The following is a 126,228-nucleotide window of genomic DNA, read 5'->3' as shown; positions in this document are numbered from 1 at the left end:
AACATCAGCATTGATCTTCTTTATCCACTCTGTCTTTGGGATCACCTTTCTGATGTTACTGTCGTAGTACTCAAACAGTTCCCCATCCACCAGACCCACGGCGATGAATTCTGGGAAATGTATTCCTGGTGTGACTCCAGTACTGAGGTACTTCAGAGAGTGGGAGGCTGAAAAAGATCAAAATAATAATAATAATAATAATTATTATTATTATTATTACTCATTAGTTAATTAAGTAATTAATTTTATTTACTACTACTACTACTAATTATTATTAGGGGTAGAATTCTTTTTTAATCTAAAATATGTTTAAGCTCAGTAGCCATTGTGGAGGTTAGCAGGTTGCCAGATTGATTCCCTTACTGAGGAATGAATGATATCTTTGAGAGTAAGGAAATGTATGCAAAAATACAAAATGTAGATCATAATCTAAAATTTGCATTTTTTGTGACTCAATAAGAGGCTTTTTAAGGCCTTTTTCAGTGTAGATCTTTTCAATATTCTACCTTTCAACAAGAGCAAAAAGTGCAAATGAAAAAAAGAAACAGTTTCCTGAACTGTGAACAGAATCAAATACAAACTTTACATTTTACTCAATGTCTCTATTTGAGTTTGAGTCATAGGTCGATCCTCAGTGTAGTGTTGCCTCCACTGATTTCACAAAGTTCGAAACTCAGCCTTTTCACCAATATGGCAACCCTACAAGACTCCCGCTCATGGCTTTATAACCACCAGCCGCCCTCCAATCACATTTAAGGAAGCTGTTCAGCATCATCTGTCACCAGGAGCAAGAGAACCCTCCAGGTTGTAAAACTGAAACGGCTGATATTCATGAACTTTCTCCAAGCATAAGAACTTCTAAATCCATAATGTAAACAGAAGTTCACAAATCACGAGGGCAGAGCTGTAATATGATTCATATACAGGCTGTTTAAACTGATCTGCATGCTGGTTTATGGAATACAGGTTTTGTTGTATCATGGCATTTGACTAACCACAGGAAAAGCTTCTTATGTAAAATTCAAACTCCTCCATTCGGTTTCACAGATCCACGGATCTACATATGAAATAATGTTGATTTATGATGTAGCTGAGCAACGTCTAGCTTACGACTTAATGGTGAATGTAAATTCAGTCAGAAGGTCAGAGTGAACATGTGAGCCTCTCACCCAGATCACAATCACTCACCTGCTGAAGTTAGAGGAATCTGAACCATGAGAAGAAGCAAGTTCTGCACTACGGTACAGAAATTCATGATCAGCACAGCAGAACCTGGAGGCTTTTGTTCATGGAGCTGTGCTTTTCCATGAATTCAGTGCTTCCTGGAGAACTCAGCAGCTGAAGGAGTGGTCAGGTTGCCAGATGCGTAAACGCCCTCCTCACTGGAATGTTGATGTACCATGTAAAAAGGCGTTATAGACCCTACTAGCACTAAGGAGTTTCTTATATACTCACATGCATATGTGCACACAAGGTTCTTTAGTAAAGACAATGGTTTTACTTAGAACCATGAGCTCTACATGGAAGAATTTCATGATTTAATTGGTTCTTAGCATGGTGAAATGGTTCTGGTGACGGAGAATGTGTTGTGTGGTTCTATAAAGCAGCAAAAAGGGTTCTTCTGTTGTTGCAAGCTTGACATCATAACACCAACAGAACGTTGTTGGTGCTATAAATAAACTTTTTCAAACAGGTTCTATATAGAACCATGTACAGCACATCAATCTGAAGAACCATATATGAAGACTCATATGAAGGCAGTACATTTCAGTAAAAAATAATGTATAAAAACACAGTTTGATGTTTGCTTTAAGGTTACATTGGTCATTATTGCTCCTGTGTACAAAACATTATTATACAGTGATCTGGCGTCTCGGTGTTTGAACGATGCTGAGGAAAGTAAGTTAATATGTGAGGGGAATAGGGAAAATACTGTACTTAAGCAAAATAATCATTCATAATGCATATCATGTAATGAAATAATATATATAAATATTAAAATGTATGGGTGATTGTTGGTGATATACCATGATTCTCCACTAGTGGGCAGTGATGTATTAGGCTGCTCAGTTACATTGGGCCAAAGCAGTTGTTTTGACGGTGTTACACTGAATCAGTTTAAGGTCAGTGAACAGGTTTTACAGTAAATATTTTTTTAAATGCACGTCTGAATTAGTGACTCCAGCAGCTCAGTTGTGCATTTATATTTAGTCAAAATCTCTGAGAAAATCGCACTCTGAGAAAATCTAGCTTAGAGGAGCGGATTTGGAGTAGAATTGGAGAAACATCAATTGCTCAGCGAGCAATCTTGAGGTGGGACTCCACGTTTAAGGCCTTGTGACTTGTCTTGAATAAAAAAGGCAAACAAACAGAAGAAAAGAAGAAAATCAGGCAGGATGACTTTCCCTCATGATGGGAGAACTCTTATTCAGCTCAGGAACCCTCAATCAGTGGTATACAGCATAATGGCTCCAGCCTTCATCACAAAACAGCCAACCAGTCTAGAGCCGAGTATCGGGCCCACAGCACCAAACGCCTGAGAAATAAAACCTCAATGCTCCACATTAATGCAGTGCCATCAAATTAGCTAGTTTACAGCATCTCTAAACAGCCTAAATCCCTTATCCTTACAGCAAGTCCATGGGGATGATCAATTATAAAAGGCACTACTAAAACTTCCCAAACCACCTACTTCCAGTAGCATATTATTAGAGCTTACTACCCAATGACTGGAAAAGACGCCTAATTTCATTAGATCTGACCATCCTCTGAACTGAAATCACAACTAAGGTATTCTACTGCCTTAGGCTGTCCACAGCACCAACAAGCGGTCAAGCTGAAGAACCCTGCGCTGGCTGCACAGTGAATGGACCCTTTTGGAATTGAAAACCACAAGTCAAAAAGGACAGGCCATCACCTCACTCTGTCAGCTGGATCTCAGTGGTGGACACAACACTATAATAATAATAATAATAATAAAAATACAAATATCCACAACTCTAAGCCAACCGATCTAATCTAAGAGCACATAATAATAGAATATTTCATATTTATATTCTTTATAGACCATCTTTTATTCAGAAATTGATGCAAACCAAAACGTACATGAGTGGGTAAATAAATAACTGGATGAAGAACAGAATCCATAAGCTGTGCTACACGAGTCAACATCAAAACCACGCAGCAGCAGAGGAATGGAGCAAAGATCACAGAGGGAGCAGATAACATCTGCAAAATGTGGGTGCCCCTGGTCGAATTTAATGTTGTTGTTGTTGTTTTTAGCTTTCAACAGATAAGTAACTCAACTTAGTGTTGAGTGTAAAGAAACATGAACAGGTACAGCCAAGATGAGTCTTCACCAGTACAAATATAAACACGGTCACACCAGATAAGAAAATATATAGAGTTTTGCAGGAATTCATCTAATGTATTAGTACTAAATCCTCGAGAGCTGATTTAATCGCATCTCCCGCCAGTATTGTAGCTGGTCTAGCTTTGTTTACCATGGCAGTAATGTGCTCAAGGGAGACAATATCATAGACTAGTAGCCACTGTTGTGATAGTCGCTTGTACGGATGAATCCAGTTCTGTATGAAAGTCTTTTTAGCAGCAGTTAGACCGGCAAAGATGAATCGGCTTTGAGTTAATGTGAAGGTGAAAAGCATCATTCAATCATTTAATAAACAGAGACATGGAGTTTAACAGGAATTTAGAGCATATCAGACAATGTTGACCATGTATAGTCTGAGAATTGGTTCATCTCACTGTAATCGCATGGTTGATTGTTTTAAAAAGTCTTTGATAGGGAACACACTCCTGCACACTGATCTGCTGAATTTAATACATTGGGGAAAAACGTAAAACATGAAATGTGGCCTGGGGCCAAACTTACTGCACATTTATATGTTACAACTTTCCCCAATGTGTTCAACTCAGCAAATAAATAGAAACTGTGCACTGAAATGTGCAGAGGTGTGTTGTCTGTAGAGGACTGGTTAATTTACTGTCTGCAATATGCAAGGCAGGCGTTATTTTACAGGCAATTCTACACATACTCATAGTTTATTATTAGTTTTATTTCATTACTAGTTTGGGACTTTTACTTACCAGCTCTTTTTCGGTCCTGTCCTAGCATAAAGTGACATGAATACATGTGAACTAAACACACTGCAGAGAAAAACCTTCATGAAACACATCACAGACCAGGTCTCAAGTCGTGGTATATAGTTTATATTTATACACTATATTTTACTGATTAATGGTATAATATTAGATTATATATGACATAGCGACTTGGAAACAGATCAGATTTGAGTTTAGCAAAGATTTGATGCTGATACAATTAGTTTTTAGTAAGATTTGACATGGAATTTCAGTGGCTGTCATAAAATGTATCAGAACCTACTGAATATTTAGTACAAGAACAACCTCACTTGTCCACAACTTTACACATCAAGATAATACAGAAATAGCTCATCAGTGTGGTAAATGTGATGGCACGTAAAAGTTCGATTTTTGAACTGAAAGACGGTAAAAACCACCTCTGCAGCAAACTATTGTAAAAACGATTCTGAAAGCAAATGAAAAAGCTACCGTATTGAACAGGTCTATGTTTGCTTTTATAGCTGGAAACAAGACGTGCATTAAAACCCTGCAACAGTGAGCATGTATTGTGCACGTAGGATCAATGAACAATGTTTTTCCCCCGAAGCAGAACCCCAACACCCCTCTGCCCTCCTCACGCCTCCCCAACCAGTCTGGCCTGCGGAAATCACTCGAAAAAAATGTCCTCAGCCCTGGTCTTTGTGCATTCACATCTTGGTCTGAATATTTTCCAACCGCAAAAAAACTGACCTGCAGGTGTTTTTACCAGCTCGCTGCATCAAAACCACACGGCTGCAGCTTAGCATGTCTCATTTTCCACTACCACAGATAAAGAAAAAACCTGTTTACTGTTAACAACGGACCACTCTCCTAAAATAACACCAGGGGTCAAATTCATGAAAGCTTTCTTAAGAAACCATGAACAAAGCATCCTAAGATGAACATTAAGTTCTACATAAACTAAAGAACTAAGGTCTCTTTTTCTCTTAAGATTGTTTTCATATATAGGCTACAGAACATTTGCTAAGTATCATATAGTTTACATTGTTCTGCTTCATACAAATGATATAAGATGCTTTTGAATTGTATGAAATGGACCTCTAGTTCAATGACTTGCAATATACAACGATCAGCCATAACATACATCCCTCTATCTACACTCTGTGGACCTCATTCGCCAATAGTTCACCAACTTTGTAGTTCTACAGTTACAGACTCTAGTCCATCTGTTTCTCTGATACTGTGTTAGCCCCCTTTTACCCTGTTATTCAGTGGTCAGGACACACACAGGACCACCACAGACATATATGTTGGAATAAAACCTCGTATCTCCATTTTTTCCATAATTTGCTCTTTAAATTGTGCGTACTTTTCATGATGAATGGAATAAAAGAAATGCTCCAAAATTACTTGGAACAATTTCTGGTTCCATTGGCTTATATAATAAAGTGTTTTTAAAAAAAAAAATAAAGTGTTTTTTCTCCTTCTATAAAGTTACCATTTTCCATTTTGGAGATACAAGGTTTTGTTCTGACAACAACAATATACTACATAAAATTTCATTAAAGACGACTAAACATTCACAGCATATAGAGTTCAAACTCTAGACTCATCCAGGGTCATCTTATAATAGTTCAGTATTTCGGTATTGAGGTTTGAAGTTATAGTCAGTTCATATACAAACTAATAATAGAGACCCAGCTTCTGTAAGATGTGGACGAAGGATGTCAGTTGGTCTAATATTATGAGTTTGACAGAATATTTCATCTTCTAGCAATCGTGATCGTCAGCTTATTGATTACACTGTAGTTTTCTCTTCTGAATAGAAATGATCCACAATCATAGTTTAGTCTTAGGCTCCTTCCACTGAAGCCTGTTTTCAGATGAGTCTAGGTGGATTTACTCTGCTCATTAGCGTTTGGCTTTTACACAAACTCTTGGAGCTCACACTGAGAAAATGCCCAGAAAATATGAAATTCAAGACCAAGACCACCTTACCCCGAAACCGAGTCCAAATGATGTTGAGACCTAGACAAGACGGAGACCACCTCGCCTTGAGACCGAGTCACAATGATGTTGAGACCTAGACAAGACCAAGACCACCTTACCCTGAGATCAAGTTATAGCAGTATGCAACTGTATGAAAGAAATAAGTGGTAATACGATTTTTTTGAAGATGTTTTGTAGTCAACAAGCCTTTACAGTCAACGTTCTGTACAGAACTGGTTCTGAGAGAACCGCTAGACGTTTTAGTAATGATCCCAACTAAAGATGAAACAATGCACGTATGAACATGAGCAGAGCTGGACTGGGCAAACACACTCAATTCAGTCTGTAGCTGTTCATTTCCATACAAACCCATTACAGATAGACCTGATATAATGTACGTCTGTCCTGTCTTGTGTGTTTCAGGTGTGCTGTCAGTGAGTTTGAGCTCTCAGGCTGGTTTAACTGTAGAAGCAGAACCTGGTGGTGATGTCACTCTCTGGTGTAAACACAGTCTGACTCAACTAGATTATTTATTCTGGTGTAAACACACAAATAATTCAGCACCAGTTTATATTATATACAAACTAATAATAGAGACCCAGCTTCTGTAAGATGTGGACGAAGGATGTCAGTTGGTCTAATATTATGAGTTTGACAGAATATTTCATCTTCTAGCAATCGTGATCGTCAGCTTATTGATTACACTGTAGTTTTCTCTTCTGAATAGAAATGATCCACAATCATAGTTTAGTCTTAGGCTCCTTCCACTGAAGCCTGTTTTCAGATGAGTCTAGGTGGATTTACTCTGCTCATTAGCGTTTGGCTTTTACACAGACTCTTGGAGCTCAAGTACCCACTGTCATTAAGGCAAAACAACACTGAAAAAATGCCCAGAAAATATGAAATTCATTCTCAAATTTCAAAGATTCTACTGTAATTTGTAATAAAAAAAAACTTTACATTATATTATTACTGCTGCCTAGAGAAGAGACCCATTATGTGCTTTAATAGCAGAGACAGGGATAGATTTTATTTTATTGATGTAGTAACTTCAGAGATTTCTGTCTAAATATTCCAGTGTGAAGGAGGAACTCCTTACCCCTTTAAAATCTTAGGCTTATTACTTACTAAGGCTTATAATTCAGTAACTACAAGGACTTGTAATTATGTAACTAATGCAAACTGGCTGAGCTATTATTAAGTCACAGAAGTGTGGAATAAAAACGTATAGTGCTTTTGTTTGTTTGTTTTTTATGTGTTATTATTTTTTCGGCACTCTTCAACAGAAAATTCGCAGTTAGGTGGACCACATGTAGCCTGTGGTTCCAATCTGAATGTGACCGCTCTACTGCTATTGGAAAATACAGCAATTCTGAAGTACCAGACGATGTTGAGGACCCACCCCTCTGTTTAAACAGAGCAGAACTTGAAAAGACAGTTCATTTGTCGTGCTGATGGGAGATGGAACTGTGATGGGTCACTTTCTACATATGGCTCTGCTGCTGTGTGGGATCGGTAAGTGTTTCTGAAATTGCATTTATTCTAAAAGACTAAATTCTTCAGTCTCTTCAAAAGCTGACAGAATCTGTTAATGCATGATTCATTTCATGCAGGACTTGTAGGGACCACAAATGCTGTGCACCAGAATGCAGGAATTCCTTGCTCTGTGGTAGTGTTGTAGTCAAAATCACACAGAATAGTCCAAGCTGAAATCAAGACTATGTAGTAGTTGAGTTTAAACCAAGACTGAAACCAGTTAGAGATTTTTTTTAAAATTATGAAAATAAAAAGAAGAAAGGAGGAAAAAAATTTTTCTTTGCACGTTCATTACTGTTCATTATACATGATTGTCTCAAGACGGAGACCACCTTACCCCGAAACCAAGTCCAAATGATGTTGAGACCTAGACAAGACTGAGACCACCTCGCCTTGAGACCGAGTCAGAATGATACTGAGACCTAGACAAGACCAAGACCACCTTACCCCGAAACCGAGTCCAAATGATGTTGAGACCTAGACAAGACGGAGACCACCTCGCCTTGAGACCGAGTCACAATGATGTTGAGACCTAGACAAGACCAAGACCACCTTACCCTGAGATCAAGTTATAGCAGTATGCAACTGTATGAAAGAAATAGGTGGTAATACGATTTTTTTGAAGATGTTTTGTAGTCAACAAGCCTTTACAGTCAACGTTCTGTACAGAACTGGTTCTGAGAGAACCGCTAGACGTTTTAGTAATGATCCCAACTAAAGATGAAACAATGCACGTATGAACATGAGCAGAGCTGGACTGGGCAAACACACTCAATTCAGTCTGTAGCTGTTCATTTCCATACAAACCCATTACAGATAGACCTGATATAATGTACGTCTGTCCTGTCTTGTGTGTTTCAGGTGTGCTGTCAGTGAGTTTGAGCTCTCAGGCTGGTTTAACTGTAGAAGCAGAACCTGGTGATGATGTCACTCTCTGGTGTAAACACAGTCTGACTCAACTAGATTATTTATTCTGGTGTAAACACACAAATAATTCAGCACCAGTTTATATTGCATGCAGATATTATACATCATCATCATCCAAACCCTGTAGATTCATCTCTGATAGTGAGAGGTCAGTGATGGGAGTGAACTCCACGTTCTCCTCTCTCACTATAACTGCAGTTAATCTCTCTGACTCAGGACTCTATTACTGCAGCAGTCTGGAGGGAAAATTCATGACCTTCAGCACCACAACACGTCTACAAATCAGAGGTAATGTACAATATTTCACAAAATGAGTCTTAAACATTTCAGGTAACTTGATTAAAAGTATTAATCTATTTAATGATCAGTGATTAAAAGACTTACATTTCAGAGGGAAACAGAACCTCCTCCAGGAATCCAGACAGACCTACAGAAGGTTAGTTATTCACTGTATTTACCTGAAGGTTTTTGTTTCTGCTCCCGTGCATTACTTACTTTATTATTTACACTTTATTATTTTCATAAATATTTTATATATAGCAGTTTTGATCTGGGTTCTTAGTTAAATCTGTGTATTTTAAAGGTGATCATGTGTTTTTATGGTGTTTTCAGAATCCTGCTCTCCTCCTAAAGTGTTCTACCTGCTGACTCTGGTGTTTGGAGCTGTGATTGCGGTTCTGCTCAGTGCTCTTCTCATCCTGATCTTCATCAAACAGAGTGAGAGGAAAGACCAGAGAGAGCAGCAGAGAGACGGTAAAATACCACACTTCCAATAGAAGTGAGTTAATGAACATTAGATTGATATCTGGCTTCAGATTATTGCCGCATTACTGCTGACGGCTCTCTTAACTTCTCTACTCCAGGTACCAACTACAATGTGGTGGATCCATATGTTCACTGTATTTACAAAGTGGCAGAACAAAAATAAAAGTTGTGTCTCTGTGATGCCCAAAATGTATCATTTTTATTAAAATATATTTGTTTTTTTCAATAAAACTTTGATGGAAACCGTCATTACTGAACATTTCATGTGTGATTTTTATAGTCCAACCGTCTTCAAACTCAAATCATTTTGCTGAGTTTAGAAAAAGTCTTACACCCAGCAGTAAAACAGAACTTCTACAGCAAGGCTGTTCATCTGGCAGTAAAACTAGACATCGTCTCTTAGCGCTAATAAAGATGTGGTTATAGTTTAGCCCTTCCGTTTGAAGCTGTATGAATACAATAAGCTGTAGTACTCAGATGTTTTTGGAGAAGTGATGGAGTCAACAAGCCTCTTACAGTAACAAATCACAGTGAAATCATAATAAAGCACAAATAGCACTGAAATTGGCGTCTGAAATTGGCGATATATTTACAGAAACTATCATTATAATGCAAAATATTACCATGTTGGTGAAAATCCCAAAAACAGCGGGGACAGATGATGAGTAATTCTAGAGTGATGCATACAATTTGATCATTTTACACAAGTAGGCAAAAGTAGTGTTAGGAGTCTTGCCCAAGGACTCTTATTGGTATAGTGTAAGGTGCTTACCCAGGCGGGGGATTGAACCCCAGTATGAATGTATGAAATCTGACACATCATACAAACGCTGTGTGTGTTACTTTCACATCCTAGCTTGAAGATTTTCCAGCTACAAAACTGACCCTCAGCTGTTCTCACCAGCTCGCTGCATCAAAACCACACGACTGCACTTTAACACGCCTCTGTCCGTCACCACATCACCACAGATAATCACCAGCCTGGTTATAAGAACATTAAACATTAACAGTAACAGTAACATTGTTACTCTCTCGTACATCAAACAAACATCTTCTACATCATTAGCATTTCTACATTCTTTTATACAACAGTCTCCAAACTCTCTTCACACTTTAAAGGGAAACTCCACTGATTTTACAGACTTTCTGCATAATTAGTGGTTGAGATGTAAACAGAGGCGTTCAGGGCGGTTTGGTGTGAAACGCTCTGTTTCTAGAGAAACTCACAGAGTCAGAACCGTTTACAGTGGTGGTGATAGGAACCAGACGTCCCCCTCTAAAAGCTCCTTCACAGAAAGTTCCTACATGAAATAGTTATGAATTCACTGCCTGATGACCGAGACGCTGTTTTATGATAGTTCTGTGAAGTTTAGGCTTAACATGTTTTATTTTTAAATACATTCATTTTAAATCCCTCCATGGTGGAGAGACACATGCTGAGTGTTTCAAGTCAAAAGAGGAAATATTTTTTCAGATTTATGATGATTTTATCATCATCAACATTCCATATAAACCCAGAAGACTCGTGTAGGTTCACTGGTGGCGCTGGATAGTAAATAAAATATTTCGATTTAAAATGTCTATATTTGCGTTGTAGTCATGGCAACCCCTGGTTCCTATCACCACCGCTGTAAAGATATCAGTCTGTATGTTTTTCTACAACTAACCATTTCACATCAAACCACTCTGACTGACTTTGTTCACAACTGAAACACTTAATTATGTGTAAATTTTGAAAAAGTGGTGGAGTTCCCCTTTCACTGATAGAAGCTGTGTTCTGCTGTGGTTCTTCTGCAGTGGTAGAGTCCAAAAGTCCACATTGAACATCTGGATTTATTTGACTGTCTGCCCTGCGATGGACTGGCGACCTGTCCAGGGTGTATCCTGCCTTCCGCCCGATGGCTGTTGGGATAGACTCCAGCACCCCCAAACACCCCACCACCACCCCCCAACCTTCAAGGAGAAGCGGTTCAGAACACAGTATGTTTATATTTTCACTGGTGGTCTCAGAATTTGTGACCCCACTCTGTGTCTGTCCCCAGGGGCAGATTTAATGATTCTGAGGTCATAGACAAAAGACAGGAATGGCGCCCCCTGGTGGCAAATTATTCAATGAATCTTTTCTCAGTATTATGTACAGCGGGTGGTGAAGGACTGAAATTCTAATGTTCTTGTTGAGCTGTTCTTACAGGTTTTTCATAAACTTTGGCGTAAAGTCGTAAATTAAGACTCTTTAAGACTTAAGAATCTTTACTTAGATGCTCCTTATATACCCAATCATGGTACCGTCACCTGTTACAGAGACGTTCACCAAGCTTCATTTAGACCGACCTTTTGACCTCTGTATAATAAGCTGTAATCTGTGAATTAATAACTCAAAATACAACAAAAGGAGTCTCAGAGAACTGAAACCACGTGCCACTAATCATTTCAAGGATTTTTGAGTGCTAAAGCGCCCCCTATAGGCCAATCTGGACCAAATTTGCAGACCTCATAAGAGTCATTAAATATAAAGGCATATAATTTTGAGATTAACCACCCACTGACTAATAAGTTAAAGCAATTTACCCTTGCAGTGCACTGGCCACAATGATACCAGATTTGTGCAGATTAGGCAAAACCCAGGAACTAGTTCGTGCTCAAAATTCTTGTTATATGTCCACACCTGTTTATGGTTACTGTATAGTGTTGTGTGTCTGCTACTGGCTACTAAATTTCCTTTGGGATCAATAAATCTATCTATCTATCTATCTATCTATCTATCTATCTATCTATCTATCTATCTATCTATCTATCTATCTATCTATCTATCTATCTATCTATCTAAAAATATGTGCAATTTTGCATAAAATGCAAATTATTTCACAAGTGGGCTAAAACAATAATAATAAGAAAAATCCTCACAATTACAAAACGGTTCCAGCACTTTGTGCTTGGACCCCTAATAATAGTAAGAAAAAAACAACAGGGTCCTAAGCACTACGATCTGAATCCTAAATTTGACAATTTAGTAGTTTGAAAGTTTGTCCACAAGGTGGTGCTATTTGGCCCCAAACAGGCTCACTTGACCTGTGTGAAGGGATCAGATCTCTTCATATATTAGGAGGGTGGGCACCACCTCCAATCAAGGACATTGGATTTATGACCATTAACAACAAAGCAGCATATTAAATAAGATAATTTATGCTGATTTCATCAGTGTAGAGCAACGGAGAAAACTGTATTTGTTATGTATTTATTATGTATTATGTAATAGCTTCTCTATCATTTTAAACTCCTGCTATTTCTTTGCATTGTGTGACCTTTTGAGGAAGAATCCTCATATATCAACTGACCAATCAACCTTTCTGATGTTACATCATCTTTTTCATCTACAACACATTTTAATTGATGATTCAGGTTAGAAGGCTTTTTCCATCAACCCAGAAGCATCAATATGTATATTAGGGATTGTGCTGTATTATTAAAATTATGATTATTATTATTAAAATTATTTAAAAATATATTTAAAATGAATCACATTAAAAAGTTGTCTGCTTCCGTATGCTGACTCAATACATACTGTAGACGAAAACTCGTCAATAACCTACAAATAGTGGACCATCAGACTCTTGTGGACACATTTATTTACGTTTTTAATAAAAGAGCTTGTATTTCATTGTTTGGAAGCTTAACATATACTGTTAAAGAAACTGGGGTGATTTTGAGGGAAAATTGTGTTACAGTATAAATATCTGTGAGTATAATTTTTTTTTTTTGGCCCTTCACCACCCCTCCTCTTTGGAGGTCGACTTTATTCTTTATTTTTATTATATAATTAGAAACACGGAAAGAAAAAAGAGAAATGAACAAAAGAAACATTTTACAATGTTTGGCATTTTTTAACTAGTATAACCAAGAGAATAATCAAAAATAATAAACAACAGAGGATTGGGGTTAGGTGGTTGGTGCAAGTGTCTGTGTGTGTGTGTGTGTGTTAGTCAGTGTGACAGAGATGAAAGAGTAGATAGACGGACTAACAAACAGACATACGTACATATGTATATAGAATATTTTCAATATACTGGTGTAAGTTGGGGCGGCACAGTGGCGTGGTGGGTAGCGCTGTCGCCTCACAGCAAGGAGGGCCTGGGTTCGATTCCCCGGCCAGGCAGTCCTCTCTGTGTGGAGTTTGCATGTTCTCCCCGTATCTGCGTGGGTTTCCTCCGGGTTCTCCGGTTTCCTCCCACAGTCCAAAGACATGCAGTCAGGCCAATTGGATGTGCTAAATTGCCCCTAGGTGTGAGTGTGTGAGTGACTGTCTGTCTGTCTGCCCTGTGATGGACTGGCGACCTGTCCAGGGTGTATCCTGCCTTCCACCCGAAGACTGCTGTGATAGGCTCCAGCGCCCCCCCCCGCGACCCTGACGGAGAAGCGGCTTTGATAATGGATGGTGTGAGTTGATATGAGGACTTCATGTATATGTGAACTTACTATTGCTAATATTTAAGTATTGACTGAAATGAGGGGACTGATGAACAGGCTGAGACAGAAGTGGGGGGATTACAGTGTTAAGGGGTCGATATTTTTAATAAATGGTTCCCATGAAGTGTTGGATATGGCCAATTGAATAATTTCTATAGTATTTAATCTCTCCAGTGATCTATGCATTAAAAGTAGCTTTTTCCACTGTGTAATGTTTATGGAGTTCCTGGTCTTCCAGTGTTTAAGGATCATTTTCTTGGCTATAGTGAGGGCAATGAGTATGGAGGTGGTGTGATGGATGTGGGGGTTCAGAATGGTGTAGTCACCCAGTAAACAAAGCAGAGGGGATAATGGAATACTAGACCCCAGAGTGAGGGATATAAAGTCAGTGAAGGTGCCAGAATTGTTGTATAGGTGGACATGTCCATAGAGCGTGAAAATAGGTATCAGGAGTGTCTATAAGTGGCAGCACGGCTCGTCTTCAATCTGCCCAAGTTCAGCCACGTCACCCCACTGCTGCGCTCCCTTCACTGGCTTCCTGTAGCTGCATCAGATTTAAAACCCTAATGCTGCCTACAAAGCCAAAAGTGGACCAGCCCCTACCGACTTGATGGCAATGGTGAAATCTCGAACTGTACAATGAGCCCTTCGAGCTTCGAGTCCAGCTCGGCTTGACCCACCATCCTTCAAGGTGCACGGAAGACCAGCGTCGAGACTGTTCTCTGTACTGGAGCCCAGGTGGTGGAATGAACTCCCACTGGCTGTCCGAACAGCAGAATCTCTTGCTGTCTTCAAACATAGACTGAAGACTCATCTCTTTACATAGCACTGAAATGAGCATTGAATTATAAGCTGCACTTATTTTTATTGTACTGCACTCTGTATTGTAGTTTATTGTATTGTATCTTATTGTTATTGTATTGCATTGAATGGCACAGAGTTCTGCATTCAACTCTGGTTCTTTTTCTCTTGGTGTCTGCAGTGAGTGTGTTTCTAGCAGTATCTGAGCTCAGGACTGTCTCTCTCTCTAACCTACTGGTAACTAGCAAAGATACTTTCTCTAGATTGACAAAGCGTTTCTTGTAAGTTGCTCTGGATAAGTAGTAAATGTAAAATGCAAATATAAGAACATATGTCTAGGCCCATTTTATACAATTTATGCTGTGTAATATGTGATCTGTGAATTACTTTATATTGAATCAGCTGGAGATTATTATTAGATGACATTGTAAAAGTGGTTTTACAGATTTGAGTCCAAAAGTCAATGCCAGGAGAGATTCTGAGATCTTTTTCCCATTTTAAAGTTGGAAGTACAATAGTATCCAGATTAGTGAGAAGTTTATACACTGCTCAAATACTTTGTTCTGTACAAAGTTGAATGTGCCAACAACACAATCACACAAAAATCATCAATGGAAATCAAATTTATTAACCAATGGAGGCCTGGATTTGGAGTCACACACAAAATTAAAGTGGAAAAACACTTTAATTTTGTGAAACACTGTGAAGTTTTCTGTCTCACTGAAACATGAAATATTTCCTACCACGGGCCATCACGACCACTCAGATCACAGAGTGCTGGCTTATTAATAGTCCCCAGAATTCCTAAGGCTGCAGCTGGGGGAAGAGCCTTTTCTTATAAAGCCCCCAAACTCTGGAATGATCTTCCAGAAACTGTTCGGGACTCAGACACAGTCTCAATCTTTAAGACTAGGCTGAAAACTCTCCTGTTCAGTTTAGCTTTTGGTAGCTAATGTTCCCCCCTTAGATAAAGGCAGCAGATCCAGGGGTCCATGGACACAGGGAATTATAGTAAACTGAGACGCTGGTGCTGTCATCTCAGGTTTGTGGACGGTGGAGCGGAGGGATGCCGAACTGTTTCAGAGTGCTGCCGTGTCTGTGTGTCCTTCTGGTTCTCTCCTGTTAGTTAAGCTGTCATAGTCAGATCTGCCGGAGTCGTTAGCCACACTCTGGGAATGTTCACATTCCCTGTTTATGTACAGACGGATAGAATAAAACTAATTCCATCTCCCTGCCTTTTTTCCGAGTAAGTGACCGCCCACATGTCCAGCCAGACACTGAAGGACGACTGACTGTCGAGCTTTCCTACTACCCAATTCAGACCAGCTGCCCACGCCCCAGCTACCCCCACTTGCCTTGGACTAGCTGCCCACCCTACACTGTTGGATAAATGTTTTCATAGACTCCCAGCTATTCTTACTACTAATACTACTGCTATTAATATTAGTAGAATAATAACTCTGTAGGTAGTCTGACCAGAGGAGAATGGGTCCCCCCTTGTGTGCTTTGTTTCCTCCCAAGGTTGGTTCCTCCCAAGGTTCCTTCCCAAAGTTTTTCCTTGCCACTGTCACCCCTGGCTTGCTCCCCTGGGGTTTTTTACATTCATGTTAAAACTTTGATTTTCCTAGAATTCTGTGAAGCTGCTTTGTGACGACATCAGTAGTAAAAAGCGCTACAAATAAATTTGATTTGATTTGAGTTATACATTTATATATATATATATATATATATATATATATATATATATATATATATATATATATATATAAATATTACTCGGAGCTCAATTTGAACTAATTGAGTAGAACGTTCTGTGTACAGTGAGGAGGATTTAACTCATCTGGCAACCTGGCCACTCCTCAAGTTGCTGCTGAGCTCTCAGTGAATAAGGAAGGAGTAAAGTAACGGATCTTTAGACCAAGGTTAGGTTAGGGTTAGGGTTAGTCTTCTCTTCTGATAATGGATCACGCTGCACTGCTACTGAGATACCTGCTTCTCCTCTCAGTTATTATTCCTCCACCAGCATGTGAGTCTGATCTTAAATATTAATATTTGATAGGACATATAATCTGTGCGTCAAGCTGTTTGTCAGAGTCCTTTCCACTTTCCCTCTGACCAACCTCTGACTGGATTTCCTCCAACAGATAAAGTGCTAGGCAGTGATTGGTGATTTGCTGCATACATTAACAATATTATTTTGTATTGATATCTGTAATCTTGTCATGTAGATCTTGGTTTATCCATTTCAATTTAAATTCCTGAACGAACTGAAGATCAGCAGTTTGTCATGTGATGAAACAGAAAGTAACTTTTATCTCATAGAAATTTTTGAATGCATTGTTGTTTTGTCCAGCAGATGGTGCTGTAGATCTGACTCAGACTCATACATTATATGTCTATATACAAGAGTGCAGGTTATGGTGCAGTACGGAAGTCTGGAGAGGCCATGTAGTGGCTGTTTTCTGGATTGTTGTCTTGAGATCATGAGTTAATTGGGATTGTGATCTCAAAAGTAAACATTAAAACTTATTTTAAATCTGTAATACACAGTGAAAATTTTCACCTACAACACGGATTGGTGACAAAGTTTAGTTGGGCACCTGTTTTTACTTGGCTGCTTGTTAACTCTCACTAGTTCACTTTAGTTAACTTTGGGTTGAAGTGAGGTAAAGAACAGGAGGTTAGGTTAACACAACATTAGCTGACAAGCCAACTAGTTTAACCCATAGTGTGAAGCGAGAGTGTGAACAAAGAAAAGGGACAGAAATAACATTGTTAACAGCTCTTTATATTTTTTAAGATTTCGCTTCAGTATTTGGAAACAATGACAGTGACCGTGCACTGTAAATGATGAAATATGTTAAAAGTTGTGCAATATGCTTGGGTGTATATACGAGTGGCAGTGCAATGTGCTGTATGTATGGACGTATAAACAAAGTGGCAGTGCAATATGCCGCATGTATGGACTTATAAACAAAGTGGCAGTGCATAGCACCATGAGTAGAGAGATACAATGTCCACCTGGTGCTCAGTGAGCCTGTCCTTTCAGTGGATCTGTATACAATAATGTCCCAGCACTGTGTCGACGAGTTGTACAGGATCGCGGCTGGTACAAACGATCTCCTGTACCGTTCCTTACTCCTTACAGAGGAGCTGAATAAGTTTGTTGCTGAAAGTGCTCCACTCTCTGACCAGTAGGTCATGGAGGGTGTGTTATGTATTGTCCAGGATAGCACTGAGTTTATCAACACATTCACTCATGAGATTTCTTCCACCACCACCTCAAAACCATCCAGATGGTGAGCTTAGTGAGCAAAAACAAAGGGGGTGGGGCTGAATGTTTACAGTGTATACCGATTGTGAAAGTGCTTTCTATTTCCACTTTTGCTAAGAGTGATGAGAATCCGTGAAATCCCATGACCAAAAGAGCAGGTTGTAGTCAGGCCCAAGCTGTAGACAGGCCTACTATGTTCACTGATATCAACAGTAACTTTGACTTTTTTCAGCCTCCCACTCTCTGCAGTTTGTCTACACTGCCACTGTTACACAAGGAAGCAGATTCCCGGAGTTCATTGTTGTCGGTCGGCTGGATGGACAGCAGATTGTGTACTACGACAGCAAAACCAGGAAGATGATCCCTAAAACAGAGTGGATGAACAAGTTTGGTGGTCCAGAGGCCATGGTAAAAGTGAGTGTAGATACTCTAATGCAGCGCTTCAATAAGACCAAAGGTGAGAATGAACACACTCAGCAAATCATCACAACACTTACTTAAAATGACGACATTTGAAATCACACACATCAGTTTAATATTACCTTTACTACACATTTACTACTGGTAACTGAAGAAACAAAAACTACTCCAAAGCTGTGTGTGTGTGTGTGTGTGTGTGTGTGTGTGTAGAGGTAAGTGTTCAGACACTGCAGAGGATGTTTGGCTGTGAACTGCATGACGATGGAACCAACAAAGTATATGACCAGTTTGGTTGTGATGGGGAAGACTTCTTCAGTCTGGATCTGAACACTGAAACCTGGACTGCAGCCAGTGATAAAGCTGTTATTACCAAACAGAAGTGGGAGAGAACATGTGATGCCTCGTTCCGAAAGGCACATCTGGAGACTGAATGTATTGAGTGGTTGGAGAAGTATGTGGAGTACGGCAGATCCAGTCTGGAGACGAAAGGTACAGTGATCTGATCTGTTACTGTAACTGCAGCTTATCACTGGAACTTAAAAAAATAACAGCAAGTTCATTTTAATATTAGTTCATTTCAGAGTAACTACTTAAGTTACTTAAAGCCATATTGAATTTGACAGCACTGTGAGCTGCGGGAAGAATGGCATTACAGTCATTATTGCTGTTTATCTTCCCTGATTGATGCCTTGAGACTGTAGTCCCAACATAGCCAGTTTAATCTTCCTGCCACACTGGGATTTACATAACACAATAACATAAATACCCCACAATACTCATAATGCACAGCTCGTAAAGGAGAAGCAATTGAATGAGTTACTTGTGAGGTGATTTTACTTTATAAAAATGTATCATTATGCACAGGTATACTATTATCAAATTTTTGCAAATTCAATTTTAATTATACAAAGGCTTAAGTTTGATTTGAGCCATGAATCAGTCAAGAGTGATCCTGAATGGAGTCGCAACATGCAATTTGAGTCCGTGTCACTGAGGAATAGATGGAGTCCTCATCTCTGGTATATGGTAACTCAATAATTATGTGATAATTCAATAACTTTAGGCACTTTGGTCAGTTCTATAGTTAGAGTTATATACCAGAATCCTCATTTCTGGCACATGATATATCAATAACTGTAGAACTTCCTAAAGTGTCTAGACTGTCATTGGTCATATGACCTCTCAATTTAGCCACTAACTCAGAGAAGTTTTTCATCATCATCATCATCATCATCATCATCATCATCATCATCATCATCGTTAACTGCTAGTCCAGTTAGGGTCACGATAGCAGTTGGGAGACCAGAAAATCCCAGATGACCCTGATATTTGGCACACACCCTCCGGTCAACTTTCTTAAAAATAGGGACCATCACCCCTGTCTGCCAGCCCAAGGGCACTGTTCCTGAAGTGCATGTAACATTTCAGAGGCACGTCAGCCACGACAACCCCACAATATCCAGAGCCTTAAGCATCTCTGGACGAATCTCGTCCTCCCCCGGTGCCTTGCTGCTGAAGAGCTTGCCAACTACCTCAGTGACCCTTTCCAGAACCCCACTCACTTGCTCCAAGAAGGCCGAATACTCTGACCTGTTGCTTGGTGCGTACCACAGACAACAGTCAGAGTTTTCCTCTCTGCAATTTTAATTCACATTGAGGCAGCCCTCTCGTCTGCCGGGACAAACTCCAACCGCATGGCCACCAGCTGGGGACTCATTAGTGTCCGTTTTTCATGGTGCGGTTTTGGATCGCGTGAGTGTGGGTCTTCACTCCAGACCTGTTCACCCTGGGAGACCCTACCAGGAGCATATTAGCAGTGACCAAACTGAGCAGGTGTACATTTACTAAAAACCCCATTTCAATTTATAAGAAGCACCCCATTTACTACTTATTTACGCCTGAGCTTAAGCTCCTGATTTTGAGCTAAAATGGGATAGAATCAATCAGACACTCAGACAAAGTGTTGCTCAGCCAGGTGGGAAAAGTTCCTATAATGTTCCTGATAAGCCATCTATATCAGCAATGACATCTATCTCTGTTATCAAATATCAGGAGCTCACAACTGTTTTACACAAACTACGTTCATCCATATGTCATCTTGGCCCTGTTCCTACTTCAGACCTTAAGATGGTTTTTGATTGTGTTCACAATTATGTTTTAACTATTTTAAACTGCCTTGCTAAAGCCGCTGCTAAAAAAGAGTAGCATGGATCCTTCAGTACTAAATATTTTTAGGCCAATTTCAAATTTACCTTTTTTGAGTAAAGTCTTAGAAATTTTTTTTTCAAACAATTAAACCTGTTTCTAATATCAAACAAGTTACATGGGAAGTTTCTGTCAGGTTTTCATTCTTACCATGGTACTGAGACAGCATTGGTTCACTTTATGAATGACCTCAGGCTCAGTGCTGATGTACAAAATCCTTCTGGTTTTATTAGATCAGTTTTTGATAGCTTGACCACAAAATTTTAATCCAGTGTAAATTATGGGTCAGCCTCTCTGGCACAGTTTTAGAATGGTTTAAATTATATTTAGTTAATGGGCAGTTTATGGTTCCAATCATCAAAAAGATCTGGTATTTCTTCTGGAGTCCCTCAAGGTTCAGCTTTAGGGTCTTTGCTTTAGACTCTGAGCTCTGTTTTATCTGCATGTAAACAGTCATTAAAGTAAAGTAGCTTTTTATCATTTGAGAAAATCACTAAAGTTCTGCCTTTTCTTTCTCAGAGCAACGCAGAGAAACCTGTTCATGCATTTATCACTGCAGAGTTGATCACTGTAATAATCTTTTTTACTGAACTTCATAAGAAAACAATACATCCCTTACAACTCGGACAAGAGGACGTGGAGCTCAGAGAGACGCTACCCAACCAGGATGGAACCTTCCAGAAGAGGAGCGTTCTGACCGTCTCACCTGAGGAGCTGAAGAGGAAGCACTACAGCTGTGTTGTTCAGCACAGTGGATTGAAGAAGGACATGGTGCTGCAGGTGTCTGACCGCAGAGTCCTGTCAGGTGGGAGAAAGCTGATTCTACAGGGAATAAAAGCTACTTTTATGTTGAAATTCACTGTATTTCTATAGATGATAAAGCTCTGAAATGACTCTCAGATGTTTCAGATGGAGGGTCAGTTGGTGTCACTGTCGATGCACTTGTGGCTGTTCTCCTCTTTGTCCTCGTCCTCATTGGCTGTGTTGGAGTTTTTATCTGGAAGAAGAAGCAGTCTGGTAAGGGAGGAAGGACACAAATGTCTTATTTCTAAAAAGAAGTGCAAACACTTAGAATTGTTGATTATAATTTTTATGCCCTAGTGCTTAGGTTTTATAATATATTGCACACACACTGTTAGAACAAAGTTACTGTGAAGGTACATTTTACATTCATCAAGATAAAAATAATGTAAATGTGCACTCAAAGGTACAACAGTGGTTGTAAAATTCTAATTAGTTTCTGTCATTGGAAAAGTAGATATTTGTACCTTCTTATAGCCTAATGATTTAAAGCAGAATAATACAATAAAAAAGCAGTATTTGCATTGTTTATATTTTGATGTCATTGTTTGTATTGACTTTATGAGGACCAGAGGTGTAAAATGTTTGTGTTTTATAGTCTTTGATGAAGACTCATCATCCAACAACTCCTCCAGATCCACTGTTTTTACGCTGATTTGTCTCTTTACACTGTAATGTGAAACTGAACAGAAGCTGTTTATATTCTGTGTTTTCGCTAAACTTTGTCTGTGTAAACTTAATCTAACATTTAACCTCAGTTCAGATAAAAACACTCACGCTATGTTTATATTTCTACTTTCAGGACAGAGGCAGAGAGAAACACTGAAAGAATTCAGGACATGAGACACATGAAGAGACAAGTAAAACAGCACTTCATCGCACAGATATTTTCCCCTTTGTCTGACATCATTCTTCATCAAACCTCCAACATTTCACTGGTTTTAGTGATAACACTGCTGTGCTTGACTGGGGCTTTTGATTTTGAAACTGTTTGTATGTCAGGAAAACAGGGAAACAGCTTTCTTCTGCTTTTGGGTTACAAAGTTAGTAATGTTGTCATAGTAAACCACTTAATTCTTACTCCGTGAGCTCAATTCCATGAAGCTTATAGCTTAAATGTAAGAGATCCATTTAATGGAATATTATTATTATTATTATTATTATTATTATTATTATTATTATTTATTTATTTATTTTAAATAAAAGAGTTTAATGTAGAAATACATGGACATTCAGCTGCAAAAGCAGCTCGTTTTCATATCCATTTCAGCTCGTTTGCGTATATCCATCTTCTGAGCTGACAGCAGTTTTGCCCCATCCATTAACGAGGCTATGTTGACAAGGAGAGTTCCAGCCTAGACTGATTTTTGAATGAAGCACATCACAGGGCAGCCAATCAGAACAGAGCTCACAGTAACAAATACAGCCTGTTTAATTCAAAGGGATAAACAGAGGCTGGAAAATGTTTATGAATAAATGACACATAAACTCATTAAGCCTTAACATAAGCAAACCACAAGAAAAATATAGCCTGAAATACGTAGGATATGTTCCCTTTAAACATTTTCCGTCTGTCTGAATTATGACTGCAGGCTTATTTCATGACTCTTGAATCTGGAACTGACTACTGTTTAGATCACAGTGTCCACACTCAGATCTGAAGCTTCTCATTGTACGGCACTATGTATTTTAAAAGAGCTTTACTGTAAAACTTGGCACGTCCTGTAGTTCCCCACAGTGGAATCCCCAGGGCCATCGTAAAGGCCTGTTCCGTTACTTTAGAAGCTCAAGTGAAGTTTATTAGAGGAGCCCTCTGAAGGCTGAGGGATCGAGTGAACACAAGCATGGATGCGTTTCCCTTGTCAAACCCCAAGATAATGGCTTGTAACCCATAGCAGTGAAATACTTTAATCTGTCTGACATTTCAAAAGCATAGCATCTGATTTGCTGACTTTTTAGACTTTAAGCTACTTTGTCTGTTGTACATGATTGTGGATTCTGTTGTTGGTTAGTGTAGTGGGTAACACCTCTGCCTTCTACACTGTAGACTGGGGTTCAATCCCCCACCTGGGCAAGTGCCCTACACTATACCAATAAGAGTCCTTGGGCAAGACTCCCAACACTACCTTCGCCTACCTGTGTAAAATGATCAAACTGTAAGTCGCTCTGGATAAGATGCTGTAAATGTAAATGATTCAACTATTTCACTTCTGCTACCTTGCTCATTAGCATGCTAGTGACACAGCTAACAATAACAGAAATATTCTACAGCCAGACAAAGCAGCCAGTGACTTGCTGTGTTTGTTAAAAACCACTATTTGCAAAGTTTGCACGGCTAGCTGATCAGCTCACTGTGGCTAACCTTATGATGGCCAGTGTGTTCCATTTGAATAACCTGCTCCTCAGTATTTTGTCCCCTACTTCTGCTGCTATCATACGCATATGTAATGTAGGTGCACATCAGAGCGGAGAGTCATAGTGGGCAAGGCAAGTTCAAACAAAGTTTAAACAGGGTCTTGAATGGAAAATGGAAAGCAAGTGTCAAACCATCAGTCTAACAACCATGTTCATGTTAACTAGGACTGTTTGCCAGCAGCTGTACAGGTTAAACTCCTGCTAACGTTGAAGTGAAAGTGAGACTGTACAATGTTACGATGAGCAAACCAAACGACTGTCTATGTTTCTTTGAAAAGCTTTATTTCATGTGTGCAATAAATAAATGAATACCATCAAATATTACAGTGAGACTGAGTGTGATTTATATTACCACTGCATGAATTACAGTTATACAGTAATATAGAGTAAGACTCAAGTCTAGGTAATAAAGCATTTTAACATTTTTCACACAAAGCATTCCTCCATTCCAAGGCCACAGTTGCTCTATACATGCATACATCTATACATCATCACTGCACATACTGTATCAACATGACACTTATTGAGGTGACACGCTGGTAGACAGGTAAACAGTGGTGTGAATGGATGAACAGGTGGTGTATGGTGAGTGTGTGATGGTGGTGTCAGTAGGACAGAGACCTCTATTTAGAGTTGAATTCTTTGATGGCAGCAGAGTAGAATTTGTGAGTGCCTTGATGGACCTGTAGTGCTTTCCTGAGGGCAGCAGGGTAAAGTAATGGTGACCTGGCTGGGCTGTGTCTTTTATAATGATTATGGACTGATGCCGCATGTTGTAGATGTCCTCCAGCACAGGTAGCTGAGCAGTGATGGTTTTCTGGGCTGACTTGATGACTCTCTGAAGAACCCTTTTATCAGCTGTAGCGCAGCCTGCACGCCACACCAGGATCCTGTAGGTGAGGATACTTACTATAGAGCAGCGATAGATGGACACCACAAGCTTCTTGGACAAGTTGGCCTTTGTTAATGTCCTAAGGAAGCAGAGCTGCTTCTGTCCATGTCAGGTCCTGGGGGATTTGAAACCGGGCACTTTTAAAACAGACTGTAAAGAGTAATGAGTTACAGGACTACTTTTCCATGAAGTAATAAATAACCTGATCCCTAATGATAACTAGTAACTTGTGCTGGATTACTTTTTGAGTGATTACTCAACAGTGAAGCTATCTATACTAACATTAACACTAACGTTAACGCTTTAGCACACTTTCTTGGTTCATGGGGTTCCTAGACGGCTGACTACCCTCACCTGTGCAAAGATCACCCCTGTTCTCAATATTCACGATTGTATCAGATTTTATTGCCAGAAAGATCTTGGTAATAATAATCAAACTTCAGAGAGTTCTGAGCAAAGACTGATTTTTGAATAATGCATTGCAGAGCCATGGTTTTCCTGTTATTGATGGAGTAAATGGCTTTATCAGTTTGGTTTGAGATTAAACCCAACTACATTAACTTAATTTTCATTACTGTAACAGGGTCATAATATCAAAAGCATAATCATGTAGATGTTAAAACACAATTTATATGGGTTTAAATGATACAAATGGTTTATCAAAATTGGAATAACCCATCAAAATAGTGTAGAGTCAAAGGAAGTGGTTACATGTTTTGTTATAATGGTTAAAAATACATAAAAATAAATAAATAAATCTTGGGAGTAATGCCAGTGCTTTCACTTCAACACTGCTTCAGTTACACTTCTTTGACATCACACATGACAAGGTTGACGGTGCGTGGTCATATGCAGGCTCTACATTAAAATCCATCCATCCATTTTCTAAGCCGCTTCTCCGTCAGGGTCGCGGGGGGGTGCTGGAGCCTATCCCAGCAGTCTTCGGGCGGAAGGCAGGATACACCCTGGACAGGTCGCCAGTCCATCGCAGGGCAGACAGACAGACACAGACAGTCACTCACACCTAGGGGCAATTTAGCATGTCCAATTGGCCTTACTGCATGACTTTGGACTGTGGGAGGAAACCGGAGAACCCGGAGGAAACCCACACAGACACGGGGAGAACATGCAAACGCCACACAGAGAGGACCCCAGTCACCCGGCCAGGGAATCGAACCCAGGCCCTCCTTGCTGTGAGGCGACAGCGCTACCCACCACGCCACCGTGCCGCCCTCTACATTAAAATATTGTGTAAAAATAGAAAATGCAACTTTTTATTAGAACTCCAATTCCAATGACGTTGGGACGTTGTGCAAAACAAATAAAAACAGAATACGATGATTTGCAAATCCTTTTCAACCGATATGCAATTGAATACACTACAAAGACGAGATATTTAATGTTCAAACGGATAAACTTTATTTTTTGCAAATATTCACTCATTTTGAATTTCATTGGAATTGGGGTTGTACGTACTCTAAGCATCTTGGATATTAGAGCCATATTTTACATATTTTTACACAACTTTTCACTCTTATCCTTTAACACATTGACATTAGCTACCTTTTTTCTACATGATCATTAGTGCGTTCAGACATTGATATTGGGCTGTAAAGCCTGGCTCATAGTAGCTGTGCATGCAATTTATCATAACAGCAGTGAGTCTTAAAGAGCTGAACACAGACTTTCAGAGCTAAAGAGCATCTCCTGCCTTTCATGTGAGGAGAGATACTCTAGATCAATATCTAGACCCCAGTCTAGTTTGAGTTAAATAGGAGGGCAGTAATGAGCAAAATCAGACCCTGATTTAAAGACTCTTGAGACGACTTCCCTCTTAATTCAGAAATGAACACTGTGATCACTTCATACACGACCTGTTCAGAAATGTTCTTGAAGAAGATCCGCTGAAGCTTTATTAGATACACAGCCTTTTATAGCCGTTATAGCTTTACAGGCAGCCTCTGTAACAGTGATCTCTTCAGATCGTTTACTGTGAAACAGTTTCACTTCAATTTCTGCTGATGTCACATGATTTGCAGTCAGTGAGGAACTGACAGGCATTCACTCTCCTACATTATCACAGTGTGTATTATGTAAAGTTATTACATTATGAGCTGCTTCACGTGTTTATCACCATCTCTGAACAGATTCTGATGAAACATCTCAACCAGCAAATCTCACATTTACCGATCAGACCTTCCTACCATCCCACAGTTTCTCAGACTTCGTCAGTAAACAATTGATGTTTAATGCCGTACATTTCACTCGCTGTGACATAAATGAAGTCACAAGTAGTTTAGATTTTAACGCCTGTCGAATATATTAAGTTAAAAGTGAGATAAACATGTGAAGCTGTTTGTTCTTCTGTGCTGCCCTTTTGTCTGAAAGTAAACTCACCGCTCTTCTTTCTTTCTGTTTCTATCAGATCACGAGTGTCAGCGTGTTCAATACACATGACTGCTCATGGTAAAAATCCCAGAGCTGACATGAACTCATTCTCAGCAAGAACTATAGAGAGCTTTGTGTTATATCTTATACGTCATTCATGTCTTATTTCAGTTAATATCAGGAATGAAACTGACCAGAAGATAAACTGACCAATGAACTGGAGCTGCTCGGAACAGGTTTGAAACCTGAAACAGAGATGAGTGAATGATTATCATTTTCCTGAGATAATGTTCATTATCACAGGAGGGACTTAATCAACCAGGAGGGATCCTGGTTGGGTAGCATCTCTCTGAGCTCCATGTCCCCATTGTTCTGCCAGGAGATCATCACTTTTTTGGGGGGAAGAAACCTGTAGCATGACACACCACTGGAGAAGAAGAGTCCTTCTAGAACAGAGACACCTCAGGATGGACTGGAGAGAGAGAGAGAGAGAGAGAGAGAGAGAGAGAGAGAGAGAGAAAAGCAATGAGATATACAGAGTGGAAGAAAAAAAGAGAGACATGAAAAATAAATCATTTCAGTTCACTAAGTAGGGACTAAATCATCACTTATGACTAGTTTATTAACATGATATTTAAATAAATAAACACACACACCCACACACACACAACCCAGTCCTCCATGTCCTGATGTGTAAATGCAGTGTGTCTGGACAGCACAGGGACACAAAACAAATGTGATGCATTTCTGAATATGCATATTTCATAGTGAAGGACCATGATGCTGTGTTGCTGCAAAGGGGACATAGGGAGCAGCCAACCAACCAACCAGGGGCTGAATAAAAACTCTAATCTCTTGGGTATCCTTGAGCTGTCTGACCCACAGCGTAAGAACAAAAATGCAGGGTGTCTTTTAAGTTTCTTTGTGGAGTCAGCTTTCCACTTTGCAGTCAGGGCCTAAAAAGGCTGAGGGGTCTGGAGTTCCAACCTGGTGTGCAGTGGCCACCCCATCACAGTCTCAGAGAAGTGATAATACAGTTGTTTTTTGGGGTTTTTTTGCCAAGTATTGTGTTAATTTTGTACAGTATATACATTCGACTGCTGGGCCTCTGATGGAAAGCCCTACAGCAGAATACGTAGCTGCTCTAACATGAACTAATATGTAATGCAGCCTAGTAGTACTTTTCTGGAAGTAACTCCACTGCAGTTACAGTAACAGATCAGATCACTGTACCTTTCCTCTCCAGACTGGATCTGCCATAACCCACGTACTTCTTTAACCACGCAACTCAGATGTTCTCCAGATAGGACTTTCACCAAACGGCTGAACCCGTCCTCTCCCACTTCTGTTTGGTAATAAGAGCTTTAGGATTCACTGCAGTCCAGGTGAGAGTCTAGAGACGTCTAGACTGTTTAAGTCTTCTCCATCATAACTGTACTGGTTGTGTCCTCTATTAGTTCCATTATCATACAGGTCAACCTCCTTTATCCACTCGTTCTTTGGGATCATCTCCTTAACGTTACTGTCATCATACACAATCTGCTCTCCATCCACCAGACCAACAACACTGAACTCTGGCAAACTGACGTGTGATGCCAGCGTAGAAGCAGCGCAGAGAGATGCTAAAAAGATAGAAAAGGAAGTCTGTAGACTGATTCAGTGAGACAGGCATGAGAGTCACTGCTGACTAGAAAGCAGTGCTTTTTCTTGTGGTCCGTTTCGGAAACACTTTCAGCTAGCAAAATGGGGTCACCAGCAACATTGCATATAGTGATTATACAGTGATTTATGTACTGATCATATAGCGGTTAGGAAGTGATTCTACTGTTATTATATAGAGATTGTTTCTATTGTGATCATACCATGAAATGTTTAGATCATACAGTGAAGACTGAACAGGATAAGATGGAATGAGACTGAGATTAGACTGATAGTTAAGTCTGCTTTTGTGGATTCATTTGGGATGCTGCAGTAGATACAGCAGGTCGGAATTAAGAATGAATGGAATCATCAAACTCACTGAGAACTCAGAATTAACAGCTGTACGTTGTAAATATTTCACTCCTGTTCAGAAGGAATGGCAGTGCTCTCACAATAAGAGTCTCATGATTCTGCTCTTAAATGTTTCAGTTTATCTGAGGTCATTGAACTACAGTATGTATGACACTATATATTTATATTAGTATATAATTTATACTATATAGTAAACTTTTTCTTTTTCTTAACCCCCTGTTTTAAGAAGACCCCCACATTAGTTACCCCAGGTAATCTGAAATTGAGACCCTTATTCTAGAATGAGATCATTTGATTTACTGATCACTTAAAACAAGTAAAATATATCTACAGATAATCTTTTCATATTGGATATATCAAGCAGATTTAAGTTTGAGCCCCACCGAAGTTCCCAAGACGTGAGCAACTGCAATGATGAAGGCTTTGTCTGACATCAGGGCCAAACATGGGTTCCTTTGGCTGTTTGTTCTGATGTTTCAAACAGGTTGTGCAGACTGAGAACGTCTTGGATGATCTTGTTCCAAGGTGCCCTTCATGTCCTCTATTTAGCACGTCTTGTTTCAGGGACTGTGGAGTGACATTTATTTGGCCTGAGCAGAAGCTACAGAAGCTGCTACACTCAGCTCAGCTGTGACATTGAGAAACTGCTGATATAAACCCTTGGGCCAACAATTGTTGATAAATTTGATAACCTGAGGTTGGACTATTTCCTTTGCAGTTTCAGTTTTGACTTCATATCTGACACTGGAAGCGTCACCAACCAGGTTCACGTGTAGGTTCACATCTGTCTCTGTGGAATTCTCATTGTGTTGTTCATCTTGTGTTGATGGTCTAGATGGAGCATCTGCCAGATCCCTGTATTTCCCTGGGGGGTAAACCAATCCAAAATCATAGCACTGAAGTTTCATCATTAACTGTTGGACTCCTGAAGATGTTTCACTCCAGTTTGTATTAATGATTGCTATTTACGGCTTGTGGACCATTTCTAGCACAGATGGTGGTAGGCCATACGCATAGCTGTGGAACTTCTGCTGACTGTACACTTGATCCAAACATTATATTTAAGAGACTGAGAATCGTCCACCAACCAAAAATATCCAGCCAGCAGTGTCCTGTGAGCAGCGTCCTGTGAGCACTGACGAAGGACTAGAGGATGACCAACAAAAACTGTGCAGCAGCAGATGAGCTGTCGTCTCTGACTTTACATCTACAAGGTGGACCGACGAGGTAGGTGTGTCTAATAGAGTGGACAGTAAGTGGACACAGTGAATAAAAACTCCAGCAGCGCTGCTATGTCTGATCCACTCGTACCAGCACAACACACACCACCACATCAGAGTTACTGCAGTGCTGAGAATGATCCACCACTCAAATAGAACCTGCTCTGTGAGGGTCCATGGGAGTCCTGACCACTGAAGAACAGGGTAAAAGGGGGTAATAAAGTATTTGTTTAATGTTTTTAAGGATATTTCTGTGATTTCAAGTGCATTTAAGTGGACTTTGGCTGCAGTTTAACTCAATAAGTAGGACTGAAGTGTTTCAGTAAATCAAGCAGAATATTTAAAACATATTTCTCATGTAATAAAAGCTCATAAGTTGTTAAAAAAGCACTAGGAAACAAAACTAAACGTGTTTAATAAATTTAATTACAGCTAAATTCCAACTTAAACACCCACGTCATCACAAGATGGACAAAAGCGACACGTTCAGTCTGAAGGAAAGAAATTTTAAAGGGTGAACATTAAAAGTTTGGACTTTTCATATTAAACCCACTTTGGAAAAGTTCACTTCAATGTGTTTCTCTTCCTCAAGGGTCCCTACAGTGTGTCCACTTGACTGGAGCTCCTCCCTCACTGGTCAGCAGGGAGATCTGGTGCTGCCTAGGCCGTGAGGACGACTCGGACACCGACAGCAAGGAAAAAGAGGAACAGCAGAGTGAGAAGAGGAGGAAAGCCTCACAGAAGAGGAAGATGCAGCAATCCAGCATCTGCTGAAGACGCTGCTGGAAGAGGTCGGCACGCGCATGGAGCAGCTGCTGAGTGAGTTCATGAGATAATATTCATAGTAGATGCTGAATAATAGTAGTGATAACCAAATATTCATAGTAGATATTTAAAAATCATTAGAGATGCTGAATAAATCACAGGGGATGTTAAACAACTCATGGTAGGTACAGAATAATTCAGAGTAGTCACTAAATATTCATATTGAAAAATTCAAATTGGATACTGAATAACTTACAGCACGTACCGAGAAATTCATAGTAGTGTCCAAATATTGATATTAGACACTGTAAAATTCATAGTAGTGTCCAAATATTGATATTAGACACTGTAAAGTTCATAGTAGGTACTGAATAATTCATAGATGTCACTAAATATTCAAAGTAGATTCTGAATATTTAATTGCAGATACTAAATAATATATTATGAAGACTGAATAGTTCATAGTGGTTACTAAATATTAATAGTAGACACTAAATCATTCACCATGTATAATGAATATTCACAGTGGATGCTGAATAATTCATAGTGAATATGGAATAATTTGTAGCAATTCCATAATAATTTGCAATACTGTATTATTCAAAATAGATACGGTATCATTCATAACACATACTGAAGTCATAGGAGTCACCACTTGTTAATAGACACTGTAAAAATCTGAGTAGATACTGAATAATTCACTGCAGATACAAAATAATTCAGAAGCACAGTAGATACTGATTCATTCAGAGTAGTCACTATATATTCAGTACTGATACTCAAAATTCATAGTGGACAAGTAAATAATATGGACAGTATATAATCCATATACAATGGACAGTAAATATTTCATAGTGCATATGAAATAAATCATTATAAAATAATTAGTAATAATAGTGAATAATCCATAGTGGGCATTCAGTCATTTGTAGTACATATGAAATAGTTAATATAAATGACATCATTTATAACAGATACTAAATAATTCAGAGGTCAGTATATGAATAAAAGCTGATGGTAAATAAATCATCGTAGGTGCTGTTTAATTCACAGTGGAGACTGAATAAATCATAAAAGGTAAAGAATATTTCAAAACCATCATGGAACATTCACAGCAGTGACTGAATAATTCTCAGTACACAATATTCATAGTAAATCCTGAATTCATCTGAAATATGGAAAAATTCATATTTCATACGGAATAATTTGGTGAATATTTCAGAGTAATAACCGGAAAATAAGAGGGTGTTTTTGAAATCATTTTCCAGACTCAGTAATATTCAGTGTCCGTTACAATTGACTGTGTTTTTATGAAAACAGAAGCTGAGGCCGTGCAAATAATGGTGGCTGATGAAGCAGCTGCTGAAGCCACCAGCAAAGCCATGAACATCATTCTGGAGGAGTCTGAGGAGAAACATCTGAGTAAGTAAAGAAAATGAGAGGATAGTGAGATGAAAACAACACATTTAGTCAATATCAAAGCTTAACATGAGCTCTTATCTGTCTGAATTCATTCAAGATCATCTAGTGAGCTCCAACGATGACACACGTAATATCATCAGAGAGCTCCTGGACATCCTAATTGATGACGCCCTGTCGGCGAGTCTCCAGCCTCTGGGTAAGTATAAGATACTTACCCTAACCCTAACCCAGATAATAAAAAAAGATAATAAACATATTACAATGATCATTTAAAAAGAGCTGGAAATCTGACCATAATTATTTGTATTAAAGCAGAAAATGAGCTTATGGACATTAACATGGACGAGACTGAGGAGGAAAATCTGGAGAAACATCTTGGTAAGTAAAGGAAATCACCAGATAGTGAGATGACAACATATTTAGTGAATATAAAAGCAGGGATTCACATTAATATGAGCTTTAATCTGAATTCATTCAAGATCACCTAGTGAGCTCTAAAAAAGAGCTGACACCATCAGAGAGCTCCTGGAGATCGTGTTCGATGATGCCCTGTCGGCAAGTCTCCAGCCTCTGGGTGAGTAAAAGACTCCTAAACATTTTGCAATGATAATGAAAGAGCTGGAAATCTGACCATATTTATTTGTATTAAAGCAGATAATGAGCTTAAGGACAGTAACCTGGAAAAAACTGAGGAGGAAATTCTGGTGAAATATCTGGGTAAGTAAAGGAAATCACCAGATAGTGAGATGATAATAACACATTAATGAATTGAACACTAGCATGACTGAGATTTCAGGATTCAGGAATTCACATTAATATGACCTTTAATCTGAATTCATTCAAGATCATCTAGTGAGCTCCAAAACAGATGCTGCTGAAGCCATCAGAGAGCTCCTGGACATCATTCTTCATGATGTTTTTTCAGTGAGCCTCCAGCCTCTGGGTAAGTAAAAGACATAAAAACCAATATTGAAAAATGACAAACTGGAAAACTGACTGTACTTTAATGAAAGCAGAAAATGAGACACTGATGATGATGAAGGATGATGAAGATCAGTCAGAAGCCATAGATGAGCTGATCTGAGCATTAATCTGCATTAATTAATACAAATTCTGCTCACTGTATTGTTAAAGGAGGCAATCAGCTGATGAAGATGTAAGGAATGGAATGGAAATTATTGCCAGACATAGTGACGACCATAAAACAGCTTCTGCTAATAGTTTCCTAATAATTAATTAATAATTAATCAAAGCTGCATGTATTATGATAAATGAGCAATAATCAAATCAGAACCAACCACAGCGATTGATCTGGACAGCATTTATCCGTATAAAAGCAAGAAATGAGTGGCTGAAGCTGAAGCAGCATGTAGCTGAAACTATAACTGCTGAGGAACATCTGGACCTCAAAGAGGGTTCAGACAGTGATGACCAGCCTCTGGTTGATTAAATAAGACACATGGTTGCTAGGGTGTTGCTAAGGGGTAGCCAAAATGATTCATTGGATGTTTCTATTTTGCTGTAGTGTTTTGGTCTTTTCTATGGAGTGGCTAGGCCGCTGCTATATTATCCCAGATGGTGGCCCGACTGCTGTTTATCGGTTAATGTTATTCCAGGTTGTTGCTAGGGAATTACTGTGTAGTTGCAATGGAACTTCTGGCAGCTGCTAGGGAATTATTATGTTGATTACTAGGCAACTGAAAGCTCTTTAAAAGCACAGCTCTCACAACCAGAGTGAAAATGATCGAGTTGATTGGTTGTGAGCCTCAATTAGAAAAACTGATTTGAAATATGTTGTAACTTAAATGCTGGTTACTATTTCTGGGCTCCAGGACAGACTATCTGAGAAAAGCTGGTTACTGATTTATCTAATTTTGCTCTCTTGCTGAACTAGACGTAAAGCAAAGCCACCCTCCTGAGGACAAAGAGAAAAACCAGGAGAGGAACAAGAGGAAAGGGACGAAAGATCATCTATAATAAAGAGAAACATCCAGACGACAAACTAGATGGACAGGTACATGTACAGGTTTTAGTCCTTGTCATGGTCTATAATCTACAGATCATGTAGTTCTTATCATGGACACTAGACTGTTCATCATTTAGTCTTAGTCATAGTCCCAAAACTGTGGATTTTCTTGTGCTATTCAGGTCCTTAATCTGTGGATCTTTTAATTATAGTCTTATTCGCTAATGTATGTATCTTTAGTCCTAGGCATAGTCTTGAAAGTATGGTTATTTTAGTTCTAGTAACGGTTCTAAAACTATGGATGTTTTAGTCCTAGTCTTGGTTCCTATACTGTGGATCTTTTAGACCTTGTCTTGGTCCCAAAACTATAGATGTTTTAGAGCTTGTCTTTTTTCTTTAAACTCTTGATCTTATAGTCCTAGTCTTGGTCCATAATGTATGGATTTTATTGTCCTAGTCATGGGTTCTAATCTGTAGATCTTTTAGCTCTAGTCTTGGTCCCTAATCTATGGATCTTATAGTCCTAGTTTTGTTCACTAATCTTTGAATCTTTTACTCCTAGTCACGGTCACTAAACTATTAAACGTTGTTTTTATAGAGAGGTTTCGGAGGTTCTTCTGGCCCGACTAATAACGTGAACAAAAGCGGTCCTGAACACAGGGAGGTGGTCCATCCCAGACACGTGCATTTTGAGGGGGATTGTGAACCTGATGACGTCCCACATGCACTGACAGTCTGGAAGACAGGATGGACAGAGGAGACAGCAGCAGAAGGACTCCAATGGTGGCAGGACAATGTAAAGAACCGTGCTGTTGATCACAGTTGGCCACAGGAATTTATACATGAGGCATGTAATGAAGTCCCGTTCAACCTCACATACTGGAGAACTGGATTTTTTCCGGAACGGTGCAAACAAACACCTTAGACCGAGGAGACGGCCAGAGAGAGAGACCAAGAACTAGAGTGAGACCAAGAACCAGACAGAGACCAAGAACTAGGAAGCGACTGAGAACCAGAGACCAACAACTAGAGAGAGACCAGAAACTACAGAGACCAAGAACCAGATAGAGACCAAGAACTAGGAAGAGACTGAGAACCAGAGAGACCAACAACTAGAGAGAGACCAAGAACTAGAGTGCGACCACGATCCAGAGAGAGACCAAGAACTAGGAAGAGACTAAGAACCCGAGAGAGACCAAGAAATAGGAAGAGACTGAGAACCAGAGAGACCAAAAACTAGAGACCGAGAACCTGAAAAAAAATGACGTACTCTCTCTCTCTCACAGACACACACACACACACACACACACACACACACTTCAAAATCAACAAAATAATAAAATATTAAATGATCTGGCGGCCTCTTTAATCTTTATTGTTACTACAATCCGTTTTTCAGGTCCTTTATTGAACAACCTGCTGAGTGACTACAGGGTTTATTAGAGGCGTGGCTTATTTAAAGGGTCCCTATCACAGAAAAGCTTCTCCTCACTTCTGAAAAAGAAATTACTTTGATGTTGTTTATAAACACTGCTGCAGTTTCAAATGTCCAGCAGTCCACACAGTCCAAACATGGACAATGAGCTGCGGTCCATTCATGTATGTCACAACAGAGCTTATTTACACACACACCCACACCCACACCAGACACTTTATTAGGTACAATTGCTTGTTAACACAAATAGCTAATCAGCCAATCACACGGCCACAACTCACTGCATTCAGGCATGTAGAGGTGGTCAAGACAATTTGAAGTGCAGACCGAGCATCAGAACGGGGAAGAAAAGGGATTTAAGGGACTTTGAACGTGGCGTGGTTGTTGGTGCCAGACGGGCTGGTCTGAGTATTTCAGAAACTGCTGATCTACTGGGATTTTCACACACAACCATCTCTAGGGTTTACAGAGAACGGGCCGAAAAAGAGGAAACATCCAGTGAGCGGTCAGTTGTGTGGACGAAAATGCCTTGTTGATGTGAGAGGTCAGAGGAGAATGGGCAGACTGGTTCCAGATGATAGAAAGGCAGCAGGAACTCAAATAACCAACCAAAACCTCTGAGGAACGTTTCCAACACCTTGTTGAAAGTCTGCCATGAAGAATTAAGGCAGTTCTGAAGGCGAAAGGGGGTCCAACCTCTTACTAGCAAATACCTAATAAAGTGGCCGGTGAGTGTAAATGCTCACATACCTGCATTTGAGTTTCCATTGTTTCAGTTTCCTGCATTCCCGTGTTTGGAAGACAGATAATGAGCACTGAATTATTATAAGATGGATATAAATCACGTGGTGGATGTAGAAGAAAGTTCTATTACAAATAAGTCTTCCCTTCTTTTCACAAACTGGACGCCTGCCTCTTCCCTCCCTTACCTGCTTCTTCTTCTTCCAGATAAAAACTCAACACAGATGAGGATGAAGTGCAGCATAGCAATGATTGCACCAACAAGGACACCACCCAACCCTCCACCTGAAACACCAGAGTTCCATCACTGTAAACCTCCTTTATCCACACAAATGCAGTGATTTTTTCTCCAAAAAGAGGCTTTGATTCCCTTTAGAATCCATTTTCTCTTACTTGGCAGGACTCTGTGATCGGACACTGTTAGTATCATCTCCTTCTCCAGGCTGCTGTGCTGAATGACACAATCCATACTTATTTTCAATAACCCTGACCACCCAGATCAGACCCCCCTGCTGAGGTTAGATGGACATAAACTGAGAGGATAAACAGGCTTTGCTTTACCGCTGTACAGTGATCCATTTCCAGCAGTGCAGACTGACCTTAATGTTAACAGGGTTGCCAGATAACTTTAATGACCCTACTGAGAAAATATAATATCTTAAATACAGTAGTACAGATATATATATATATATATATATATATATATATATATATATATATATATATATATATATATATGTATATTATATACTACAAAATTTCAGATTATAATTTAAAATGTGGATTCCAGTATCACTGAAATTGCAGGTCATTCTCTACATTAAACATATTTAACAGTTTTAGATGAGACAGTTTAATCAGTGTTAATGGTTTCAACTTTGCCTTTCAGCCTGAGAAAAATCCAAATAAAAGATCAACTCTGATGAACCACAAACATAATGAAATACTAGTTCTAAGTTCTACACTAACAGGTTCTCTCTGTAAATGCCTCAGTTAACACCATAAAGTTTGAGGTGTCCCATCCCTTAAAGTCTCCTGCTAGTTTGTGATTAGAAACTTATTCAAGACAGTGAACGGAATCACAAGGCACCGGTTGTTTATCTATAGATGTCATAATAACACTAACAGCATTTTTAATAATTTCAGGGATTTTTGAGTGCTAAAGTCCCCCCTCAAGGCCAATCAAATTTGGACCAAATTTGCAGACCTCATAAGAGTCTCATTAAACATAAAGGTGTAAAATTTTGAGATTAACCACCCATTGACTAATAAGAATATATTATTTGATACTGATATTTGTTTAATATAATATGCTCATCACAAAAAGTGTCAAAGTATTCATGTGAATTAAAAATGAGTTAATAAAATCGGTGTAAATCAGTTTTACAGTGGAAAGTGAGAATGTGGAGGAGATTGCAGAAAATTCCTGAAGGTTACGGAATTGTGTCCGACGATGGGAAACGTGTTCTGACGAGGGCGCCAGTCCACAGTGGGAGCTTGTGTTTGTGACCATGGACGCATGACCAGAAAAACAGAATTAAGCTCTCATAGGTCATCAGTGTGGAGCCAAGCAGTCACAAATAGACGTAGGTCAGAAACTCACAGCTAACTTCAGCCATGTTCCTCATACAGAGGTAAGCAGAGGGCACAGAGGGAAACGGCGTCGTAGTTCAATCTTCAGCCACAGTGTTTGTTAAGAGGTACATGGACAGGAACGTAGAGGAACACTGTGAAGACGACGCCTGAAAAACAGTATCTGATCAACGAGACAGAGAAGTTAAAACACAAATTAGAAAAGCAGCACCTGACCATCAAAATCTCCACCAGGTGGAGCTGTAACACAGCAGCTTAGGCCATGGAGGTCAATAAAAACAGGAAGATTCAAAGACTGTTGAGCAGCTGAAATTCTAACACACACAGGCAAACATTTCACTTTCAAGACTACAGCAGTGCCTCCTCAGTTCCCCAACACTCAGAGAGTTGGTAGAAGAAGAGGTGATGAAGCACGGGGGTAAACGACCTCGGCCCAACTTTTTTAGAACCTGTTGCTGGCATCAAATTCAAAACGGGCAGGTATTTTTCAAAAAAAAGTTTCAACATCGGATATGTTGCCTTTGTAGTGCTGTGCTTTTAAAAGAAGCTTTACATGATTTGTGTAACGGTAGGTGATGCCGGAGATCTCGCGTTAAAAAGCGATGGGTACCCAGAAAATGACTGACTCAGCGTCTTCCCTCCCTGGCTGTGTCCCCCCCCACACACACATACACATATACACACACACACACTCACACATACACATCGAGTGCGCATGCGAGAACGTGCATGCTGCCTGTTACAGTAGCTCCCGTTCACGTTCCTTCATTTTTGCGCGTAACTTTTCTTTACCTTTTTAATAGTTTATTTATTTTGACGAGGCAATTTAGGGAAGCTGTGCCCTCTTGAAACGTGCGAGTAGAGGGAGTTTTGGTCTGTTTTTTAGCCGTGAAAGCGCTACTGCAATTTCCCCCTGGGATCAATAAAGGAATCTGAATCTGAATATATACACACACACACACACATACATACATACATACATACATACATACATATATATATATATATATACACACACACACAGGGGTGCAACTACATACTTTCTGAGGTGGATGCAAACATATTATCGGCACCCCCCCCCCCAAAACCCCGCCCCTTAACTTAAAGTGACTGAAAAAAATTTAAATTAAAATCAAATATTTAAGTAGGCAAGCTAAAATAAGGAACTTTATAAACAGAATACAAATTAAATGGTAAGAGCAAAAAACAAGCAATGAGGATTTAATTAAGAAGAAATAAAATAATTCAGAATAAACTGATAAGTGGACAGGCTAAAATGTAACGCAATAAAATAGAGATTAATAATTAGAATAATAAAATATAAGCACAAAGAAAGAGGGTTAAAACACCACGTTTATATAAAAAAGTAAATTATGGAAATAAAATAAACAGTAAAACAGAAGACAGAATAAATAAAAGGAAGAAATAAATGAAATAAAAAGGTAAAAGGCGAAAAGTATGGAATAAAATAAATGAAAAGGTAAAACAGAAAATTAAATAAATAAAAGGACAAAATAAATAAAAATGTAAAGGAAAACTCAACTAAAACAGTTACAGGCTGAATGTGGCTAGAAACTAAGAGTTTAAGATGATTTAGTGACAGAGGCGAGCTGAGCTTTAGACCAGGCTGCCACGGCTAGGATATTAACTAGCATGTTGACTAGCTAGGTTAGTTAGCTAAACAGGCTACTATAAAGAGCTGTGGCTCGACTAATGTCACTCGTTTTGAAGTTAAACCGAGAAAATAAGCAGTTCAGGGTTAATCAGGTCGTAGCTGGAGAACCAAGTTTAGCTTTAGCGTTAGCTTGCTGCCTCACTGCTATCATTCATCTGGCTGGCTAGGTAATATTAACATGGCTAGCCTTAGCTAGCACAGTAACATACATCTCAAACTGAAAAGGCGATCTCTTCTGATTGTGTGACTCTATTCCCGGTGAACTGCGGGATCTTTGGGGAAACTATGTAAGGTTTGACCTCCATTAGATTCCTTTATTTTTGAATAAGTGCGTTTGGCAACGCGGCAGTGAGGCAGCTTTGCTAGAACCCAGTGGTCCAACGCTACTTTCGGACCCTACAGTCTCGTTTTGGTAGACAAAGGTGACGTAGGTGAATAAAGTGTATAAACTGACCAAGCTGCTGTCTTTCAACCACTTTGAGAAGCTTTTCTTCATCCCTACAACATCTTTTTCTCTCTCCCTCTTCCGTTCCCTATGGGGCGCGTTCTCAAGCGCCTGTGTTTGGGAGCAGATGACAGGAGGGTGGGGGACGGAGTGGATGGGCGCCTGATTAGTGCTGTGCTGTTTTTTTGATGTGTATTATCAGACTTGAACAAACAGCTCTTACAGAAAATGCAGACTAGAAATAATTTTCCGGCATCGTTTGGCGCCGCATACGCTGCATACCCCCTTTTTGCGCCACTGCGCACACACACGCACACACTCCGTTTTTAAGATTATGCTCGCTGCAACTGCCCATAGCTCTATAAAAATGAGAAAAGGAAAGGAAAACAAGTTTGAGCACATTTTCTAGCTCATTCCCAACAGACGACGCCGTCTCCACAGAACATGGCCGACAGCTGCGTCTGGAACTGAAGTACTAAACTTGGCTAAATTTGCGCGAATATCGTCCAAAACGCCGAACACAACCGCTACGAATGTTATTACAGATGAAGCTCGGAGAAATTCATCTCAGAAGCTGAGTGTTAATCTTCCTAAAATGTGGGATTATTCACAGAGCTTTTCCTACACAACCCACCAGGCTAAAGCGCTGCTGGGCCTACGGGAAGCGCGGAGGGACGAAATGAACAGAAAACGCGAGCTGTGGCAGGTGCACACGTGTCCGCTGGGAGTTGTAGTTCAAACTCACACTGAACTTATATGTAGTATTAATACAGCAAGAATCAATAGAGCATTACTATATCAAGTATTTTTAGAAAAATTTAATATAAAACAACAATTTAGCTCAAAGTAGCAAGAAATATATAACAAAAGATGAACTTATGAACAATAATTTTGGAAAAATTCACACAACTAAAGCCTACAATTATTATTATTAATTCTTTTCTTTTTGTTTGAGCTCTGTTACATTTGTGTATCGTCGCATTGTTCTTTATTTACATTCTGCACTGCGTCCCAACTTTTTTGGAAAAAGGCGGTTGTACAAATCATTTATGTTTGAGGAAATATGAATACCAGGCTACCTAACAGACTGTGTTACATGGAATGTCCTGGACTTTGTCATCCCAGTTGAATTTACTTAAAGGCAGAAACTCGGATTTGGACCAAGTGTAAATAACCAGACGCTCTGCTATATTCATATATCAGATTGTGGTATATATATATATATATATATATATATATATATATATATATATATATATATATATATCTGATAGGAGGGTTAAGGATTAATGATGTATAGTACAACATCGTCAGCGTAGAGGTGAAGACAAAGAACCACTCTAGTCTGTAAAATGCCTTTTCAGCATCCAGAGATGTTATTATACATTATATAGTTATAAATATACATTATAGTAAATTAGGCTAAACCATCTACCTGTGTTCTCTGAGGACTGTCTCTCTTTGATGAACCCAGTTTGATCTGTGCTTTTTAAGAGACCCTTATTAGTCCCACAACGGGGAAATTTCACCTCCACATTTAACCCGTCCGTCAAGTGAAACACCACATACACACTAGTGAGCACACACACTAGGGCGCAGTGCGCACACTTGCCCGGAGCGGTGGGCAGCCCTATCCACAGCACCCGGGGAGCAGTTGGGGGTTAGGTGTCTTGCTCAAGGACACCTCAGTCATGGACTGTCGGCTCTGGGGATCGAAGTGGCGACCTTCCGGTCACGAGGCTGGATCCCTAACCTCCAGCCCACGACTGCCCCAGAGTATGAGAGTGGACATCACTGCTTTCTGATGTCTGAGTAGCAGTTTGTTTGGTTTTATGAGATAAATGTGATAAGATTAGTGTTCACATGATGAGATATGGATGCATTTTGAAAGTTCCAAGACTACATCTGTTCTACTTTTGCAAAACTCTTCACACCCCTCTCAACAAAAATAACCTCAATTCTCTACAGATATAAAACACTGCAGAGACATCTCACGATAATAATCTCCATCAGAACGTCCAGAGGAGAGTTCTTACTGAAGGACTGCTTTATCAACCAGAGCACACTCACCTCACACACTCGACGCACCGCTGACATGTAGGCAGAGCCACTATTCAGTGTTAATCTATGAAGGTTTGCTCTGTTCATTTGATTTCTATTGTTATTAGTGGTTAGTGAACAGCAGAAATGGATCTGAAGTGTTTGGGATTTGAACTGATGTTTTAATCTAAACTAAAATAACTGTGCAATGTTTCATTGGAAGCATTTGGGTTCTTTTTAAAGGTTGAACTGTTTTTTTTTTTTTACAGTAAATGTAAAAACCCTTGTTACATCTGAAAAGAAAAGCTAAAAAACAGAACTGTCTGTCTTTGTGTTGGAACAAATGAAGCAAGAGAAATGAAATAATCATGTAATTTACATTATCTAGCAAAAAAAAGAGTCACAGAGACGGCGCATGCGCCCCTGTACATCACTCTTAATATATTATCACAAAGTTTTGTTTTGTAAGGGGACATTCCTCCCTCCAAACCAAAAAAAACCCAAAACAAAACCATGTTCATGTTGATTGCAGAACTGGAAGTGGGAAAGGAGAAGTGCAGGCCTGCTGATTTAACAGCAGATTTCCCATTTAAATACAGAACAGAGTCTGACCTGTGTAGTTTCTCCTCACACAGTTTAACAGAGCTGAGGGTTTCTGTAGCTCAAACTGCAAACGCTCACACACACTGTTACACGGCTGATACACTCACAACAGATTCTAATGTGGAAACAAACTTTCTATCAGTTTACTCAATTACTTAAAATACTGAATCAGTCACCACCCGAAAAGCCAAAGTTCCAGAGACACACTGCTGAATGAATGTGCCTAATCAGGCGGATCAGCTGATTCCCATCTGAACTCAGATACTGACCGTCTACAAAAAGGGTGCACTTCTGGAGTCAATCATGAGCCCAGCACATTGTTAGTAAGTGATTATTCATATGTATGTAAGCAATAGGAGATGTGATGTATAATGAGGGAGAAAACGCCTGGCTGAATTGAGTAGCGTTCGTAGGATCTGTGACTCTTTCTTTGGTGGATGAAACGAAGCACCGGATTTTAGTTTATATTACTTTGTTTTCACACTATAAACTGTTGAATAATGCTAAAAAAACCACACATTGTCAACAAGTTTCATGTGACATTGTGGACAGTCAGCAGGTTTCATGGGACATTCTGGAGAAGTTTTATGAGACTTCTTGTTTCTGTTTTTAAAACAAAATGAAACGTAGCTAAGAGAGAACATGTGCTAGGCACACACAGTCATTCCGAGTCAGGAGATGAATAAACACGCTGACAGTCCTAATAAAGACACTCCTGCACTCCTTTCTGTCTCAGTTCCTTTAGTTCATCTATTTCAGCACATTCTGGATTAGAAGAAATCAGTCATTTATGAGTGTGTATCACTGTACAGGTTTACAAATTATAGGTATAGACTACATGTTTAATAACAATAATCCATTTTTACAGGTTCTTAATCACGGTTGCTTTACAAAAGATTTACAAAAAAAGTTTTACAAAAAATTTACATTTTTTTTACAAAAGATTAAAGAAATAATAAACATAAATACATATATAAAACATTATATATATATATATATATATATATATATATATATATATATATATATATATATATATACGCACCCATATATATATATATATATATATATATATATATATTTATTTATTAGCTGAAATGTCAATCAGAAGTAAACTGGCCGTTTTCCAAGCTTTTCCGAGAATTCTTAAGTGACAACAATGGTGCAGAGGGATAAAACGACGTTTGGCCAGTTTTTACCTGTTTTAAACAGTGATTGCTCATGTTAATAAAATACATTCTTTAAAGTATTTTTCAGCAAAAATGTTCCATGTGTTAGCCAGTAGGAGGAGCAAATATCATTATCATACATCAGTCCAGCAGGTCATGTGCTTTACTCCACTCCAGCTGACAGCTGTGCGGCTGCTTCTGGCTGAGCTGTTAGTCTTGGACGCTTCCTTTTCACAATAATAGCACTGACAGTTGAGCAGAGCGGAGTCACCAGAGCAAATTACACAAACCGACATGTTTAAAGTGAAATCCAGCCACATTTAAAGTCACTGAGCTGTTCAGTACGACCCGTTCTAATAACAGTGTTCGTCTATGGAGATTTCATAGTTATGTCCTTAACTGTGTCCATCTCTTAGCAAGGTGTGTGGCTGAAATCTGAACTCAGGCATAAGGAGCGGCCATCCACCCACAACTTTTGTGCACAGTTCCAAAAAACCAGGATGACTTGATCATACCAGTGGTATTTCATCTGTAGTGTATCTCGCAGCTGATCCCCATTCAGATATGGGGCTGGCTGACATGGAGCCTCATGTGTAATCAGCTACTAAAAATGGAATTTAATATACATAAATATCACAGAGAGACATTTGGAAATAATGCATAATAATAATTTTACTGAAAAAATATTGATTTCTTGGGCACCCTGGGTAAGAAATCTGTGTTCTGGCTAACTGTGTTCATCTCTCTTCACTTACCAGACAATGGCAATGAAAACTCCTCCAAAGAAGACAAGGAGGAGAAAAGCCACAACCACACCAATGATGATGCCAAATGACCCTCCACCTGAAACACCATCATCCTCACCATCATCATCAAACGTCACTGAGCGTTACATCAAAACATCTGTCATTTGACACTTCAGTAAAGAGGTAGAAGTGGAAGTCAAATAAAGATTTTTACTTGGTGGAAATTTTCTCCTACCTGACAGAACTCTCCGATCAGTCCTCGGTAGGTGCATCTTCTTCTCCAGGCTGCTGTGCTGAACGGTGCAGGTGTACTCATTTCTGTCCAGCTCCTCAGGTGAGACGGTCAGAACGCTCCTCTTCTGGAAGGTTCCATCCTGGTTGGGTAGCGTCTCTCTGAGCTCCACGTCCTCATGCAGATCCTCTCCATTCTTCTGCCAGGAGATGTTCACTGCTTTGGGGAAGAAACCTGTAGCATGACACACCACTGGAGAAGAAGAGTCCTTCTGAAACAGAGACACCTCAGGAGGAACTGGGGGGAGAGGGGGGGTGTAAAAAATGAAAATGTATTTCATGATGCAGAGGCAACATATGGGCCACTTTTATGTCATTTTTATATTAAATACTCTATAACTACTGTTACCTCAGTAGATCAGATACTGTACCTTCCTTCTCCAGACTGGATCTGCCGTATTCCACATACTTCAGTAACCACTCAGTACATTCATTCTCCAGATAGGCCTTTTGGAACCTGGCTGCATGTGTCTGCTCCCACTTGTGTTTGGTGATAACAGCTTTATCGTTGGCTGCAGTGTAAGTAAGACTGTTCAGATCCAGACTAAGAAAATCTTCTCCATCATAACCAAACTGCAAGTATCCTCTCACAGTTTCAGCATCAAGCTGCTCACAGCCGTACATCCACTGGAAAGTGTGGACACCTGTAGACAAACAGACGTGTACACACACACACACACACACACACACACACACACACACACACCATGAAACACCACGGATCTGTGTGCAGGTTTCTGTATTTACAGGTTTGGTTGTGCACAACTTTAGGAAATATTTCTTAGCTGAAAGAAACTCATTTAAAGTTTTACACACTTTCTGTTTTGGTGTTATTGCAGTGCTGTAAACACTTTTAGTGTGTTCAGGCCAGGTGCGTGTAAATGCAGGTAATGACCTGACTAACCAGGGCCCCCTCTGGATGGAGCCCCTTCAAAAGCCTCAGATTGTTTTGATCGGTTGTTTCCTTGATTTTTTTTCTCATTTGGTGCTGTGATCCTGGTTCACACTCACCTTCAGTGTGGTTGAAGCGCTGCATTGATATAGCCAGATTTTCTTCAAAAGTCTTCTGATCACCCTGTGCGATCCGTGTCCCTCTGTGCCAATACTCTGTGTCATCAGCATCAGCCTTCTTTATCCACTCATTCCTTGAGATCATCTTCCTGATGTTACTGTCATAATAGTGAATCTGCTCTCCGTCCACCAGACCAACAATAGTGAACGCTGGGAAGTGTATTCCTGGCGTAACTGTGGTATAGAAGTACTGCAGAGAGTGGCAGCCTGAAAAACAAAGTTAAGTACTGAAATAGATGAACGAGTCTCTGTTTGAAATGGCATTTCCAGCGAACCTGAGGAGTTTTCCATACTCAGAATCTCCTAACTGTGACTGTACTGACTGTTTCTTTACAGCGGGCGGTGCATTTTTATGGGATTCTGTTTCCATTATTATTAGATTTCCTTGTCTGGCACATAGATTAGTAACGTAGGGTTACGCTAAATGAACCAGGCGTTAATGGATACAGAAAATTGGAACCTCTGTGAGGTCATTTGTAAGTTGACCTGACTTAAACCGTGTTTTCTCCTCTCCATCGTTACACTCATGTGTTTTTGAGCACAGGGTCAATCCAAAAGCATAAGAATAGATATTATTGTCAAGATGGGAAATTCACAAAGTCATCCCACCTAAGACTTTTTACTCAACTGTAAACATCTCACTCCAACAAACGATTCTCTGTGCAGAAAAACAACCAAACCAGGTTTCTGGATCATCAACGTCACAATTCAAAGCAGTGATGTTCGGACGTGAAGAAGAACAGAACATTTGATGTACAGTTCACATGGATCACTCTTTAAAGACTTTAATCAGGATATGAGGGTCTGTAGACAGACGCACGTACAGAGAGAGACTCACCTGCTGACGTTAGATCAATATACACTGTGAGGATGAGCAGGCTTTTCTTTATCACGGTACAGTAATCCATTTTCAGCACAGCAGACTTAAGCGGACTTAAGTAGTGTCACCCACATGTTTACAAGGCTTTACTTACACTGTAGTGAAAAAGGAAGTTAGCAGGGATTTCTAATTCCTCTATTGAGGCACTCCTAGACAGAAGCTGGATTCACTTCTGTTACAAACACACACACACACAGAATTATCTGGACTAATTATTCCCCCATATAAACCTCTTTGATTGGACTCCAGACAAGTGTAGCCTGCCTTAACCCAGTCGAATCTCTTGGAGGGTAAAATAATTACATAACCACTGCAGTAGACTGCAATCTGTTAAAAAAGAAGCTACTTCTGTTATTATTCACTGAAAAATGAAATGCACTCCTTGTTTCTACACTCATTGTCCACTTTACCAGCTCCACTTACTGTATAGCTGCACTCTGTAGTTCTACAGTTACAGACTGTAGTCCATCTGTTTCTCTGATACTCTGTTACCCTGTTCTTCGGTGGTCAAGACCCCCATGGACCCCCACAGTGCAGGTACTGTTAGGGTGGTGGGTCATTCTCAGCACTGCAGTAACGCTGACATGGTGGTGGTGTGTTAGTGTGCGTTGTGCTGGTACGAGTGGATCAGACACAGCGGTGCTGCTGGAGGTTTTAAACACTGTGTCCACTCATTGTCCACTCTATCAGACACTACTAACTTGTCAGTCCACCTTCTGTGTAAATATAAGATCTTTATTATAGATCTTTGATCTACATGATAAAATTACAGCTCTAAACCTGAAATTATTTTCTTAATTTGTGCAGTAAGTTTCATCACTTATCAAATACACTTAAATGTGGGTATAAATTCAGCCACAAATTGATGGGAGTGAAAGTTTAAAGGACAGCCGCTCAAACAGATCATATTTAATATCAGACTGAGATCAGACTCGCCTGCTGATGTTAGATGAACACTAACTGAGAGGAGAAGCAGGGATTTCACTATATAGATAAGCAGGTGCTTCACTGTACAGATCATATTTAATATCAGACTGAGATCAGACTCGCCTGCTGATGTTAGATGAACACTAACTGAGAGGAGAAGCAGGGATTTCACTATATAGATAAGCAGGTGTTTCACTGTACAGATCATATTTAATATCAGACTGAGATCAGACTCGCCTGCTGATGTTAGATGAACACTAACTGAGAGGAGAAGCAGGGATTTCACTATATAGATAAGCAGGTGTTTCATTGTATATATGAACAGTTGGTACAGTATGAGTTGTAATTGTGCAGGTTTTAAAAAAAACACAAAGAAAACACATTCATTCAGTTAAACTCATCACCTCTTATTATAACGGTATGAAATACACAAATGTCAAATGGGTTTTAAATGCCAAGCACCTCATCCTGGTTTAGTGTGCTAATGGTTCTCCACCAGGGGGAGCTGTAAGCACATGTTTGCAGTTGATTATTACTTGCAGTATTAATGCTATTTACTAAAGAAACTCAATGATGGCAATAAAAAATAAAATATTTTAAAACTGGGATATGTAATGTAGCAAAAACACATCACATCTTGTTTTTTTCTTCTTGTTGCTTTTGATGCCTTAGGTTGCAGGTGATTTTTGTTTTGAGAAAAAAGTACATGACACCAAAGAATGCAATGTGATGATTGCAATAAATGCACTTCTACAGCAAACTATTACTGAGGAAAAACACCGCAGAGAAATGAAATGATGCTGAGCAGTATATTACACATTAGCATCCCCTGCAGCTATTTTTAAGCTTATTATTTTTCAGCTCTTCATTAATATCCCTGCTATGTAGGCGCTATCATAGCATAGCAGCAGTAACGTTTTGCATTTTAATTAACATTTGTTTGAGAGATGAGATGGATATTTAATATTTTACCATATCAACTTAATTGATTAGATGCCTGCAACACACATCCAAAAAGTTGGGACAGGCACAAATGATTGCATGATATTTAAAGGGTTTCACCATCTACAGTCCAAAACCAAGATTTAGATTCTCAGCAAATATGTTACAGTATTTTACAGTATTAAATCCACACAAACATCTGAGAGCTGTTTCATGTGCCATGATATTTTCCTGTTCTTTTGTTGAGCTTAAAGAAAATTGCAAAACCCCGATTTTGGTAGCCAGTAAAGACTTTGTAAAGACATATTCAGCTCAGGACAGTCACAGAGTGGGATAAACATCCTTCTTTTGTCGTTTGGCTGATATTTAATGTACTCCTCTTTTTGTGTTAACACCTAAAAACCGAGACCAGGTTTCCAATCAGAACAAAATACATTCATTTTGTTTTCCTCATCATTTCAGTGCAATTATATACATATTGTTGCCCTGCGATGGATGGATATACATATTGTATTGTTCCCGTTAGCAATTTGTGTCACTTTGGAAAAAAATGTCAAAAACTGTTGTAACAATGGGGAACGGTGTTGAGGCGGACACGTGTGGAGACAAGCGAGATTTATTTTGGGCAAATCCAGGGTCATAGTCAAAACAGTCCAGGTTCAAACAGCCGATACGGAGAGCAGGAGAGACAGACATGACGAAATGAACACAAAAATCCAAATAATTTACACCAAACAAGCATACATCAAACACGATCAAACAGCACGATCAAACAAAGACCAGCAAACACAGGGTTTAAACACAAATAAGGATAACGAGGGACAGGTGGGAAACAGGTGGACACAATCAGGGGCGGAGTCATGAAACAAGGGGGCAGGATTGAGCAAACAAAACAAAAAAGCACATGGACTACCAGCGGAGTGGGAGGAGCCAAGTATGACAACTGTATCTATACACATCTGCATACCTGTGTCATTCACTGTGAGCTTTGTGGAGAATTGCACACCACTTTAACTTGGAGAAAAGGAAATTTGATTAATCAGTAGCTCACAAAGGAATGTGCCAAGAAATCTAAAGTTTTTAGTGCTGAAAAGACAAATATCGACAAGAAATCTGACTTCCGTGGTTTGGAAATCACAGAAGAAAGAAACCGAAAAGTGAAAACGAAACCAACTTTGCCGTTCGCTTCACTCTCTCTGGACGTTACGGACTGTCAGCTAAAATCTGTCCAGTTAAGGTTGTAAAAAGTTTGATTTATAGCCAGTCAGACTGTAAAATAAAGTGTTTACTGTCTGCTGCTGATGAATCAGGTGATGTGGAACAAAATGTTGACCTCACCCTGTTTTTATGGTGTAACTGTTATCAGATTACTCTTTTTTCAGTGTTATAGATTCCAATTATACTTTTTTGTGTATTATATTTATTGATATGATGTATTCTTTTGCTCCCCAACCCTGGCGATCAGCCATTTCAGCTGTATTATATTATACTATATATATAATATAGATAATGAGCATAAATCAGAACATCAGCCGACTGATTCCACATCCTAATCAACTCATGCTCAAATCACTGTCCTACAGAGGAATATACTACATGTGTTTCTTCTGTTTCTACTCGTCTGGGTGATCTGGTGCTTTTCTTATTGAAGTGTAGAGCAGCGTAGTTCACCGTTTCACCATCCTGCTCCTGCAGTAACACAGAAAACACACATTTTATACACGATAAGTAGAAAATAAATAAGAGAAATTAAAATACAAAAAAAATATGTAGAATACATATGAATATAGATAGAAGTATAGATATTTAATTTACTAGGCCTGCTGCATTTAGCATTTAGTTAGTTTGTTTGCTTTTAAATCACTTTTAATTTGTTTTATTGAAATGTTTTGAAATCAGTTTCAGGCTTACCTCTTTCTCTTGTTTCAGTTTAGGGTCTGAATCTGTGGAAACAGGAATATATGGTTCAGTCAGTTGTTTGTAAGTTATAAACTGCGATTCAACTATGTCTTCAGAAATGTTTGGGAGATTTCTGTGGATCATAGCATTCATAAGGCACCCTAATACTTGGCACAAGTTGCATAATTGCTCCAAAGTGGTTATGATAGCATGAATGACACCTTATGAAGCAAGAGAAGATAACTTCTTAAATTCAGGGTTAGTAACCCATTTCAATATCTGTTCATAGAAACACCGTAAACATGAATGCTTTTATGGAGTATAACTATATATCCCATCTTTCAAACTTTGTCAGGTCAGTGCAGGCTTTAAATAAAGTGAGGCTCTTAAACGTCTTTTAAATGTCAAGGAAATTTCATTTCAGGATTTGAGATTCAACACAGTTTACTGTCAAGGAAGATGGCAGTAATAACATTGAACTGTGAATTTACAGTGGGGAAAGAATCAGTAATATGTGCAGGGATAATACAATGTAAAAGACCACAGCACGTCCTATTTGGGTGGTGGATCCTTCTCAGCACTGCAGTGACACTGACGTGGTGGTGGTGGTGTGTTAGTGTGTGTTGTGCTGGTACAAGTGGATCAGACACAGCAGTGCTGCTGGAGTTTTTAACCACTGTGTCCACTCACTGTCCACTCTATTAGACACTCCAACCTTGTTGTCATATTGAGACGCTTCTATGTGGTGGAGCTGATGAAACAGACAATGAGTGTAGAAACAATGAGGTGGTTTTAATGAAGTGGCCAGACAGTGTAATTACAGTACGGCATTTCCTGTATTATATGTCTCACCAGTGGGTGTTGTCGGGGCAGGGCCTTCGAGGTTTAAGTCTGGAATATTTTAATGCCAGTGCAGAATTATTGATACAGTACATACTTCAGCTTAAAGCCCCACTCTTAATATTGGAGTGGTCTTCAATATAAATTATGCCTTACTTTACCTGGAGCTGACAAATCCACCTTACAAGCTCTTATAATGAGGTTATAATATCAAATGTCTATTTATAACAATCTACACCCATAAAGTACACAGAATCTGTGTGTTTATAGCGCTATATAAGTTATGAACACTACTTATATTGCATTTTAACAATTTACAATGCATTTTTATAAATATAGCTATATTCATGATGCCTTATGAATGCATTGTAACGTGTTATGAGTGTGTTCATAGCATTCATAGAAAATGTTAACTTTATTTGTTCTAAAGAAATGTTCATTTAATCAAGCATTAGTTTACTTACAGTGTCTAATCAGGGATGAACTATATTTACCTTCCTTGCGATGTTCTCTGTACTTCAGTATGATGCACAGCAGGAACAGAAGAGCACTGAGCAGAACCACAATCACAGCTCCAAAAACCAGAAACAGCCTGAAGAACACATCAGAACTGTAGCCACCTACACATAAAACATCAAACGTTTATTTTAAAATATCAGAAATAAATTTATATATCTGTTTACTAAATCAGTTGTGATGAAAATTATTTCCAAAGTGGTTGGTTGGTGGTCTGATTGATGTAAAGCCCACCACTACGGAACGAACACCTATGTCAGAATACCTATGTCTTCAGCTCTGCCCTTCCTATTTTTTTTTTCAGTAAATTGTACTGGAAGGAGGTAAAGACTAATTAAGACCTGGTCTTGAAGAGGACTTGATTTCTCAACTTGGTCTTGGACTCGACAAAGGTGGTCTTCGGTACAACCTTCCTCTACACAATGTACGCCTACAGCTGCATGGCAAAACACAGTTCCAACACTGTCATCAAGTTTGCTGATGACCCAACAATAATTGGCAAGATCGTCAACAATGATGAGGGACCAAACAATGTCAGAAATGAAGGTTCTGCGCAGGAACATTTTTCGTTCATGAAGGTCCAAACAGTGTAAATGTTCCCTCATATGTACTGCAGTGGTTTTAAGGCCTGATTGTGTCCCTTAAATCAGTTTTTCCAGGTGACAAGTTGGTATTTGTTCCTTTTCATAACCAAATGTTTTGAAACAGAGCAGTAGAATAAAAAGCCTGGATGCGAGGCGTGTGTGGAGTCAGTACAGCTTAGAACAGATCATTATGGTTCAGATATGTTCCCTGACTAAAGGTACTGAGATGGAGCCTTGAGGGGTCCTGTCCCAGTGACAGTTTAGCACCTTTATGTCTGAGAGTGTGTAGTCTAAATAGAGTAAATGTAAATGTGTACACCGAGGATCTCACCTGCTCACTCAAGACATCACACATTTTCAGAAAGACCCGAAAACACCTCCACCTCCACACCTCCACTGAAGGCTGAGGAGAGTCAACCTGCTATAACAGCTCCTCTGCAACTTCTGCAGTTCCACAAGATGCATCACGCTGTGATATGGCAGCTCCACCGCTGATGAATGTAAGGCGATGTAAGGGCGATGAAAGTGTCTGTCACAGCACTGCAGTTGCCCAACCACTCATAAAGGACATGTACAACGCAGCGTCTCCTCTGCCCACACACCAGACACTTTCTGTTTCACAGGTTTAACCGGCAAGCTCTTAAACTGGTCACACCAACAACATCAAACAGAGCAAGAACGCCAACATTATGGACTGTTACTGATCTAAACCCTGATCTTCCCAGTTTATGCAGCATGTCCACACACACCATGGGACTGTATGTACATTGCACTCTCATCTGGAACTCCCTATACTTGAACTTTTATGCTGTAAGATGTAAAGTTCCAAGTTCCAGCAGTGTGAACTTGGCTGTTTACAAACACTGACTATGATTTGCATGCCAGACCTGGTTTATCTCAACATACCAACTAAATACACGATATAAAACACCTACACTGTACGCTGTAGCTCAGACTGCTACATATTTATAGCTAACCCATGGCTTGCACTTTAAATTCTACCTGACCTACAGTTACTGTTCATGCACATATTCTGTATTCTGTATCTTATGCTCCTCCTGTCTTTGTGTTTTTCTCTATTGTCTTTGCATTATTGTCTATTTCTTATCAATGCACTGAAGAATTCTACTGTACAACCCTTTATTGGTATAAAGATAAAGATGAATCAGACTGATTTGAATTGAATTAATATAAAAAACCTGATGCTGTTTTAATTCCTAGCTTATCAGTCATCAAAACTGATAAAAACATCAAAACACTTAACCACAAAAAACAAAACAATATGAACAATACAATAAGCTATGGATTCTTCCAAAAATAATAAAATAATGTATGGGAGCAGGTGCATGTTGTGGCTGTTGGAACAAAACCTCATATCTCCATCAGGTGCCCTTTACATTGTGAATGGATCGATAGAAATTCCAAAATAGCTCCAAAAATAGATCTTTTTACATTTGATTCCGTCATAAGCTAAGAATGTTTTTTCCTTCTCCTGAAAAGTGACTATTGTTGAGATTGTGGCCAGGTTTTGTTTCAACAGCGATGATAGTCTTACAGTATATAAGGTAAAGGACAAACCTTTAGATTTGTCTTCAGTCTTGGAAGATGTTTGATTCCTCTCTGAAGAAAGAAAAACACTTATATTGCTGATTATTTGATTATACTGTAAAATTCGATGTGCTATATTACTGCTTCATATAACGTTTTTAGCTGTTTTATGTACTGATTATGGCTACTGTAACAATACAATGAACAATACCTCTCACCAGTAGATGTGTTGTGGTGCTGAAGATCATGTATTTTTCCTCCAGGCTGCTGCAGTAATAGAGTCCTGAGTCAGAGGGAGTAACTGCAGTTATAGTGAGAGAGGAGAACGTAGAGTTCACTCTCATCACTGACCTGTTACTCTCAGTCATGAAGAAACAGGATTTAGAGGAGGAGGATGACTGTGCGTAATATTTGCATGCAATATAAACTGGCACTGAATTATTTGTGTGTTTACACCAGAATAAATAATCTGATTTAGTCAGACTGTGTTTACACCAGAGAGTGACATCATCACCAGATTCTGCTTCTACAGTTAAACCAGCCTGAGAGCTCAAACTCACTGACAGCACACCTGAAACACAATAAAACATACGTGTATATTTTACACCGTGTCAAATACAGATAACACATCACTGGCAGGTTTAAACTCTTGTGATTTACGCCAACAGTGCCCAGTACTGGTCATGGAGCTCTACCATCCTGGAGCGTTCAGGCTCTTCACACCAGACGACTCTGAAGGCCTTCATTACTTAGATCAGGCGAGTTAGATTAGGGGTAGAACTAAACTCTAAAGGGTGGTAGATCTCCAAGACCAAAATTGGGCACACCGGATTTAAACTGTGTGAATACTGCAAACTCAGCTACTACTGTACAGAGCTCCAGCAGATCACCCGTTCAAAGTTCTTACCAATGCTTACAAATGCTGTAATTTTCACTTGAACTGGATTAGATTTAGAGGTAAACCTGTGAACTTTCTACTGAAAACAGTGCAGCATCTCTCATAAACAACCAGCTTATTTCTACTGTTTCATCTGTGTTTAAGAAGACAGAATCAGCTGAGAAACACTTACTGATCACACGGAGCAGCAGAGCCATCGCTGAAATGGGACCTGTCACATATCATATCAGTACTAAGGAAGAAGCTTCACAGTCCTGTTAAACTCCATTTATATGGAGTAGGAGGGGCTTAACAACAGTGGAGGTAAAACAGGGGTCAGTTGTAAATCAAAGTAGACCAAAAAAGCTAAAACTTTTCAATAATTGTTCAAAATCAGTTGCTTTGATTGTTTTTGAATGAGCACAATAATATATTAACCATTGTGTATACATATAAATAATCAAGTATTAATTAGCTCAGGCTTTCTAATTGAGTTGCTTTCTAATTAACTGCCCAATCTTTATTTAAGGCCTATTGTCCTGTGCATTACAATTAATATCCAGCTTCCTTGTGCTGCAGAAACACATCGATTTAACAGAATATTCTTGGTGGAGCATTAACCCCAGCTGAAGATGGATATGTATTATTCATATCTGCAGTGGCTGCAAGTATTGATTTCTCAGCTATTTGCTTTTAACTTACTTCTGCTAGCTTCACTGCTGTCTCTGTCACAAACAGTTGTATACTTTATAGTGAAGTGTGTTGCAGTGTCATAAGGCTGTTATAATGTGCTATCACAAATTCTTTTATGACTGATGATAAGTGTCACTATTCATTATAATGTCTTTTAAATAGATAATAAGTTGTACATAATTATAAGGCCCCTTCCTGGATTGGGGCTTTGTCATGGCAGAAGGGCTTGTGTGGTCTAGGGATCTTCAGAGCTAAGTCATCAGGAGCAATATGCTGCTGGTAGGGGCCCTCAGGGCAAACAGGGCTGGAGTGAAGACCCAGACTAACTCGATCCAAAAACTCCATGCACAATGGACACAAACAATCATGTACCCTGCCCTGGAGACGGTCACCGGGACCTAACCCTGTAGGCAGGCGGTAGCTACGGGGTAGCGTTCCTCAATGAGCGCCTGGTGGCTGGGCAGCCCACGTAACCCAGCTGGGCTTAGCCCAAAGAGGCAACATGGGGAGACCAGGGTGTGCTGAGAATGACTGTCAGAGGCCCCTGTTCGGAATTATTTCAACTCCCACTTCCAGGAGAGTTTTTCTCATGTCCCAGAGGAGGTAGGGGAGCTCTGGCCAAAAGCTTGTGGGTGCCTGTCGGGGCGGTAACCCAAGAACCTCCTGGTGGACACCAGTGGTGAGGGAGGCCGTCAAGCGGAAGAAAGAGGCCTTTAGGGACTGAAAGTCCTGAAGGCCTCCTGACTCAGCAGATAGGTACCGACAGGCAAAAAAGTTGGCAGCCGCAGTGGTGGCAGAAGCAAAATCCAGGGCATGGGAGGAGTTTGGTGAGGCCATGGAAAAAGACTTTTGTTCGGCCTCAAGGAGATTCTGGACAACTGTCCGGCGACTCAGGATAGTCGCCCTGATAGTCCACAGATGAAGATCTTCCCACTGGAGAAGAGTGATTTGCCTTTTTCTTTCTAAACAAAGTGTTAAATTGACTGTTCAGGGTTTTTTCTGGTACTTTTCAGTTTGTACTCATGTGTTTGTGTTTTAGAGAGTCATTCAGAAGTAAGGTAATGAGTTGTGAGGAAGTAAAGAGAAATGGAATCTGATTACATCTAATATTTCCTTTCACATGTCAAAATAAAGAGCTTTTCCCATTTTTTTTACTTGTAAAAATTTGTTGATGTCATCTTACAGTAACTTTATGTTCTGCTATCCAAATTTAAAGTAAAAATTTAAGAGTATCTCGACACAATTGCTTGCCATATACAAAAAGTTTTAAAAAAAACAAAATAATGCCAACATTGTGAGACTGATGGTTGATCTACATATGTGTTGTAGCAGGTGTCGAACTGCTGTTAACAGTAAACAAGACTTATGTTCGCCTGTGGTAGTGGAACATAAGAAGTGTTAAACTGCACTTTTGTGGTTTTGATATAGCAAGTGAGTGAAAGTAGCAGGTCAGTTTTTTCTGATGGAAATACTCAGATCAAGATGAGCTCCCACACACAAACATGTGTGTGTCAACACTTTAGAGTTGAATTACTTGCATGGTGCCTTCATGCATGGTTCAGAGATCATAATCACTATAACACAAATACTGTATAACGTTTGCTGAACGTTAACTTAAAATGCCTTGTAGGTAAAGGATTCTGAACATGTAACCCTAGTATAAGAGTGCCATGTCTATAAAAAGCTTTTACATATATCAATATGCATATCAGTGGCAAACCAGCCATTAGGGGTGTACTTTGTGTACTTCTGGTGCCGGTCCCAAGCCCGGATAAATGGTGAGGGTTGCGTCAGGAAGGGTATCCGGTGTAAAACTTGTGCCAAAACTATCATGCGGATCACAAATATGATTGCCATACCAGATCGGTCGAGGCCCGGGTTAACAACGACCGCCTCCGGTGCTGTTGACCAGCAGGGTGCTGGTCAACAGCACCCTGCTGGTCAACATTGGACTACTGTAGGTCAAAGACCATCAAAGAGGAGAGGAGGTAGGCGGGTTAGAAGGCAGCGAGAGAGAAGGAAAGGCAGGAGTGTGGAGGTTAGAGTAGGGACTCTGAACATAGGGACAATGACTGGTAAAGGCAGAGAGCTTGCAGACATGATGGAGAGAAGGAAGGTAGATATTCTGTGTGTCCAGGAGACCAGATGGAAAGGAAGCAAGGCCAGGAACATTGGAGGTGGATTCAAACTGTTCTATCATGGTGTAGAGAGGAAGAGAAATGGAGTAGGGATAATCCTAAAGGAACAGCTTGTGAAAAGTGTTCTGGATGTAAAGAGACTGTCAGACAGGATCATGAGCCTGAAGTTGGAGGTTGATGGTGTAATTTTGAATGTGGTCAGTTCATATACACCACAGGTTGGTTGTCAGTTAGAGGAGAAAGAGGAATTTTGGAGTAAGATGGATGAAGTGGTAGATGGTGTCCCTAGAGAGGAGAGATTGGTGATTGGTGCAGACTTCAATGGACATGTTGGTGAAGGGAACAGAGGGGATGAAGAGGTGCTGGGTGTGTATGGTGTGAAAGACAGAAATGTGGAAGGTCAGATGGTTGTAGATTTTGCAAAGAGAATGGAAATGGCTGTGGTGAACACGTATTTTCAGAAGAGGGAAGAACACAGGGTGACATACAAGAGTGGAGGGAGGTGCACACAGGTGATGCCACCTAAAGGAGATTGGAGATTGTAAAGTGGTACCAGGGGAAAGTGTAGCAAGGCAGCATAGGGTGGTTGTCTGTAGAATGAGATTAGAAACAAAGAAGAGGAAGAGAGTGAAGACAGAGGCAAAGATTAGATGGTGGAAGCTGAAGGAGGAGGATGGTTGCAGGCAGTTCAGGGAAAAATTGCAACAGGCCCTTAGGGGCAGTGAGGAGCTACCTGAAGACTGGGAAACTACAGCTAAGGTGGTGAGAGAAACTGGCAAAAATGTGTTGGGTGTTTCGTCTGGTCAGAGGAAAGAAGACAAGGAAAGTTGGTGGTGGAATGAGGAAGTCCAGGAGAGTATTCAGAAGTAGAAGGCAGTTAAGAAAAAGTGGGATAACCAGAGAGATGAAGGAAGTAGCAGGAATACCATGAGGCTAGCCGCAAAGCGAAAAGAATGGTGGCAAAGGCTCAGGCCTATGATGAGCTGTATGAGAGGCTGGACAGTAAAGAAGGAGTAAAGGACTTGTATTGTTTGGCTAAACAGAGAGATAGAGCCGGAAAGGATGTACAGCAGGTTAGGCTGATAAAGGATAGAGAGGGAATTGTACTAGTGAGTGAACAGAGAGTGTTGAGTAGATGGAAGGAGTACTTTGAAGAACTAATGAATAAGGAAAACGAGAGAGAGAGGAGGACAACGGGGGGAGAGATAGTGGATCAGGAAGTGCAGAGAATTAGTAAGGTGGAAGTGAGGGCAGCTTTAAAAAGGATGAAGAATGGAAAGGCAGTTGGTCCAGATGACATACCTGTGGAGGAATGGAGATGGTTAGGAGAGAAGGCAGTGGACTTTTTAACCAGGTTGTTTAACAAAATCCTGGAGAGTGAGAGGATGCCTGATGAGTGGAGAAGCAGTGTACTGGTCCCCATCTTTAAGGACAAGGGTGATGTGTAGAGCTGCAGTAACTACAGAGGTATAAAGTTGATGAGCCACACCATGAAGGTATGGGAAAGAGTTGTTGAAGCAAGGCTAAGGCAAGAGGTTCAGATCAGTGAGCAGCAGTTTGGTTTCATGCCCAGAAAGCGTACCACAGATGCAATTTTTGCGTTGAGAGTGTTGGTAGAGAAGTACAGAGAAGGTCAGAAGGAGCTACATTGTGTCTTTGTGGATCTAGAGAAGGCATATGATAGGGTGCCAAGACAGGAACTGTGGTACTGTATGAGGAAGTCAGGTGTAGCTGAAAAGTATGTTAGGGTGGTGCAGGACATGTATGAGGATAGTGAGACAGTGGTGAGGTGTGCAGTTGGAGTGACAAATGGTTTCAAGGTGAAGGTCGGGTTACATCAGGGATCAGCTTTGAGCCCCTTCCTGTTTGCAGTGGTGATGGAAAGGTTGACAGATGAGGTCAGGCAGGAGGCTCCATGGACCATGATGTTTGCAGATGACATTGTAATCTGTGCTGAGAGTAGAGAGTAGGTGGAAGAGAATCTGGAGAGGTGGAGGTTTGCACTAGAGAGGAGAGGAATGAAGGTCAGTAGAGACAAGACGGAATACATGTGTGGGAATGAGAGGGAGGCAGGTGGAAAGGTGAAGATTCAAGGAGTAGAGGTCGTAAAGGTGGATGACTTCAAATATCTTGGGTCAACCATCCAGAGCAATGGACAGTGTAGAAAAGAGGTGAAGAAGAGGGTGCAGGCAGGATGGAGTGGGTGGAGACAGATGTCAGGGCTGATGTGTGACAGAAGGATAGCAGCAAGAGTGAAAGGGAAGGTTTACAAGAAGATTAAGAAGAAGAAGATTATGAGCTACATGCAACTAAAAAGAAGTCACTTTTCACGGAAAGCAGCAGTGATCAGAATACTGAGCTAACTTACTAATCTAACAACATGCATCAGAACAAATTTAAATAAGGCACATAATGTCCACTCCTGGTGACCGTATGGGTGTGTTTCTCTAGAAGCTTCTGTCTTTTTGTCCTTATTTTATAATATTTTACATTTTACGCTCTTAATAGTATGTAATAGTCAAGGCATATACAAGTTTCATTACTTTATCATGGCATGTCATTGAGCTTGTTGGTTGAAAAAACAGTATGTTGAGTAAAACTGAACTGAAAACTAAATGAGCTTGTGTCTTATCTCCCTTTACAAAAAATTTGGTGGGTCTTAAGACAAATACTACCTCTGAGTGCGAATCCTGGCATTAAATTTAAAGTTTTAAAAGATGAAACTTACAGTGGTTGGATGTGTTTCTTCACTGTGGTTATAACTTTGAGGTGGCCCTATAAAAAGCTCTATAACAATAATAGCCTAATAATAACAATAATAATAATAATAACAATAATAATAATGATAATTCTCATTCTTTTACATACTATTATATGAACATTACAGTGATTGTAATGGCCTGATGGTAATGTGTTTGAATGAATTATGAGGAATATTTGTATTAGTCGTTATTTTTAGTCATAGTCTAATCTTTACAGGCACGTGTCTGATAAACACATGAGTTTGTGTTTATTGATCTGGTCACTACCTTAGACGTTATCATCCACATCTCCTCTTCTTAGGTTGTGGTCTTTGTAAAACCTGTGGTCACCCATGGCTGAGCGTTTAAAAACTGGGAACTTTTTATATTTTATCCATCATATTTGCAGATTTATTGCTAAAAATGGGAAATGTAAAATACAAAAACCTGAACTTCTCATTTAAATGTTTGATTTATACGAACGGTGTCTGTTTTGAGTTACTGAAAATAGTTCCTTAAAATACTCTTGTATTCCAGTTGGATCCATAAGTATCCTTGTCACATTTGCAGTTTGTGACAATCCTGAAGGTTTGCTGAGTTTGGTCAGGAGTAGGCCTCAAATCCTAAAACCTGGCAGTCTGAAAATGGTTCCTTTGAAGAGCCAGAGTTTTTTCAGACCTTGCTTGATAAAACAGTTCCTCAAGGAACCTTGTAAATTATTGCAGGTTCCTCAGATAACTGCACTTTTCAAAAAGCTTACTGGAAGCTCGCTAACAGGTTCCATGAGTGAGGACTTAAATAGAAGCCATTGTGTCATTTTCCAAGTGTCCTGGTAACACCTGCACTTACAGTCTGAGAAAACTGGACATGCTGTTTATGTGACCTCTGTAAAACCCACAGAGCATTTTTATTATGAAGCTTAAACTTTTTTGTTTCTAGCATTGAAGAGTTTATTTTATCTGCCAGCTGCTGATTTTTTAAGGGTGACTTCTTAGCACTTAGACTTCCAAGGTTTCTTTATACAAAATATATTATTAAGAAGAAAGGCGACATAATATAATGAAATAATGTGTGTTTATTGCTTCAATTGTCTTTTCATTTGGAACTCACAATGGTCAGTTCAGGAGCACACTGCATAAATATAGTGTATTAACTACTTACTGTGTTGCCTTAATATTTGAGTTAAACAAAGCTCTAGTAGTGTGTTGACAGCTCTATCAATGTATTATTTGTTCAGGTGACTCAAAGGTTTAAGGCAACATGATATCTAACTTTCTGAAGATAAAACACCATTTCTTTTTACAGTGTATTTTGATTTACAGTTTTCTGAGAAATTATTGAAATTGTCTTCACAGACTCCCACTCTCTGGACTACTTTTTCACTGGAGTCACACCAGGAATAAACTGTGCAGAGTTCGCTGTTGTTTGACACATGGACGGACTTCAAGGTGGGTATTTTGACAGTAACAGCGGGAAAGTGATCCTGACGGGAGAGTGGTTAAAGGACAATAAGGATGAAGAGCACTGGAACAAGATAACAAAGATTTCACAGTTTTATCAGAAGTACTTCAATGGCACTATACCTGCAGTAATGAAGCTCTTCAGTCAGACTGGAGGTATGTGTCTGCATACGTATATGCATGTGTTTGCATGTACAGCACTGTGAAAAAGTCAGAGACCCTTGTGTTTATATAATTTCCTCTCTTGCTTCAGATCTGAAAAATCCACAGGTGTTTCTGTCCATCATTCCAATGTGAGAAGACCACTCAGTGGGCCATTAAATACAAGCTGTTTACCTCAGCTGCGTCTTATGTGCATCTAAAATGGCCCTCTACAAATATTGGCACCCCTGTTGATCATGAGCAAAATGAGTTGTAAAAAAAATATTCTTAATTACTTAAGATCCTCTTGATCTTTTGTTCAAAATATTAGAAAAAAACTAATCTTTGTTACCAGGACTGCTGTCTGATCCACTCAGACCAGAACAACATACATAAAACACCACCACCACGTCAGTGTTACTGCAGTGCTGAGAATGACCCACCATCCAAATAGTACCTGTTCTGTGAGGGTCCATGGGGGTCCTGACCACTGATGAACAGGGTAACAGAGTATCAGAGAAACAGATGGACTACAGTCTGTAACTGTAGAACTACTTTGTACAAAGCTGTACAGTAAGTGGAGCTGATAAAGTGGACAATGAGTGTAGAAACAAGGAGGTGGTCATAATGTTATGCCTGATTGGTGTATATTGGTGTGCCATCCCTTTCCGGGCCAAGACCATGGACTCAGACTTGGAGGTGCTGATCGACATACCAACCGCTTCTCACTCAGCTGCAAACCGCTCCAGTGAGCGCTGGAGGTATCCATGTGATTCTGCCAAAACAACAACATCATCTGCAAATAGCAGAGATGCCACCCTCCGGCCTCTACACATAATGCCCTCCTGACCCCGGCTATGCCCTGACTCTCTGTCTATGAATATCGCGAACAAGAGTGGAGACAGGGCACCACCCTGGCGGAGTCCAACGCTAACACTGAAAGAGTCTGACTTAATATGTATATTAAAATGTAGTAATGTAGTAATGACTTAAAATGTCTATTTATTTGTGGGTGCCAAATACTATTTGGGAAGGGCTAAAGATTCACTAAAAGTGGTCTAGCGAAGCCCATCACTCTCACTATGGTTCGTTGGAGTCTCAAAGCCTCAGAAATGGCCCTATAATCTTTTCTAAACTGATATAGTTCAGTAAGCTCTCATCTTTCAGAATACATTTTGCTTGCAGCATAGTGTGCTGCTTGTTGAGTTTTTAGTTTCCTTCATATTCCTGGAAAAGTTCTATTTAAGTGATGTTTCAATTCACTTGGGCTGACCTGGGTGTGTGTAATTGAATTGATCCCAATTATCAATAAAAGTTGGCAAATAGTTTCTTCTCCTTTCCTTACACTGAGCCCGTTAGGTTTGACAGATATGCAAAAATAGAAGAAAATCAGGAGACAACAGAAATGTGTTTCCAGTGTCTCCCCATATGATTCACAAAACAAGCCCTAGTCTGGCATTTAATTGTAGTACATATTCCCTCTCTCAGGCCAGTTAGGATTACTAATACATTTTAAGAATGTCATTCTTTCATCACATTCCCAGTGATTCAGAATTTTATATACATGGTTAGTATTTGGTAATATTACCTGTAAATTGTTTAACTTGGGACACATATTTTGGGTAGCCACAACAAGTTGCTGGAATTTTGGCCCATTCCTCCTGACAGAACTGGTGTAACTGAGTCAGGTTTGTAAACCTTGTTGCTCACACACACTTTTTTTTAGTTCTGCCCATAATTTTCTATGGGATTGAGGTCAGGGCTTTGTGATGTCCACTCCATTATTTTCACTTTGTTCTCCTTTAGCCATTTTGCCACAACTTTGGAAGTAAGCCTAGGATCATTATTCATTTGGAAAACCCATTTGCACCTAAGCTTTAACATCCTGACTGATGTCTTAAGATAATACTTCAATATCTCCATGTTGGCGACCTCTGTGCACTATGCGCCTCAGCACCCACTGACCCCGCTCTGTCATTTTATGTGGCCAACCACTTCGTGGCTGAGTTGCTGTCGTTCCCAATCGCTTCCACTTTGTTATAATCCCACTGACAGTTGACTGTGGAATATTTAGTAGTGAGGAAATGTCACGACTGGACTTGTTGCCCAGGTGACTGTACTGGTCTTAGTCTTACTGTGGCCCTGAACAAAACCTGACTTGTCCATAATGGCTTAATTTAATCTCTTAACTTAAACCACACACATCTACATCCTCCACGAACACACTCTTAATTCCCCTTATAACAGTCATCTGCTGAAAATGTTAAGACAGTAGTTCTTCTGTTACATTACTTTACTTAATTAACTTACATAATACGTTACTAATAAAAAAAAATCTGAAAATATGAAATTAAAACTTTCTATAATTTTTTGAGGTAAAGATGCCATCATAAAAAACCTCATGGCTAATCTGGTGAGTCCACTCAAACGCTCCTGCGACATAATGACCATTGTGGGACCACAATGTGAGGTTCAGCTTGTAAACTCACAATTTCCAATATTGTTAACCATTCAACAGCAGCCTTTTCACAAGTAAGTAAGAAATATTAAGCATGCTGATAAGCTCTTTTCAAATTCCTCAGACGTATCCTGAGAAATTACTCAGATTTATCTCCTTTTAGAAACATTTCAAAAGCACATGAGAAAGAAAGTTGTGGGGCAGCTAATGTGAGTTTGCGTATTCAGATGTAACTTGTTTGCTGTTTTTAAGACTAGAAGAGCTATAGTGATAGTAGAATGCACAAACATGAAGAGAGGACAAATTAAACACTGCTGCACAGTATTGTCAGACAGGAGCTAGTATCGTTTGGGAGCTCCTCTAGCCCAAAGCAGGACCTCGACATGACATCCATTCCGCAGTTGGACAAATGATGTTTGATGCCTAAAACTTTCACATTGTACTGTATATGTGTATCCCTGTCCGTGTGTGTGTGTCTCTCTCTCTCTCTCTCTCTCTCTCTCTCTATCTCTCTATATATATATATATATATACATATATCTCCCTCATATAGTCTTGCCTAAAACAAGCGACTGTATGTGGACACTGGCAGTGTATATAATTGATAGACACCAATTTAGCTGTCAGGTGGGCTGCTTTAAGCCTGCTGTCATCTCAGGAGATAAATCGGAGAAATATGCGAGTAAACCTTACAGTTTCACTTTCGATCTTCAGCTGACAAACTCTTCCTTACTTCCTATTGGCCAGAGCACCAGAGTCCCTCATTCTCATTGGTCAGATTTCTCCTGTTGACGCTCCAGAGTAGAAAGCAGGAGTATCCTGAACCGAAGCCTTTCCTCGATCTTTTTGTCCGGATTAAAGAGTTTATTTCTGTCTTTATGGTTCCAGTCCATAGTGAAGGATTGGATACGCCATGACGTCATTGCTGCTCCTCATCTTCACTCTTCATCTCGTTTCAGCAGGTCAGTCCAAAGGCTAACGCTGCACTCCAGGAGTTTCCCTGCTTCTAAATCACACTCGTCCTATTTATTATTATGAACTCTGGGTTTAATGCTGTACATATGACAGACAATAGATAACAGACTGTGTTAGTACAGGCTGGGCTTTTGGGGAATTACATCTGCTACAAAGCAGAAAAACACGGAGGCCTATTTGGCAGCAAGCCACCCAGCCAACGTTAGGGATGTCTGTTACATTTCTGGTGTGTTTACCAGCTCAAAACACAGACTTTTATGGTCAGGCTTACAGTTTTAACCAGTTACTGACAAACACTGAAAACGCTGCTTTGAATTTACTTGATTCAGATGCGTAGATGTGTTCACTGACTCCACCTGAAATGAAATATATCACATAAACACTGTTAGAAATAAAGACATATGTTTGTTGACCCAGCAACATAAAGACACCCTACAGTGGTCATCCTGGAATGTGGGAATGTCAATGTTGGGTTCTGCTTGAGTATATCTCTGCTTGAGTATACATTGAGTACTGCGTATATCCCTAATCTCAATTCTTATCAGGCACAGTATAAAAAACAATTAATATAGTACATCCTTCATGCAGCAGTATATAAAACAGTTATATTGGGGCAGAACATTGTTCTAGAGTATTGTTGTAACTTGAGGACACTATGACTTAAGCTAGTCCAGAACACTGCAGCCAGAGTCTCACAAGAACCAGAAAATTTGACCATATCAGTCCAGTTTTCTCAAACCTGAACTGGTTGCCAGTTAAATTCTGCATTGAGTACACAGTTCTGCCACTGACATACAAAGTTCTAAACGGCCTCGTCCCTCAGTACTTGAGTGAACTTGCGGAGGGGCGCAGACATCTCAGGGAGCTTCATGTCCCTGTTCCTTTCTGGTTCTCCCTTTTAGTGAGGCTGTAATAGCTCGGCCTGCCAGAGTCTTTGCTGCTCTCTGTCAACACTGTATATTGTAATCAATCTCTTCTGACAGAACTAACACTCCGTGTGTTTCCTTTTCTTCACTGAGCTGAACAGCTGCCCATCTTGTGCGGTCTGATGTTGACGCCTTATCTGCCTTGATCGTGGACCCTGCTTGCTCACTTTCTGGACCACTTTGACTACCATGGAGCTTCCTGATGTGCAATGTTGTGTAGAAAGCCTCACCTGCATGCAACTGACCATCTTAATGGTGCCGTTTCTGCACCGAGTCAAACGAAGTAATCACTGACAGTTTTTCACCTCATAATACTTTGAGAGCTTCTCTTATTCAGACTAATAGATCATCATTACAGGCTTCTAACAGCAGTCATTGATGTTTGTGTTTTTTCACTTAGCTCCTGGTTTTTACTGGTAACAAGGACTGATTTTCATTGATCTTTTTCTCATTGTTACTCTGAGGTCTCTAACAGCAGTTATTGGTAATCACTGTTTACTCTAAAACCAGATCCAATGTAGTCCAATGACAGGCTGATTTCTTTCCTTTTCTCTTCATTCAGAATTTTATAATAATGATAAAACCTTTTCCTCTGTTCATATTGCTCTTTATGTGTTATCATCTTGCTGTGCAAGGTCGACCAGAGGAGGATGGGTGGCCACTGCTGTTGTCTGACTCATGTGGGCTTGGACAAATTTCTGTAAAACTGCTTTGTGACCGTGCCTGTTGTTAAAAGGGCTACATAAATAAACCTTTACTACGAAGTAATAATTAAAAGTACTTTTTTGAACATTATTCAGTGTTTGTTAGTGATCAGCGCATGGCTAGATGACCAGACTGTGGGAAAGACAGAAGCTATAACACAGTCAGTACAGTGGTGTTAAAAAGTGTGTTCCCCTCACCCCATTTTTTTTCTGTTTTTGCTAATTTGTCACATTTAAATGTTTCAGATCATCCAACTAATTTTAAAATAAAATGAATATGACATGAGTAAACATAAAATGCAGCTTTTAAATGATTATTCACTGAAGGTAAAGATTTATTCAAAGTTTTATTTAATAGATGCCAAGTTACTCACTAACACCCCCCATACCATGACAAACTGGCAAGCAAAAGCTTACACACCTTACATGTAGTGCTAGAAAGATTGTAAACCCTTTATCATTGTTTCTCCTACTGATACTGCCAGCATCAGTGGTGTGTCTTGCTTTTAAATGAAATGTATAACTAGATGTAAACTGTAAAAATGACAAATGCATTAAATATCCAATAAGGTACTCAAAGAGCTAAAAACTACACTTAAGGTGACTCAAATGACCTTCCCATATATTGTGGTTGCTGGAGGAGCCCTTGGCAGTCTCCAAACTCTTGCAGGACCTAGCTGGGTTCCATCACACTTCAGTTCTAGGTTTCTTTAGGAACTCTCTTTTGAGAGAGCCCTCAAGAATCTTTGGAAGATCTTATTAAAGGGTCTATTTTAAGAACCTTACACTTTCTACAGTTCCTTAACATACTCATGTATTCCAGTTGGATCCATGATTAACCTGAAGGTTTGCTGAGTTTGGTCAGGAGTAGGCCTCAAATCCTAAAACCTGGCAGTCTGAAAATGGATCCTTTGAAGAGCCAGAGTTTTTTCACACCTTGCTTGATAAAACGGTTTCTCAAGGAACCTTGTAAATTATTGCAGGTTCCTCAGAGAACTGCACTTTTCAAAAAGCTTCCTGGGAGCTCGCTAAAAGGTACCACCCATGAGGACTTAAATAGAAGCCATTGTGTCATTTTCCAAGTGTCCTGGTAAAACCTGCACTGACAGTCTGAGAAAACTGGACATGCTGTTTATGTGACCTCTGTTAAGTAACTGTAAAACCCACAGAGCATTTTTATTATGAAGCTTAAACTTTTTTGTTTCTAGCATTGAAGAGTTTATTTTATCTGCCAGCTGCTGATTTTTTAAGGGTGACTTCTTAGCACTTAGACTTCCAAGGTTTCTTTATACAAAATATATTATTAAGAAGAAAGGCGACATAATATAATGAAATAATGTGTGTTTATTGCTTCAATTGTCTTTTCATTTGGAACTCACAATGGTCAGTTCAGGAGCACACTGCATAAATATAGTGTATTAACTACTTACTGTGTTGGCTTAATATTTGAGTTAAACAAACCTCTAGTAGTGTGTTGACAGCTCTATCAATGTATTATTTGTTCAGGTGACTCAAAGGTTTAAGGCAACATGATATCTAACTTTCTGAAGATAAAAAATGAAGATTTTTTTTTCCAGTGTAGCGATTTTTGATTTACAGTTTTCTGAGAAATTATTGAAATTGTCTTCACAGACTCCCACTCTCTGGACTACTTTTTCACTGGAGTCGCACCAGGAATCAACTGTGCAGAGTTCGCTGTTGTTGGACACGTGGACAGACTTCAAGGCGGGTATTTTGACAGTAACAGCGGGAAAGTGATCCTGACGGGAGAGTGGCTAAAGGACAATAAGGATGAAGAGCACTGGAACAAGATAACAAAGATTTCACAGTTTTATCAGGAGGACTTTAATGTCATTATACCTGCAGTAATGAAGCTCTTCAGTCAGACTGGAGGTATGTGTCTGCATACGTATATGCATGTGTTTGCATGTACAGCACTGTGAAAAAGTCAGAGACCCTTGTGTTTATATAATTTCCTCTATTGCTTCAGATCTGAAAAATCCTCAGGTGTTTCTGTCCATCATTCCAATGTGAGAAGACCACTCAGTGGGCCATTAAATACAAGCTGTTTACCTCAGCTGCATCTTATGTGCATCTAAAATGGCCCTCTACAAATATTGGCACCCCAGGTGATCATGAGCAAAATGATTTGTAAAAAAAATATTCTTAATTACTTCATCCTTTTGATCTTTTTTTCAAAATATTAGAAAAAAAACTAATCTTTGTTACCAGGACTGCTGTCTGATCCACTTAGACCAGAACAACATACACAAAACACCACCACCACGTCAGTGTTACTGCAGTGCTGAGAATGACCCACCATCCAAATAGTACCTGCTCTGTGAGGGTCCATGGGGGTAAAGTGGACAATGAGTGTAGAAACAAGGAGGTGGTCATAATGTTATGCCTGATTGGTGTATATTTATTTTGTCATCATTGTTTTTAACCGCTAGTCCAGATAGGGTCGTGGTAGCAGTTGGGAGAGCAGAGAATCCCAGATGACCCTGTCCCCTGCAACTTCCTCCAGCTCATTCCCAGGGACCCTGGGATCTCTCCGGGTCCTAGGATGACCCCGGGGTCTTGTCCTGGTAGGCCATGCCTGGGACACCCCCACCGGGAGGCGTCCAGGGGGCATGCAGATCAGATGCCCAAACCACCTCAGCTGGCTCCTCTCAATGTGGAGGAGTAGCGGCTGTACTCGGAGCTCCTCACGGATGACCGAGCTCCTCACTCTATCGCATAGGGTGTAGCCCGCCACCCAACGAAGAAAGCTCATTTCCATATTCGCAATCTCATTCTTTTGGTCATTACCCACAGCTCATCACCAGTATGTAGACCGACCGGTAAACACAGAGCTTTGCCTTGTGGCTCAGCTCCTTCTTCACCAATACAGGCCAGTGCAGTGACCGCATTACTTCTGCCGCCTGTCCCAGCCTGCAGCCGATCGCACGATCCATCTTCCCATCACTCGTGAACAAGACCCCAAGATACTTAAACTCCTCCACCTGGGGCAGGTCCTTTCCCCGTACCTGGAGTGGGCATGACATCCTTTTCCAGGCTAAGACCATGGACTCAGACATGGAGGTGCTGATCGACATACCAACCGCTTCTCACTCAGCTGCAAACCGCTCCAGCGAGCGCTGGAGGTATCCATGTGATTCTGCCAAAAGAACAACATCATCTGCAAATAGCAGAGACACCACCCTCCGGCCTCCACACATAATGCCCTCCTGACCCCGGCTATGCCCTGACTCTCTGTCTATGAATATCGCGAACAAGAGTGGAGACAGGGCACAACCCTGGCGGAGTCCAACGTAACACTGAAAGAGTCTGACTTAATATGTATATTAAAATGTAGCAATGACTTAAAATGTCTATTTATTTGTGGGTGCCAAATATTATTTGGGAAGGGCTAAAGATTCACTAAAAGTGGTCTAGCGATGCCCATCACTCTCACTATGGTTCGTTGGAGTCTCAAAGCCTCAGAAATGGCCCTATAATCTTTTCTAAACTGATATAGTTCAGTAAGCTCTCATCTTTCAGAATACCTTTTGCTTGCAGCATAGTGTGCTGCTTGTTGAGTTTTTAGGTTCCTTCATATTCCTGGAAAAGTTCTATTTAAGTGATGTTTCAATTCACTTGGGCTGACCTGGGTGTGTGTAATTGAATTGATCCCAATTATCAATAAAAGTTGGCAAATAATTTCTTCTCCTTTCCTTACACTGAGCCAGTTATGTGTGACAGATATGCAAAAATAGAAGGAAATCAGGAGACAACAGAAATGTGTTTCCAGTGTCTCCCCATATGATTCACAAAACAAGCCCTAGTCTGGCATTTAATTATAGTACATATTCCCTCTCTCAGGCCAGTTAGGATTACTAATACATTTTAAGAATGTCATTCTTTCATCACATTCCCAGTGATTCAGAATTTTATATACATGGTTAGTATTTGGTAATATTACCTGTAAATTGTTTAACTTGGGACACATATTTTGGGTAGCCACAACAAGTTGCTGGAATTTTGGCCCATTCTACCTGACAGAACTGGTGTAACTGAGTCAAGTTTGTAAACCTTGTTGCTCACACACACTTTTTTTTAGTTCTGCCCATAATTTTCTATGGGATTGAGGTCAGGGCTTTGTGATGTCCACTCCATTATTTTCACTTTGTTCTCCTTTAGCCATTTTGCCACAACTTTGGAAGTACGCCTAGGATCATTATCCATTTGGAAAACCCATTTGCACCTAAGCTTTAACATCCTGACTGATGTCTTGAGATGATACTTCAATATCTCCATCTAATTTTCTTCCTCATAATGCGATCTATTTTGTGAAATGCACTATTCCTTCCTGCATCAAAGCACCACACAACATATTGCTGTAACAACATGCTGCATGTTTGGGATGGTGTTCTTGAGCTTGTAAGCCTCCCCCCTTTTTTCCTAAGATGTCCATTTTTGTTTCATCAGACAAGAGAACAAAAATGAACTCAAATGATGTCAATCAGCCCAGAAGCTTCCAAAGCCATGATATCATTTCCTGGAATTTTCTAAGCTACACTATATTTCCAAAAGTATTTCCTCATCTGCCCACCCTTCGCAGCTATAACAGCTTCAACTCTTCTGGGAAGGCTTACCACAAGGGTTAGGAGTGTGTTTATGGGAACTGTTGACCGTTCTTCCAGAAGCAGATTTGTGAGGTCAGACACTGATGTTGGATGAGAAGGTCTGGCTCACAGTCTCCACTCTAATTCATCCCAAAGGTGTTCTGTCTGGTTGAAGTCAGGACTCTGTGCAGACCAGCCAAGTTCCTTCACACCAAACTGGCTCATCCGTGTCTTTATGGACCTGCTTTGTGCACTGGTGCACAGTCATGTTGGAACAGGAAGGGGCCGTCCCCAAACTGTTCCCACAAAGTTGGGAGCGTGAAATTTTTCAAAATCTCTTGGCGCTAAAACATTAAGAGTTCCTTTCACTGGAACTAAGGGGCCGAGCCCAACTCCTGAAATACAACCCCAACACAGAATCTCTCCCCTCCACCTGAATTCAACGATTTGAGTGAATACTTTTAGAAATACAGTGTATTTAAAGGCAGTCAAATTGGAGTATGTGAACTTCTGACCTACTGGAATTTTGTTATAGTGAATTATAAGTGAAATAATCTGTTTGTAAACATTTGTTGGAAAAATTGCTTGTGTCAAGTACAAAGTAGATATTCTAAACAACTTGCTAAACAATAGTTGTTGACATGGAATTAGTGGAGGGGATAAATGTGACTTCAACCTAAGTGTACAGTATGTAAACTTATGACATTCAACTGTAGATATCTGTGTTTACAATCATATGAAAAGATGCAAAAAATTACATTCATTTAAACAATAAAACATTTTTTCCTACTAATGTTTAAATGAAGAAAGGAAGAAGATTCATGTGCTGATGTGCTCATATGTGTCTCTGCAGGGATTCACACATGGCAGTGGACGATTGGCTGTGAGCTGCATGGCAATGGAACTAAGAGAGGATACAGCCGATACGGTTACGATGGAGAAGACTGGCTCACTCTGGATCTGAGCACCTCCACCTGGACTGCAGCCAACGCTAAAGCTGTTATTACCAAACAGGAGGAGAATACAGCTAAAGCCAAAGGCCATAAGAACTTTCTGGAGAATGATTGTATTGAGTGGTTACAGAAGTATGTGGAATTCGGCAGATCCACTCTGGAGAGGAAAGGTAGTGATCTGATCTGTTACTGTACTGGTCTTAGTCTTACTGTGGCCCTGAACAAAACCGGACATGTCCATAATGGCTTAATTTAATCTCTTAACTTAAACCACACACTCTTAATTCCCGTTAACTAACTTACATAATATGTTACTGATAAAAAAATCTGAAATTAAAACTTTCTATAATTTTTTTGAGGTAAAGATGCCATCATAAAAAAAGCTCATGGCTAATATGGTGAGTCCACTCAAACACTCCTGCGACATAATGACCATTCTGGGACCACAATGTGAGGTTCAGCTTGTAAACTCACAATTTCCAATATTGTTAACCATTCAACAGCAGCCTTTTCACAAGTAAGAAATATTAAGCATACTGATAAGCTCTTTTCAAATTCCTCAGACGTATCCTGAGAAATTACTCAGATTTATCTCCTTTTAGAAACATTTCAAAAGCACATGAGAAAGAAAGTTGTGGGGCAGTTAATGTGAGTTTGCGTATTCAGATGTAAATTGTTTGCTGTTTTTAAGACTAGAAGAGCTATAGTGATAGTAGAATGCACAAACATGAAGAGAGGACAAATTAAACACTGCTGCACAGTATTGTCAGACAGGACCTAGTATCGTTTGGGAGCTCCTCTAGCCCAGTGCAGGACCTCGACATGGCATCCATTCCGCAGTTGGACAAAAGATGTCTGGAGGGATGTTGAGCCGTGCTGTCTGGATACCCACCGTTAGCACTGTGATGCTTGTAGGGGCAGGATCTCTGGTGTGAATGGACCAAGCAGTAAAACATACCAATCACTAGTCAATGATGTGTTCAGGCAGACCAGTGGACCCAACCCATGCCACGAGAACACGCCCCACACCAGTATGGAGCCATCACCAGCCTGCACAGCCTCTTGTTGACAACTGGGTTCCATGGCTTCCTGGGGTCTGCACCACACACAAACCCCATCAGCCCAAAACACCTGGTACCATGACTCATCAGACCACAACACATGTTGACAGTCCTCTAGGGTCCACAGAGAATTAACAGGTGTTAACAGAGAATACCTCAAACTCTGCTGGGTTCTTCTGCTCCCAAATCCCATGGAAGCTAAAGAACACTGCACTGATCTGTGGGATATGTGCTCCTAGCTGTATCAATTTCTAAATATGACTAATAGATACAACGACTGATCAGTATTGATATTTTAAAGCAGCTGCTGCAATTCAGACAGTCATGAGACAAGATGGGATGTGTGATCATTAGTCTTCATCAGCAATGCAAGCAACACTAGTGAAACATAACTACCACAAACCTGTCATGATGTCCTACTTCAATCATCATTTTTACACTCTCTCTTTCTCTCTCTCTGTCTCCCTCTCTCTCTCTCTCGCTCTCTCTCTCTTTCTCTCTCTCTCTCTCTCTGTCTGTCCCTCTCCCTCTCTCTCGCTCTCTCTCTCTCTCTCTCTCTCTCTCTCCAGTTCCTCCTGAGGTGTCTCTGTTCCAGAAGGACTCTTCTTCTCCAGTGGTGTGTCATGCTACAGGTTTCTTCCCCAAAGCAGTGATGATCTCCTGGCAGAATAATGGAGAGGATCTGCATGAGGACGTGGAGCTCAGTGAGACGCTACCCAACCAGGATGGAACCTTCCAGAAGAGGAGCATTCTGACCGTCTCACCTGAGGAGCTGGACAGACACAACTACACCTGCATCATTCAGCACAGCAGCCTGGAGGAGCAGGTGGTGTTACTGGTGTCTGAGCGCAGAGGTGAGAGAAATAAGACATATGTTTAGTTGTGAAAGCCGCTGATGAGCCAGTTATAATAATAATGATCTTTAACCAATTTAGTTTCAGGTGGAGTCTGGATTGGTACCATCATTGCTGCCGTAGTGACTGTTCTCCTGATTTTCATCTGCGTTGGAGTTTTTGTGTGGATGATGAAGAAGTAGCAGTCTGGTAAGAGAAGGAAATAAACACGTCCCAACACTACGGAATTACTAACTGAGGATTTACTGTGGATTACAAATATGTTATTCAGACTTTTATTTCGTAGCATCTCAAAACCATCACTGAACCGAATCACAATAGACCTGGAATACGGCCTGTTTAGAGTGACACATGACACAGTGGCTAATATTTGTAACAGATATTCCAGGTTTTTTTTTATAAACTTTTAATTTTATGTAAACTAAGAGCCAGATACAGTCATAAAATAAAAAGCTCTGTCAGCTGTTTAGTCAGTAACAATGTTCAGTGTAAAACAGTTGCTCTGTATGGAATAGAGATGCATCGTTTTCATTGTGTATGTGTTTGTTCGGCTCTGACTCTTGTAAAAATCTGAAGTCTGTTTATGCATATTAATGAAACACTCACTGTTAGCAGTCTGCTAACCCTCCGTTATAAAGAAAGAACACTCAAGTAGAGCTGAAATAGGTGTAGGTGTCCTTGAGCAAGACACCTAAAGCCCAACTGCTCCCCGGGTGCTGCCGATAGGGCTGCCCACCGCTCCGGGCAAGTGTGCTCACTGCCCCCTAGTGTGTATGTGGTGTTTCACTGCCCAGATGGATTAATGCGGAGATGAAATTTCCCCATTGTGGGACTAAAAAGGGTCACCTAATATTAATCTTAAATAGTTCAGTCCTGAATTCCATGTATGAGCCCCTTAAAACTGGCAATTTTTCATCATCTCTAGTACACAACAAGCGGTGAATCTGAGTATAAACAACATAAATGCATGCCAGTATACTCAACTCAGCAAACTAACATATTAGTTGCTTCTTAAAAGTGCTGCACATTTTCTGTTGAAACAAAACTCTATATTGAGCTGTTTTTGACTGTAGGAGAGACACATCATTCAAACCCACGAGTTTCCCGTTTATCCAGAGACCTTCAGTTGAGGAGATGTTCTGGTTCTAATTCATACTTTACTGTGTAAAGCTAGAACATTTATTTGCCTGCACAGCAGATACCAGACTTCTTTCTACGTCACCTTCACTTTCAGATTAAACCTTTACATTTCAGTGGCTGAGAGATCTTAACACACAAACAGAGGCTGTGCTCCACTGTTGACGTATGAGTGAAAAACCCTGAAACGTGAAACGCTGTAAATTTAAAGTAGAACATGGGAGCTTTTTAAAGAGCTCGGTCACATCAGTTCCACTGGACCACTAAAATTCCGTTTATACTGCCCTTGTGCACCTTTATAACTTAATTTGCATATAATTTACCAATGCAGTCACATGTTGTTGCGGAACCGTTCTTGTGGTCTTGTGATACTGGTTCAGTACCAAGTCAAATACACAATGTGGCCAAAAGTATGTGGACACCTACCCATCAACCTTATATGAGCCTGTAGAACATTCTAAAACCATAGAAATAAGAGCTTCTCTCATGTGTCCTGTAAACAGGGGCCATAACTCTGTTCTGAATACGTTACTTGTTATGTACTGTAATGAAATACGTTACCGAACACATTTAGCTCAGTGTGTTCAGTGTTCAGCCAGCATTTATTTTTCTAACTCTTCTGCCAATCAATATGTATCTATAGAAGAATTTGATTAGCACTGATTTCAACAATATAAGCTTCTTCACAGGGTGAAAGAGTGTCGAGGTGTGTTTTAGGCGGCTTCTACTAAACTTTAAGGAGATCAAAGAATCGTCATGTAAGGTCAAAATGGTTCATAGCCGAAATGCTATCAAATCAAATTTAGTAATAACTAATAACTAATGACTGTATGAATTTAGGATTTGCACCATGAAACAATGTGAGAGAGAGAGAGAGAGGGAGAGCTGTTCTTTGTTCAGGAAATTGTCTCTGTTCGTTCCACTGTGCAGAACAGCGGCTTAGAAGATGGATGGATGGATGGATGGATGTTTCTTTGCTTTTTAAAGAGAAAACATTCGTGTGAAATGCCCAAGTGTGTGAATTTTAAATAAAACTTTTTTTGTATTGATTTGTGTTCTTGACTGTTCTGTGCTCATATCCAGTGTTGGAGATGCTTTAGTGTTTGATATCTAAAACACGGCCCAATTCATGCAGGTGTTTCAGTGACGAGCCAATAAAACAACAGCATTCAGCAGCCTGTGAGCCAATGGCTGTGCTGGTAGATGGAGTTAAAGTTGGATCAGTGGGTTTACAGCTCCCCCTACTGACCAACCTATATACTGTTAAAATGATGACTGCTGGAAGCTCTTCATCAGGACTGCACTGAAAATATCAGAGCATTAGAAGACAGATTAGACCTTCACTACACCATCTAATCACAGTCTGATCAGTCATCAGTGTGAAGCTCATCAGCTGTGAGGAGAGAGATGTGACTCCACTCTTCATCATCTCTCTACATGATGGTTCCTTCATTTGCTCACTGTATTGATGGATGATGATCTCACTATTAGAGGGGACTTTTATTTTGTATAAAATGGGGAAAGCTTTGTTGAGCTTGCAGTCATTCACTGTGGTTTAGTGTGAAATGGTTGATTGTAGAAGTTTCTTTACAGTGATGGTGAGCTGTACTTTGTCCACCGCTGATTGTATTCAAAGTAAAGAGAGAAAATAAAAAAGGCACATTATTTTGTGAACATACATGTGTTTTCTAGCCTATTATAACATATGGTGACCATGGTGTGGGTTTTCTTTAGATGTGTCTGAAGTTGAAGAAAGGCAATAGGCAGAAAGCCTGGTATGTTTTGTGACAAATGCCCTGAGACCCATGAGTAAGGTTGTGTTTTTGTTTGTATCCAGACATTTTTCCTGCTAAAACACCAGAGCAGATGTTATACTAGGTTTGCTTTACAGAACCCATAGGATCATCATAGCACCAGAACCTGGTTATGATTTTGCTATTTAAGTAATTGTCTTGAAAATATGATTAATATTAATGACAAAAATAAACAAACTAGAACTCTACAGTGTACATACAATCGTATGTACAGCGTTTTTCTGTTTTCAGTGTTTCCTTCAAATTTTCTATGTGCTTGCTGTGTAACAGCTGTCGTGTGTTGTGTAGACAACGTGTTATTTTACTGTAATTAGCTTCAATCAATGATAAAAAGACCAGTCATGATGAAGGTGGTGGTGAAAAAGTTCTGGCCTTCTCCTTCACCCTCACCTATGGTCCTGAGCTTTGGGTAATGACCAAAAGAACGAGATCGCGAATACAAGCGGCCGAAATGAGTTTCCTCCGCAGGGTGTCTGGACTCTCCCTTAGAGATAGGGTGAGAAGTTCGGTCATCCGGGAGGGACTCAGAGTAGAGCCGCTGCTTCTCCACGTCAAGAGGAGTCAGCTGAGGTGGTTCGGGCATCTGGTTAGGATGCCTCCTGGACGCCTCCCTTGGGAGGTGTCACAGGCAAGTCCACCTGGGAGGAGACCCCGGGGAAGACCCAGGACACGCTGGCGTGACTATATTGCCCAGCTGGCCTGGGAGCACCTTGGAATCCCCCCAGGGGAGCTAGTGGAAGTGGCTGGGGAAAGGGAGGTCTGGGCCTCATTGCTTTGGATGCTCCCCCTGCGAGCCGAACCCTGGAGAAGCGGAAGATGATGGATGGATGGATGGATGGATGGATGGAGGTTCAACTAAAAATTACGATATTATTATTCTATTTATTACTGTATATGTAAAAGTTGAGTGAACAAGACAAAATTTGGGGGAAATTGTTTTCAAGGAATGTTTTGGGGTTTTTTTTCTGTGCAAGCTATTTTTTTTACAGTGTATTTCTACTTTTTTAGCAGTTTATGTTTTTACTATCCAGTTTTTCAGTCCTGTAGATTTCTATACTGGCTCAGCTACACTGTAAATGAGGGTCTCCTTCAATGAACGCCAAGTTTATATTAAGATTGATTATTTGATTGACATTTGTATTTTTGCTGTAATCCTGTGTGTTTAGTTCCATTCATCCAGCTTTACACTACATTATACACACCACTAATCCTTTACCAACTGTTTTAAACCCAGATCAGGTCCATAACATTGTTATAGCCACACACTACCAGCTGGGCTGGCCTCTAGAAGCCTGTGAAGTGTGGCCATGCTTAGGACCGTGCCAGAGGGTTCATGGGAGGTGCACATCCTCCAGAAAATGCCTGTTAGTTAAAGCAGGTGTGTGTGTTCTTTGTGTTATGTATTGGGGTTATCTTGTAGGTGTTTGTGTTGGGGGTTGGTCACCATGAGGGTGAAGTGTATGGCTATTGGTGACCTCCCCCGCAGGGTGCATGCTCTGTATGCACCTTTTTGCTGGTGTAGCAATAAATGAGCACTTTATGCACCAGAATCAGCGCCTCCTCTGTGCATTATGTATGATTATGAATGCTGTGCATAGTTATGCACTATAAACCACAATTACAAGAAACAAGTAGCTGCTAAACAAATACTGTGTACAAAGTTACACTTCATTTTACAGTTATTACTTAGTTAGTACTAAGAACTGTCAAATAGTGGTACCCAGTTAGTATCTGTCAAATTATGTAGTCTCAGCGTTTTTTGTTTTAAGTAGCTGCTCAGAAAATAGTTAGAAAAAAAACTTAATTATGTTAAGCTTCAAAGAAAACTAAAGGCCTTTTATAGATGTAACCCTTTTTCTAGTCCAGCACTGTATCACGTTCTCAACAGTGCAGCTAACAAAACCTGCTCTCAAACTGATATAAACACAGTCAGACCCTCCAGTGAGTGACATGAGACTCGAGCTGCTTTGTAGTTGTATTTATGGTGGTCTGCATTCAGTCAGACTGATTATCATAGACATGTTCAATGACACTGAAACACACGGCCTTCACACTTATTGAAAATACCATTTTAATGGGCCTTTTCACATTTTGCTGTTACAGCCTTAAACAAATTCCGTCATCTTTATCATTGCTCATCAGTCTACAAGGAAACCAGCGTAGCTTTGTGAAAACTGCTTAGCTACAATGAAAAGTCCATTTACACCCATATTACTCCTGAAAAAAAAACCAAGGCTTGGGACAAAAACAAAAAGGAGTTACATCTTTGGAAGACACACATTCTAATGTACAGATCTGTGTCATGATGTATAAAATAGGCTAAACTTTCAACTGTTATCCTGAAAGCAGTGGTTATTTTCATCTTCTTGTCCTCTGATGTAAGAAAAACTGCAACATTGAGATGAAGGTCATTAAGATGAATAACACTGAGCTAATTTTCATATTTCATATACAGTTAGAATACAGTCCACAGTGCACCAGATAAACAACCATTACACAGCTCTGTAAACTCAGCAGCTATTCAGGTCTCAGCTCTGTAACCGTTACAGAGGATGAAGCAGCACTATGGCCGTCTGAGGCATTAGCAGTCAAAGCAAGCTGGAAGAAACGAAGCTGAATATATATTAATCCCCAAATACTCTTCTAATATAACTAACCTTGAAATGGACAAACTTAAAATTCAAGTATTTGCTCTTCACATTTCTTTGTTCCATTAATAATATTACAGAACAGCTTTGATTAAATACCTGTAATTCAGAAAATAAAAACATTAAATAAAAACACAAAAAAATTAGACAAACGTTTCCACAGATCTCACAGATTAAAGGTCTCATCTTCAGGCAGCTCTGCTAGACTTAGACCAGAGTTTAGACCATAGTTTACTACAGTTTCATTTTTTCTGCTTGTGTCATTTTCATTCAGAGTCAACTTTTAAATGTCAACCTGAAATCTACACTTATTACCCTGTTAGCTAAAATAATATAACGCAGTATTATATTTAATCTCCTCTTCCTTCCCCATTTTAATGGGCCTTTTCACATTTTGCTGTTACAGCCTTAAACAAATTCCGTCATCTTTATCATTGCTCATCAGTCTACAAGGAAACCAGCATAGCTTTGTGAAAACTGCTTAGCTACAATGAAAAGTCCATTTACACCCATATTACTCCTGAAAAAAAAAAAAAAAACAAGGCTTGGGACAAAAACAAAAAGGAGTTACATCTTTGGAAGACACACATTCTAATCTACAGATCTGTGTCATGATGTATAAAATAGGCTAAACTTTCTACTGTTATCCTGAAAGCAGTGGTTATTTTCATCTTCTTGTCCTCTGATGTAAGAAAATTGTAAGAAAAACTAACATTGAGATGAAGGTCATTAAGATGAATAACACTGAGCTAATTTTCATATTTCATATACAGTTAGAATACAGTCCACAATGCACCAGATAAACAACCATTACACAGCTCTGTAAACTCAGCAGCTATTCAGGTCTCAGCTCTGTAACCGTTACAGAGGATGAAGCAGCACTATGGCCGTCTGAGGCATTAGCAGTCAAAGCGAGCTGGAAGAAATAAAGCTGAATATATATTAATCCCCAAATACTCTTCTAATATAACTAACCTTGAAATGGACAAACTTAAAATTCAAGTATTTGCTCTTCACATTTCTTTGTTTCATTAATAATATTACAGAACAGCTTTGATTAAAAACCCTTAATTCAGAAAATAAAAACATTGTTAGACACAAACATTTCCACCATGTTAATCAGAGTAACTGGAATAAAATTCCTCTCACAGCCACTGATGAGCTGTGTTCTGCTAGACTTAGACCATAGTTTAGACCATAGTTTACTACAGTTTTAGCTCTCACGGATTAAAGGTCTCATCTTCAGGCAGATCTGCTAGACTTAGACCAAGGTTTAGACCACAGTTTACTACAGTTTCATTTTTTCTGCTTGTGTCATTTTCATTCAGAGTCAACCTTTAAATGTCAACCTGAAAGCAATACTAACCTTTTTTACCCCGTTGGCTAAAATAATATTACACAGTAATATATTTAATCTCCTCTTCCTTCACCAATCATGGAGGGAAAACGAGCAGCTCTCTCACTAAAGTTTAACTCACAAATACACACGTTTGGAACGACTCGATAAATACATTATAATATTATATTATTAGTATTTTAGACGTTCATATGCTGGTTTATATTATTGAACACATTGATCCCAAACTTTTGAACAGTGATTCCAGACATTTGGACTGTGATGTTCATCACAGTAAGGAGGGAAAATCCTGATTTTCTGTTCAGTGACGTTCAGCTCTCTGACACTGGTACTGCAGGTTTTCCCTTAATACTGCTCGCTGTAGGTGTCCTTAATGGCAGGGAAGCTTGACCCATTGATGGAGCGGTCACTGTCTGCTGCAGTGTTTATCTGTCTGAGACGGAGCAGTTTCAATACCAGACAGTGATGGATTGGTCAGTCTTCACTGAAGCTGCAGTGTTTATCTGTCTGAGACGGAGCAGTTTCCATACCAGACAGTGATGGACTGGTCAGTCTTCACTGAAGCTGCAGTGTTTATCTGTCTGAGACGGAGCAGTTTCAATACCAGACAGTGATGGATTGGTCAGTCTTCACTGAAGCTGCAGTGTTTATCTGTCTGAGACGGAGCAGTTTCAATACCAGACAGTGACGGACTGGTCAGTCTTTACTGTCTGCTGCAGTGTTTATCTGTCTGAGACAGAGCAGTTTCAATACCAGACAGTGATGGATTGGTCAGTCTTCACTGAAGCTGCAGTGTTTATCTGTCTGAGACGGAGCAGTTTCAATACCAGACAGTGACGGACTGGTCAGTCTTTACTGTCTGCTGCAGTGTTTATCTGTCTGAGACAGAGCAGTTTCAATACCAGACAGTGATGGACTGGTCAGGATGCTCTCTATGATGCTTAGGTAGATGAAGTTGAGGACAGGTGTTTACAGGCTGGAACTCTTCAGGATCCTGAGGAAGTAGAGGAGCTGTTGCGTCTTCACAAAGGAGGAGATGTTCAGGGATCAGCCTCCTGAAACCAGAGTGAGTCTGTTCAGAAAACTCTTAACACGTTGGTGGATAATTCTTCTCCATTAGAGGCTATAAAACATGTAAATATTCAGCATTAAAACTCAGAGATTCATAATAAAGAGTATTAAATACTAAAGGTTATGTCATTTGACAAAGGCTCACTCACGGTCACTGGGGTTTCCTGTCACAGGCTGGAAGTCTAAAGGTAAATGGAAGATTAACAGTCTGAACAGTTTGTTGTGTGTAGAAACTCTAAATACTCATCCACTGTAAATGACCTGCTACACATCTGAGCTGTAGATGCTAAAGTGATATAAAGGAGCTACAGAAGATCAGCAGCACTGAACACATCCTCAATAAGACATATATAACAACACAGTGAAAACCACTCAGTCATGTCTGACTCACCAGGTCTTCATCCTCCTCCACATGAACACAATACCAACCAAGACAAGGAGGAGAACAAGAACAAGCCCGACTGCAGTTCCATCACTGAACTGATGATGTCCAGTAGTGGCGTCGTCAGATCCTCCAATTGAAAAAGATGAGTGAGACTGAACTGCTGATCTTATCAGTGATGTGTTGAAGCTGAAACAGACAGTAATGTTTTATTTCTCTCACCTGTGTGACCCGACGCCCGCAGCACCACCTCCTTCTCCAGTCCACTATGCTGGACAACACAGGTGTATTCATTCTTTTTCAGCTCCTCAGGTGAGACGGTCAGAACGCTCCTCTTCTGGAAGGTTCCATCCTGGTTGGGTAGCGTCTCACTGAGCTCCACGTCCTCATGCAGATCCTCTCCATTCTTCTGCCAGGAGATGTTCACTTCTTTGGGGAAGAAACCTGTAGCATGACACACCACTGGAGAAGAAGAGTCCTTCTGGAACAGAGACGCCTCAGGACGGACTGGAGAGAGAGAGAGAGAGAGAGAGAGAGAGAGAGAGAGAGAGAGAGAGAGAGAGAGAGAGAGAGAGAGAGACCTTAAGATGAGAAATATTCACTAAATTACTGACTGCATCACCAGTTTATTAAAGTAAAGTAACAAAGCTGAACACAAACATGTCTCTCATTAATGCTGTATCAATGCTGTAATAATGCTGTAATAATGCTGTATTAATGCTGTATTAATGCTGTATTAATGCTGTATTAATGCTGTATTAATGCTGAATCAATATCAGGTGTGTCAGTGTTGAGTGGTTGGTAGTTTCTCCTCCATGTTCTGGTGAGTAATCAGTGAGTAGATGATCAGCAGGGTTTCAGTGCTGAGGGTGAAACAGTTACAGTAACAGATCAGATACTGTACCTTTCCTCTCCAGACTGGATCTGCCGTACTCCACATACTTCTGTAGCCATGCAGTGCATTCATTCAGCAGGTAGGCCTTCACCTGAGCAGCATAAACTTTTTGACTGTCCCACCTCCTTTTGGTAATAACAGCTTTAGGATGAGCTGCAGTCCAGGTTTCAGTGTTCAGATCAAAGCTGATGAAGTCTTCTCCATCATAACCGTACAGCCAGTGTCCTCTAATAGCACCATCAGTGTCCAGCTCACAGCCGTACATCTGCTGCACTGTGTGAAACCCTGCACACACACACACACACACACACACACACACACACACAGAATAAATCCATGACAGCAATATTCTCCAACACTCTCCACACTCCTTTCATCAGTAGACTCACCTCCAGTCTGGTTGAAGCGCTTCATTAGATTAATCAAATCATGTCTGAACTCCTCCTGATGATGCTGACTAGTCTCTGTCTCTGTCTTCCAGTAGTCTTCACGCTCATTCTTCTCCATCCACTCAGTCTTTGGGATCTTCTTCCTGATATTACCATCATAGTAAACAACCTGTTCTCCATCCAGCAGACCCTCTGAAATGAACTCTGGGGAATGTAGTCCTGGTGTGACTGCAGTATAATGGTACTGCAGAGAGTGAGAGGCTGTAGAGATAAAAACAAGTATTGGAATAAATGTTCAGTCATTTTCATTCAACTTTATTCTGTTATGTACTTTTTTAGTCCTACAAGTGAATGTTGTCATATTGTACCAGTAGGTCATGTAGGGCTGCTATTAATTTTCCATACATTTTGTGTGACGCATGAAATGGGATAAACACTAACACAGAATGAATGTTACAAAAATATTTATTGTTGTTGTTGTTATTATTATTATTATTACAGTGTGCCAGTGCTTTACATATTCTGCATTTAAAGCCCCAGATGAGGTCAAAAGATGTGTCTGGGTGACCCGTAAACACACACACACACACATACACACATACACACACACACAGCACACTAAAGTCCTTAAATCAGACTATAGGCTCTACAGGCTTTTCCTTCCATCTGTGCAGTCTTCCCCATTCATATTCCAACACTTCCCCAATACAAAACAATAGACCGACAGGTTTATATGTGCATTAAGGTAAAGAGACTGACAGGTTTATATGAGCATTAAGGTAAAGAGACTGACAGGTTTAGATGTGCATTAAGGTAAAGAGACCGACAGGTTTATATGTGCATTAAGGTAAAGAGACCGACAGGTTTATATGTGCATTAAGGTAAAGAGACTGACAGGTTTATATGAGCATTAAGGTAAAGAGACTGACAGGTTTATATGTGCATTAAGGTAAGAGACCGACAGGTTTATATGAGCATTAAGGTAAAGAGACCGACAGGTTTATATGTGCATTAAGGTAAAGAGACCGACAGGTTTATATGTGCATTAAGGTAAAGAGACCGACAGGTTTATATGTGCATTAAGGTAAAGAGACCGACAGGTTTATATGTGCATTAAGGTAAAGAGACCGACAGGTTTATATGTGCATTAAGGTAAAGAGACCGACAGGTTTATATGTGCATTAAGGTAAAGAGACCGACAGGTTTATATGTGCATTAAGGTAAAGAGACCGACAGGTTTATATGTGCATTAAGGTAAAGAGACCGACAGGTTTATATGTGCATTAAGGTAAAGAGACTGACAGGTTTATATGAGCATTAAGGTAAAGAGACCGACAGGTTTATATGTGCATTAAGGTAAAGAGACTGACAGGTTTATATGAGCATTAAGGTAAAGAGACCGACAGGTTTATATGTGCATTAAGGTAAAGAGACCGACAGGTTTATATGTGCATTAAGGTAAAGAGACCGACAGGTTTATATGTGCATTAAGGTAAAGAGACCGACAGGTTTATATGTGCATTAAGGTAAAGAGACCGACAGGTTTATATGTGCATTAAGGTAAAGAGACCGACAGGTTTAGATGTGCATTAAGGTAAAGAGACCGACAGGTTTAGATGTGCATTAAGGTAAAGAGACCGACAGGTTTAGATGTGCATTAAGGTAAAGAGACCGACAGGTTTAGATTGTGCATTAAGGTAAAGAGACCGACAGGTTTAGATGTGCATTAAGGTAAAGAGACCGACAGGTTTAGATGTGCATTAAGGTAAAGAGACCGACAGGTTTAGATGTGCATTAAGGTAAAGAGACCGACAGGTTTAGATGTGCATTAAGGTAAAGAGACCGACAGGTTTAGATGTGCATTAAGGTAAAGAGACCGACAGGTTTAGATGTGCATTAAGGTAAAGAGACCGACAGGTTTATATGTGCATTAAGGTAAAGAGACAGACAGGTTTATATGTGCATTAAGGTAAAGAGACCGACAGGTTTATATGTGCATTAAGGTAAAGAGACCGACAGGTTTATATGTGCATTAAGGTAAAGAGACCGACAGGTTTAGATGTGCATTAAGGTAAAGAGACTGACAGGTTTAGATGTGCATTAAGGTAAAGAGACTGACAGGTTTAGATGTGCATTAAGGTAAAGAGACTGACAGGTTTATATGAGCATTAAGGTAAAGAGACTGACAGGTTTATATGAGCATTAAGGTAAAGAGACTGACAGGTTTATATGAGCATTAAGGTAAACAGACTGACAGGTTTATATGAGCATTAAGGTAAACAGACAGACAGGTTTATATGAGCATTAAGGTAAAGAGACAGACAGGTTTATATGTGCATTAAGGTAAAGAGACCGACAGGTTTATATGAGCATTAAGGTAAAGAGACCGACAGGTTTAGATGTGCATTAAGGTAAAGAGACCGACAGGTTTATATGTGCATTAAGGTAAAGAGACCGACAGGTTTATATGTGCATTAAGGTAAAGAGACCGACAGGTTTATATGTGCATTAAGGTAAAGAGACCGACAGGTTTATATGAGCATTAAGGTAAAGAGACCGACAGGTTTATATGTGCATTAAGGTAAAGAGACCGACAGGTTTATATGTGCATTAAGGTAAAGAGACCGACAGGTTTATATGTGCATTAAGGTAAAGAGACAGACAGGTTTATATGTGCATTAAGGTAAAGAGACCGACAGGTTTATATGTGCATTAAGGTAAAGAGACCGACAGGTTTATATGTGCATTAAGGTAAAGAGACCGACAGGTTTATATGTGCATTAAGGTAAAGAGACCGACAGGTTTATATGTGCATTAAGGTAAAGAGACCGACAGGTTTATATGTGCATTAAGGTAAAGAGACCGACAGGTTTATATGTGCATTAAGGTAAAGAGACCGACAGGTTTATATGTGCATTAAGGTAAAGAGACCGACAGGTTTATATGTGCATTAAGGTAAAGAGACCGACAGGTTTATACGTGCATTAAGGTAAAGAGACCGACAGGTTTATATGTGCATTAAGGTAAAGAGACCGACAGGTTTATATGTGCATTAAGGTAAAGAGACCGACAGGTTTATATGTGCATTAAGGTAAAGAGACCGACAGGTTTATATGTGCATTAAGGTAAAGAGACCGACAGGTTTATATGAGCATTAAGGTAAAGAGACCGACAGGTTTATATGTGCATTAAGGTAAAGAGACAGACAGGTTTATATGAGCATTAAGGTAAAGAGACCGACAGGTTTATATGTGCATTAAGGTAAAGAGACCGACAGGTTTATATGTGCATTAAGGTAAAGAGACCGACAGGTTTATATGTGCATTAAGGTAAAGAGACCGACAGGTTTATTTGTGCATTAAGGTAAAGAGACCGACAGGTTTATATGTGCATTAAGGTAAAGAGACCGACAGGTTTATATGTGCATTAAGGTAAAGAGACCGACAGGTTTATATGTGCATTAAGGTAAAGAGACCGACAGGTTTATATGTGCATTAAGGTAAAGAGACCGACAGGTTTATATGTGCATTAAGGTAAAGAGACCGACAGGTTTATATGTGCATTAAGGTAAAGAGACCGACAGGTTTAGATGTGCATTAAGGTAAAGAGACCGACAGGTTTATATGTGCATTAAGGTAAAGAGACCGACAGGTTTAGATGTGCATTAAGGTAAAGAGACCGACAGGTTTAGATGTGCATTAAGGTAAAGAGACCGACAGGTTTAGATGTGCATTAAGGTAAAGAGACCGACAGGTTTATATGTGCATTAAGGTAAAGAGACCGACAGGTTATATGTGCATTAAGGTAAAGAGACCGACAGGTTTATATGTGCATTAAGGTAAAGAGACCGACAGGTTTATATGTGCATTAAGGTAAAGAGACCGACAGGTTTATATGTGCATTAAGGTAAAGAGACCGACAGGTTTAGATGTGCATTAAGGTAAAGAGACCGACAGGTTTAGATGTGCATTAAGGTAAAGAGACCGACAGGTTTATATGTGCATTAAGGTAAAGAGACCGACAGGTTTAGATGTGCATTAAGGTAAAGAGACCGACAGGTTTAGATGTGCATTAAGGTAAAGAGACCGACAGGTTTAGATGTGCATTAAGGTAAAGAGACCGACAGGTTTATATGAGCATTAAGGTAAAGAGACCGACAGGTTTATATGTGCATTAAGGTAAAGAGACCGACAGGTTTAGATGTGCATTAAGGTAAAGAGACCGACAGGTTTATATGAGCATTAAGGTAAAGAGACCGACAGGTTTAGATGTGCATTAAGGTAAAGAGACCGACAGGTTTAGATGTGCATTAAGGTAAAGAGACCGACAGGTTTAGATGTGCATTAAGGTAAAGAGACCGACAGGTTTAGATGTGCATTAAGGTAAAGAGACCGACAGGTTTAGATGTGCATTAAGGTAAAGAGACCGACAGGTTTAGATGTGCATTAAGGTAAAGAGACCGACAGGTTTAGATGTGCATTAAGGTAAAGAGACCGACAGGTTTAGATGTGCATTAAGGTAAAGAGACCGACAGGTTTAGATGTGCATTAAGGTAAAGAGACCGACAGGTTTAGATGTGCATTAAGGTAAAGAGACCGACAGGTTTAGATGTGCATTAAGGTAAAGAGACCGACAGGTTTAGATGTGCATTAAGGTAAAGAGACCGACAGGTTTAGATGTGCATTAAGGTAAAGAGACCGACAGGTTTATATGTGCATTAAGGTAAAGAGACCGACAGGTTTATATGAGCATTAAGGTAAAGAGACCGACAGGTTTATATGTGCATTAAGGTAAAGAGACAGACAGGTTTATATGTGCATTAAGGTAAAGAGACCGACAGGTTTATATGTGCATTAAGGTAAAGAGACCGACAGGTTTATATGTGCATTAAGGTAAAGAGACCGACAGGTTTATATGTGCATTAAGGTAAAGAGACCGACAGGTTTATATGTGCATTAAGGTAAAGAGACCGACAGGTTTATATGTGCATTAAGGTAAAGAGACCGACAGGTTTATATGTGCATTAAGGTAAAGAGACCGACAGGTTTATATGTGCATTAAGGTAAAGAGACTGACAGGTTTATATGTGCATTAAGGTAAAGAGACCGACAGGTTTATATGTGCATTAAGGTAAAGAGACCGACAGGTTTAGATGTGCATTAAGGTAAAGAGACCGACAGGTTTAGATGTGCATTAAGGTAAAGAGACCGACAGGTTTAGATGTGCATTAAGGTAAAGAGACCGACAGGTTTAGATGTGCATTAAGGTAAAGAGACCGACAGGTTTAGATGTGCATTAAGGTAAAGAGACCGACAGGTTTATATGTGCATTAAGGTAAAGAGACCGACAGGTTTATATGTGCATTAAGGTAAAGAGACCGACAGGTTTATATGTGCATTAAGGTAAAGAGACCGACAGGTTTATATGTGCATTAAGGTAAAGAGACCGACAGGTTTATATGTGCATTAAGGTAAAGAGACCGACAGGTTTATATGTGCATTAAGGTAAAGAGACCGACAGGTTTATATGTGCATTAAGGTAAAGAGACCGACAGGTTTATATGTGCATTAAGGTAAAGAGACCGACAGGTTTATATGTGCATTAAGGTAAAGAGACCGACAGGTTTATATGTGCATTAAGGTAAAGAGACCGACAGGTTTATATGTGCATTAAGGTAAAGAGACCGACAGGTTTATATGTGCATTAAGGTAAAGAGACCGACAGGTTTATATGTGCATTAAGGTAAAGAGACCGACAGGTTTATATGTGCATTAAGGTAAAGAGACCGACAGGTTTATATGTGCATTAAGGTAAAGAGACCGACAGGTTTATATGTGCATTAAGGTAAAGAGACCGACAGGTTTATATGTGCATTAAGGTAAAGAGACCGACAGGTTTATATGTGCATTAAGGTAAAGAGACCGACAGGTTTATATGTGCATTAAGGTAAAGAGACCGACAGGTTTATATGTGCATTAAGGTAAAGAGACCGACAGGTTTAGATGTGCATTAAGGTAAAGAGACCGACAGGTTTAGATGTGCATTAAGGTAAAGAGACCGACAGGTTTATATGTGCATTAAGGTAAAGAGACCGACAGGTTTATATGTGCATTAAGGTAAAGAGACCGACAGGTTTATATGTGCATTAAGGTAAAGAGACAGACAGGTTTATATGTGCATTAAGGTAAAGAGACCGACAGGTTTATATGTGCATTAAGGTAAAGAGACCGACAGGTTTATATGTGCATTAAGGTAAAGAGACCGACAGGTTTATATGTGCATTAAGGTAAAGAGACTGACAGGTTTAGATGTGCATTAAGGTAAAGAGACTGACAGGTTTATATGTGCATTAAGGTAAAGAGACTGACAGGTTTAGATGTGCATTAAGGTAAAGAGACTGACAGGTTTATATGTGCATTAAGGTAAAGAGACTGACAGGTTTAGATGTGCATTAAGGTAAAGAGACTGACAGGTTTATATGAGCATTAAGGTAAAGAGACTGACAGGTTTATATGAGCATTAAGGTAAAGAGACTGACAGGTTTATATGAGCATTAAGGTAAAGAGACAGACAGGTTTATATGAGCATTAAGGTAAAGAGACAGACAGGTTTATATGTGCATTAAGGTAAAGAGACTGACAGGTTTATATGTGCATTAAGGTAAAGAGACTGACAGGTTTATATGAGCATTAAGGTAAAGAGACTGACAGGTTTATATGAGCATTAAGGTAAACAGACAGACAGGTTTATATGAGCATTAAGGTAAAGAGACAGACAGGTTTATATGTGCATTAAGGTAAAGAGACTGACAGGTTTATATGTGCATTAAGGTAAAGAGACTGACAGGTTTATATGAGCATTAAGGTAAAGAGACTGACAGGTTTAGATGTGCATTAAGGTAAAGAGACAGACAGGTTTATATGAGCATTAAGGTAAAGAGACTGACAGGTTTAGATGTGCATTAAGGTAAAGAGACAGACAGGTTTATATGAGCATTAAGGTAAAGAGACTGACAGGTTTATATGAGCATTAAGGTAAAGAGACTGACAGGTTTATATGTGCATTAAGGTAAAGAGACTGACAGGTTTATATGAGCATTAAGGTAAAGAGACAGACAGGTTTATATGTGCATTAAGGTAAAGAGACTGACAGGTTTATATGAGCATTAAGGTAAAGAGACTGACAGGTTTAGATGTGCATTAAGGTAAAGAGACTGACAGGTTTATATGAGCATTAAGGTAAAGAGACTGACAGGTTTAGATGTGCATTAAGGTAAAGAGACTGACAGGTTTATATGAGCATTAAGGTAAAGAGACTGACAGGTTTATATGAGCATTAAGGTAAAGAGACTGACAGGTTTATATGAGCATTAAGGTAAAGAGACCGACAGGTTTATATGAGCATTAAGGTAAAGAGACAGACAGGTTTAGATGTGCATTAAGGTAAAGAGACCGACAGGTTTATATGTGCATTAAGGTAAAGAGACTGACAGGTTTATATGAGCATTAAGGTAAAGAGACTGACAGGTTTATATGAGCATTAAGGTAAAGAGACAGACAGGTTTATATGTGCATTAAGGTAAAGAGACTGACAGGTTTATATGAGCATTAAGGTAAAGAGACTGACAGGTTTAGATGTGCATTAAGGTAAAGAGACTGACAGGTTTATATGAGCATTAAGGTAAAGAGACCGACAGGTTTAGATGAGCATTAAGGTAAAGAGACTGACAGGTTTATATGTGCATTAAGGTAAAGAGACTGACAGGTTTATATGTGCATTAAGGTTAAACTGTTAGACCATCCAGGCTGATGACTGCACTGATGTTAGGGGAAACCTATAGCTTGATGTAATGACACTGCAGGACATTAGTAGATGTATTGTGTGTGTAACTCCCTGTCTCAAGTTTGATCTAGTGTTTAGTATTAATGGTTAAAAATCAACATTTTTTCTTGGTAGAGTTTCCATAAATGTCCATCTCAAATTCTTTTAAAGGAAACAACACCAATCCACTACAAAGACGAGATATTTAATGTTCAAACAGATAAACTTTATTGTTTTTTGCAAATATTCACTCATTTTGAATTTGATGCCTGCAACACGTTCCAGAGAAGTTGGGACAGGGGCGTGTTTCCCACTGTGTTACATCACCTTTCCTTCTAACACTCAATAAGCGTTTGGGAACTGTGGACACTGATTGTTGAAGCTTTGTAGGTGGAATTCTTTCCCATTCTTGCTTGATGTACAACTTCAGTTGCTCAGCAGTGTCCCAACTTCATTGGAACTGGGGTTGTATGTAAGTGACTTGTGTACGTCTGCCAGCTGCACACCTTTACACCATTACCAGATTTCTCAATGCTCCCAAAGACCCCCAATATCACACAGTGAGTGTACAGTTTGCTACATGTGCTCTTATATAATCTATATATTTAATCTATATATTTAATCTTTTGATTAAACATCCCAACTGGCTGAGGGATAAAAAGTTCCTAAACTTAAGTCAAGGTGCTCTAAACACGACTTAGAACATGATAAATCAGACAAAACAATCTTTCCAGACTTGCCCTGCAGGCTGTTGTGACCTCATCCTCCAAAGACTGAACTACAATCTCAACTTTACCAAAAACACAGCTTTACCACATAGAACTGCACCCCACTCTGGGCCCCAAAAGATCTTAACCTTAACCTGTGAGTCTGTGTGTGTGTGTGTGTGTGTGTGTGTGTGTGTGTGTGTGTGTGTGTGTGTGTGTGTGTGTGTGTGTGTGTATTTTATGATACTATTGGATCAATATATACACCAAGCATTCATAAGACCTAACCTGCATAATTAGTATGAATGTCGTATTAGACGCTCCAAACACAGTAAGAAGGTAGTTATTTAACAGAGAAGTGCTGATCTAAAGTGGATAATCCATACTCAGCACTACCAATCATTGTAAATAAGATGTTTTACCTTACAAAACAGGTTACCTGTAGGTTATAAACTGAAATAATCTTGCTCCAAATCCACCAGAGGAAAAACAATCAGCAATGAGTTCTCTGTGCTTCGCCAACCACAGTCATATCTATACATTAAGATCACAAACACAAACGACATCCTCTCCTTTATTAAGGCTCATGCATGCAGTAACTGGAATTGTGAGGATTTTCTAATTCTATATATTTAGAGGACTACATGATAGTCCTGTTCCACTTTCTGAGGCTGTTTTCTTTAAACAGTGTCATTTTATGTAATGTAACTGTACTAAACTGAATCCAGCTGTGTTCCTGACTATCAGGCAGCTCCACTGTAGTGCCTCACTGAACTGATGCAGCATCTGTGTATGTATAATTACGGCAGAGCGTTTGGATGGAAATGTAAAAAGATCAAAATAAAAATAATAATAATTATGTGTGTAAACAGGTATGAGACGCCGTTTGTAAACAGGGCATGAATTACAATTACATACATGAAGCATATTACAAATATTTTCTGGATTACAAATACAGAAATCCTCTCTTAATACATCAGTTGATCTGTCTCTACAGAAACTGCTCTGTTAGGAATTCAGTGTCAATAGTTCACAATGAATTTAGGGTCTGTAAACAAGTCCAAAAAAGGAATTTAAGATGCAGATTCACATGAATGAAAACTTTTGCATTGTAATAAAGAGTAAAAATAAAAATGTGATCTTTAAAAATCACTGCTTCTTTCATGTTTTGTCAGACAGATCCTTATAATTCCAAGCAGAAACTGAGTTCTTGGATTAGGAGGTTCTCCAGTGGACCTTTTCCAAAAGAACATTCATATATTGAGGATGTTGATACTGAACATTTAGAGCGTCTGTCATTTTCAGGTGTGACACCGACGTGTTCCACATATCAGTTTGGCTGTTTGGAATGAATTTGGAATTCTCAGGGACTTTAACCACTCCATAAAAGCTCAGTCTAACTGCAGAACTGCTTATAGTTACACTATTTATACCCACAGACCTTAATCTGTAGTTGCCTTATGTCACTTTAGTGTTCATCATTTGACCTCTTACATTTATATTATTTTTTATTCTATTTTTTTTACAATCGGTGTTTATTTTTAGTTTCTATTTAAATTCACACTTTTCCTGGTTACCAACTATTTAAAGTTATTGCTACATCATGGGCGTCTGAGTAATGCAGTTTCAGTTCACCGTATGTCCTGTACATATTGTAGTATTGACTACATAAATAAATAAAGACTAACTTGGCTGACTTCACTTGAGAAATATCTTTGAAGTTCAGTATCTCAAAACAGCTCAGAACGCAGACAGAACTTTATAATCCCAAAGGGGAGGACATGACTTTAACGTGCTCTGCAGACACATTAGTGACATGATGGGCAGAATGTTATAAAATACACATACAGCAAGATTTCACTTCTCACACAAAACTCAATATTTAAAGAAATAAAAGAGAAAAGCTCCCGTTCTAACTTCCCCTGTCTGCCTGCTTATATATCCTTATATGCTGCTAATATAAATCTACTGCCCTCATCTGCCCTCACTGTATCACTCACATTACCCCATTTCACCCAACATGGCAACCCTGAAAGTCTCCGCTCAGTAGTTCAAACTGGCAGATCAGTGTTTTAATTCTACACAGTGCTGCTAATATAAATCTACTGCCCTCATCTGCCCTCACTGTATCACTCACATTACACCATTTCACCCAACATGGCAACCCTGAAAGTCCCCCCTCAGTAGTTCAAACTGGCAGATCAGTGTTTTAATTCTACACAGTGCTGCTAATATAAATCTACTGCCCTCATCTGCTCTCACTGTATCACTCACATTACCCCATTTCACCCAACATGGCAACCCTGCAAGTGCCCCGCTCAGTAGCTCAAACTGGCTGAGCTGCTGGTTCATTCATTCAGTCACATCAGCTCCACCCCCTCACTGCTGCTACTCCAAGTACAGGGGGTTGTGGAAAGTATATATTTTAAATCGCCGTTAATTAACGGACCATGAAACTTCTATCATATTCTTCAACAAGATCAAACGCCGCGTGGTGTTATTTCAGGAAGTTCACCATCTTGACTGACTGTTTATTTCAGCACAAGATCATTTTAACTGAGATCAGACTGACCTGATGATGCGAGATCAACAGCAGACACCAGAAACAGCCACCAGAACTTCTTCATGTCTAACCGGTGTAGACGCGCGTCTTTCTGTGTTTATCACGACGTATTTCTCTTTAACTCGAGCGGCGGGTCTTCTCTGTACACGGAGAGCTAGACGGTCTGTAGATGGAAGTGAAGGGTTGCCAGATAATCTGATTCCATAACAACACAAGACAGTAACAACACAGTTCTGCACGAGAAGGCAGTGCGTGAGACACGCAACAGCTTAAAACGTTGTTTTAAAACAGTTCATCTCATCGACACGTTTCAGTCTGTTTAATGCCTTTTCTATGTACACAGCCACATGCAGCCGTTTCTTCACCCCTGGTCTGAGTGGAAATCAGTGAACACGTCACAGAGCCCTGCAATGGACTGGCAACCTGTCCAGGGTGAATCCTGCCTTTCGCCCCATGACAGCTGGGATAGGCTCCTGAGCCCCGCCCCCATCAGATGATTTGATGACGTCCTCTACAGACAGCACACTTAAACAGGGCATTTTTCTGATCATTTTAGATTTCTAAACATTTCTCCTCGAATTATTCGAGTTTCACTCCAGTATTTAACACACTGTAAAACCTGATGAGTTAAGTAAACTCAAATGGTTTGATGAAACTGATTGCCTTAAACCATTTAAGTTTAATAACTCAAACTATTTGAGCCTAAAATAATTTCTAACATGAGTGGGAACAACGGACATAATCATTGTAATATAGAATTGAGTAAATTAAGTGACTTGTACTAACTCTGTTCACAGTTTTAATGTCACTTTTTTTAAGTATTCTGGACTCGTTTAACAGTTGTACTACCTCATTCAAATTAAGTATGTCTGACTTAACAGACTTGCACTACACTAACTTAAATTCATTGTTTTTACACAACTCCATAAAATCAAGTTGAACTAACTCATTTTCAACTATTAAGGTTAAAAAACTAGGCTACAGTTGTACGAACTTCCTATCAAACAGTAGCAACTCATTTCATTTAAGGAAACCGATTGCCTTAAATAATTTAAGTTGCATTAACTCAAATCAAACACTTAAAACAAAAACATTTTTTAAGAACAGCTATAAATGTAAGAATCACTACCAAAACATTTACATGTAAACATTTATTTTGTCTGATAACTTAAACAGCAATGAATATCCTCCCACAGCTGACACAAAAACTAAAGTTGTTCAAAACAAAACACCACCAAACAAAAAAAACCTAAAATAAATAAAATAGTTGGAAAAGAGAGCAACACAGTTAAATAAGCAATCTTTAAAAGCATAAACATTACTGTTTTAAATAAAATCAAGAAAGAGGAATGTGGAATTAAAACATTGCTATAAGGTACACACACCTTAAAGAATATCACTGTCACAGTCTCTTCCTGTGGTTAAAGTATCATTCTGTCAACAAAAAACACTATTATCAGCTAAATGTGCCTTACATGCACAGCCTTGACTGTGTTTGAGAACAGCTATAAATGGAAGAGTCATTACCAAAATATTTACATGTCAGCCTCAATTTCAACAACACTGAACACAACCAATTGTTGGTAGAATCATGACCTGAACAAGTTACAAAGAAACATAAAAATAAAAACACTAGTTCTCAGTAAAATGTGTGTTATGTACACAGTCTCAGTACACATTTCCATCAATGGTTATTGCTGAATTTTTTTACCCAAACAAATTGTACTTCAACACTTTTCACCACCAGTTCTTTGCCAAATGAGTACACTTCACTGATCTGCTTATAGTAATAGTCATATTTATTAACCTTGTGAACCTAGTTAAATCTAGATGCACTAACAATAGAACACAATAACTTAGCATACAATAATTACCTGCCTCTTTGATCAATTAATTTTGATTAATTAATTTCAGCACAAACAATGATACTGGGGGAAAAAAACCCACTAATGGCCTGGTTCTCTGGAACATGTATATTGTTTTTGGTAGTAAAACCTTTGGCAGGTTAATTATTTTTCACTATTGGGCTTATGCATTAAAGCCCAATGATTACATTCAAGCACCATTGACCTGTCAGAACATATTCAGTCTGAGAAAATCAATCTAGCTCATTCCTCAATGCCTGCAACTTCGGTTTGAGTTGCCTTCTTCCATCATCAAGATTTAAGATGACAATCTGGACGAACTCAAAGAAGCCTGCCAACTTCTCTGGATAGCTCAAATGTAGAGCAAACAGTAAGCCAAACAAATTTACCAGTGCATCTGCCCAAGATCTGTGGGACATTACCACCTGATCCTCAAGGATAACCGATACACTGAGTGGCTGAAACGGGATTACTGAAGGCACATTGTCTTCATCTACCACAGCCACCAGTGCCACTGGCCCCTTGAGGAATTCTTCAAACTCCTCCTCCTGAAAGAAGAAAACACCTTTAGATATGATGGGTTCATGAAAGGAAAAATACTGGCATCAAGTCCTGTACAAAATATAAACCATGCAGGGGTATTAAACCCCCCCCCCCCAAAAAAAAACACATTCTCAACATAGCAAACAATGATAGCCACACTTTTTTTATGGAGAACAGTTGCATATCTGCACCAACAAGATGAATAAAAGTAAGAGAATATATAAATGTACCTTGCAGTTCTTGAAGACTGCTGATGAGTCTTCTTTCAAGATACTGATCCCCTTCTGGAACTTTTGAGCCTATGAGAAGTGGAAGCAGTCTAAGCAAAGTGTGGTTCTCATGCCCATTCCCACCTATTGTTCCTCGAGTGCCAAAGTTTTGCGGGATCGGGTGGGGGCGGTCAACTTTGTCATTATGCTGGTAGGAAAAGGTCATTATTGCCCTATTCAAATCCTCCATAGAGAAATATTTTTTCATTATCATACCTTTTAAACAGAGAGCAAGCTCCACTGGAATAACACCTTCTAACAGATCATGTAGGATGTCGGGTGGAAATCCTATGATGGGATGAAAAAAAGACAGATGGTCAGAGAGAACACAAGTATCTTTAACACCATAATCTTCTTGATTGTGACTGTCCTTTATTCTTTGAATAAGGTGATCATGTTGCTCTTTTGTCCTCATCTCACAACTTCCAGCATCTGATGTCTGCATGTCATTCCTGGTAGCAAGGCAAAACCGGCAGCAGCATGAACACCTAAAACTCTCTTTCAAGCCAGCTAGCCCATTGGCAGCAAGGTTATCAGCGACAACAGAGAACACTGTTCCTCTGAGACAGTCTCCAACTGTCTCAATGTAGACACCTTCCACTTCCAAGGTCTTAAGGTCATTCAAGAGAGGTGCAAACACTTTTGCATATCCAAACTGTCGTACATCATTAGAATTACACAAAAGAGCAAGTTGCATTGAGTGTAATGCTGAGCGGTATTTTGCTGGCAGGTTAGCTAAAATCCAGTAAACAGCATATATTTTGTGTATTTTCTTTGAAGTTCCAAGAGGGTTAGCAATTTCAAATTCATCCACATAGAGAATTACAGATATCTTCATTCCCTCACCTGAAAGAAGTGGATTTTCATGATAGTAAGAGCCATCACGATATGAAGAATACTCACCAGGCTGCTGTGTGTTGGTTTCTTGGATGGCCTCAAAAACGTCAGCTTTATTTAGCAAAACCTGCAGAGATGAGAGAATGGGCACATACATATAAGCATGCTGGGAAGACTCAATGAGGTACTCGACAGGCTTAACATATGGAAACTTTTCTTCATAATATGATTTTCTCCTCTTAGCTGTTGACAGAGGAGCTTCACATGTAATGGATTTGTGCAAAATTTTACTCTCTGAAACTGCCTGGACAACTTCATTTACAACTGTGTCCGTAAAAGAGCAGTTATGCTTATTCAGTATTTTGATAACAGCTTCTTTGACAATAGGTTCTGAAAGTGAAAATAACTGATCAATGTGCTCAATAATTTCCTGCGTTGCTCTTTCTGATACATGCAGAATTGTCTGCAACTTCAAAAAGAATGCTGCTAGATTATACTGCAATTGTTCTGCTAATTCACCAGTGCTGGTACCTGTCTCTGGTATGGTTTCATCTTCATCCGACACATCTAAAGGATCTTGTTCAATTTCCCGGTCATGAGAAATATCTGTCTCACTTTGCACAACAATGGATACATCAAATTCTGAAGCATTATGATGTTCCCTACACTTGTGAGAATTAAACGTGGAGTAGACATTTGTTTTAAATGTGCAGTGCCTAAAAGGACATGGCACTGTTTGCTTCTGTCTTAAATGACCTCTTAAATGAAGAAACATATCCTTCTCCTCAAATGGCTGCTTAAAATCACACAGAGGACAATGAAAAGCTAAACTGTCGACTACACTGACACTAGTTCTGTCTTCTTTCCTTTTCACAGGATGCACTCTAGACATGTGTATCTTGAGCGAATTGAAAGTGCTAAATGTGCACATGCAGTGGTGATACAAGCATGGCAAGGGTGAAACTGTTGAATACTGTCCATGCTGGAGTCTGTAATGTCTTAATAACTGTACTTTGATGGAGCTAGAGAATACACACAACTTGCATTTCCACATTATGTATCCCACCTCGGCCAACACCTAACATCAAAAGAACAATGCAAATAATTTTGTCAAGAGTAAGTTCACAACAGGACAAGGTGCATATCTAAATTCGACAGATTGATTCGGGAAAAAGTTTACATCACGATTTACCAACACAATGTGGCAAAACTTGGATATCTACCACTTGCTGAGCCTACTCACCCACAAAACAAGCACTCGTTAAGTTAGTCGTTTATAATCAGTAACATTTAATAAATGTGCTGTCCATTGGTTTGCTTCTTAACAACTCAACTAGCATTAATCAATGTTACTTCAGTACAACGTGTCTGGTACACTCACGGCAAAGTTTATCAAGTTCTGTACTGATTAAGCATAAAATGGACGAGTGATGCTAGGTAGTGCTAGCTACTCAGCGGGTTAGCTGGCTAGGCTCAGCTGCTGCATTATTTTTGTGGCGTTACTTTCAAGTTTTCCAAGTTCGTGTAGTTAGATAAAATGACTGATAGCCAACAAATGTCTAATTCAGCCAACAGACGTAGTCAAAACAATAGTTAACATAAAAAGCAATTTTACATCCAAAATGCAGCAGCAGGGCGAATATGAAGGGCTGACCTCAACGCTTGTCCGTGTTCAAATGTCCGTTGCTAACACTGAATACTCCCTTCAGTAAGCTAGCTGGCTAGCATGCTAGGCTGTCACATAAAACGTTAGCTTGTTATTTGCCATAAGCTTGTAACAAAATAACCGGCGTATTTGCTTGGTTTAGTCTAATACTTTAATAATTCCGAGATCCAAAAATATATGACAAACAAATAGGCTGTTTCTCTCACCTTCGAAGTCCCAGTGATGATCTCTTTTGCTGGAGATGATCCTCAGGTGTTCACAAGTGCTTTCAGGGTGAAGGCTTTGGAGTTTCAGCAACGTTCCATGTAATTAGTAGGGCTGGCCGTGTATTCAAGACGTTACGTGAGAGGCGAGTTTCGATTTGATTCCGAACAGTTTGCACGCATACGTGCCCAAATGGACTTAGAAATATTTTACTGGCACAGTCTATTAACAGTAGTCTGTCGCTAAAATGTATCCTTACAGAACACAGATCTGAATTTGGATTGTATTTGACATAAGATAAAGTGGAAAATGAAGTAAAATGGGGGAAAAAGGTAGATTTCTTTCCACAACTTTAGAAATTGTAAACTTAGTTAACAGTAGTTAATAGAAAATAGTAAAGATTACATATTTTAATAAATTCATATTAACTCAAATTATACCAAGATGGTGATCTAACTCAAAACAATCAAGTTTTTATTGCAACAAATCGCTTTGAGTTAGTTTGACTTTATCAGCATGAGTGATGATAAATTTCTGTGTTATTTAAGTTATGTTAACTTAATTATATTAGTAAGAAATGCAGTTAGGTTTTACAGTGCACATTTCCAATGTGTTCAGTTCAGTAAATCAATAGAAATGGTGCAGGAAAATGTGCAGAAGTGAATTCTGTCATCACACCTCACACAAATGTGAGTAAAGTTTGGAGCAGTGTGAAGTCAGCAAGGAATATGGCAACCCTGCTTGTCTTCTCCTCGGCTGTGGGATGTGGTTTTGAACTTCCTTTACAAAGTGAAACCAATTATCTCATTCCTGCCTGCGTGTCTCATGAGTCATTAAGTCAGTGCTCAGCAATGCGGTGTTGTCCACGAAGTGAGCGCTGCTGTTTTTCTTCTAATGGTTCTTACACAAAGGATTATGTAGTGAGTGAAGGACACAGCTACACTGCCTCCAACACACAGCTGAACAGAGGAACCTCAGCAGATACTGACCTTCTACAAACACCCTGTAACATATAGAAAACATGGAGAGACTCTTTTAGCTATGATGCTTTTAAACTGTGGAACTCAATTCCACCTGTTATTAGACAGTCAAGCTCAGTGCTCACTTTTAAAAACATGTTTCTTTTAGTTAGCATTGAATTAAAACTGAACATCTCGTGGTTTTTATCTTCTAATTTAATATTTTCATTTTCTTGTGATTCTAATTAAATACTAAATTAATTAGATTAAGTGACCCTTATTAGTCCCACAACAGGGAAATTTCACCTCCTCATTTAACCCATCCGTGAAGTGAAACACCACATACACACTAGTGAGCACACACACTAGGGGGCAGTGAGCACACTTGCCCAGAGCGGTGGGCAGCCCAATCCACGGCACCTGGGGAGCAGTCGGGGGTTAGGTGTCTTGCTCAAGGACACCTCAGTCATGTGCTGTTGGCTCTGGGGATCGAACCGGCGACCTTCCGGATCCCTAACCTCCAGCCCACGACTGCCCCATGATCTCTAATGATCTCTTTTATAACTACATTTACCACCTCTCTGAAAAGCGCTTTGAGCTGCCATGGCCATCATATATATAAATAATTTATTATTATTATTATTATTATATCACTACTTTATAGGCTGTAATTGCCGTGTAGCCATACAGTCAATCATCTCTGTGTAGAAAGATTTAGATTTATAATTCAGTCATTTTTAAGTTGTCCAGCATTCTAAAGCATGAAGGACAACATAGGAGCATGTTAAAGATCTGCTTTTACAGGGAAACAGTCTGACATGACCTCATTAAAACAGACAGAAGCCACTCACAGTGATTTACTCTTACTGTCTTACTTTGTTTTTATTAGTTTACTTCTGGTTCTCTTACAGTCACCGTGGTCATTAAAGGGCTGGTGTCGCCCTCTGCTGGCCTTTTGTGTTTTCTCTCTGTGATGTTTGTACTGGTGACTTCACACGGTGGTGTTTAGCTTCTTCTTCTGTTTGATACTTGTGTCATGTTTGTTTATCAGCTGTTTTGTTATGTAGGGGTGGGTGTGTTTGTTCTGATGTATGCTGTCCCCCTGTTTACCTGTGGAGGGAGGTAGACTGGCACACACTGTATTTTCTCCTGAATTAGGGAAAAAAGTTTCTTGGGGTGGTTTTAGAGGTTTTGTTAGTTATTTTGGTAGCAGTTCACCCTGAAGGCACAACCCTGTGACTGCTTGTACTGACTAATACTACACAGTATTCACTGGAGCTTTATACTGGTGTCCTGGTCTGTTGTATTATTACTAGGGATGCAAATGATTAATCGACTTTAGATTAATTGTCAAGAGGTTGCTCGAACAAAATGTATTAATCGCGATTAATCGCTAGAGGGCGCTACTGTAGTAACTTGAACAGAGCGTAACAATGAGAGGTGAACACGTGTCGCGAGAGACCAGGGTTGAAAACAAAATGAAGCGGGTGAAAAGAAGTGCGGTGTGGGAGCATTTCAACACTGTTAATTTAGGCAAAGAAGTCAAATGTTCTCTGTATAACGCGGTATTGAAGTACAACAGTTCCACCAGCTCACTCAGTTATCATTTGCAGACATACCAAGTCTCCCGGAAGTCGCGGGAGTCTCCCGTATATCAATAGTGTCTCCCTGATGCCCGGAAGTCAGATAAAATCTCCCGGAATCCAGAAGTAGTGGCCCAAGAGGGAACACCAACGCGCGCGCAGGCGACACAGACACAGAAAGAGGGGGAGAGGGAGAGAGCGGCGCTCCCCTCGTGTGCATATTCATGAAGCAGAGAGGGTTCTGATTGGCCTGTTCTCTCCAGAGAGTCTGTGAGTCAGCCAATCAGTGTTTAGTGTGGGGGGGCAGTGTTTCCCCTCCTGGACGGGATGTGCTCAGTGACAGTAGGAGCATCATGGCGGAGGGAGGGAAAGCGGATGCAGGGCCTTCCAAAAAGAAGAAATATAAACCTCATTTTACCTCTGACTGCTCTAAAATATCTCCATGTCTGGTCAAAGTAAAGAACAATGACCGTCTTGCCCGCTGTACAGTCTGTAATACTGACTTCAGCACTGTGATGTAGAAAGTTAGGGGGGCTAATGTCGAAGCCTGTGCTGTAAAAAGAAGTTCTGTAAGTTTGTGGAGCTTAAAGTAAAGTTATGTTTGTTGCATAAGATTATTGTATTTTTTTTTTTTTGCAGTGGCCGAGGGTGGGGGGGTGGGAGGGTGGGTTAGGGAGAAGTGTCTCCCTGAAATTAATTTTTGCAAGTTGGGATGTCTGCATTTGAACACCGTGCATGCAGCTCTCCTGCATGGCAACAGCGCACCTGGTCAACCTAAAGCCACAGCTACACTGGGAAGGCGAGCGTGTGATGAGAGAAGGCCGGAGGGCATTACAGAGAGGATATGCAGCATGATCGAGAGATATTTGATGCCAATCAACACAGTTGACGGTGCAGGATTTCAGGATCTCATTGCGTTCCTAGAGCCAGGCTACAATATCCCTTTGAGGCCATCAATAACCTCCCGCCTCGAAGCTCGCTACGAAAAAAAGAAGAGTGAGCTAAAAACAAAGCTAGCTACTGCTACTGCTGTAGCCCTGACAACAGGTTGTTGGACGGCTCTAACAACAGAAAGTTACATTACCGTGAGGAGCCACTACACTGACGAGAACTGGCAGCTACAATCTGCAGTGCTGAGTACGACGAACATGTCGGATAGACACACCGCTGACAATTTAGCTGACCATCTCAATGATGTTGTGGAGACTTGGGGACTCTCCGGTCGCGTTACAGCGTGTGTTCACGACAACGCTAGAAACACAGTTTTTAATAATTGTAGGCCTATTGTTTCTATTTTCAACAGATTAAGTCTGATGACCTCGACTCATCCACCCCTATGGTCGCAACTATGCTTGACCCTCGCCACAAACACCTGGGATTTCTACCTCCAGCTACCAGGAGGTCAGCTCATTCCAAACTGCTTGAACTGGCTACAGCTGCAGCAACAGGTGCCGCCACCGCTGGAGATGACCGGAACACTGTCCAGACAGCAGCGCCTCAGCGACATGGGGCTACATTTGCTATGAGTTTACTCCTGGGTGAAACCTATTCCAATGCCCGCAAAGGTGGCGTGGAGAGCGAAGTCGACATGTACTTAAAGGACCCTCCTGCACTTCTTGAGTCGAACCCCACATGCTGGTGGAAAGTGAATGAAGGGAGGTTTCCGACGCTGGCAAAACTAGCAAAACGGTATTTGTGTACACCAGGCACATCAGTCCCATCTGAGCGTGTATTTTCAGCAGCTGGCCTCACTGTAAATAGACTGCGCACACGCCTCACCCCTGACCACGTTAACAGGCTCATTTTCTAGAACAAAAATATATAGGTCCAGTTGTGATATGAGCTGTATAGCCATTTGCCACATTTCAGACAGGAAAGGGTAAAATGATTTGATCATTACTTTATTTGATTGTTCTGGTTTGAGGCCCTGTAATGTTCCATGTTGTGTCCAGGGACCCTGTGAACGTTTCATTCTATTTTGCTGTAACCCTATAAAAATTAAGGCCGAAAAATGTTGTGGATGTTTCAGTTGTGGATTGTTGAGGATTTCCTAATTAATAGCCTAGATGCAGTTTCTTCATAATCTATAGGCTCAATAATATTCTGTTTGGCTCTCTATTTAATTTCTTCTATTATTTTATACATGTCTGCTTTCTTTTCCTAATGCATAATTACTTGAGGAATATATAATATAATATAATATAATACAATATAATTATCATAATACACTGAAATACACATGAAACACTGAAATTCAGGTGAAAAACGCCGCTTATCAATTAATCGGAAGTCGATCGATAAGATCAATCAACTAATAATTAATGAATTAATCGATAATTTGCATCCCTAATTATTACCATGGACTACAGCCTTGGTAGGTTTAAACCCAGTGTGAACAGGGGGTCCAGAAGACACTAAGTGTAACTGAATATTTGTTTGTATTGTTGAGGAGAGCAGCAGACTGAGGGGGAAAAGGGAGGGTGGAAAGAATGGCAGGAGTAATAGAGAAATACAGAGAGGAAGTGAAGGCGGGGATGACCCATCAGCCAGGACCTGGACAGCCTGTAGTTAGTTTAATTTTAGGCCTCATCTCAGTTACAGCTGACTGTTTAAAACATTGACTTACATCTTTATGTCAGTGTGTCACAGACTGAGATGATCATTTTTAACTTGAGCACATAATCAGTGTTTTAGGACGTTTAGCAGGCAGATTGACCTTAAGACAAACAGCCAGTAACATATTCCATAATTTACACAATCCAGCAGAAACAGCACCTGTTAGACTGAAAGATGCTCAGCAGACTTAAAACTGGGCAATACAGCTCCACGTCATGCGTAATGTGTGTTGATAAAAACTCTTTTTATTTTTCATCAGTGTGAGCTGTTAACTTTTTTAAAAGTGAACTTATTTTGCTGTAAACCTTTAATCAAGAAACAAAGTGTCTTCATCAGAAAATGTTTTTATGGATAAAAAAGAATTATAACAATTAATTTGACTTAATTATAGGAATTAGCATGTAGGATTTTATTTCTCAATATAAAATTAACAGCAGCAGCATTAATAATAATAATAATAATAATTCTTATCTTATCTTATTAATAATAATAAGATAAGATAAGATAAGATAAGATAGGGCTTTATTGTCATTCACATCACATGTGGAACTTGAGGTGGAATGAAACATTGTACTCACAGTCCATTTAAACTCCCAAAGTAACATAAACAATAAATAGAAGGAGCAAATAACAGCAGCATGAGTACGAGGTAGAAGGTGTACATCTTAATACTGGTAATGTATAAAGTGACATGTTAATAATAATTAATTATAAACATTATAATTCTTATGTTTTAGTTTTTTCATGTTTCTTCAGCTCCGTGTGGAAAACAAAATGAAAATGTGAAAATGACGTATTAAAGATCAACTAGAAATGATTGTCATTGATGAAATTATTGTTTCCACATGTGTAAATTGAAGGATTTCAGATCAGCAGATTAAACTGCACTGACCTACTAAACATAACACTTTATTACTTGCCCCCCCCTCCAATAACTTACTGTTATTGCAGTATTCTCAGCTTCACGGAGGTCTCAGTGTTTGCTGGATCCTCCACTTGTGAGTGAAAACAATAACATATCTCCCTTCTTTATCTATAATTTCTTTGAGACATTCAAACGTGACTGAGTTTTTAATAAGTATTACTACCCCCCTCTTATGGCTCTGTTTGTGTGAACTATAAAATGTGTTTCTATAGCCAATTTTTTTCAGCTTTTCATGTTCCTCTTTTGTTAAATGAGTTAAATATAACATGAGCCTTAAGCTTTTTCATTTTTAGGATTACTGTGCTTCTTTTGATGGGGTTATTCATGCCATTTACATTCAATGACACCAATTTTATAGTACTCATGTTATTGCTGACAAAGATTTATACCTCTTTTTATGGCCCTGGCAACCGTACAACATATAGTGAACCAAGAAAACATTGGGGATCTTCATAAACCAGAAAATATGAAAAGGAAAACAGAAAAAGAAAACAAGCAAAGTGACTTCCAAAAACGGGTGCATCTCTTGTGCACCTCCCACGTCGTGTGGGCCGAGGGGAACGTCTCATAAAATATAAGGGCCCCTCCCTAGCAGTAAGAGGTGGGCTTCTCAGCCACCGACTCTCACACACTCTAGTAAAGTCTAACTCAACTCGCATAGGAACGCTCCCAACCAAACATGAACTTGTTTACAGAGCAGACCGTCCAACTTGGAACTATACAGACTTTGAATGTGTAGCGTTATATAAGCACATACCAGTCAGGCTTTTCATCTAATCTTCTCATCCTTATGTTTTCCTCTTACCTGGCCTTTGTTGGCCATGTTCTGTGTCCCGTCCACGACTTATTTCCTTTGAAATTCTTGTAGTTTCAATTTGACTCGATCGGTGGTTGATGGTACTCTGTGATTTCCAGCTTGTTGCCACGGCAGCGTCGTCCGAACCCGCTCCTCCATCCCCACCTTGGCCTTGTTGCTGCTCGGTAGCACGACCTCTATCCCTCTCCTCCTCGCGTCCTCAGCCGCTTCTCTCGCGTTCCCGTATGTTCGCGGGCCGGAGTGGATGCGCATCTTGGTCAGAGGTATTTGGAAACGGATGCCCCTTTCTTTCAGGGCTTTCTTAATCCCGATGTACTCCTTACGTTTCTGAATAACCTCCATCGCATAATCAAAAGAAAGCGCCCGACCCTCATTCTGGATCTTTTTCTGCCACGCTTTCTTCAAGACTGTCTCTTTTACAGTGTATTGGAGAAAGTTCACGATTATGGATCTCGGGGGCTGATCGGAGTTTGGCTTCGGTGCTAAGGCTCTGTGTGCCCGCTGAATTTGCAGTTCCATTTCGCTGGGCAGAGAAAGTTCAGCTCTCAGCAACCGCTCTACAAACATAGGCACAGAGGCGCCCTCTGCGTTCTCTGGTAAGCCAAAAATGCGGATATTGTTTCGTCTACTTCTACCTTCTTGTTCTGTCAGTTTCTCTTGTAGAGCTCTCTGTTGTTTTAACGTTTCCAGGAGAGCCTCGTTTGCCTCCATACTCCACGATTCAATTTCGCCCACTCTTTGCTCCGCTTCGTCAGTTCTGGTAGCTTGTGAGGCTAGCTCTTTCGCCGTTCCTGTGAGTCTCTGATTGATATCTCGCTTGAAATGTTCCAGTTCTTCTTTCATTTCTTTTTTGAATGCCTCTTTAAATGTGACTAGGTCAGAACGAAGTTCAGTTTTAAAACTTTGTATTTCTCTGACAACGTCTTTTAGCCCCGAGCGAATTGCTACCGCCGCCTCAGCTTCCATGTTTTCTCTATCTGTCAGTTGTTGGTCGTTGTTTTTGGTCTTCCTCTGACTTCGCGTTCTCCCTCTCGGTTCCATTACTGGATGAAAGGCGTAGTTTTAGTCGACTGTGGATTTGGGGACTCTTTTTCCCGTTTGGTAAATGGGAGCTAGTGGCTTATGCCGCCATCTTTAACCGAGTCCAACCGGAAGTCCCAACACCCCTAATTACATGCTCATGTACATTGGCTACACTCCTAATATGCAGTCACATGCAAAAGTTTGGGCACCCCTGTACAATGATATTTGTCGATGTTGAGTGTTCATGTACATGTCCTTTTTTTTAAATTTACTATGAAGTTACAAACAATACCAGATGTGTACTAGTAAAAATTCACTTCTTTAAAATAGAATTTTTAAATGAAGTGTTAAACTTTAAATAATAGTAAATGTTATGAATTAAATATGGAATTTAAATTTTCACATGTGCAAATAAAATTCCTGAATTGGAAATTTTCACATGTGTAAATTGAATTTCTGAGACTAAGATGTCCATTGGAATTGGAATTTTAGATAATAAAAATGGATTTTTTTATGATTAAAAAAACGTTCAATTTTAATAATTTCATGTTAGTAAAAAGTGTTACTGCAGTTATAAGTGCTTGAAAAAAAGTCTTGAATTCTAAACAATGAAAAATGACATTGTACATGCTAAAATATTATTCCTAGATTAAAAATTATAATGACTAAAATCTTTTTACAAAGCAGTCAAAGCTGGAAGATCCCATTTCAGGAACCCATGTAGGCTTTTGAGCTGGACTATCAACAATCATGTGGAATAATAAATCCTGTGTTAAATCTGAAGATGAAAAACATCCCATGCTTTACTTTCATCATCTGTCATTTAATTCACCACTTCATCTCTGCAGTGAGGTCAGTACAGTTGTCAGCAAATGATTTTGTACAATGTAAAAAGACATAAAACACTTTGTATCCATTTAAAATGTTTCCACTGTATTTTGGTTCAGTCTACAGATCAGCCGTAAATCTCTCATTTACACAAAGAGCAAAGCAGCCAAACCCAGACATTCATACGACAGCCAGCTGTTTTAGTAAACGACTGGATCTAAATAATGAAGTAAACATCCTTTAAAACTCACAGGGCTGCGCAGCTGTTATATAACAATGATATCGACATTGTAAGGATATTAACAGGCTAACATTGGCTATACTCCTAATATGCAGATTCATCTACAGTCATATGCAAAAGCTTGGGCACCCCTGTACGATGATATTTGTCGATGTCGATAAGTAATAATAACACTACAGAGAACACAGTGCTGCACATTTTAATACACAATTACTGTCAATAGTTCAACGGAAACTAAAGATGTGCTATAGATGTGCTTTTATATATATATATATATATATATATATATATATATATATATATATATATATATATATGTTAAATTCAGTAAATAAACTAGCAATAAAAAAATAATTGTGGGTTCAAATGTGCAGAAAAGTGTTCACTTACTTACACTTAAAAATATCAACAATAACATGTACTTTGACCAGGGGTGCCCAAACATTCGAACACTTATATATATTAAGAAAAGCGGCTCAGAGTAATTTAGATTCCACAGATATTTTTGGCTGAAGTGATTTACGTAATCTTAGTGAATGTTACTTACAGAAGAATATATAACATATGTAAACACAGTTACATTTTTCTCTGATCCCTTGTTTCTCTTGTTGACGTGCAGAGCAGCGTAGTTCACCGCTTCACCATCCTGCTCCTGTAGTAACACAGAACACCGATCAAAAACAGTCACAGAGGGAAAGTAACTGAACAAGAAATACAGAAAACAAGACCAAACTTTTTACTGGGAAAATAATCGACGTATTATTAATGAAAACCCGGACAATTAAAGTTTGTGGAGCTCATTCTCACCTCATTCTCTTCTTTCACTCCAGCATTAGAATCTGTGGAAACCAGGACAGATCACACAGTCAGCTGGTCCCTGAAGTGGTAGCTAAGTTCTTTAAGCCTTTGTAAGGCTGTTTCTCTTCTCTTAAATGCTTCAGTCCATTATAAAGTAAAATAAAATGAAAATAAAATGAATAAATAAAAAAATAAAATGAAACAACACACTTTCTATATATTTGAAAGTTACATTACAGTATATACATTCATGTACATCACATGATCCTTATGACTTCAATAGATAACCATATTTGAATGGTTAGGAAACCATTTTACCTTCTCTCTGTTGTTTTCTGATGCACTGAACAATCATCAGGAGAGTCTGAACTACAATCACAACCCCAAACACCACAGTCAGCATGAGGAAGACATCAGATTTGCAGCCAACTGAAAAACATTACACACACACACACACACACACACACACACACACACACACACACACACACACACACATCTTCTAAGCCACTTCTCTTTCTGGGTTGCGGGGCGTGCTGGACCCTATCCCAGCAGTAGGTGTAAGGCAGGATACAACCTGGACAGGTCACCAGTCCATCACAGGGCAACATTATATATGTATACACCGGTCAGGCATAACATTGCGACCACCTCCTTGTTTCTACGCTCATTGTCCATTTTATCAGCTGAGAATGATGCATCACCCAAGTAGTACCTGCTCTGTAAGGGTCCATGGGGGTCCTGACCACTGAAGAACAGGGTAACAGAGTATCAGAGAAACAGATGGACTACAGTCTGTAACTGTAGATCTACAGAGTGCAGATATACAGTAAGTGGAGCTGATAAAGTGGACAGTGAGCATAGAAACAAGGAGTTGGACTGAATGTTACGCCTGATCGGTGTGTATTTGTATATACTGTGTGTGTGTGTGTGTGTGTGTGTGTGTGTGTGTGTGTGTGTGTGTGTGTGTGTATATATATATATATATATATATCTTCTGTCCGATGATGGGATAGGCTCCGGCACCCCCCGTAACCCTGTAGGAGAAGCGGCCTAGAAAATGGATGGATGGGTGTATATTACATACATATATATATATACATACATACATACACATACATACACACACACACACACACACACACACACACACACATATATATATATATATATATATATATATATGGATGAATTTATTGATGTATGAAGTAATATTTGTCCTAAATAAAGCAATGAGCTAACATTGTTATTAACGCAGTAAGAGACAAACCTTCTTCAGATTCGTCTGGTGTCTTGGAAGATACTCCTTTATTCTCTGAAAAATGAAATAGAATATAAAATAAAAAATAAATAATTTTCTAGTTGATCGTTTACATGATATAAACCAGTATCGTACATTTTTGTTAATACTTTTTACTGAATACATAATGTTTGTTTATAATTAGTTTACATACCTCTGATCTGTAAATATGTTGTGGTGCTGAAGGTCATGTATTTTCCCTCCAGTGTGCTGCAGTAATAGAGTCCTGAGTCAGAGAGAGTAACTGCAGTTATAGTGAGAGAGGAGAACGTGGAGTTCACTCTCATCACTGACCTGTTACTCTCAGCTATAAAATTACAGGGTTTGGATGAAGATGATGATACTGAGTAATATTTACATGTAATATAATCTGGTGCTGAATTGTTTATTTGTTTCAGCCAGAATAAATAAGATGACAGAGTCAGGCTGTGTTCACACCAGAGAGTGACATCATCACCAGGTTCTGCTTCTACAGTTAAACCAGCATGAGAGCTCAAACTCACTGACAGCACACCTGAAACACACAACACAGGACAGTATATTTACGGTGTCCAGTGTTTGTCCTCTGTTCAGGACATTTTCACAAAACATTCTGCATTCCACACTGTTCAGTCTGAATAATCACTTGTTTCAGATTTCAGCAATACCCCTACATTACATTTCAAACAAAGTCTTCTTATAAGATTGAATAAACTGGGAAACACTTACCGATGAACCAGAGCAGCAGAACCATCGCTGAAGCCATCACAGCTACACAGCGTATCAGCATCAGAGGAAGTTTCACTGTCCTGTTAAACATTGGGCGGGGCTTTGACATCACCCCACAGGGGACATGTGTGAGTGGTGTACAGGGATGAATATGCTAAACAGGCAAAACGCTGAACATGTGTGAGGGGTGTACAGGGTACAAGGGGAACCTTGCACCCTCCATCTTCTGCACTCAGGGCTACCTTTTTGGAGGCCCGAAGCCAAAATCTTCCTTCTTGCTAACTGATGATTTCAGTTGGAGATTTGGAGGAGTTGGTAGCTTTTTGGACCTCAGTGTCCACAAGCTATTTAGAAGGTGCACCAGAAGAAAGCTTTTCTTTCAACTCACCACAAATGTAAATGCCTGGAGTTCACTAGACACACATTGTTTTGATGAGATAAAAACATTTGAATGTTAGCTCACACCCACAGAGGCACCACATGTACTCAACATACACTCCAGTGCTAAAAAATGGGCCAAGCCCATGATCTTTATCCCCCATAACATCAAGGGTGCCAATAATTATGTCTACCAGGTTTTGAAAATATTGTTGGGCTGAAGTCAGAGAGCTGTCGAGGGTAAAAGAATAATCATTTGTTCTTTTGTAGATTTTTAGTGATCCTCCTAATGATTGAGTTCAGGTGTTTCAGCCACACCTATTACTAACAGATGTATAAAATCAAGCACATAGCCTTGCAGTCTCCCAAGACAAGCAACAGAATGCCACCTCTGCCACAAATCAGTTTGGGAGATTTCTGTCCTACTAGATCTGCCCCAGACAACTGTACGTGCTATTATTGTGAAATGGGAGCATCTAGGAGCAACAACAGCTCAGCCACAAAGTGAAAGAGTACATAAACTCATGGAGTGCCGCCATAAAGTGTTGAAGTGCAGAGTGCATAAAATCACCTTTCACTCATTAAGAGCTCCAAACTGACTCTGGATGTAGCATCATCAAAAGAACTGCACATCAGGAGCTTCACCAAATGGCTGAGCAGCTGCACACAAGCCTAAGATCAAAATACACAATGCCAAGCGTCAGCTGGAGAAGTGTAAAGCACACTGCAGCTGGACTCTGGAGCATTGGAAACATGTGGTCTGGAGTGATGAATCACGCTTCTCTATCAGGCAGATGGATGAATCTAGATTTGGCAGATGCAGGGAGGATGCCAGCAGTGAAGTTTGGTGGAGGAGGGATAATGGTCTGGGGCTATTTTAAAGTTACAAACCTAATCTTGTTTGTCCCGTATACATTTCTCCAGCAAATGTTTGATTCTCTGAATTACAAAGTCATTTAAGAGTCGATATACAAATATTGCTACATACCAGCTAAACACATCATAACAATAGCAGGACCCTTTCTGGTGCTATATAGAGTCCTTTTCAGAAAACCTTGGCACAGAACCATATACATTCTCTGTCAATCTGAAGAACCATTTTACAGTGCAAAGAACCATTTAGGCATGAAATGGTTCTATGTAGAACTCATGGTAATGTTGAAAATATGTTTGGAACGTGGCCTCAAGTGGCTTACTGGTTTTATTAATTGGCCGTAACAGAACAGACAGGCTCAAACACAGACATGCAGCTGCACAGCTTCATGAAAATGACGTCATGCATATATCACACACTCAATGGTCACTTTATTAGGTCACTACTTTGTGCCTACACTCATTAAACATTTTATCAGCTCCACTGACCATATAGCTGCACTTTGAAGTTCTACAATTACAGACTGTAGTCCATCTGTTTCTCTGATACTTTGTTAGCCCCCTTTTACCCTGTTCTATAATGGTCAGGACCCCCACAGGACCACCACAGAGCAGGTACTATCTGGGTGGTAGGTCATTCTCAGCACTGCAGTGACACTGAATGAACAGTAAATGTAGATAAAGGTAGGAGTAGCTAATAAAGTGCTCAGTGCATGTTTCTATGCTGTTTAAACGATTGTATAAACTATTGTAAACTATTGTATATTAAACTATAGTATGGCTCTCCTAGTTAGCCCTAGAGGACACTGCTAGACTAGTCTGCTCTAGCAGTTTTAAACCCAAGAGGTGGAGCAGCTTTGTTCATTCATACCCTTGTTCGTCACTACCCAAAATAACAGTTATATCTTTTCAGACATAAGACCTATAAATTTGTGTAACATTAACATTAATAACTGAAAGGCATAAGATAAACGTTCCTAATGCCGAATATGCCAATAAAACACTGCACTCAGAGCAGCACACAGTACAGTGAGTTCCACAGTGCTGGGGAGGTTCATGCTGAATGGTTACATGTTCAGAAGACCTGTCACTCCAAATCAGTTGACCAGTAGAGAGTGCAGGTAGATGTCCTCTTCTAAGACCTGCCCCCTGTTAAAAAGTGACAAAATTCAGAAGCAAAACATGTATCACTGAAATCAGCAAAAATAAAAAAAATTTAATAATTGACAAAATTAGAAAAACATTTATATCACAGTGAGTGAAAATTTAATCCTTTTAAAAAGTTAAGCTGGATGTAACTCTTATTTGTATTTGCAACAAATGTGTGACATTTTTTATACTGATTTTATTTTATTTGAAACTTTCAGCACAAAATTAACTCCATAACAAAGGCCCTATATAGTTGCACAGCTGAAGACTTCAGTAACTGGAGAATAGCAAAAATGTCCTCTTTCAAACCAAGATCTACTGGAGTTTCAGTCCCAGAAGCTTATTAAGGTATTTAAAAGTAAAAGTGACTACATGCGTCTTCGTTTCACATTACGAACAGAATTATTCACTGTAACTAAATGAAAAGCCTGCAGTTTATAGGAGCTGAAATGTCTTTGACCAGAGTAAAGCAGTGGGTCTGTGTGCAGGAGCAGCTTAAAGAGATCCTGTGGTCTCTGATCAGACGCTGAAGAGAAGCGTGAGATCACAGGTTCTGTAGGAGTGTTCTGTTAAAAACACTGCAGACTGAGTGTGATAGGCGGATGTTGACCTGTGCCCACACTTCTTTTATTCTAAATGAAGAAGCGCGTTGACTGTTGGAGGCAAACAAGTGGGTTTTTAATATAAAGGTCACTCGTGTGGTCGCTCTTTCAGGCCAGAGGTGCGCACACAAACAAAGACACATGCCATGCACTACTTCATAGTTTGCTTTATTATTTTTAATAATAATAATATGTCCATTTAAAAGATTTGTGATTCTGATCATTACCATTACAATCCCAATTCCAAACAAGTTGGGACAAAGGACAGTGTGTGAACGGCATCACATGTCTATTCAGTCTATTTCAGATGAGCTCAAGTCCAGAGAAGTTTCTGCACATTGCTTTTTGGCAAAGTGGCGTGTCTTGACCCATTCAGGCTCATCATCGAGGGACGCAAACCATTTTTAGATGCATCTTTTATACTCAAGCGTGACTGAATCATCTGTTTTAAAATATTTTATGAAAATCACAAATATTTAGAATATATTTGTGATGTTCAGGGTCCTAAATTTCCCCCGTTCAAACTTTTTTGGAACACATTAGTCTGTGTGCTCTCTTTGGACCAAATTTAAAAGCATCTGTTTTGATTCATAGATGGTTCAGATAATAACCACTCAGTCTTCTAAGCTGATTGTAGTGTGTTTTCACCACTGTGAACAGGGAACAGGTTAGGTGACTATTTCTGGTAACAGAACATGAAGTCGTGCGGTTTCAAAGCAGCGAGCGGTCACAAATAGCTGATGGCCAGCTTTGTGGTTGGAAAATATTCTGGCCAAGACGTACATGTTCAGAACACACACTCTTCCACACACACACACACACACACACACACACACACACACACACACACACACACACACACACACATTTTACCTTTATGAACTCATGAAAGACATCAAGGATATTCATGATCATTAATTATGAGGTATAATTTCCATACGCTAGTATATGAAAACCATGAATATTTAACTGTTAATCTAAAAGACCTAGTAGTCACAAAATATTAAAATTTGATTTATTTTAATGTTTGAATTTCGAATTTGATTATGGTGCCTCTGTTCATTCAGGCCTAATAGTTTCTGAGGGAGGACTGCATGTACAGCAGTGCTGTAGTGATAAGAAAGATACCATACATATCTGACAACTCTGCACATTTATCTCAAAATTAATTAAAAATAATCAACATTAAAGGTGTTGAATTACATTATTATTATTATTCTTAGCAGTAGTTTTATTGTGTAAACATCCATTATTCATTATACAGCACAGGAGTAAATCGCTGTTGTCAGAACAAAACCTCATATCTCCAAAATAGTAACTCTTCAGGAGAAGGAAAAAACATCCCTTACTTTTAATGTAAGTCAGTGGAACCAGACGTCTTTCCAAGTTAATCTGGCCTGTTTCTTTTGATCCATTTAGCATGACACTTACAATGTTGTCAGAACAAAACCTCATATCTCCAAAATAGTAACTCTTCAGGAGAAGGAAAAAACATCCCTTACTTTTAATGTAAGTCAGAGGAACCAGACGTCTTTCCAAGTTAATCTGGCCTGTTTCTTTTGATCCATTTAGCATGACACTTACAATGTTGTCAGAACAAAACCTCATATCTCCAAAATAGTAACTCTTCAGGAGAAGGAAAAAACATCCCTTACTTTTAATGTAAGTCAGTGGAACCAGACGTCTTTCCAAGTTAATCTGGCCTGTTTCTTTTGATCCATTTAGCATGACACTTACAATGTAACACTTTTAAAATATGTCAAAAACTGAAAACTGTGAACAAAATGGAAAGAAAGGTTTTGTCCCAACAGGAGCGAAATGCTTTTTGCTTTTTTCTCTCTTGTTTATAAGTTTTGTATGTTTTGGCCCTATTTTAAAGCCACAGTGTATGTATATATATAGTGAAGGAAATAAGTGTTTGATCCCCCACTGACTTTAAAAGTTTTAATACAAAAAAATTAATGAAACATCTCATAATTTTATGCCAGCTTTATTTTAACAGTGACACATAGAATATCAAAAGAAAAACTGAGAAAATGAAAATAAAAATTTATTTGAATTTCATTAAATGAAATAAGTATTTGACCCCCTAGTAAAACATCATTTAATACTTGGTGGCAAAACCCTTGTGGGCAAGCACAGCAGTCAGACGGTTCTTGTAGTTTGTTATAAGGTTTGCACACACTTCAGGAGTAATTTTGGCCCACTCCTCTCTGCAGATCATCTCCAAATCCTTAAGGTTTTTAGGCATGCATTTGGAAATGCGAAGCTTCAGCTCTCTCCATAGATTTCCTATGGGATTACGGTCAGGAGACTGACTAGGCCGTTCTATGACCTTGATATGCTTCTTATGGAGCCACTCCTTTGTTTCCTTGGCTGTATGTTTTGGGTTGTCGTCGTGCTGGAAGACCCATCCACGACCCATTTTTAGTACCCTGGCGGAGGCAAGGAGGTTCTCAGCCAGGATTTTGTGATACTTGGCCCCGTTCATCTTCCCGTCAATGCGGTGAAGTTGGCTTGTGCCCTTAGAAGAAAAACACCCCAAAATATAATACTTCCACCACCATGCTTGACAGTGGGGATGGTGGTCTTAGGGTCATATTCTGTATTTTTCTTCCTCCAAACACATTGTGTTGAGTTGAGGCCAAAGAGCTCAATTTTGGTCTCATCTGACCACAGCACCTTCTCCCAGTCTCTCTCGGAGTCATTAATATGTTCATTGGCAAACTTGAGGTGGGCCTGGATGTGAGCCTTCTTGAGCACCTTGCGTTTACTGCAGGATTTTAAACCATTACGTCTCAGTGTATTACCAATGGTTTTTTTGGAGACTGTGGTCCCAGCTGCCTTGAGATCATTAACCAGCTCCTCCCGTGTAGTTCTTGGCTGATTTTTAACCTTTCTCATGATCAATGAGACTACACGAGGTGATATCTTGCATGGAGCTCCAGGCCTAGGTCGATTGACAGTAATGTTGTACTTCTTCCACTTTCGAATAATTGCACCAACAGTTGTCACCTTCTCATCCAGCTTCTTACTTATGGCTTTGTAGCCCATTCCAGCCTTGTGTAGGTCAACAATTTTGTCCCTGACATCTTTAGACAGCTCTTTAGTCCTGCCCATGGTGGAGATGTTGGAATGTCACTGAGTCTGTTGGCAGGTGGCCTTTTATAGGGGATCAAATACTTATTTCCCTCAATGAAATGCAAATTATTTTTTATTTAAATATTATTTAATTTTCTAGGTTTTCTTTTTGATATTCCATCTCTCACTGTTAAAATGAAGCTACCATAAAATCATAGACTGTTTAATTATTTGTCAGAGTACAAACTTTCAAAATCAGTGGGGGATCAAATACTTATTTCCTCCACTATATATATATATATATATATATATATATATATATATATATTGTTGCATAGCTATTTGTGTATGTGGGATGGTTTTTGCAGGCCCCCTCCTGAGATTTCATCTGCAGAAAATCTAAATCATTTCTCCTGCTCCCGCCTGTAATTGAAATGATTCTATGGACACTGCACTTCAGTATGGTATCTGGGAAAATATCATCCCGCAACACAAGATATCATGTCTTCACAAGATCCAAACAAGCTTTAAAGGGAAACCTCGGCCAAAATGAATCACTAACCATCACTATCCATCTGTTGAAAACATCCCCCCTGTTTAAATACAAGGAAAGCCCTTGATAATGTGTCTTGTGTTTAGAGAGGATAAGCGGTGTTGTCACAAAGTGGCTTTAAATAAAATCTGAATACGAACCCCAGATGAGCGTCACCAACGGCAACAGCGGCAAGAGAAACTCTAAGGTCAAGAGGAAGAAACCTTGAGAGAAACTGAGACTGAAGAGGAGAAACCCTCCCTGCTCTGGTCGACACAGGGCAGCAAAACAATAACACAACAACAGCAAAATGACCGCAGTATAAGACTCTATAATAAATAAACTTTACAAAGTACAAAAATGAAGATAGAAAGAAAAGAAATTAGACAGGAGTGTTTAGATGAACCAGTGATGACTGACGGCTGCTGTCAGAGGCCTGTTAGTGTAACAATGAGGATCAGCTCTATCAGTATTACTGACTAGTAACAGTGCTCAGTGTTACCCTTACAGTCACTGTTACTGTCACTGACTGCTGTGATATCATCTTTACTAATTAGCTGCTACTTCTGTGGCTTTGCCAGCTGTCAGGATGACCCAGTTCTGGGTATCGTAGTGAGAAACGCTGCTGGAGTTGCACACATAAAATGTGAATGTGATGAATTGAGTCTGAGAGATGCAGCACTGCCCTACAGAATATAACAACAAATCACATAAACGCTAGTTTTATGAATATCCCTTTAATGTGAATGTGATGTTCCAGCCGTTTCACAGTGGAGAGAGCTAGGACCCCTACTGGTGAACTAGCAGCTATAGTTTTCTTACAACTGCTAAAAAGCTTTTTTCACATTTTCAAAGAAAAACACATTACTAACTTATGAACAGCTATTTCTTGCTTGAATGCAATAAACACATACATTTATATGTATGTATGTGTGTGTGTGTGTGTGTGTGGGCGTATACTGTATGTAATAGTATAATATACACACATACACAGACATAATAAATACATATAAAATATGGAAACTTCAGCACAGGACATCTTTTTGTTTCAGTAAAACTGTACAGTATTTGAATTTCAGAATGTCTTAGTATTTGATACTGTGTATCTCTTTTTTGCTTTGATGACTGTGAGCACTTGAGCTGGTATGGAGTTCACATTTGTACAAAAGCCTCTGATGAGCAGATCAGATCCACCTGAGAGTCTAAACACAAGCTTCCATGGAAGAAACAAGACTAAAAAATAAGCAGAGAAAAAGTCCAAAGTTCCCTCACTAACCACTCAGTCAACAGACAGTCACTTAATAAGATCACTAAACATCACTAAAACCCCACACTCAGTTACAAAATGCCAACAGAGCTTTTGAAGCCATTTTATTAATACCAACCACAATAAAATGGTGTTCTATGATATCCAGTACCACACTGGAAGAGTCGAACTGTGGATGACAACAAAGAAAAGAACAAAAACCTAACCACGCTTTCCTGCTCTGAAACAGAAAGAACTTAGCTTCACTACAAACAGAAACAAACACAAACAGAAAACAAGAGCCAACTCCTCTACACTCCCCTGGCCATGAATCAAAAGTACATGGGGTGGTGCCCACTGACCTGGGGAACTAGATAGAGTGGACTTCCACACAGTGAGAAGGTATAGCCACATCCCTCTTACCTGTTTGAAACCCCAGGTGGTACATTCAATCAGTCTCTTAGAACAAAGTTAAGTGTGCAGGTAAACACCAAACTAAAGCACTTAAAATAAGTGCACAAACAAAGCACAGCACACGTGATCAGTCCTCTCTCTCCAGCCATCTTGAAGGCCTCCTTTTAAGTCTTAGGCTCCTCAACGCACCTACACCAGCCCCTGGTGTTACTTTCGCAGGTGCTGAGCTGCTGTTTGATGTTTGCTTCTGCTAGTGGAGCACAGGAGGTGTTAAAGCTGCAGCCGTGTGGTTTTGAGGCAGGGAGCAGGTGAGAAAAAGCTGATGGTTAGTTTTGCCGTTAGAAAACTTTCAGGCCAAGATGTGCTCACACAAACACCACACCTGCCAACGCCTACATTTTTCTCTACATTTTTACTGTGGAATTTAGAGTTGAGGAAATTACTCTCTGACTTTGGACAGTATTCATTAATATTACTATGGTATCACTACTAGACACTGTAAAGGAGAAAATACAGTGTTTCCATTTTACATGCTCACTGTGTCCTAGTTAAAACTTCCTACCTGCACTTGGTGCTGGAACATCCAAGCCAGAACCACCAGGTTCAAGAACAGTTTCTATCCCCGAGCTGTCAAACTAGTCACATCAGCAGCTTCGACCTGAGCTTAACATCACTACAGTCTGTTACTGACCAGCGTGACCACCCAGCACACTACACACTGAGCTCCACCAGCTCAGAAAACGGTATGTTGTGCACTTCATCTCTGGCTAAGCCTTATTTCTAGTATATTTTTATATTTATACTGTAACTATTTATTTAAGATGTTGCCTGAACATTATGCTGCACTGTACACTTTATATACAGATCTGACTATGCACATACTGTTCATACATCCAATATACCTGTTATAACCTTTGCCTATGCACATTATGTCTATGTTCGATACTTGTACTGACTGACTATGCACATATTGTCTTTTACTGTCTTTTGTATTTGCACTGTTTGCTATTTATCTTTTTTACTGCACTGGAGAAGTAGCCCGATAGTGTTTCGTTATACTGTACTACACCATATTGTATAATGACAAAGTTGAATTGAATTTAATTGAACTTTCCACAAGATTTTGTAGTGTGCCTGTGGGAAGAGAGATACATCAATTGTTTTCAGGGCAAAATCTGTATGTTGTTTCCGGACCAGAAGGCAAAGGGAACACCATAGGCTGTTACTGGGAACTGCAAAACCATATTTCAGTTAGTACTGTGTTTGATGGGGTTGAGGTCAAGGCTTTACGTGGGCCATTCAAGTTCTTCCACACCAAACTTACCTGGGACTGCAGATGTAAGCTTGTGTGAGAAAAAAGCTATGGGATGACATTTAGGTGGGTCCACGCTATGCTGGGACAGACCTGCACCAACTCTGATTCTGATTCATCTACCTCTACAACAAAAGGCAAAGATGGGTCTGGGTGTATGAGATTGGGGGCATTAGTGAAGGCGGTGGCATGTATTGAACACTTCCTCTGCACTGGGACCCCAAACTAACTTCTTAGAAACCCCCTTTAGGAAGAGCAGTAAGGGGAATGGTGATGGAACTAATGTACATTCTATAAAAGTCTGCGAAACCTAGAAATCTCTGAAGTTCGTTTACAGATATGGGGACAGGCCAATTAACCACAGATGTTGAATCTGGCTGGACAGATCTTTAACACCAGTGAAAAGGCATTTGAGACAGTTGCTTGCCCTGTTGTAACTTTAACTCACCAACTGCTGGAGTGAATTTGATGAGAAGCTGATGGTATTAATTAATGGCTTATAAACTAAACTAATAGTCACATGAAACAAGGAACAGGTTGTGGGGCAGTCGCGGGCTGGAGGTTAAGGAACTGGCCCTGTGACCAGAAGGTTGCCGGTTTGTGCCCCAGAGTTGACAGTACATGGCTGAGTACCATCCTTGAGCAAGGCACCTAACCCCCAGCTGTTCCCCAGGTGCTGCCGACAGAGTTGCCCACTGCTCCGGGCAAGTGTTCTCACTGCCCCCTAGTATTTATGTGGTGTTTCACTTGATGGACAGTTTAAATACAGAGGTCAAATTTCCTCATTTTGGGACTAATAAGTGTCCCTTAAGCAAGATGAATCAGTGGTCAGGTGAAGCAGACTGGTGGAGAGTCATGTGAGGGAGATCTGAGATCAGTTTAGGTGTTCTGGGACATGGAGTCCGGAGGATGGGAAATGGGAAACGCATCCTTTATGGAGCAGTTATGCTGGAACAGAAAAGGGCACAGAAACCTCTTTACCACTGCAGGGCTGAATGGTTCTGAGCATGGATGGTAACTGTGGTGATGTCCACATGGACATCGTTCGATACGGATACTGGCTCAGCCCAGTTTTTTCAGCATGGTTAATAAACCATACTTAGGGCCACAGAACCATGACGTAACGACGTAGCTATTCAGTGGTTCTATGTTTATGTTAGTATTGCGCCACGGCTTCCTGCTGCATTATTTCAAGCATGAAAACTTCAAACAACTGAATAAGTTCAGTTCTCTCACATGAACGGCAAATAAATGAAAGCAGGATTTTAAACCCACCATTCAATAAACATCAAAGCTTCAATCTAACATCAGATTCTTTCGACAATTATGTTTAGTGGTGGGTGGTGTGTGCGTGTGGCTATTAGCCTGTTAGCAGTTTTAACAGCAGTAGTTTTCTTGAGTATTTCCTGGCTCTGAATTAGTGACACAACCGATGGAAAAAGAAACTGGAACCAGCACGGAAAAGTCCAGTATGGCCCTGAGAGCCACTTGGCCCGATAGTGGAAAAGCAGCCGAAGAGTGTGAGAGCGGTTGCTGAGTGAACTCTGTTTGGAGACGCGTTTTGGACAACTGCTTTAGTGGTTTCCACACAGCGGGCAGGTGATCATAGCTGGGGGTCAGTTCTGCGGTTGGAAAGTGAGATCAAAGAGAACAAAGAGACAAACATTCACACCAACACACACCACATTTGAGAGTTCATGCATGTTGCCTTCATGTGCAAATGATCAACACATGATCCACAGTTTCTGTTTATAGTCCTAATAAGAACCTGAACTGAATATTTTGGAACTTCTAGATGCAAAGTAACAGCTTTGGATAATCACTGGAACAAATGTGTAACGTTTAAACTTGAGGGGAATCATATATAATTTACATTTATACTCAATTAAAGTCACTATGAACGTAGTTCAAATATGCCACACATTTCCAGTCAGTCAAACAGTTAATATACACTCATATATATAGTCTTTATAGTTTACACACTATATATTCATTTTACATGAATGAACATTTCTAGTGCTATTGGAGCTACACTGAAGCATTTCAGTGCAGTTTATTTGAGTTTCAGTGCAATTCAATAATTCATCATAATGTACTGATTCACTTTTGTAAATATGCTCATTTCATTTAATTTTATTCTTTGTAAAGAAATATGCCAAATTTAAGGGTGTTCTCTGTAGCGGACTTCTTAACACCAACAAAATCAAACTTTTGCAACTTTTGACTTTATATCTGAAACCTTTTTGAGAGGCTTGAGTGTTATATATCTCTTGCTGAGAGGAACACAGTGACTTAGAGTCACTGCCAGTTGTCGGGAACTTCGGAGCGGAGGACGGAGAGCTCTTTTGGTCCCGACACTGGACTCACATGATGCTGGTTGTCATGACAATGTTTACACTGAGTGGTTCTCTGTGGGCTTTATGAGTTTTATCACAAAGACAGGCGTCGCCTGTTCTGACTTCCAGATCTGAAACAGGAAATGGAAGGTAGAAAGTTACAGAGAACAATACAGAGAGAGATTCTTCAGTGGAAGCTTTTCTACATCTCAACAAACCAAATTTCATATTATTTTATATTATTTCACAATATTTCATATTATTTATATGATTTCATATTATTTGAGATTATTTCATATTATTTTATATGATTTCATATTATTTCATATTATTTCATATGACTTCATATTATTTCATATCATTTCATATAATTTAATATTATTTCATATTATTTCATATGACTTCATATTATTTCATATCATTTCATATAATTTCATATTATTTCATATTATTTTATATAATTTTATATTATTTCATATTATTTTATATTATTTTATATTATTTTATATTACTTCATGTTATTTTATATTATTTCATATTATTTTATATTATTTCATATCATTTCATATTATTTTATATTATTTCATATTATTTTATATTATTTTATATTATTTCATATTATTTCATATGACTTCATATTATTTCATATCATTTCATATGATTTCATATTATTTCATATTATTTCATATGACTTCATATTATTTCATATCATTTCATATAATTTAATATTATTTCATATTATTTCATATGACTTCATATTATTTCATATCATTTCATATAATTTCATATTATTTCATATTATTTTATATAATTTTATATTATTTCATATTATTTTATATTATTTTATATTACTTCATGTTATTTTATATTATTTCATATTATTTTATATTATTTCATATCATTTCATATTATTTTATATTATTTCATATTATTTTATATTATTTTATATTATTTCATATTATTTCATATGACTTCATATTATTTCATATCATTTCATATAATTTCATATTATTTCATATTATTTTATATAATTGTATATTATTTCATATTATTTTATATTATTTTATATTATTTTATATTTCATATTATTGTATATTATTTTATATTACTTCATGTTATTTTATATTATTTAATATTATTTTATATTATTTTATATTATTTCATATTATGTTATATTATTTCATAATATTTCATATTATTTATATGATTTCATATTATTTGAGATTATTTCATATTATTCTATATGATTTCATATCATTTTATGTTATTTCATATTATTTTATATTATTTTATATTATTTCATATTATTTCATATGACTTCATATTATTTCATATCATTTCATATAATTTCATATTATTTCATATTATTTTATATAATTTTATATTATTTCATATTATTTTATATGATTTTATATTATTTCATATTATTTTATATTATT

The 126,228-nt window shown here is 39.4% G+C and overlaps 5 protein-coding genes, 2 long non-coding RNA genes, 1 pseudogene and 1 gene segment (V, D, J or C); 3 read left to right on the top strand and 6 right to left on the bottom strand.

The window, feature by feature from the left end:
• Positions 1-1,345, bottom strand: part of LOC108415549 — a 7,157-nt pseudogene extending 5,812 nt beyond the window's left edge.
• A 6,216-nt stretch (positions 1,346-7,561) lies between these two features.
• Positions 7,562-9,505, top strand: LOC119261747. The segment is given in 5 exon segments: positions 7,562-7,608; positions 8,491-8,844; positions 8,948-8,992; positions 9,169-9,334; positions 9,420-9,505. Coding segments are annotated over 4 exon segments (606 nt in total).
• A 6,969-nt stretch (positions 9,506-16,474) lies between these two features.
• On the top strand, positions 16,475-77,086 carry LOC108415390 (RLA class I histocompatibility antigen, alpha chain 11/11-like). Of its 3 annotated transcripts, XM_017688428.2 has the most exons (6): positions 65,652-65,782; positions 66,823-67,004; positions 69,058-69,318; positions 72,886-73,155; positions 74,616-74,900; positions 74,982-77,082. In XM_017688428.2, exons 2-6 carry the CDS (start codon positions 66,911-66,913, stop codon positions 75,080-75,082), a joined length of 1,011 nt encoding a protein of 336 aa, XP_017543917.1. In that variant the 5' UTR covers positions 65,652-65,782; positions 66,823-66,910; the 3' UTR covers positions 75,083-77,082. The 3 variants fall into 3 exon arrangements, with proteins under 3 accessions (XP_037387189.1, XP_017543918.1, XP_017543917.1); XM_037531292.1 differs by lacking the exons at positions 65,652-65,782; positions 66,823-67,004; positions 69,058-69,318; positions 72,886-73,155 and adding exons at positions 16,475-16,612; positions 18,093-18,317; positions 18,491-18,769 and having other exon boundaries at positions 74,982-77,086; XM_017688429.2 differs by lacking the exon at positions 66,823-67,004 and having other exon boundaries at positions 65,609-65,782; positions 74,982-76,905.
• On the top strand, positions 20,211-22,431 carry LOC119261748. The gene is made up of 3 exons (XR_005129164.1): positions 20,211-21,290; positions 21,386-21,502; positions 22,089-22,431. It is a non-coding gene; the product is annotated as an uncharacterized LOC119261748 (long non-coding RNA).
• LOC108412792 (H-2 class I histocompatibility antigen, Q9 alpha chain-like) lies at positions 43,968-47,187 on the bottom strand. Of its 2 annotated transcripts, none has more exons than XM_017684996.2 (6): positions 47,015-47,187; positions 46,117-46,383; positions 45,477-45,749; positions 45,050-45,343; positions 44,824-44,911; positions 43,968-44,669 (listed from the first exon to the last, which is right to left on the bottom strand). In XM_017684996.2, the coding sequence occupies exons 1-6, from the start codon at positions 47,082-47,084 to the stop codon at positions 44,666-44,668; spliced, it is 996 nt and encodes a 331-aa protein (XP_017540485.2). In that variant the 5' UTR covers positions 47,085-47,187; the 3' UTR covers positions 43,968-44,665. The 2 variants fall into 2 exon arrangements, with proteins under 2 accessions (XP_017540485.2, XP_017540484.2); XM_017684995.2 differs by having other exon boundaries at positions 43,968-44,672; positions 47,015-47,186.
• Positions 49,745-55,440, bottom strand: LOC108412798. Its single transcript, XM_037531305.1, has 6 exons — positions 55,383-55,440; positions 54,524-54,883; positions 54,343-54,384; positions 52,159-52,284; positions 50,837-50,868; positions 49,745-50,614 (listed from the first exon to the last, which is right to left on the bottom strand). Exons 1-6 carry the CDS (start codon positions 55,405-55,407, stop codon positions 50,495-50,497), a joined length of 705 nt encoding a protein of 234 aa, XP_037387202.1. The 5' UTR covers positions 55,408-55,440; the 3' UTR covers positions 49,745-50,494.
• Positions 77,087-79,898: 2,812 nt separating the features above from the next.
• LOC108415389 (H-2 class I histocompatibility antigen, Q9 alpha chain-like) lies at positions 79,899-95,863 on the bottom strand. Of its 2 annotated transcripts, none has more exons than XM_037531293.1 (7): positions 95,694-95,863; positions 84,594-84,854; positions 84,214-84,489; positions 83,532-83,816; positions 83,319-83,439; positions 83,077-83,109; positions 79,899-82,979 (listed from the first exon to the last, which is right to left on the bottom strand). In XM_037531293.1, coding segments are annotated over exons 1-6 (999 nt in total). In that variant the 5' UTR covers positions 95,749-95,863; the 3' UTR covers positions 79,899-82,979; positions 83,077-83,108. The 2 variants fall into 2 exon arrangements, with proteins under 2 accessions (XP_037387190.1, XP_037387191.1); XM_037531294.1 differs by having other exon boundaries at positions 79,899-82,911.
• Positions 95,864-96,931: 1,068 nt separating this feature from the next.
• LOC119261749 lies at positions 96,932-101,138 on the bottom strand. Its single transcript, XR_005129166.1, has 5 exons — positions 101,071-101,138; positions 99,265-99,325; positions 98,578-98,649; positions 98,323-98,391; positions 96,932-98,097 (listed from the first exon to the last, which is right to left on the bottom strand). It is a non-coding gene; the product is annotated as an uncharacterized LOC119261749 (long non-coding RNA).
• Positions 101,139-110,383: 9,245 nt separating this feature from the next.
• On the bottom strand, positions 110,384-121,384 carry LOC108414904. Of its 6 annotated transcripts, none has more exons than XM_037531298.1 (8): positions 121,151-121,364; positions 112,867-115,266; positions 112,517-112,672; positions 112,313-112,402; positions 112,129-112,173; positions 111,177-111,287; positions 110,868-110,899; positions 110,384-110,712 (listed from the first exon to the last, which is right to left on the bottom strand). In XM_037531298.1, the coding sequence occupies exons 2-8, from the start codon at positions 112,973-112,975 to the stop codon at positions 110,590-110,592; spliced, it is 666 nt and encodes a 221-aa protein (XP_037387195.1). In that variant the 5' UTR covers positions 112,976-115,266; positions 121,151-121,364; the 3' UTR covers positions 110,384-110,589. The 6 variants fall into 6 exon arrangements, with proteins under 6 accessions (XP_037387195.1, XP_037387196.1, XP_037387198.1 ...); XM_037531299.1 differs by having other exon boundaries at positions 112,313-112,368; positions 112,597-112,672; positions 121,151-121,362; XM_037531301.1 differs by having other exon boundaries at positions 112,313-112,465; positions 112,597-112,672; positions 121,151-121,360.
• Positions 121,385-126,228: the final 4,844 nt, after the last annotated feature.

The sequence above is a fragment of the Pygocentrus nattereri genome, chromosome 20 (assembly GCF_015220715.1).
Source record: "Pygocentrus nattereri isolate fPygNat1 chromosome 20, fPygNat1.pri, whole genome shotgun sequence".
In the NCBI taxonomy this organism is placed as follows: Eukaryota; Metazoa; Chordata; class Actinopteri; order Characiformes; family Serrasalmidae; genus Pygocentrus; species Pygocentrus nattereri.
The sequence above is the reverse complement of the archived record's forward strand: the minus strand, read 5'-3'. Positions and strand labels throughout refer to the sequence as shown.

Coding starts and splice junctions, on each gene's coding strand:
- LOC108412792 (XM_017684995.2), bottom strand. CDS start 47,084: ATGGATTACTGTACCGTGATAAAGAAAAGCCTGCTCATCCTCACAGTG. Junction 45,750..46,116: donor GCGCTTCAACCACACTGAAG/GTGAGTGTGAAC, acceptor GTTTGTCTACAG/GTGTCCACACTTTCCAGTGG. Junction 44,912..45,049: donor TGATCGGAGAGTTCTGTCAG/GTAGGAGAAAAT, acceptor ATGGTGTTTCAG/GTGGAGGGTCATTTGGCATC.
- LOC108412798 (XM_037531305.1), bottom strand. CDS start 55,407: ATGGCTCTGCTGCTCCGTGTGATCA. Junction 54,385..54,523: donor AACACATCTACTGGTGAGAG/GTATTGTTCATT, acceptor TTCTTTCTTCAG/AGAGGAATCAAACATCTTCC. Junction 50,869..52,158: donor CAGAGAACATCGCAAGGAAG/GTAAATATAGTT, acceptor CTGTTTCCACAG/ATTCAGACCCTAAACTGAAA.
- LOC108415390 (XM_017688428.2), top strand. CDS start 66,911: ATGGAGCTTCCTGATGTGCAATGTTGTGTAGAAAGCCTCACCTGCATG. Junction 69,319..72,885: donor GCTCTTCAGTCAGACTGGAG/GTATGTGTCTGC, acceptor GTGTCTCTGCAG/GGATTCACACATGGCAGTGG. Junction 73,156..74,615: donor ATCCACTCTGGAGAGGAAAG/GTAGTGATCTGA, acceptor CTCTCTCTCCAG/TTCCTCCTGAGGTGTCTCTG.
- LOC108415389 (XM_037531293.1), bottom strand. CDS start 95,748: ATGAAGAAGTTCTGGTGGCTGTTTCTGGTGTCTGCTGTTGATCTCGCA. Junction 84,490..84,593: donor GCGCTTCAACCAGACTGGAG/GTGAGTCTACTG, acceptor GTGTGTGTGCAG/GGTTTCACACAGTGCAGCAG. Junction 83,817..84,213: donor ATCCAGTCTGGAGAGGAAAG/GTACAGTATCTG, acceptor CTCTCTCTCCAG/TCCGTCCTGAGGCGTCTCTG.
- LOC108414904 (XM_037531296.1), bottom strand. CDS start 112,975: ATGTCAAAGCCCCGCCCAATGTTTAACAGGACAGTGAAACTTCCTCTG. Junction 110,900..111,176: donor CAGAAAACAACAGAGAGAAG/GTAAAATGGTTT, acceptor TGGTTTCCACAG/ATTCTAATGCTGGAGTGAAA. Junction 110,713..110,867: donor GAGTGAAAGAAGAGAATGAG/GTGAGAATGAGC, acceptor GTGTTACTACAG/GAGCAGGATGGTGAAGCGGT.